This window comes from Amblyomma maculatum, chromosome 3 (assembly GCF_055883805.1).
Source record: "Amblyomma maculatum isolate TAMU_Amacu chromosome 3, ASM5588380v1, whole genome shotgun sequence".
Lineage (NCBI taxonomy): Eukaryota > Metazoa > Arthropoda > Arachnida > Ixodida > Ixodidae > Amblyomma > Amblyomma maculatum.
Window position 1 is genome coordinate 214007882 of NC_139346.1, and position 117033 is coordinate 214124914.

The following is a 117033-nucleotide window of genomic DNA, read 5'->3' on the forward strand; positions in this document are numbered from 1 at the left end:
GTCCCGCCGAGGGAGGAAGGCCGGGTGCAAGGGCGTCTCTAGCACGTGAGGGTCGCGCGAGCCGCGCTTCTCTGGGGACGGTGGAAGCGCCCCCATCCGCAGACGGCGATCACAATGAGCGGCGCTGCGGGCGAAAACCCCCGGGTCGATGGCGGAGGCTGCGCGCGCGCAGCGTGTTCACCGGCGGCGGCGCAGACCGGGTGCAAGGCGGCGCCAGCGGAGGAGCAGGGAGAAGCGAGCTCGGCCGATGCCGGTGAGGGCCGCCATGGGGCCCCGCGATGGGCGCAGCCGGGCGCTGGGCGGCGGCACCGCGCCGTGCGCCGCCGCCTGCTAACCGCCGCCATGTCGACCGGGCCGTCCGCCGCCTTCCCCGGCCAGCCATGACGGCCGCCTGCACCATCCTGCTCTTGGCCCTGCGGCTTGCGCCAGGTGAGGCCAGGCTTAGCCGCTAGGCCTAAGGACCGCGCCATTGGCGCGCCGCGGGGCCGACGACCCACTGCCGCAGCGGATCGCACACGTGGGTCCTGGCCGCGGGCCCCGCAGGGGGCTCGGGGGCTGCCATGGGGACGCCCGGGTGGCTGCCGCCGGCTCCCCGCCGCCGCACAGTCGGAGGGGGGACGTGCGCGCGAGAGCCCTTGCCGCCTGCCTCCACGGGGTCGGCGGGCGCCGAGCTTCCGCTCACACTTGGCTACCCGGATCAGTCGCCTTAGCGAAGGGCTTATTCGGTAGATGAAGCCGCTTCCCGCGAACAGCGACCAACAACCTGAGAAACAATAACCAGCTCACACATCGCGGGATACCCACAGTCCGTACGAAGAGGGCGCCCGCCGAGTCCTAGTGCCCGGCAGGGCAGAGAGGGTGTCCCCACCATGGCCACCGCGACTGAGACGGGTGCAAGTAGTACGTGGCTGTTGTGGTGCACCGGTCGATCACAAAGGCGGGAAAAGCGGCTACTTTCGGATACGACGAGCAGCGCGAAGCCTCGCCAGCTTCATGTGCTTGCGCCGAGTTATCGTCGTCAAACGCGTTTCATACCGTCGCGCGGCCATCGACATGCACACGAAACACGGAATGTACCACCACGTGCTCGTTCACATGCGAATCAAGCGTTTGACGCCCACGTGTCCTCAGAACCACCCGTGTTACGAGACACTGTGCCACGTGAGAGTGGCTGAAGGAAGCACGTCTCAAGTGGCAGCCCACACACGCTCCCGCTGTCTTTAAGGATTACATTGCCCACAACCTTAAATCTCCGATATTTCGGATTTCAGAGTCCCAATAATTATTGGAGTTGAGGTAATGAATTCAAATATTAGATACTTTTTGTTTTTGCAAGAAGTAGATTTGGTGTTTGAAGTTGATTATGTCTACTATGGATGTTGCGCGAGCATCAGATTCTAAGACTGGGGCTCAGTAAGTTTGCCGATATCGCATGAAAATGAACCTTATAGAAAATCTGCAGCGTTTCACTTGCATGTAACTGCAATTAGATTCTGCTGTTAGCAAAGTTATCACTGATGTGCATTTATGTGCTCTTAATGATTGCGTAGTACTAACGTGATCGCTATTCTACCGCCAATGTAACAGCCTCCTTTTTGCTTTCAGGCTGGCGGTAGACCAAGAAAAGAATTTAGAGCAGATATTACATCTAGAGCACAAAGGTTCCATGAAATGATTGACAGAGTACATCATCTCCAACCCTGCAGTGACAGAATTAGTGCCGAGTCAATGAGCCAGCTTTTCGCGAGGCGAGCTAGTCTTTCCGGGCGCGGCCGTCTCTCCCGCGCCTCTCCCTTCAGCGTCCGCAGGGCCGCGTGTGTCTGATCGATGCTCTCCTTTCACGTTCGAGAGCGGGCACCCTAAGCACGTCTGAGAGTTTCGGTTCGCGAACGGAGCCCGCGTTTTCGCCTCTGCAGCGGTCGATGTCGAGCTCTTGGTGCCTGCCTCTCCCCTGGTGCCATTTACCGGCATCTGAAATGAACTGAGGAGGACAGCGAGATGACCTGTAAAATGTAAGAGAAAGGCAGTGAGGTCAATCACAGAAGCAAAAATTGTAGGCAATATGACAATAAATAGCGCATAATTACTGCGCTGAAGGTTCAAACTTCCGCTGTGAAAGCTAATTTTCGAGCTGATCTCATTTATTGATCATTTTGTATTATGACAAGAAGCATACATATCTAGAATAGTTTGGAACTGCTGGAAATGTTTGTGTGTTGCAGATTCGTAGGATTTCTTCGTGTTCGCAGTTTTATGTGATACGTTGGTTAAGGCATTTATGTATATGAGCGTCTGAGGTGAGAAGTGAACCAAGTAAGGGGTTATGCCCATAACCATACATCTAAAGGCCGCTCGCACAGAGCTGCATCGGTGGCAGTATGAAAACAACCCTTTACTGTACATATTTAATGGGAATAATATGGCGATTTGGAGCCGTCATTTCCTATTAAGAGGCTGGTTTCCACGTGAAATTTATTATTCGCTTTGTGTGTTGAGCCCTAGGTTTTCCTGGTTTCAGGGAACTGTGGGAGCGTGTAGAGCTTAGCGAAGATAACACAAGGTGAAAGTGTGTAGAAAAGTCTGGGTGAAAGAAATATCAAACAATCGCTTGGCCAAGAAAGCTGCCGTGTAATAAATAATAGGAAAGAGCTGTCTCGCAGTAGACGCTGAAAAAGTTTGGGGGGTTGGTTGAACGATAAGAGAGTGCGTTATGAGCAAAAACCGGATATATGTACAGCGAAATATCGAAGGCATACACAAAGATGTGCCGATTAAAGGTATTGTTCGATTTATCAAACCGTTCTGACGTAATTTTAGTTCGTGTTTGAGCGGATCATATAGACTGTCTAGTCACTATAGCTCACAGGCATGAAACCTAGGCGCTAGACAAGCTGGTTGAATAGAGTAGCGTTATTATCATATTTGCAAAATCGCTAGATATACAAAAATCTAAAACCGCGATCTCTGTGCACGCAGTTCACGGGGCTTTTTTCGAGCCTTTATGAGCCGGAACCGACTCATTTTACAGTTACACGCTGAGCTTAAGTGAGAGCAGCATTGCACGAACGTTGTATGTATCCTGCTCTCAAAGATAGGAGGGAAACGCACAAAACGTTCGAACATGTTCGAGCCCGATATCCTGTCAAAAAGATGAGATGACGCCTATGGCACCTTTTGCTAACTGTACATGCAGTTGTAATAACCAACGCGACGATAACTGATGCGAACAGCCTGACAGCCTGGACAAAGAAAGTGCGGACAGACTTATAAGTCTTCTTTTGTGGTCAAAGGCTAGAGCCTCGGTCTCTGTCTGCTGTACGACTTTTGGAGCATCCTTACCCACGGAGCTCCCAGGCGCCTTTTAAAAAAGTCGAAAATATTGCAGTGACGGATATTGTGCACTGCAGCTCCTTCTGTGGATCGCAGCCATATCACAATGTACTAAAGTTTCGTGTATTCGCCCTCTCCTGTTCTGCACTTGTTTAGAGAGCTTATTTAGAGTGCTGTGGGGATGGTTCACAAAAGTAAAAAAAAAATAATAATAAGGCATTGACACATAACTAGATAGGAGACTCGGACCAACTATAGTGCTTTTGCTGAAAAATGGATAGGACAGAAACGAGGTGGGGAAACGAGAAAAGAAAGAAACAAAGTAGTCAGGATTCTTTCAGAGAGGCATTAAATAGTATAAATAATTAAAATACATTAAGGCTGTGTTAAACCATATTTAACTATTTTGGCTTCAGAGAGCAGATCCCGTTAACCCTTCCCATTGCTGTGGTTTAGGTTAAAGAGGGTTCGACCACGCATACATTGTAATTGTTTGCCCCTTTCCGGGCAGGATTACACATTCTTTCCGCTGCTATATATTGCGCTCTTGCAAGAAGCGTATAGTAAAACTAAGGACCATCTGCTGCTCGGTGTAAGCCCCGGGTTTCTTAAATAATCCGCTTTAACAGAAAAGCTTAAGAACTCAGCTCGTAAACATTTGCCCCTCTGGTGTGGGAGCAAACTTCTTTCAAAAGTCACTATCATCGACGAGCAACGAAGCAGGTATCCGGCTTGCTAAACCTCGTGCGGGCGCAGTAACAAAGTGGCTGGACTGAGTTGCCCGGTTTGAGGGCATTGAGCAAACACGCAGGGAAGTAATATTCGTGAGCTGTCCTCGTGAGTGAGCCCACGTGTTCAGTGAAGAAAAAAAAAGAAGTCGTAAGCACGGACACATATCAAACTTTGATCGTCCTCCACCCGTTCACTGTTCAAGGAAAGAAGGATTTAGGTGTAACACAGCACAAATCACTTGCAACCAGCTCATATTTAAGGTTTTTTTTTTCTTTTTTTGGTATAGCGGAAAATGCTAAGTCATGCAGGAAACAAGCAGCCAGATGTTACACAGTCACTTCCCACTTTAATCAGGTGAAGCTTAGGTGAGAGGGGAGCGAGGAGCATGCTCGGTGGTCAGACAGGACGTTTTCATGGCCATTGTGTTCCGGGGGACTTCGCCATCAAGCGGTACCGACAGTCTTGCCTACGCTTACGCCATGCCGACAATATCGAGCGACCAACGGTCTACGAAGTGAACTAGCTCCATTGTTTTTGAATTGAATGAACTTGCTTCATCATTTCTGACGTATTTAATATTACTTGGCACTGAGTGCGCAACCAGCGCTGCTCCAGAACATGGCTGTGGAAGTGGAACATACTGAATGCAGATGGACCGGTAGAACAAATTAAGCGCTTGCCGGTATATGCCCCTAAGGCAATAAAAGCAGATCGAAAGCCTTCTGCGCGCAACGTCGTAAGAAAAAGTGCAGTGCTTTCTGTCTCCATGATCATCGAAGACATAGATTTTCTTCTATTTACTTTTACGTACCCCCCTCCCTTCTGCATTTAAAATCGCTGCAGCTCACCTGTACTGTCCGGGGTTTTAGAAAGTATGTCTTTGGCGTTAAAGGACTATTGCATATGGTCGAGGTACTTGGCCCAAAAGGTAGCTACGTTGTGGCCACACACATGATGAGTTTCTGCGACATAAGAATATTTGTTCACTGACCATGTAACTCGGTTAGGCAAGAAGCCGAGACGCTGGGTGGACGCGCTCTACAAGGTACCCACTCCACATAATCCAATGCCACGGCTTAGACTCACCCAGAAGCTGTATGAACATGCTTCTAAAATCACAACACTAGTTGTGACTTCTAGATCGCTTAGTATCTTGCCTGAGTGCATGAAGTTAGCGATGTCAGTCACTAAGATGTGCCTAATATTTAAGGCTGGAAGGAGGGCGCTAAAATGAGGCAGCAAATTAAGCCTTTACATCCTAACTCGCATTCAGTGCGTTAATATTATTCAGAAATGAAGGGCCTTTTCCTATGGTCTGCAGAGGCGGACACATGAGAGTCGTTATGCTGAAGGCGCTGCTATATTTTGTCTGCTGACTTCGTTGCTCAATGTCCTTGGAGTTGCCAGTTAGACTGCTTCCAAGGCTGTCGCAATGTCTGAGCTGAGTGTACGAAGATGACACGTATGGAGAAGGAAAGATAGGCGGCCATAGGCCTTTTCTTTTTTTTTTCTTTTTTTTTTTTTTTTTTTTTTTTTGCACAAGGGCCGGAGGCCAATCATCCAGCCTCAACAGATACGGCGAAGGATCTTGACTAAAGGTCCAGGGGCATGTGTTTGGCGGCCACTTACAAGAATAGCCAATAGTGCAAGCCATATGTAGTTTACTTTTCAACACCTTCTTTCTTTCAGACACTGTTTAGAAAACAGTCTGTTTTGCCACTAGCTGGAAGTGTCGCGCTGATACAGAGCACAGCGTAGACCACTGACGTTGGAAGAATAAGCGGGTGCCGTTGATCACCCAGAAAAGTAGTGGTTGAACACATTCTTCGTTGAACAAGCTGTGGCAGCACGTAGGTTACGCTACCTCGAAAATAGTAATTAGTTTTTCTCTTGGCGCACAGAGCTAATTTTTATAATAAGGCAGTTAAAGCTCAGCTATTTTGGTCATCTGATGAGAAGAGAGGAGTCGCTGGAGAAAGATTTGATGTTGGGAAAGGTTGAGGGTCACCGGAGAAGAGGTAGGCAGCGAACGCGATGGTTAGATGGCATCCTCGAGGCACTGCAGATGAAGTTATGTGATGTTAGGAAGATAGTGAGAGACCGGAAAGCGTGGCGTGACATGGTCCATAGGGTCACGAAGAGTCGGACACGACTGAACGCCTGAACTGAACTGAACTGGTCATTAGCATCTACACAAGCGCAGCCATACGGCAACAAGCAAGAGTTACACAGATTTCACAGTAACTTAGCAGTTGAAGAAAAGTTCATTCTGAACTCGAGACCGCCATCCAGCAGGGGCAGTCGCTCTACCAACTGCGCTAACCAAGGGGGCTAGTTGATGTATGGCGAGATTGAATAGATCAACAACTCGAAGTCGGAATGGTATTGGCCCAATGTTTAAAGGAATGCCCCAAGGTGGAGCAAATTTGCAACAAGGATTAATGCACTCACATCCAACCATATGGCTAAAACCGCTTTCACAAAAAAAAAAAAAAATATGTCCTGGTCCTTGATTTGAGTCCCAGGCTAGCTAGCTCTCGCCCTATCATTTGTAAATATCCTAGCTCAGTTTGTTGAATAGGTGATAGTCCTCGATTTCGTTCGCCTGACCGAAACGGCTTTTACTTCTATATACAACTAAGTTTCTGTGAAAATTGCACAGCTTTTTGTTGTTTCTGGATGGCTGCTCATGGGTAGGCGCTAATGAATGATATCTCCCTTACTGCAAATCTGCTATAATTTGGGGGATGCACCTAAAAATTGGACCCAGAGGTCATTTTTATTGGTTACGGTAGGATGTCAACCTGTTCACTGCGGTACATGGAGTGTCTTAGTGGTTTAAAATACGCACCAAAATTTTCTAAGTTTTTACACGCACACTCTGTACATGCGACCTCGCACTTATTTCAGGCTGTCCTTGAAGCTATTGATTTGTGCTCTCCCCTCTTTCTTTCCTAAGCTGTTCTATATGAGTAGCCTCATTCCCTCGGCAATTGTGAAACTTCAGCCCGTAAAAGCGTTGCAATTTGAGCTTTGAGCCTTGTTTGGTCGTGACGGCTAGGTCTAGAAAAAGAGCGCAAAGCAGGACAATAAGGGCATTATCAGCATGGTCTCCTCAGTTAGCTTTTGACGCGCGTCTCTCTGCTGCCTCTTTTTTTCAACTAAAAGGAAGAAAAGAAGGTTAGCCGATTTGATGAAGTTTAGTACCATTTTTCCTGCATTACTCTCAATAGAGCTTTTTCAGTTAGCATAATTGATGCAGTTTTGCCCTCAGCAATACTTGGGGAGGGGAGATCTTTAGGCGGAAACACATAGGCTGCACATTAACAGGATGTGAGGACAAACTTCATTTTCGGTTGGTGTGTAAGGCAGGGAATCCGAGGTGTCTTCAGCCACGTTAGGTGGACGCTTTGGCATATGGCGACTCGTTTGATAGCTCAAACTTAGTCGTCTGGTTCCGAGCTGAAGATAGCGCATGTAGTGCAATGTTCCGATAGGGAACTTTGATTGATTTGTTTATTAATCATCTGAGGTGCCTATCGAAACATTATATTACAATGCGCTCTTTCCTGAAAGAAGCGCACAACCAAAGTGATATGCACAATTTCAGGCAAGGTGCTGGGTACAAGAAAACTAAATAAACTGAAACTGAAATGTAATCCTTACAACAGAATACAATACAGTGCAATACAAACAACCGTGAAATTATCAGACTCGGAGACAGAAATGGAATTCTCGGTAATATGTCGCAAACGCAGCAAGCACATTTAAATGCAAAAAAAAAACAGAATCAAGAAACATAAAATTAACCAAAGTGATCATAATCACAAAAACCAGTCAGTGTATTTTGGGCTAATGCATAAAGTGAACATATTCCGCAGACTCAAAAGTGAGACATGGAAGGAGGAGTAGGGGGAGCGGTATCTGCATTACACGGCATGCAGTTTAGACATGCTCTATTTACTATCACATGAAAATCATGCAGCGTTCTTTTCCTCCAGCTTCAGCTTACTTGGCACAATCTACATCTAATACTTCTGCTGGATTCAATTAATATTCTTCAGCAGCCCTTTATTTTCGCAGGCGTGTGTGTGTGTGTGTGTGTGTGTGTGTGTGTGTGTGTGTGTGTGTGTGTGTGTGTGTGTGTGTGTGTGTGTGTGTGTGTGTGTGTGTGTGTGTGTGTGTGTGTGTGTGTGTGTGTGTGAGCGTGTGCGTGTGCGTGCGTGCGTGCGTGCGTGCGTGTGTGTGGTACTGTTAACACGTCCTGTGCGCATTCACTTTGAGCACCAGCATCACTTTAAGTGTCGTCAGTTGAAGCTGTATCTTCTGTGGAGCCTCGAACTTGTTCATAAAAAAAAAAAGCAAATAAACTTGCACTTGTTCCTGGCATGCACCTAATGCTCAATAATAGACCTTCGCAAAGCACATCATTCGTCTCAAAGTCCTGAAGCACATATCCACCCACTGTTCTTCGACCGGCTTCTTCTAGCTCTCCCATTCTTGTTCTGTTTCGGTCGTGACATAACGTAAAATGTTAGAAGCTTCGTCAGATAAAGCACTCGATGGATGCGATTGAACTCTGAAGGTTTTAGTTGCACATCTCAAAAGGGCTGACTTGAGACAGGCTCACAAGGCATTGCTGACTTCATCAAATTGGTTGCACCAAGGCTCGAGGAGGAACGCAGAGGCCTGGTAGAACTTTCTCGCAACTTATGCTACTCATCTTCTCAACGCGCACTTGATGGCAAAAGTGCCCGATGAAGCCTGTCTTGGATGGAAAGGAACAGCGCTACTAAGACAGGACAGGATAGCAGACAAAACACATGCGCCGTATTTTGTCTGCTCTCCTGTCCCGTCTTAGTAGCGCTGTTTCTTTCCATTCGTGATCATGTACCAACCAGCCCGTATTCGCCCTCTCCTGTATTGGAGTTTGGACTATAGCTGGTTCATGGCTTTGTGAAAATCTATGGCAGTCCTCGAGTCTCCTTCAATCTGCAATACAGTCGCTGGAAGCATGGCAGCTTGGCCCTGTAGAAAGTAGCCAAAAATCTCTAAATAAAATTTTAGAACAACTTAATCAAATAGAGGCATTTTTTTCCAAGAAGAAGAATGACTTTAAAGCCAGAAGATAAAAGGTTTCCCAAGTTGTGAGCTGCAGTCCATTGACTGAAAGCTTTGGTTGTGGGCGATCGTATGATCTACAAACACACCTCTGGAAGCAGCTAGTTTTAACTCCTTGTCACCAGCACATTTTCCCCTGAAATCTGTTCAGGTATTAGAAGACGCAGTAGCTGACATATACCGCTTGTGCTCTTAGGTGCCCATGTGTTTTAAAATGTTAGTACGTCCCCTGTGGGCGAAGGAAAAATCTGCTTCAGATTTGTGCAGCGGACACCGCATGCCGAATTCGTTTTCTTAGGAACGGGAACTGCTTAGATAGTTCTCCATTGAATCTGCACTTCCATTTAGGTATTGTTCTTGGCGTGATGAAGCATTAAAATCAACAAACGAAAGCGTGCGGCGTGAACAGGGTGGGCAAATGTATACGGGAAAACGAGTTTTGGGCCTGGCCTTAATTTAGCCTCACTAGCTCGCCAACACAAGTTTCTCTGGTTATCTGATCTAGCTAGACTGAGAAAAAATTACACACGATAGGCGGAGCGAATGTGGCGAGTGTAGCTAAGATGGGACAAAATGGCGTCCCACGAGCATGGTGGCGGGACAACGGGGCCACACCGACAAAACGGTGACATGCCCCGCCTAAATTGGGACGGATGGTCACTGGGTAGGGGTAGTGGTACATTGAATGTACCACTACTAAAGCCGGAGTAGTGCATGAAGACGTTTTGCCAGGCTAGTTGGTGAAGCGTCTTGTGAACAACTGCGCATACATGGAGAAGCACACGTATGTAGGCCATCGTAAGAATAGCTTGCTAATTCTTATTTTCTACCGAGTGGACAATGGTCTCTCAACAGCTTTCTTGTGCGACATATCAGTGCATAGTGAAGCACAGATTAGAAAAGTTTGAAGTAAATTATGAAATTGAAACTACGATCTCATTTATGACAATAACGAAGCACGGTGAATAATTCAACTGCTGTTTACAAGCTTAGTATGCTAAATGCTTCCTTTATAAAACCGCAAAGAGATACAGTAAGTCACGCAGGCCTTTGATTAATATCGATCATTCCCAAATATGATACCAAAGAAAAACTATATTTTTTAAACGGTTCCTTCATGCTAGATCCTCCGACGAGTCAAGGAAGCTCTAATTATATCAAAATATAGTCACTTCTTTTCTTCAACAAAAATTAAAAAAAAAGGATTTCAGAAATAAACCGTCCAACAGCAAAACATCAAGCACAGATGACCCAATCTGGATAGAAATAAATCGATTTTTATACCGTACAATACAGGAACCGTAAGCTGGACATTTTATACATTGATAAACGTTCAAGAAAAAACATAGCAGAAGTTTTCAACAATTCTTTGGTGTTTTTAGCTGAGAATGTTCAAGCCCAATTTCTTGAACTAGTCAAATTACGGAGTCATTCAAGAACATTTGTGTCGGCATCATCGTCATCAGCCGAATTATACTCACTGCAGGGCGAAGGCCTTTCCTACATTACTCCCACAAACCCGGTCCTGTGCAAACTGCATCCACGTCTAACTTTCTGGCGCATGTCTGCAATAAACTCTATAAAAAATGAAAGTTGTTTACTCGCCTCTCAAAAAAGTACTACGCGCGATGTAAAATATTTTAAAATCATGCCAACTGAGTATTTTATTCAAACCATTTGAGTAGTTTTAGAATATATTTAACTGCTGCTTTCCGCAGGAAGTATATGTAAAAGACGTGTACTTTGCCACGGTTGCAGTTACTTGCACTGGACATGACCGAAAGAGTTCATAAATTATTGCCCCATGTCAATTCTTTTCAGTTTTGCCAAACATCTTTGAAAATTTAGAAAAAGAATTAGTAATTTTTTTGCAAGAAATTTAATTACTTACCCTCCATCAGCATGGCTTTATAAAAACTTGTCTTCAGACCTTTAGGTATAGTGCTGTAATTAGCAGCAGAAGCACCGGAATCACGCGACTGATACGAAATTCTTAACGGGTTCTAACGCGAACTCGACGCCTTTGCTTTTTTTTTTTGTTTTTTTTTTTTTTTTTGCATTTGAAACAGCAGTGCTCTAGATAATTATTTCTACCACGCCACCACCTACCGAAATAAAGCGAATTACACAAAACACTAAACCGAAAATTAACCTTAAATGTGGTTACGTGTTTCATCGCGCGGAAGTTCAAATTAATTTCGGCAGTGCGTGCCAAGCCATCGATCATATGTGATCGAGGGCCCAGTCTGCGGTTCCAATATAGTTAAGACAAGCTGGCTTGTTTTGTAAGGTTAGACAGATTCTTGCTCGCGCACTGAATTCTCGTCTCTGTTACACTTAAGTTGTAGACGTTTTTTTAACCAGTTATTTCGCACTATCAGCTTTATTGCACGAGCAGCCACTGCCAATTTTTCGTGTATTATTCGGTAACTTTGCGTCTTTGCGAGTCGGCCGGTTCGGTCGGCAATCTATAAGGCTGTCGCTGCACAGCACAAAACAGGATTGCATGGCGCCAACAAAGCATAGTTGCCGCAACAAGCGGCTAGGTATGTAGGTAGAATCGGGCACATTGTAGGTAGAATCGGGCACATCACCTCTTGCACATTGTAAGATGCGGGGGCCGCAAACGCGCAAATTACTCGGTGATGGCTGCGCGCACGAAATTGGCGGCCGGCTCGTTTATGTGCGCACCATGTTCCGCAACGCAACCTGAACCGTGGTCTGCTACGGACCTTCAGTCTCACGCGCTGCAGGAAAGTCATGGTGCTGAGCTTCTCGTTGCAGCCTGAGGGCACCAACAGCGCACTTTGCCCAATGAAGGGAGGCCTGACCATATGCGGCATACTTGAAGACATGTGGATATGATATAGGCTCCTTTACTTTCTCGGCGGATAATACTCCACTAGTGGAGTAATCAACTGCGCTGATGATAAAAGTAATTTCGTCCTTTGAACATGACAGTTCTCGCCTGCGACATTAAATGCCTTTAAAAGCGCGGTAATTTGGCCTAGTTGGTGAAACAAATTGAAGAACCGCGCTAAAACTTTTACGAGGGAGAAGCAGAACGAATGCATAACACACAGTGTGTTTGTTCTGTGTCTCTGCTTTGTTTGTCCCTCGTAAAAAGCTTAACGCCATTCTCCAAGACGATGCCGTTGTTTCGCGCGTTCACTCATTGTAATTTTAAAGCAAGCGAGAATACACATTTTACCTCGACAATCGTTCTGCTCGAAAATGGTAACGGTAAAATGAGCAATGTTTGGGTAAATTGGTTTCAGAGCCTACCGCTGGTCATCAGTGGGATCATCAGTGTAAAGGCTAAAATTGCAATAAATACTCGTCAGAAAGAAGAGCTCAAGTCTTTATTCTATCAGAAACACATTTCATATCTCGTGCACGAGCCACTTCGTGTAACATCGGCTGCAGAGTGGACGGGCTATTCCACGCATCTCTGCCGCATTGCATGCTGCAGTACTAGCGATAGGGCGTGGTAAAAACGCCATTAACAGCAAAAGTGGCATCATGTATTTTGTCCTGGTTCTCGTCTTAAAGTTGGTTTTAATGCCGGCAGCGCGAAGTCATACTACAGAGTGTATGAACGAGGCGGTTCTTTGGAACCTATAGGTACCACAGGAAGATCTTTTGCAGCAGACTACGTGCTCCACTGTACGTAGCTGCATAGTGTTTTATGACAGCACGGATACGAGCGCACGTGCATTGGGCCGACATGAGCACTCCCTATAGATTGTGAGTGGACTTTTTTTTTCTAACGGTAGGATATGTTAATGGATCTTAACGGAGCGAAGCTATTGGCGCGAGAAGGGCACTCTACTAAATGGAAAGATAGAAAGAAGGACGTGGGAAGTTATACAATGTAGTTTCCCCGGTTTGCTTTCACTTATTTATCTTTTCCCTCAAGGCGTGGTTTGGAGGACCACGCGGTGCGAGACATCACGTCTTCCCCGGTTTTTTCATTTCCACGTCCTCCTCCTTCATTTCCTCACGTGAATGCTGGTTGCGAAAAATGACTTCAATGTGTGTATTGTCCCTTCTTCTGTTCTGTTTGTGTTCTATTTGGAGGCTGAATGAAATCGAAGAGTATCGGCCTGCGTGCGTGAGCGGCGTGGTGGCAGGGCTACAATTTGTATCGGTGTGTGCAGAAAAAAAGGCGGACCACGTGAACTTTGCTTAAGTGTACTTACGCGTCTCTTTCAGTTTTGGCATCTGAAGACGAGGAGCGGCTGGTGCGAGATCTTTTTCGGGACTACAACAAGCTGATCCGGCCCGTGGAAATAATGAACATGACGGTGGAAGTGCAGTTTGGCTTGTCCTTCATCCAGCTCATCAACGTGGTACGTGTAACGTTCCTCAATGTAATCAGCTCCTTCAGGCGCAGAACACCAACTCATAGGAAGCTTCCGAGCTGTGGTGTGGCGTGATAATGTCACAGACAGGTCATCGAACACTTCTCCCGTCCTGTGCGGGGCTGATGTATCTTCCTCGAACTAGTTGTGTAACAATAGATGAAGTGCTCTGAGCAATGCCGAAGAATGCGAACTAAAGTTTTCCCCATCCAATATGAACTCTTTAAATAAGGATTATCTGTATTGTGAGAAAATGATATCTAGATGTTATGCTACCAAATCGCAAAGTAACGCATGCTGTATATCAATCGCTGATTAATTTTCTTCCTGAAAAGATGTAATTAGAGAATACTCTTCTAAGGTATTTTTCTCTCGGTAATAAAGGGGCTACAGCCAAAGGAAAACTCTTATCTACTCTTAGTAGTGAGCGTACTGTACTGTTTAAATGAAAGAAAACAGCTACGCAAGCATCTTAACTACCCAAGAGTAAAAAACAAAAACAAAAACAAAAACGACAACGTGGGCGTATACTTGAACGCCGTGTTAACGACGGAAATCCTGAACAGCCCCCAGGAGTGTACTGAAGTTGAAAAGCGGGAAGCAGATTTTCTTTCTTTTTTATTCTCTCGGTCCAGTGCCCCAGTGCGGTCGTACATATAAGGAAACTCGCGATCCAAAGACCGTCCGTGATGTGGCCCATGCTCCCTGCAACGAAAGTAAATATTAAGTGCCATACGGTGCATAAAGGGACGGAAAGTTCTGTAGTGCAGCGCACAAGCTTTTGCGGCGACAACAGAATAGCTGGAGTGGGCAGCAGACGATTTTAGTGTTCCCCAGCAGCTGGGCCGAACAGCGGGGCTGTGAAAGATTGCCGCTCTGAGAACGAGCCATTGCAGCCTTCTCGATGGCACTTAGCAATAAAGAGACCTGCCATCGTCTGTCCGTGGCCGCACAGCCACATGCGTTTTAGGGGGAGGATCAACTAATTTTATTCAGAAGAATGACACTTGAACAGAACCTGCATACGGGAAAGGGTCGTGGTAAAAGGGTTAGGGAAGGGCATGCCACATCCCGCCGAGAAGACCAGCTTGCAAGCGAAAAGAGTAAACGGCATAACTCGACCTCCATGACATCTAGGCCTGGTGTGCACAGGCCAAATCGACAGCTATCGCAGACACTGCTTTAGATTACTTGCACGTTTTACGATTAGTCCATAGTTATGTGATTTAGTCAGTATAAGAGATTTCCCACCACGCCGGGGTGGTGCAGTGGCTAGGGCGCTCAACTGCTGTGCCCAAGGATGCGGGATCGAATCCTGTTTTCTTCGGCCGCTTTTCAATGGAAGTGAAAAGCTAGGTGCCCGGGTGCAGTATAAAGTGAGTACACGTTAAAGAACCCCAGGTAGTCGAAATTTCCGGAGCCCTCCACCACGGTGTCCCTTATAGCCTCTGTCGCTTTGGGACATTAAACCCCATAAATCAAACTAAACCAAACCAAACCAATGATTTTCTGTCCGCGACGCCCGCCTTTCTATGCTTCATTGGCTTTTTGATACCTACGAGAAGTTACAACGCGTATGCAGGAACGATGCCACTGATAATGTCACGCGAATGAGTCGAGAGGACTAGCGTTTAAAGCCTTATAGCCACTTAGAGTTCTTAATTTTTTCCTCTCAGTTTGAAACAAGCCGCTTGTTGTGTTCAGGTCATCTATAGATATTGATGGTGCTTCCATTAATGAGAAGGTCGCTTTTTTTTCTATTACCTCCGTTTACAGTTGTGCATTTCTGGTTAGTTATTACTGAAATTAGAAGTCCCGGCTAAAGTAATTTTGTCGAAGTCTTGCCCCATTTTGGTCCTCTGTGATTTTAGTTGCTTTAATTTTTCGCAGAAGCGCATGTGCGAAGGGAGCAGCGATCGGCCTTAATGCATAAATGATCGTAGGTCGCTAAGAATGCTCGCCTTATGACTCGCCAGTGCACACTGCACTGTAGCTAATTTCAGATGTTCTCACACGACCCCTGAATAGTTTAGGTTGCGGCATTCCAGCATAAAAAAAGAAAACGTGCCACGTAAATGGGAGGTTTTATTTTTGATGCGCTTCTCATGAACAAATGTTCATTCTGAAGGTGTTAACACTTGTCTTCACCGCCTGGCGCTTTTTCTTATTTGCAGAACGAGAAGAATCAAATCATGACGTCCAACGTGTGGCTGCAGCTGGTAAGTGCGTCGGACTTTCTTTGGCTGGTCCGCGTTTGCTCAAGCTAGCCACCTCCCCGGCACAGGTCTGGACCGACTACCAGCTCAAGTGGGACGAGGCGGATTACGGCGGCATTTCGGTGCTGCGGCTGCCTCCGGACAAGGTCTGGAAGCCGGACATCGTGCTCTTCAACAAGTGAGCGAGCCCTGTTTCCCCTTCGGGCTCTTCCCGATGTAATGCTGAAAAATATTAATGTCAAAAAGAATATCCTTCTGCAAAGATACCGAAGGAGATAAATTTCCGGAAGATCAACAAATCCGATGGAGCTAAATGCACCAATTCTGTACGAGTGAACATGAATAGGGTGAAAGTCAGTTACCGAATGAAGTCCTCTTGACGAAATGCTAGTCAGCCGACTGCTGAGGGTTACCTCCCGCGCGTTGTTCAATTTTGGTCTGTCGAGAACACGTTCTCCGCTCTCTGTCCGCAACTAAATCATCAGGTGTGATCTACGAAGAACGCAAGTTTACCTGGATTTGACATTTAGCGAAGCCACCTATCCAAGGGAATGTGCTGGACATACCTTGCTCTCCGAGGAACTTGGATATACCGGGTATCATCGTTCACCTGCGCTCTGCGGCATGGCGCAAAACATCAAATTGCATAAAACCTTAGTACGAGATGTGAAAGGTTAGTCGATCTATTAGCATTTACTGAGTGCCTACTGCACGCTGTCGAAACGGAGAAAGAATGGGGCTGAACTAAGCCCACATAGAAAAAAAATTATGAAGTTTGCGCAAACCCCCAGTCTTAAAACTGTCGCCTAGATCGTTGCACCGATTCTCACTAAAGCATCCTCACTGCGAAAAATATTCGCCGTAGAGTACAGTACTCGAAGACAGGGGGGATACCACGCAGCCCGCACGTTCTTGTATTTGGGCGTCGTATATGAACGGGAACAAAAGAAAAAAAAAAGCGCGCACCGCGCCTCTCGCGTTTTAGGTGAAGTTGCAGTCCTTCATTTGTTACATGGATCACCTCGTAATTTACTGCGTCGACCGGGTGCTCTGGTTGCAGCTTATGGCGTCACTTCGCTGCAGCTCGCCTAGCGTGCAGAGATGTCGCGCGTTTAGTGCAGTGGCTTTGCCGAATACGAGCTTGACGCACCTATCGCTATCGCTACAGAATTCGTCTTTGCTGCCGTACCACCAGCGACACATTCAAGCCAAACAGAAGACCTTTTGCTGTACAGAACGTTTTCGTAAGTGAAAACTACAATTATACCGGGTGTCTTCATTACCTGCTGTTAACACTTATAACGGCGATTCATACCGCCCCAAAGTTTGGTATGGCACTGGAGCTGTATTACCATTTTTGCTCAAAAATTAGTTTTCACACACAAAAAAAGATAAGTTTTTATATCAGAAAAAATATATAGAGGAGCTTCGAATCTCATGCAACTAAAAAGAGGCTCTTAGCGAGTGAATTAGGCTAATGACGAAAAGCTATAAGCAGGAAAAGAAGAACTGGTAAAAAATATCATTAAACAAAAGGCTCAACACGGAAAATGATATGAACAGATGATATCGTGGAAGCGAAATTTGTAATACTTATGACCGGTCATCATAACTGGTTTTGGTTTATGTTTCTTCAGTGACCACGCAATGCGATAGAAAGCGAGTCTCTGCTGTCTCGTTATCGGCGGAAATGCAACATAAATATTTCGTCTTTCGGCGCGAAAAAACAACGAAACGGGATTTTTGCAGGATATCAATCAGCATAATAATCATGCACATTGAACTTTCATTCTTTCAGGCACTTTGTTACGTCTAGTTCGCTTTGGTATGTGACACGATAAATGAATTGGCATAGGATACCATAATTGACTTGGATAATTTTCTGGATAGCTGTTGGTGAAAGCGCAGAATAATCTTAGGCCTTTTGAACAGGCAAGTAATTTTGCGTTTTGATTGTGGCTGAAGGCGATCTTGCCTTGTATTCTTTGCCTGCAATGCCCAGCCTATTTTGTGCCTGCTTTGTTTAAAACTATATTTAAACATGTAGTTGAGTATGCGGACTTCAACTCCTTCTGTTGACAACTTCTAATCGTTGTTGCTTGCGCGCCGCCGCCATAAAAATGCACTGGGAGCCAGCGCTCCAAGCTGGCTCATGTTTGACGAAACTTGGACGGGAACATAGAAGAAGGTACAGGGGGCCCTTTGCGGCGCCGCTATGCATAGCAGTAGCAACCCTTTCAGGCGATGTGTCCACATATGTGGACGTGACGTGCCTCCATGTTCACAGTGTTCGTGATGAAAAAAATTACATTATTGAGAGCGCAATAAATTGTAATGAAATATGAAAATTTATTGTAAAAACATTTCAAACCAGTCATGCGAAATGAACGAAAAAAAAAAAAGAAACTATTTTAAAAAACGAGTGCCTCCACATTTTATCGTATTTCTGGTTTGGCTACCTGACAACCGTCGAAGCGCGATCTTGTGTTCTGCGCATGCGTGACGATGCAGTGCATCTACTTTCGGTAAACTTGCCCTCTGGCTCGTCTGTAAGCATTTTAGCAGAACGTCACCTAAAAATATAACGGACATTCCGATGGGCATGATAAGTTACATTAGTGCTGTGTAAATTGCTGTTTTATGGTGTCGAATATATATATAAAAAAAAAAAACGAGTGCCAAATTGTTTTAGAATTTCTGGCTTAAGCGGCAGTTGTAGCTCGAAAGTGTTACTGAATGCAACGTAAAAGGGAACACATCCCCAGAGGTAAAGGAGATTTAGCGGCCTTTTATCATGGTTAAATAAGGAAAAGTAGGACTAAAAATCGGATTCTAACCGCTCTCTGGCGCGTGAAAAAGCGTAGTCAAACTAATTGCACCACAGCAACTACAAACACCGGGACGTTAATAATGCTTCTCTCCGTTTCCGCAGATATTCTCATATTTTCACTCATGCGCACGACAAAATATCGCGTGCCGCCGGACGTCTAGTGTTTAGCTCCAGTGAGTCTCTTTTTGCAAATCTGAACACTTAAGAATGCATAAAATTGCTGGTTTGTTTACATAACCACTATTTCGAAATAATGAGTCAAACGAAAACTAAGACTTTAATAGCTGTGTCGAAACGCGATGTGAAGATATTATAATCCGACATAAATGGTGTAGAGATTAATGGAAGAAGATGGGAAGTTTTTATCTGCAATTTCAGCCCGATCCTTCCGAAACTGAAATTCTGAAAGTATAACTCCCGTTGTGTAATAATTGTCTAGCATTAGTTACTGACTCAGGGGATAACTGGATACAAAGGAAGAGTTGCGTAACTGTAAGCACGACTCATAATGAGGGGCTGTAACAATAAGGAAAGATGACGTCACAGGCAGGCGCCTATTTTTTTTTCTAGGAGGTAACGACATATTTTACAGCATATGCCATCGTTGCGACGCAGAAGTTAATAGGCACCTTCCTTTGTATCTCCTAACTAAAAGCTCACTGTTATTATTCTCTCACAACAAAACGTCCCGGTTTGGCTTGAAGGTTCCTATCTCAAGTCCGGATAGCGCTCTCCATCACGCGAGCAATTAGAAAGAAACGTTGGAAGCGTTATTAGAGACTTCTAGTTTACCGCTACTGCTTACTGCGGCTATAGGGCTCTAAAATATTGGTCAATGTGACGACCGGCGCCGGAGAGCTGGCCGCTTTTGCGATGACAGGAACCGACTTCGGGAGAGGGCGCGACGTTCAACTGGGGTGCCACGTTCGCCGCTCGGCGCGTAGCGGCCTACTTTCACACGCTACGCCATTGGTGCGATATTTAATAAAGAGGCTACTTATTCCAAGTGCTTAAACTGATCCCTTTCATTTCTTTACGTTAATCTGGAGAAGCCGTGCACACTTGGGTAGTCCTACGGAGCCGCGCGCGATGTTTGAATCGCTATTTGAAACTCTTTCAACATTTCTTCTTTTTGCGGACAGCCATAAATCGTCCAGATGAGCAATTTGTACTTAATGTTTCCAACGAAGTGTGGTGTTTTGCATTCGTTCTTAACACCGCCTTACATTTCACAGCTTGTGATTATTAATAAATATAAATCGCCAGTAATCTGTAATGTATCTCTTTAATCGTTGTCCTTTATGTGCTCTAATCACCACTTACAGAAATGACAAATACAGTGTGCGAGCAAAACACATTTAGTTATTACCGTACTAATTTAAAGCACTACGGTATTTACCGGCAAAAAAAAAAAAAGAAAAAGAAAACGTATACGCGACTCAAGCATTTATTCTTTGTTCGTGATTAACAAATACATAAATACACCCAACATGGGTTAAAACCACACGATTTGGGCTGCGTGATCTATTACAAACCAGGCATTTGCAGCAACATCCATTCTCGGAAACCACTTAGGCACTTCGTCTTGTGTCTTGAGAACTTCAATAACACTGGCAACGGCTTCGCGGAAATACTGCCGGAAATATTTTCCTCGCATCAACGTCTGCATGCCTAAAAGCCATTCTGGATCGCCAGATACTGTGCAGGCCAATCATGATCACGTCCAGCGGTAGCCCACCACCATCTTTAATTGGTAAAAATCGAATTCCGAATGCATCCACGGGTAGGCCTTTTTTAATTGTTCGTTGTGGAATGTCCCAGAAGAAAAAAGGCTTCCCAACAGTTCAAGAAAACATGTTTGATAGTTTCCGGTTTGCGGTAGTCGGGCTACTTGCCGACTACTCTTTGCAGAACTAATCAGGTTATAATTGTTAACAAGGTTGATATTACACTTGGAATACTTCCAAGGGAATTTAATTATTTTCCCTTTGGGAAATCTTGTTGTGGTTCGCTTACTTCGCACTTCGCAAAGAGCGAAGCCGCAAAAATACATAACATTTCATTACTTCAAGTGTGAGCTTTCTGGTGCTTCAAGAAGGTAAAATATTTGAACCTCCACATTTTACAGGAAGGTTGCAAAATCTGAAGTGCAAAGGCGTCCAAAAGGACCGTACACCCGAGATAAATTTTCGGGTAAAATACGAGCTAGCTTCGAACCTATGGCGCAGTTTTTGTTCGTGGCGAGAAACCGTGCCGGCCTCACAACCTCTCTTTCGCAGAAGGATGATTTAGCGGAAGCGAATTAGGCGTACACTATAGCCTCTGCGTCCTCTATTTTCCGTCGTTCTTTCTTTTTCAAAGCTTTTTTTTTTTTTTTTTTTCATTTTGCATGTGCACCAAAACAGGACTAGAGCGTTCTTCTGGGGGCAATGACTTGCATATTGCCGGTTGCTTGAAGAAAAACTACCTAGAATGAAAACATGTTTTGGAACAATTAAGTCATTGTTAACTATAATGCATTGAAATTAAATGTCTTAAGTATAGCACGCAACTTGGGTATTTAAAGCTACCCGTTACAACAATGTTCAGCTTATGGAAAGAAAAGAAAATGGTCTGTTCTTAGATTAGTGTACAGTTTTACAAAGTTGATGACTCTTAAATTTTGACGTTTATATCTTTATGCGCGTTCGATTGCAGCCTGTTCGTGCACTGCTTTCCTCTTCCCAGGCCTTCATTTGGTTCTTAAGCTCGGTTGTTTCTTTTTTTTTTATTATTACCTTTCATATATCTTCATTTTTCTTCGTCTTTAGCTGTCTGCTTTCTTCTCCGCCGTGCGTTTGCCGTGCCGCACGAAAATTCCAAACTTTTGTTCACATTCGCGGTCGCTCTTTTCCCGGTGCTGCGTGCTTTCCACCTGCCCCTTTCTCCCTCCCTGGTAGGCGACACGTTTTTTTTTCTCCTGTGCAACCTTTAATTCCCACTTCTTCCACCTTTCCTGACCCACTGCGTTCCGTTATTCAGTAGCCGTTTACCTGGTGTGGTGTCGTCCGTTTTTCATGTTTTTACTATATCTCTACCTCCATGCGGGTAGTCCACATTTAATTCATTCGAACTGAATGCCGACTTTTCTCGTGGCTTCAGGTGACGTACTGCATGAAACAACGGAATATACCATTTTGGACTGTTTTGCTAATGGGGTTACTGTGGCCAGCTTTAGTCAGCGCTTGAACGCACGTGTTGCATGTTTGACTTCTTCATACGGCCTATCTCCACAATGCCCTCTTTTCAAAACGAGTACATTTCTGGGCGTTAATTAGGTGCTTAAGGAATGCTAAAGCAAGCTGTGTGGCGAGTGAAGCGTGTTGTGCGAGTCTGAATTTGTACGCCCTCTCCAAGCTGTTTTCTTCGGAGCCCAACTCCTGTTATGTTGCTTACCCGAGGTGTTGCCGACGGACAAAATGGAAAATAAATTGGGTGATTGCTAACAGTACTGAGCCCCGTTAACCTACATATTTGTAAAATCTTGTCGCGAATAGCTCGAGACGACGCACAAGCAAACAAGAACGTACAGTGCGCGCGGTATCCATCCCACCGCACAGCGCGCATACGCGGGTGCTCGGAGGGCTGGCACACCAGTTGCTGGTGGCGCTCTCTGCGCTGCGGCGCCTCTTTCATCGCAAAGGCGGCCCACGTCGCTCTCATCCATTTCGCGACGCGGTCGACACACTGCCCAATCTTCTAGAACACTATATACCGCGGCCGTATACCGCTACCGCGCGCCGTCAGCCCAGCACGCGCTGATTGGTCCCTGCGTGCGGAGTCCGCTGGAATTTGACAGGTTGACAGAAACGTGGCACCATCTGTCGCCCTCGGGGTGATCTGCGCATGCGTACTTACGCTCGAGCTGTAGCGGTAGGCGGTAGCGGTAAGCGGTAGCGCTAAACTAAGTCTCTATTGGCTTCTCGTCTCGGTAACGTAATGCGCACTGCTTCAGACGGTGGTAACAGATTTTACGAACTTTATCTGCAAAGTAAAGTGCGACTATAAAATCATGATTTCGTGCGACGTGCAGGTCAAGCACGACCGCAGTGCCCCCCCCCCCCCCCCCCCCCGTCTCCTTTTCATTTTTCACTCCATCGGTAAGCGGGCATTACATGAGGGATTGAAACGATCTTTACATAACCGCCACATTTTCAGAACTGCTTATGCGTTTGTTTCTCTAAAGAGAAATTTCTTCATTTCGTACGGTTCTGTAGTGAACTTCTGTATAGGTACACATAAGCAGCGGTTCGACATTGGTGAAAGCTTGCACCAATGTTGGCCCTACACTGGCGTCCGGCCAAAACCCTCCTTTTTCGAATTTTTAGCTTAAACGCAAAATATTGTACGCTTGGTCCAATGTGGCTGCCAATATGCGGAAAATATTGAGCCAATGTAAAATGCCAACCGGTATATCCTGGTGATTACAGCAGGGCAGGCACAACATTGTGCCTGCTAAGTTAGAGTAGGCGGGGCGCATAAAGTGCAGGTACCACATCCAAATTACGGTAGAAGGCGAGCGAGAGCATATTAGTGAGAATGAAGCAGCCATGCAGGGGAGACCAGTGAAATGCGTACACCCAGCAATTATTTTTAGACGTATGATCATCCTTTACCGTAAGGTAGTGGCTCCTGCTAATTCTATCGGAATTTATGTTTGGGTATGTGTATGGGTAGAGGAAACATAATTTACTCGTGTTCATAAAATCGTTGATCCTGATGGCTCGAGTTTACCTCGTGTGAGGTGTGAAAACATTCATTGTTTTGCATAGTTTCCAAATTTATTTTTGGCAACTTTACATCTATCTCTGCTGTCGCTCTAGATTTAGTTTGAAGCTGACAGCTCAATTGATAAGTTACTTAATGTGAAGAATTGTAATAGCCAAATTTACCTGGAACCTGCAAAACTCGAAGTTACAGTATTTCTAAGCTGTTGACTTGTTCAGAATTGCTGCGTATGTGGACCAGATGCAGAGTTTGTCCTTAAAAGAAACATCGAGCAAAATTACATACCATTGAGGTCCTCGCTGAGAACTGATTAAACTGGCTTTATTCGGATATACTGACACTTCAGGGACAGCAAAAGACGCATTTACAGCTGTAAAATTTGAATTCGAAATTTTCGTGCAATTTGCTCTACTTTGGGAGTGAATTTAACAATGCAGCCTAGCCTCGTGGATTTACGGTAAAAAAGAACCTCTTGCCCTATGCACATTTTACTATACACGACTGGATATTTCCCGCCTAGAGCTTTTCTCGCTAGCTTTTTCTTTTAAATCTAAGTGACCGCAGGAGAGTGAGAGGTAGTTTGCGTGCTGCGCAGCGCGGACGGCAACTACGAGGTGCGCTACAAGTCGAACGTGCTCATCTACCCGAGCGGCCAGGTGATGTGGGTACCTCCGGCCATCTACCAAAGCTCGTGCACCATCGACGTGACGTACTTCCCGTTCGACCAGCAGAAGTGCGTGATGAAGTTCGGCTCGTGGACGTTCAACGGCGACCAAGTGTCCTTAAAGCTGTATAACGACAACTACTGGGTGGACCTGTCCGACTACTGGAAGAGCGGCACCTGGGACATCGTGGAGGTTCCGGCGTTCCTCAACCGGCACAACAACAGCAAGCAGCAGCGGCCCACGGAGACGGACATCTCCTTCTACATTACCATCCGCCGCAAGACGCTCTTCTACACGGTCAACCTGATCCTGCCCACGGTGCTCATCTCGTTCCTCTGCATCCTGGTCTTCTACCTGCCGGCCGAAGCCGGCGAGAAGGTGACGCTGGGCATCTCCATCTTGCTCTCGCTGGTCGTCTTCCTGCTGCTTGTCTCCAAGATCCTGCCGCCCACGTCGCTGGTGCTGCCGCTGATCGCCAAGTACCTGCTCTTCACCTTCCTCATGAACACCATGTCGATCCTGGTGACCGTGATCATCATCAACTGGAACTTCCGCGGCCCTCGCACGCACCGCATGCCCAACTGGATCCGCGTCCTCTTCCTCAAGTACCTGCCGGCCATGCTGCTCATGAAGCGGCCGCACAAGACGCGCCTGCGCTGGATGATGGAGATGCCGGGCGTCGGAATGCACCACTACCACCCGCGGCCGCCGCCGCAGCCACCCACGGCCGCGGTGCCCCCTCCACCACCACCGCCGCATCCGTCGGCCAAACACGGCGAGTGCCTCGAGCTGGCAGATGTGCACCACCCCAACTGCACGCGCAAGGCGGCGCCCCCGGCGGCCGCGCTGCAGGCGCCCGGCGGTGGCCGACGGGACTCGGCCGATGGCCGCGACTCCGCCGCGGGCGACGTGCTCTACCTCAGCCCGGAGGCGTACCGCGCCACCGAGGCTATCGAGTTCATCGCCGAGCATCTACGCTGCGAGGATGAGTACATTCAGGTACGTGCTGCTTTTCATTGCTCTGTCAGTATGCCACTGATGTACGGGCGCGAACAAAAGTAAACGGAGCACACTATTAAATTGGGCCCTGCGGTTTGGGCAGCCTGTTGGTGGATGCAGTGGATAAGTAATGTTTCTTTATTTGCGATATGGAATGTATAATTGCAATTATAACAGAATAGCGTGGCTTTGTTTAATTATGTCCGCCCCAGTATACGTTTCCTCTAACGAAGGCCGAATGAATCACGGAACCGCACTGGAAAACGCATATGCAGATTGTTTTTGACAGCTAGCTTGGACATCTGGCCTGACGTGTGGCGTACGCCGTGGTCAGTTAGAGCTCTCTTAGGATATCCGCAAGGCTGCAGAGCAGGACTATCCAGCTTTCTCAGAAGCTTTGCGAGGGAAGAAAATTTCGCCCTGACTTGGGGGTCGACCACTAACCGTTCAGAGCAGTCACTCTACCAACCAAATAGGCTATCAGATGTTAGATCGAGAACCTACTCCCCCCAAATAACGAAGGAAAGAAGCCAACAGTCGGCGAGGCCAAGGAAAGGGGTGGGGGTGGTACTTTATGTCTTTTTTTAATGTTTACTTGGATAATCACAGAAATTAGTAATGTAATCTCTTTAGGGGAAAAATAATTAAACACAAAGTAGAAGAAAAAACAACGTGCCGATAGTGGGAACCGAACCCACGACCTCCGAATATCGCGTCCGGTGCTCTTCCAACTGAGCTACATCGGCCGCTGTCCTCCCTGCTACTTGCTCGGGTATTTGTGTTGTCTGTATACGAACCTTGAGAGTGTTCACCAGAGCCACCCTCAGCCATAGCGGCGGACGTAGAATGTCCTTTGTTACCGCCAGCGTCACGTAGAACGTGATCAAGAGCGAGGGTGAAAGCTGTGCTAGAACCCTCTTACGCTACCTATGGCTTCAAGACTGCCAGAACCGAGACCCCCGTAAGCTACAAGCAGATCAATTAGGGGAAATGAGGGTGCTCGTTATAATACACGAAGGAAAGAAGCCAACAGTCGGCGAGGCCAAGGAAAGCGTTGGGGATGGTACTTTATGTCTTTCTTTTTTAATGTTTACTTGGATAATCACCGAAATTAGTAATGTAATCTCTTTAGGGGAAAGATAATTAAACACAAAGTAGAAGAAAAAACAACGTGCCGATGATGGGAACCGAACCCACGACCTCCGAATATCGTGGGTTCGGTTCCCACCATCGGCACGTTGTTTTATTGCGTTTATTGCACGTTGTTTTATATTTGCGTAAGAGCAAATATGCAGAACAATGGATCGGAAGACGAACAGTTGCAATACGGTATTTATAGTTTCCAAATACCTTCTCGTTGCAAATATTTGCATACTTCAACAGAACAAATGCAAGGTCTTGCCCGTATACCAGTGCAGTGAATGCAATCGTGACGTGCATATACGTCCGTTTCGTTGGGGAATAGTCACTTTTCGGCCTTGAAACACGGTGCAAATCTTTGAGCGACTCCCGGGACTGGGCGCACTGCCTGCACGTCTCATTTCAAGACCGCTGCCCAGATCGATAAGTCGATCGATCGCTTACTGTTCGTGCTGACAGCCGCTCTACCCCAGTCACTTTCACGCCGGGAGCGGTGTCGCCCTTGCCGTGATGCGCTGTGAGACAGCTCGCGTGCATTCCTTTATGTGATGTTTGTCCAATAATCGGTGATCGGCGCCATGGGCGTAATGGAGAAACGTGAGCACTGTGAATGTTGATAATTCCGAGAAATATATTTTGACCTATCACATGAGTTGGATCACTAAAAAATTTGGGGGTTAAGATGGATTAGTAAGCGGATTGTTCAACTCCCTTAGCCTTCTGCGCTTCCGTGGTTCTTCGAACACCTTCAAAAAATCTGTCCTGCCTATTGCCATGAAAAAAAAAAAAATTAAACAGTTTGCCCGAAAGCATTGTTACAGAATCTAATTTTTCCAAATTTAGGCAGCTATTAACTGGCCTTTTCAACCTCAATAGCCACTTTTCCTTGCGCTTCTCTCCCAGCAATCTGATTTGCTTGAAGTGCAGCTGTTGTTCCGTAATTTTCAATTTTTCCCCACTTAAGCTCAGTGTTGTCCTTTTTTACATATATCGTTTTTTTATGCTTATTGCACTTTAATGTCCCTATATTTTTGTTTGTATTGTTCTAATCACCTAATATTTTCTGCTTAATTAGTTATTCTTATTGAATTGCTGTGCTTTTAGTCTACTTGCTTATACAGGTCTATATATTCATATCGTTGTCTCCCCTTTCCCCCTCCCCCTTATGTATTGTTCCTGTTGGGACATTTAAGGAATCAATAAATGATAATGATAACGGCGATTATGAACCAATCATATTGTTACGGGGGTATCCGCTCTCTGCAACCTCAAGCTGAACAACCCAGCACCTCCACCAAGATGTTACGGGGGTAGTTCAGCTTGAGGTTGCAGAGAGCGGAGACGGGAGACAAGGCTTTCACACAATAGGCCTTTCCTGCAGGCACCAGCCGACACTGCTCGAACGTCGTCGTCGTCTTCGCCAAAACTCCCGAGATTCTTCTTTTTCCTTCTTATGCGCATATCAGTGCATGCACCGCCTAACGTAACAATATGATGGTGCCAAATATAAATATTTGCCAAGGCTCTCCCGAATATTGTCGGTTAGACTACCATAAAAAAAAAGTGGCCCACCGCGAAAATTTCAGTTACCAAATGAGTTGGACGACATGAAAGTTTGGGGACTAAGACAGATTAGTGGGCGGATTGAAGGAGTCTGATTAGTGTAATCCTCCAAGTTATTTAAAATATTGAGATTAATGTGGATATGTGAGTGGATTAGTATAATCGGTGAAGTCCGTCCAAAGTGGGGTTTTATAACATAAGAGGAAGAGATGACTCATTTATACTCTTTATTTTAAAATATAAAAATTAGATAAATTAATGTGAGAAAAAGCCCTCACCGGACCAGTATTGCTCCCCCAAATGTTGCTTCTCTTTTGACGAGTTTTCCCGTGAACCTCTTGAGAACTATAATTAATTATTGCTTAGGTGAACCCGGTAGTTCTCGCGAGAGTACAGCGGGCAGTTCGACCACGTTGCAGCCTTTTGACTAAGGTTCCTTTAGACAATCACTTTCAAAAGCATATGTCCTTAAATCAGTGGCGGCGATAGTTATTCATCGAGTTTTATGCACCATAAGTGTTTAGCCCGCTGAACTTTAACATAATGCGTGGCACGCATGCAAATTACTACAATCGTCTTAGTTATCCTGGTGTTGAGGATAGGAGAGTGTTCTCTCGCACATGTGACAAAATCCAGGACGGGAAAGCAACTCAACAAGGACGTGTAAACCGCAATAACGGAAATGCTTCGCGTCTGCGGGGCGTCACCACAGTACAAAATCCTAAGCGAAGGGTGGCCTGGAAACTTTTTTACTGTTTAGGAGGCTTAAGAGCTCGAAGCGATATTCTCGGATGCCTTATTCTGGTTCAGCATATGGTCTTCCGGGATTTCGTTTCAAATCGGTCAACATGTTTTAGCTTTTAGTGTCTTAGCAACCAAGTCCTCCATCATGCATTTAGCCGTTGTTTGTTTGTCCTCTTAATGAGCATGCCTCTGGCAGGCAGTAGTTGGCCAGTGACTAGGCCGGACGCTGATTGGTGAGCGGTTTGCACGACGCCATGTAATCACGTGCTCTGGCCGAACACGCAAAAAGTTATCAATATGGGCAGCACTTTCAGATGGGAATTAGACGCACAAATACCCTCGGGTCCTGAGTTACGCTATTCCCAGGCCATGCAGGCACTTTCGTATACGGCTTGGTGAAAGCAGGGCTTCATATCGATGTCGGGTTGTTTTTGACAATACAGTAGATTACAAATGTATGCTAATGATTATGCGCGGCCTGAAATTAACATCGAAATGCTGGTACACTTAATCCGAATATGACTTAACCAGGCTAAGTCGGCCGTAATTTTTAATGTCACCTGGGAACTCAGAAATAGATGAAATAGTGGAAACAGCGGTACGCATCATTTTTTTTTCCTCTCATGTGTAGGCAAGGAACTGAAAACGAACAAGGTAGAATGACTGCGGAACACCTTCTTGGAGGTTTATTGCATGTAACAGCAGACTTTACAGGCCGCAATTACGTTTGGTAACTTAGTTCCGCACAATTCACAGCCTGCAGCCGATACAATGACATCGCAGAAATGGATGGCCATGCTCCAGCCTTGTCCCTTTTGATTGTGCCAGATACCTCACTAATTACGCTTCGTGACTCAAAGCCACTGACAATGATTTGTTGACGCTGCGCAGCACCGACTCTGCTTCATCCCGCGTTTAAAGCAATTGTGGCGACTGTATCACGTGGAACGTTGTGAACAGAAAAGCTGAAAAATATATTCAGGACGAATGAATGAATTCTATTTTATCAGCAAACATTTCATTCATTTACTATCAGGGCCGTTCGGCGTTACAAAGAGGAGTGGGTAGTACAAAACAAAACAGCAAAAACAAAGAATACAGGTTCACTGGGCTGGTTAATGCAGGTGATCAAACACAGCAGACTCGAAGCAGTCTGGTGCGTTGATGGACGGAGGCGGGAAGGTGGTTCCAGTCCGTGCCAGTCATAGGAACAAATAAAGATTAGTCGTGCAGCTTAGCACGCCAACTTTGAATCTGTGGTCCATGCGGGATGAGAAATAAGTAGGAGTACTAAAAAGATATTGCTTTAGCTTTTCATTGGTGAAATAAATTTTGTGGAAAGGACATAACCGAGAAATGCGACGGCGTAAAAAAAGCTCAGGTAGATTTAATGTTTTCTTCATAAATGTGACACTGGCCAAATGAGAATAGTTAGACAGAATGAAACGAACAGAGCGATTTTGAATGGATTCGAGGGCTTGTATGAGTTATTTAGTGTGGGGATCCCAAACAGATGAGGCATAACTCAAGTTTCGGGCGCACAAGATACTTATAGAGAAGTACTTTCAGGGTCACAGGAGCAAGGGAAAAATTGCAGCGAAGGAAACCAAGCATTCGGCTAGCGTTATTAGCAATATGTTCAACATTGTTTCTGAGTGCACTGACGTTTTCGCGCGACAGCTGTTGTCGCAGTAGCCGCATAAAAAAAAAAAAAAAAGCCACTTGATTTAAAACCATGACGTCAAGACCGAAAATATTTCCTCACGCACCATTTTGTAGCAAGCGACGTTGCACCCCACACTCTGAAATTTGCGTGTAAAAATTGCATTGACTCATTGGAGCTTCACAGTTTTCTTGCAAGCTGATGACAACAGCTGTATTTCCGCTAAAATGGCGAGAATTGGGCCTAGTTGGTTATTCATATTGGTATTTCATTAGCTGTATTTCATTTTTGGACCATTTCTGGTTTGGAAAAAATGCATTTTCTATGCAAGCAGAGTACTTTTCTTTACGATGCGGTAATCAATCGTCGCAGGCAAACTTTAATTTGTTATCAGCGTATCATTTAAGGTGCATTATATATAGCTCACTTCTGGTATAGAAAACGCGGTAGACAATTCACTAGCGAATAAGCGCTGGCTGCATTGATTGGGAGCTGTACCGGCGCTTTTATTGGCATTGTTACCACGACGGAGCGTAATTTAGCTTCATAACTTAACATTTATTACTTGATCACACTAAATGAGGTCAATGAGCAGGGATATATAGAGCATAAAAAGCAATCAAGCTAATGGAGGAGTAATCGCATTATTTCAGTAGCATATTAGGCTATGGACTACCAAGAATTTCAGTAAATTGACTTGTAATTTCAGCTATATCAGTAAATTATCCTTTAAACAGAAAGCTTCAATGAAATAATTACAGGACGTAAATGTCCTGTCAAATGTCCTGCACTATAGCTGAAAAAAAAAAGAGACATATCTTTTCCTCCCACATATCGTTTAGATAACTTTCTTGCAGTGACAAGTCGTTTCAAGAAACCTCAGTTGATAGTCAGCGCTTGTTTGTGTTTTACTCTTCGTCTTTCGTCCTGTCTTGGGGCGCTGTGAGTGAAATGCAATGGACATAAATGTCGATTGTGACGAAAGCAGCTCTTACGAAGCCGGCTAAGAGTGGCGCTGGCGTAAGGAGCGTTAGCGTTTTAAAACAGGCAAACAAAACCAAGCATTTGGCAGAACAATGTCCTTTTTGAATCGGCTGTTTAGAGATGAGCTGACTGCGCCATGACACGAAGCGTTACCTTGACGAGTCATAATGTCGGATGACACACGACCGATGCATTTGATGCAACAGGTGTGCAGGGCTCCTGTCTGTAAGTCGAAAGCAGCCGTTTACTTCTGCCACGGCTGACTTTAGTGCGGATAGTGAACTCAGGCGGGATGCCCTGCTGCGCAGCGTCGGCGCCGTGCCTCTGTCGGCTGTGCTGCGCTTAACTATGACGTGGGCCGCGTCGTATTCATGTTGACTCTACTAAGGTGTTACAGAGGCTATAGACAAGAATTGTACGCTCACTTCGTCCGCCTGTACAATGCGGAACGGCGATTAACAATATTTCGCGAACATTATGTGGGTGCATTTTTAATTGCCGCCTACACTAAGGTCACGCAGTCGCAGTAGCCAGCAGTAACAAGACTATACACCTCGGATATAAACGAACAGATTATGTCCACTGATTTCGGATACTGATTGTTTTGAAAAGCCAGTATATTTTTCATGAATAATGCATTTCTGTTGCATTCACAGCAAAACGAACAGGCAAGAAGGTTACACTGACGGGGCGAGTGGTGCATTCACGAAATGCTTCTCTCTCGGTTCAAGTTTTTCGCTGCGCTCTCTGAATTTTGAGCTCCCACCTGCGGTTCGTTATTTTCATGCTCATCGTTTAGTACATTGCAGAAATTTTGTTTGTCCACCTTAATTATATGCTTGCTGACATATCATGTGCTCTGCAATGGCTTCCTTATCAGGATCATTACCGCAATCTTTATCATCCCACTCGTGAGCTTACTGGAAGAAAAGGGCCCTTCGCGAAATAAATTTCAATTTATATTGTTACGGACGAAGGAGGAAGGAGAGGGCAGTGGCGCGGGCAGGAACGCGCGCGCTAGGCCCGCTCAGATATTCGTTAAACGGAACTTGCTAGTGCATCCTGGCGCTTGCGCAATGTAAGGTGGAGTGATAATGACGGAGAAAGGTGATGTAGACGATGGGAAAATATTGAGGAACCGAGTAAAATGGGTGACCTAACAGCCCCAATCCGCTATCTGTTTTCGAAACACAGATCGGTGGGCTGAGCTTTATTTCCCTCGCCCCTAAAGTGTGCGCTGTCACAAATCGAGCCTGATCGCAGCAAACGTGTTTCACTGCAGATCCGCGAGGACTGGAAGTACGTGGCCATGGTGATCGACCGGCTGCAGCTGTACATCTTCTTCGCGGTCACCACGGCGGGCACCGTGGGTATCCTACTGGACGCGCCGCACATCTTCCAGTACGTGGACCAGGACAAGGTCATCGAGATCCACCGCGGCAAGCCCACGTGAGCGGGCCCCCAAGCATCTATACGTACAGTCTCTTCTATATACTCGGACCATAGGTCTAGGCGGACAAAAGAACAACACACGTGGCGTCATGCTGCTGCGCGACTTTCGGGCCACACCTCAAAGTACTATCTGGAAGTTGCCACTGATTGCTCAAGACTGTGTGCTGCGCCCCGGGGCGACGAGGAGAGACCGCCGACTGCTGCTGCTGTGCGCCGCCCCCCGATGCAGTCGGCGGCCGCGCGCGCGCGCTCAACGCGACACGACTATGTTTGCATTCGACGAGTAAAAATGTTTGTTCTCTCACGCGCCTTCTCTCTGGCCGCCGACGGCCCAACTCGCGCCCTGCTCAGGTAAGCGCCGCCTGGTTCCTGTGCTTCTTGCCTTCAGGGTGGCGCCTTCGAAGTGAGTGTGTCTTCTGAACATCGGATCAGACTGAGCTTCGTCACTGCCCGGTTCGTATTGCAGGGTCTTCGCGGGACGCGGACCCGCCATGTTTCTGAGGCGACGCTGTCGGCAGGATTAGACGGGCTAAATCGTGGCTTCGTGCCCTATTTCAAACCTGTTAGTCTTCGTTCTTGTTTGGCTGAAGGCGCTTAAGTGCCAAGATCGACATTTGCAAACAAGGCACAAAAACACACGGGCGCTTTTCTGCGACTCGCTCCGACTTTGTGCCCCTTAGCCGGTTGAACTGAGGGTTGGCCAGCACGACCGGTAAGTTGGGAAAGAATATGGACGTTTCGGCCTATGCCAATTGTTGACGAAAATGTAGGCATTCGCGTTGGGCTGAAAACACAGTTGGCGAAGCGTTGCAATATATATATATATATATATATATATATATATATATATATATATATATATATATAAAGGCTGTGTTGTCGCACAAACCTAATCAAAACAAGCGAACACACGTCTATGTGCAACGAACTCAAGACTCGTATTTTAAGAATTAACCGCTTTTTTTAAAAAGCGAAAGGTAGCAGGCACGTGCGCTGACCTGCTACTACTGACTCCGGGTCCATCTGCACGAGGAGCAAAAGGGCTTGCGTTGTTTGGTTTTAGTGTGCGGACGACTGTGTGTAGTGGGTGCGTGTGTGCGATTGTGAATTTGTTCCTTATCACGTGCTTATGCAAATTCCACCTCTGTTTTATATAAGGGTCGCTATAATCGAGCTGATTTTTTTTTTGTGTGTGTGTGACAACCAGTTGCAAACTTTCGTTGGAGTGAATTCAATGGCTGTCAGTAAACACCACTGTTTCGAAAACCGATAATTGTTTAGATTATGGCTAATGTACTTACTTAGCTGGACTCTGGAAGCTTGTTATTTTATATTGAAGAGCGTTCCTTGTTCAGCAGAACAAGCGTAGGTCCGTGAAGTTCTGTTATTCACTTCTCTCATTTCTTCTCATGTTACATGCTGGCGCTGGCGCAAATAATTTTTCAGCAGTATCGAGAATACTAAAGTAGAATCTTTTTCCAAGGCCTTGAAAAATGATTATGTGTTTTCTGCCGGGATTGTTTGCGTTGATTGTGGCTGTTTTTGAAAAAAAAAATGATAATATAAGAAAAAAAAAAAAGCTGACGGGCAGTACTTGTCTGCTTATTTCTTGCCGAGTTTGTGCGTCAGTTATTTCCACCCGAAACAGAGATAGTTTCGATTGGGCTGCGTTTTGTAATGAATATTTTGCTTGCTGCTTGCTCTACTGGTGATTCCAGTCATGTCAAAACATCGTTGGGCAGATTTATGTTTAGGCACCAGGTACAGCTACGCTGACTGGCCAGGGCTGCTACTTTCGCACTGGCATATCCAGAGTACGTCGGTTCATTGAACAGAGTGTTATTGAGTTTCAACGTCGTTTTGTGCTTTGAAATACTGATAAGTGATGGCTTGGATGTGGTGCGCGATTCGTATAACCGCGGAGAGTGTTTCCTCGGACGGGTGTGCTTCATCCAAATAAGCACAAGTACATTCGATCCTGGCATGATTGGACTACTAAAGAAACATGAAAGGAGCATGAGTAGAGAGGATGGCATAGCTAATGTTGCGCTGCTGGAAAAGTTTCAAGACAGGGTGTACTGTTATGTAGACTATCCTCGATTGAATAGGGAAGGACAAACTGAAAATAGTCAAATAAAGCAGGATTTTGTATGACTGGTTAGAAAATGAAAGCTCCTTCACATACGTGTCCTCACTGAGCTTTCTCACATGCTGTGGCCAAAATCGTTTTTTTTTTTTGTCCAGTAGGCAAACAGATAATCATCATACCATTAGCCCGTCTTTCCCGGAAAGAATGCGCTATATCTTGCTCATTTGTCTTATCTATTTTACCTATACTTCAACATGATTGCGTGTGGAGCGCATTCCCGCCTAGCGCAATGTGCCTTAAGAATGCTTGTGGAATAGCGCCATTCGATAATCGATGAGAGACCAACAAGACAAGTTGGAAACCTTATTATTAGTGCTATAGAAACAATGACAATGATAGTAAAAAAGAAAGCCGCGTATTAATGCATGAGATGCTGATACTGGTACCACTGAGCAGCTTTCTCACTTAACCTGCTCTGTGGGTAACGTAGACAGACGAAATAGAACATGCTCATCTCTATTCTAGCCAGCCTCGCAGACGAAATCCCAAATTCCAAAGTCGTCAAAACCTAACAAAAGCGAATGGAAGACAATGAATTACCCAGCATTGGTCAGCGAAACCCGGACTTCATCCATTCGTCTTCATAAAATCTACCTCCATCTGCAGTGTGGATGCTCTTAAGCTCCGCATCAAACCTTGCGGCAATAGAAGTGGGAGCTACAGCTCATGCTATAGAGACCTTGGACTGGAACTCTCAAATCGTCTCATACTCTTCGATACTCTGGCAATCGGGACGAGCCTAGCGCGATCGATAGTGTAGCCTTAACCCCCGACGTGCGAGCAGCTTCGAGAATTAGGCTCTTCGTTTTATAACGCCTGTTATTATTCCAGCTTCAGTGTCAGCAAGTTGATAGTATGGTGTAGAAAAGGCTTGCAAAACGTGTGAAATCCTTTGACTTCGCATGCCCCCCCCCCCCCCCCCCCCCCATCCCCCTCCCTTTGCGGCCACAAATCGACGAAAACAGTAGTTGTTTAGCATTTATAGCTGAGACAAAAAAAAAAAAAAAGGAAAGAACAATCTCATCAGGGAGGCGTTAATGTAAAGGAGCGTTACACATAGAACATGAAGGAAGGAGTGAGAAGGAAACAAGTGGCTACTACTGAAATCCATAGAAGAAGGGGATGACCAAGCTCGCAAGCTCTGTAAGAAGGATTTGGCATATTTCTCACCCGTGGTAAAACATACTGAAGGCAGTAAGTTGCGCATGAGGGACACCGCAATGGAGAAGGTTTGGTCAGTTTCGACCACCCGGAACTTGGTCAATAGCGGCTGTATGGTAAACTATACTGCAATTTTTCTGAAAATCGCACATTTAGCGATGAAGAGAGAAATAAGTACCAAGGGGTATGTTTTATTTTAGTCATGAAAAACTAACTTTTCGGTTTGTAATTTCTCTTTCTAAGCCTTGCAAATGTTTTAAGCATTTCTTTTACTCAGAAATAGATTAATTGTTCACGTATGTCACTCAGCTATATGACAAACGTGCAGTCTAACGAAAAGTATTCGATTAAATTAAAGACAACGCAATGAGCTAGAAGATCCAAAATGATAAGCGAATTGTCGAGGGTCACAAAGAGAAACAAACGTGAGTTAGGCATTGTAATCGAAATCAAGAACTGGGCATGACTGGGGCATGCAATGCAACAGCGAAATAACCAATGATGTGTTTGCGTACACATCAACATAACCATAAGCCCACAAAGAAAACGTGCACTGACTCATCGGCAGCTCCGCGTCGGGTTAGAGTAGTCCTGTCTCGAGGACCAGGACCAAGACTCACGTTGACGAGAATGAGTAATTACTCCGCATTGGGGGTTTCTCCTTATACATTGGAGAAACGGGCGAACTTTTCTGTGAAAGAATTCTTTTTTTCAGTTAAGAGAGGAAGTTTAGACCTTGTAACAGTGGAACAAGAAAATATGACGAGGCTTTGCAGTTATGCGAAGCAAACACAAGTGGAAATATAAATCTGCAGCTGCTTTACGAATTTAGAAATTATAATAGTTTACCCATAAGATGCCTGAACTGTATGAAGTTGCCATTTAAGTGAATGTTTTCGATGCTGAAACGCAAACGTTTACCGTCGCTAAAACTGAATATTTCAAGAAAGAAATATCGCATTCAGTGGATTTAAGTCCTGGTAATGGTGGACATCAATGAACAGGCGAAACTTGTTGACCAGTAATTCAGTTAACTGAAATTTTATACCAATTTCCACAGTTAGCAGCTTGCTGTGGAGTTTAGTAGTTGAGCGTTAGTAATATCCATGTCATTTCTTTAGAGTTTGGAAGCTCAATTTAGTACTAAGGCGCGAAAACAAGGCCCCTGACGAATGAAACTGAAACACGTGGCTGGTCGGAGAGCGCGCGCCGCAGTGCCCATGCACGAAAAGACGTCGCTTGGTAGTGTGCACGAAACACGGCCTACTCAGCCCTACCCAAAATAGTTGCACTTTTATTTTTGAAATTGATATGCCTACTGTTACAAGCTTGCACACGAATATTTACAATTAACTGCAACACCACAAAAATTAATTACGAAAATTAGTTACTAGATAGCAGCGAACTAGATGATGCTATTACTCTATTTCTCTGCTTCGGCCATAGATTGACAGCAATGTAATCACGAAAAATCATTGTTTTTATCTTCGAAGAACTTTATTTTCGATTAAAGTGAATGTCGTTTGCCAGTGAACCCGGTGCAGAGCAATAGAAGGAGCTACATTAAAGATTTACTTCAAAATATTATCAGACCACAACTCTCTGTTTCAAAGGCAGGAAGTTTCATCGAGATAAGTGTGGCGAAGACCTGACAACAGTATTTCTTCATCGTTGAAGTATTTTAATATCGCAGTCGCAGTGGATACGAGATAGAGCTATACCCTTAAGAGACTACGGCTTGCTTTCTTGAGAGCAAAGGACCAGCGCGAGTACCATACACGGACTTCGCCACGGATAGATTATCTCTATGACGCATACGGAAACGGACACGCGTGTTTCGCGTTGTGGGTGCTATTGACGAAAAATGTGGGTGTACTGCTGTAAGATTTTGCATCTGCAGAGGCGCAGACACTGACAGACTTGTCTGCGGAGTTATGTCCATTGAGGATGAAGGTCCTCAGCTATTCAGTTGCCTCTCCGATAATGGTATCGAGTATGACTGGGTTCGCGGCGTATACAACAAATCGGTGGGACATCTTCCGGGCTGCCGAAAACTGTGGGGTCTACTCACGTAGGTGAATTCTTATGGGTTCATAGTCACATCACTGAGGTCATTACTCGGAACATAAATCTTGCAAACATTATGTAAGCCGCCGCCTAAGGGGCAGCCTGGTTACCTGCTTCAAAATTGTTTACACCACTTGGTTGCAAAAAACGCCGGGAAAGTAGGTAACCAATAAGTGCAGCTGTAGAGAAGAGCTGCGCCCTATAGTAAGCACGCACGTTCATTTGCAGAATGTGCGAAGACGATGACAACCAGTGCTGGCTCCTAAGGTGTTGTCTGCAGTTCCCGTTTTCCCTCCGACCAAAGGTTTATGAACGCCTGCCTCCTCGTATGAGCTGAAAAAAAAAAAATGTTCGGGGCTTAGGATTGTTAAATTAGCAAACACAAAATTGACCAGCAGTCAGTATAGATGAACAGTTTGTTTTCTTGGTTCCTGAGATTTATCTTGCATATAATTTATAGTGTGAATGAATATAAACAGTTCCCAGAAAGAATACAGCACGCCAGTAGCGAAGCACCAAAACATGTCGGGATGTCCTATACACCAGTAAAGTTAATGCGGTTTCTTCGTTCCCTTTAAGTGGCGTGATAAGCTTTTGTGTTTTTCTCAGTAAGTATACAACGGCCATGAAGGTGCTAACCAGAGCTACGAGCGAATCTGGCGACAAATACCCTTTGAATCGCTAGTGCAACATACAACGTGGTCGCACTGAGGAGCCATTTCGTCCTTCATGAGGCATAAAAACTGCAAAAATGGCGGTCAAAGCTATTAAAGTGGTCATGTCATGGTCATCCACTATATTACAGTTTTGTAGTCTGGCAGATAATACTGGACCTTATTATTTTATTTTCAAAACGTGAGCACCCTAGACGCATTCTTTATTTCAAAATAAGTGACTGAAGTTGAGACCGCGAAGCTCCTCCCACCGAGAGCGATCGCCATGTTGAAACGCTTGATGACGTCACAGACCGCCACCTCATCGTTTGCTGCTTTGCCGACGCCGCAATGCTGCCGATACACTGTATTGTGTTCGCGCTTGCATAACTCCCAATGGGTGTAATCAGCATGTTTCTGAAAATAGAAAACAGGTTGTAGAGAAGCGCGATTTTAGATGTTGCCCACACATCCACCTTCTGTGCGACCGTCGGCCGATGGCAGCGCGGCCAGCACCGTCGTAAACACCGCCGCACCGGCCGTGCCTTCCGCAAGCTGTCCGAACTAGCGATAGGTCGGATACCTTGGGACAGTGTGAGATATGCTGTCAGAAACGCTAGCTCCGCTGCTTAGACGTCACAAAAATACTCATTTTACTATGAAGCAGCGGGGTTGAGAGCACGGAAGTTTCAAGATGGAGTGGCCCATATACTACAACGCATCAATCATCAATTAAAAAGTTTGAGGACACTTTGGCGACTAAAGTGATGAAGGGCGGAAGACTGAGTTCTGCATTCTGCTACGCAACTGTTGCGTATGTAGCGATGAATGCTGCTACGAGTAAAGTGAGCGACTACTCTTTCACATTCTGCGAGTGCATTTATTCAATGAATTCAGCTTGGCAGCGACGAGATCGCACTCCTTGTACCTTCGCAGTTCTACGTTTACTGTTGTGTGGCTGATTTTACCGGGTGCGCGGTATTAATTAGTAAATAATAATTACACAACTGGCATTATTTAGTAAGTGTGAATTAGGTATAAATTAATTATTAATTAATTACGCGCACATCTGTCACCATTCAGCAACTATGAAATACTTAGTCATTGCTTAGTAATTAGTAATTATTTAGCAATGCTAATTAGTAACTTATTGATGAATCAGTCAATACTTAGTAATTGATCATTGATTGTTATATGTCCATATAAGGCCACGGGCTCTCTGATTGGTCGAGACCACCATGACGTCATCCCATCTCGACCAATCAGAGCCGCCGCAAAAGCGTGACACATTTGCTGACGACCACAATGAGGCAATAAAGCTTTTCGTCTAAAAGTGCCGTCCGCTATGGCTTCGATGCGAAGCAATCTATATAGGCTTCTAAGAGTGTACGATGGGGGCTAGTTGGCGATGCTTGAACTTATGACTGAAACCACGCAAAGGACGATGCACAGGGAAGAAGTTGTCGAAGCGCTCGTCCTGTCCACTTCTTACCTGTGTATCGTCCTTTGCGTGGTTTCAGTTCTTAGTTCTATATAGGCGTAGCGACGATTAGGGGAAGTAGACGACCAGAGCGCCGTCGTCCGCCGCGCTCGCTGGCGGCACTATTGCGGTAAGCTTGCGGCATCCGGCGCTGCTGTAAGCCTCATGAGCTTACCGTCTACTTTCATCATGTGGTTGGGGCAAGACTTGGGCCTGGCAACGTTAACCTCAGACGGGACGGTGTACTGAGTGCCTCGATATAGCGCGCTGTAGCCTGTTGCTGCGTTGCCGGGTGGTACTCAAATATTGTACTAAAGCACCGTCGGATGGCACTCTAATACCCTGCGCATATTGTGTTGCTTTTCAGACGTGTTTCAGTGTACAATGTGTACGTGGTTCGAGTGGGCCAGCTCGTGCGCCTTTCATACTCAGGCGCCGACGTGCACCTGAATCCCGTCCATAGACGTCGCTATTTAATTGGATTAAAAGCGCTAAAAGAGATCGACAAGCTCAGTTGGCGGTAACCACGGTTAGCGGTATAACTGCTACCACATTGGCTTGCCGCAGCTGCACGTAACCGCGGTTTAAGCACTGCTCGTGCATAGAACATGCAGCAGACGACGCGGAGTCGGTTCATGTCGTCACCGACTGCGCCGGTTGCCAGATCAGCAAGCTGTTAAGGAAGAAACGAAAATATTAGTTTTACAAATATCTGCAGCTGCCATGGAGCTCCAACTTGGAGGTTTACTTTCTTGGCACATCAGGAATAAAATGCAATAAACAGTTTATATTCCGATATTAGCGTCATGACTCCTTTAGGTAAAACTTAATTTCCGATGAATTAATTTTTTACCTATTCGCTTTCACTTCATCAGCATTTCATCGAGTCACGAGATTATGGAATAATCTATCGAACAACATCGCTTCTCTGTCCCATTAGGATTCATTTTATCACCATCGTCATTATCATCAGCCTGACTATACCCACTGCAGGGCGAAAGCCTCTCCCATATTTCTCAAATTAAACCGGTTCTGTGCTAGCTGCATCCACTTGAACCCTGCGAACTTCTTAACCTCATCTGCCCACCTAACTTTCTGCCGCCCCCTGCTACGCTTTCCTTCCCTTGGAATCCAGTTTGTTACCCTAAGCGACCATCGGTTATCCTCTGTTCACACTACATGTCCTGCCCATGTCCATTTCATCTTCTTAATTTCCGCTAGAATGTCGGTAACCTGAGTCATTTCTCTGACCCACTCTGCACGCTTCCTATCTCTTAATGTTACCCCTACCATTTTTCGTTCCATAGCCCTCAGGGTTGTCCTCAACTTAAGTAGAACCCTCTTGGTTAGCCTCCACGTTTCAGCCCTATAGGTGAGTACAGGTAAGATGCAACTGTTGTATACTTTCCTCTTGAGGGATACCGGTAAGCTGCTAGTCATAATCTGCGAGTGCTTGCCAAATGCGCTCCATCCCAATCTTATTCTTCTTGTTATTTCCTTTTCATGGTCCGGATCTGCGGTTACTACCTGTCCTAAGTAGACACTACACCTGTCCAGTAGACACTACTACTTCCAGTACTTCGCTACCTAATGTAAACTGCTGTTCCTTCCCGAGGCTGTTGAACATTACCTTAGTCTTCCGCATATTGATTTTCAAGTACCTTTCTACTTTTCCTGTCTAGGTCATCAACCATTATTTGCTCCCATTCTAAGTCTCTGAATACTTTCTCTAAGCAAGCTGTGAATAATACCGAGGAGATTGTGTCTCCTTGCCTAACTCCTTTCTTTATGGGAATTTTGTTTCTTTATGCAGAACTATGGTTGCTGTGCAGCCACTATATATATATCTTCCAGCACTTTCACGTGCGGCTCGTTTACTCCCTGATTTCGCAATGCTTACATCACCGCCGAGGTTTCAACTGAGTCAAATGCTACATAACCAAATAACCACGTATAACTGAAGTTAAATACGCTCTTTCGCGTCTCTGTGTAGTTTTTCTCATTTCTGCAACTCTTAATTCCATTTTGGTGCTATTAATAGAGCGACTAGTTTTACTTTTATCCTTTTCGTTTCTCGTTTTTTTTTTTTTTTTTTTTTTGTAATGTTTTATTTTTTTGCAATTTTGTAAAGTTTTGATTACAGAGCCTGAGGTGAGACCACGTTCTGAGGTGGGGAATGCACACAATTAGAGAAGAGCGCTTAGCCGTGAGAGATTAGGCTCTTGTGTCGCATGAGCGAAGCGCCCTGTGTTGTGCCACCTCTCTTCGTCTTCCATGTCTATGCGCTGTTCTCTCATCGTCTTCTCGGGTCACCGACCAGCTCATGCATGCACGTCTAGTATACAGCCTAGACCGACCAGATCTCGCTTTTTGCAGACATGCAGTGAGAACCGAGGTTTGTTTTGCGAGCCCAGGACAGCTACCCGAAGTTAAAAAAGAGGACCTTACACTAGAATCGACGACGCTTAACTCTTGTGTCGCATTTAGAAGTAAACAATTTACAGCGAACACGCTGATAGTTTTTCTGACTAACTTGTACACTCTTTCTCGCATTTTTGTCGTAACCATTGCCTTGTAAATGGAAGTATGATGTGTCAGGGCACCATAGCGTGGATGCTGACCTCAGCGATTTTGTGGCAGAATCTCCGAAGAGTCCCCACGTAAGCACGGCTCATGGGTTACTCGCGGTGAGAGTTCGAACGCTTACTTTAGAACACCAGCTGCGCAGGCGCCCGAGCTCTGCCATGGTGAGACCGCAGTCCATCGAAGTGCCCTCTTGCTTTAGGCCGGCAATCATGATATTTGATTAAACTGGCCGATTACTGGCCACTGCTTTCTACAGAGTCGCGAGAAGAGTTCTGTGGATAAGACTTCAGCATCTATTAATGTATTGCTGGAATGTGTCCAAGAAACCAGCGATATAATTCAAATTGCCAGTAAAAACCTATAAGCAGTGATGCAGCTCAATGATCTTGCCGCCATTAACTTTTGTTTTTACTTTAGCAACATTAACGATATGAGGCTACACTCAGCGTTGAGCAGGATACACATCACGAGCGCTGTCGTTTACATCTGTCGGTAAGTTCAGTGTTCAGGCGGCGGACGTGGCACGTCCGCCGCCTTGGCTGAGGGTGGCGCTGGTGAACACTCTCAAGGTTCGTATACAGACAACATAAATACCCAAGAAAGTAGCAGGGGGGACAGCGGCCGATGTAGCTCAGTTGGAAGAGCACCGGACGCGTTATTCGGAGGTCGTGGGTTCGGTTCCCACCATCGGCACGTTGTTTTTTCTTCTACTTTGTGTTTAGTTATCTTTCCCCTAAATAGATTACATTACTAATCCCTGTGATTATCCAAGTAAACATTAAAAAAACACACACACACATAAAGTACCATCCCCAACGCTTTCCTTGGCCTCGCCGACTGTTAGCTTCTTTCCTTCATGTATTATAACGAGCACCCTCATTTCCCCTATATATATATATATATATATATATATATATATATATATATATATAATATATATATATATATATATATATATATATATATATATATATATATATATATATATATATATATATATATATATATATATATATATATATATATATATATATATATATATATATATATATATATATATATATATATATATATACCGGGTGTCCCAGCTAACTTGAACCAAGGGGCACAAAGCAATTGCATACAACTGCCAGCCTCCTTGCGCACTACAGGCAATTTTTTGTTTTGCAATTACTTAATTAGCTAATTATGTTAATTTCTCTAATTTATTAAATATTGACTTTAGACCAAAAATGTGAATTGGAAAGTTGTAGAGCACCTTCAGAAACCCCCATTTCATTAATTGCGATAAAGAAAGTTTCACGTGTATCTTTTTTTCCGGGCTCAGAAGAAAGCCCGCGAAATACAAATACCACGTGACTAGTGCCTTTGTGCGCCGCGATTGTGGTGTTCTATATATATATATATATATATATATATATATATATATATATATATATATATATATATATATATATATATATATATATATATATATATATATATATTGCATTTCGGAGCATAAAAGTTTAGTACATGCTATATATCGTTCTGAAGCTCCCAACCTCAGCTTTTTAGTGGTTTTTATTGCGATAGCAATACTGCGCCAGGTTTCGAGCCATCGCGTAGCTCATGGCCGGTCGCCACGGTTGGCCTTCAAGTGACCTTGACAAATAAATTGTGGATGTCCACGATTCCGTGATGTCCACCCGAAGTATACTGCGCCTTCCTTTCCCTAAAATTTCGCCAAGAACTACGAATTACGTTTATTGTGATAGCAATACTGCGCCAGGTTTCGAGCCGTCGCGTAGCACGAAGAAGAAGAAGAACGCTTGGTCACCGGCGGCTGATGCTTTCGCTGCACATTCGGTTCAGCAGCATTGAACCCTTATCATTTATATGTGGGCTGGTAGCTTACGCTCTCGCGTCATACTCTTAAAGGATGAGCTTAAGTATCCCCAATAATGTAGCACCTTACACTGATAGGGCGTGATAGGGGAATGATATAGCAGGCAAAAGAAGCTTCCGCCGTTGCTATCGCAATTCAAGTAGGGTTAACCAGAGTTAAGCCACAACTAATTTTTGTTCATGAGATAGCTTTTACAATCTCCAGTGATTTGCCTCTTATTACTGGACTTACCTTAAAGCAAGTGTTTCTCACCTATAATTAAATACTGGACATCACAAACACTTTAGCTTCCGCATTGCTCTCCTTCAATTAAGGAGCGAACATGTGGAGTGCTTCATGTTAGATTTGCTTTATGAGCACTAAAACGAATTTACCACGATTAATAGTTTACTCGACGTTTCATTTTGACTTCTCCGTGGGCGCTTTGCTTATATTTCCTTTCGAATACCTATTACGCCTACCTAAAACACATGTTGGTATGTAGCTTTCCAAAAAAGAAATCTGTGCTTCGAACATCATTAATATCTCCTCAAAAATAGCGACCCTGTTAAAAAACTGAGTTTGAGGCCGCATCATCCAAACAAGTTTTCTTCAAAGCTGCCTGAAACATCTCTTACTTGCGAAGCGCCATTGTTCTTTCTGTCTTTGTTATCCAACATTTAGTGCTGCAGTGTGTGTGACGGTTTCAAGCAGACGTTTCCCCCGCTGCATGCAAAGAGACGGATGCGGTGATCTACTAAACATACTGCGGCGCACTTGCTGCCACATTTCTGCAGAAATAAAAAAAGAAGAGAGAAACTAAGTACGCTAAGACTTGTGTAGTCCTCGAAAGGTGCCTGATTAATTTGCCTGAGATATCTTTATGTCGAGGACGCGGGCGGGCGTTTCCGCATTCCTGCTCCTTCGAAACGCAAGCGGCGACCAATCGAAGGCGCCCGCTGCGCTGAGAGGTGTCGGGGAACACCGAGAGCGTTTCCTGCGATCGGCTCTCGAATCCGAGACGGTATCTGTGCCGGGTGCAGGATCGATGCCCTGCCGGCCATGGCTGCGCGAAGGGCCCCAGTAGCGGAGTGGGCCACGCCCCGCGCACTAGCGGAAAGCGGTATGCCACTGACGGTAGCTGAGTTTGGATGTTACTGTTCGAGGTGCCCCCTACCGTCTGTGTGCACCTTATCACTTTGCCCATCAAAGCACATGGTTCCTGGCTCTCAAAACGCCTTACATGGAACACGGGTACTTGCAAACCATAATCGTTAACGAGATATTTCAGTAGTGATAGCCAACGCGAGACCACTCGAGTATTCCCGAAACGGACGTATATAGCACCAATTTGGGGAATCAAAGGGGTGTGTTAAGTATGGGGAAGGAGTTCGTAGATGTCGCCTCTCTCGTTTGGTTGCTAAACGAATGCCACAATACTGGTCACGGCGCTGCTTAGCGGCATTTCACTTGTCTATAGAACGGGCTGCGCCGGCGCACTCAGCATCCGCGGTGCCGATCGATGCGGCGCGCGGCGCTGCTCGCGAGGCAAGGCGTTGACGCAGTGGAGAGCAGGAAGAGTCGCCGCGAACTCTGTCCGGGATGGTGGTGATCCTGCGACTGGTGCTTTTGGCGGCGGCTGCGTGTGCGTCGCGCGAAGCCAAGCGGCTCCATGACGACCTGCTGTCCGACTATAACCGGCTTATCCGCCCCGTGGGCAACCACTCGCACAAGGTGACCATCGTAGTTGGCCTCAAGCTGTCGCAACTCATCGACATCGTAAGTGCGATCCGAACGGCTGCTCTCTGCAGCGAACGCGTTCTCAAGCTCCTCTTCACTTCTGCGCAGAACCTCAAGCACCAAGTCATGACCACTAACATATGGCTGGAACAGGTGAGACACTCGGCTTCGGCACCTTGTTATGAAGTCGAGAACCTATTTCTGTGTGCGTTTGTCACCAGCACTTGTCCGTGAAGGAAAGGTTGCCACCATTGCTCCTGAATAAAAATTGCCATGCTGATACAGGTGCGTGCACATGCCAACTTGACAGGCGCACAATCATCGCAGAGAAGCAGTAGCCTCAGTACGGTATTTGGATCCCTAAATTTGCTCTGCAGGCATAGTGGGGATGGCCGGTGTAAGGCAGCGAGTGCACGAAGTTTCATCTAACCTCTACGAGGGGGCAGCACCGGCATCACTGTTTATATTGTTTCCGTGGTAGTACGGTGCTATCGAGTCCAGCATGCTATTACAGCTCACTTGGCCAGGTAACGATTCGAAGTGGAGAAACACCATGGTTTCTTAACGCGGCATCTTAACGAAGCGATCGAGTTACCTTGTACTGTCCCTTTACCCTTCCATCACTCGATGGTTTCTGTTAACTGGACTTATGGCAATGGGGACATGCGTGCCAAGAGCGCGCATAGGCGCCAATACCATTTTAAGTAGTGGACGTCTCAAGTGCAAATGTCTAGATGACAGCAATACACGCCAGGGACGCATCGCAGGTTAAAGAAATGATACGCATTTGTGCGGATCACTTTCCGTCGCTGACTTCGGACGTTTAGGATGGGGATATTCTTCGTTTCTTTTGAGTTAACGTCGTTATTAAATAACAAGAGGCAAAAGCTTTGGACGCATGTGAACATGAAAGAAACAGTAGCAAGAAACGGTGTGGTCCAAAAGCAACGGGAAATAAAAAATGGAAAGCCCTATGACGGTTTCTTTACAAACAGTGGAATTTCCTTTATATGTTTGAGGGATCAAGGATATGTGAACGGCAAAAGAGTACAGCACAAGTGCTGAGTGTCGATTTAAGGTTCTCGGAAGAAGCAATGAGTAGGTTTTCCTATAGTTATGCTATTGCTTTAATTTGTGCACAACATAACCATGTTCTTAAAAAGAAAACATGATACGTGCACATGGCGCACATGCCTAAAAGTATATTTATGCTACTATGTGTTTTTATACCACCAAGCTGACAAGAAACGCAATCAGGACTCGCCATTAACCGCTCTGATAACACCTACGCGCATCAATATGTTTCAGTAGGCATAATAGGATTTCAATACATGAAATATCTGCGAAAGCTTCGGAGCGACTCCCCAATAAATCAACGATACCTGGAAGACTGTAATCCTCCAACCATACTTCGCCGTTTCTGTTTTGAAGCGATAGCTTCACTACGCGAGGTAAAACAAAGGTCACCGTGTTCTTCCGATGACCTTCAAACAGCTTCGAGGTCAAGTTGGAACTTAAGCCAAAACCAGTTTGGGTAGCTATGTTTCCATCAAAGGTGAAGGCCAAGGTAAAAAATTACGCTCAAGGTCAAAGACCAACTGACGTGGGAAGTAGTTTAAAGCGTGAGCAGTTGCGTGGCGAGACATATCACCGCTGACATCAATCCCGAGTATATATAGAGGCGCGCCGCGCGCCTCAGCCGGAGCTACCACTTCACACTAGGTTTAACCGAAGCTAAACCACAGCCAATTTTCGATAGGACCGGGTTAACTAGAGAAAAACAGGAGAGGCCTTCGCCCTGTAGTAGGTATGGTCAGGCTAGTGATGATGATGACCTGCCAGAGCCATGCTAGTGACCTTTCACTTACAACACCGACAACAACCCTGACAACGCAGAATGTTCCGGAAATGACGGCCTATAAAGTCATCGCGTTAAAAGAGGTAAAGAAATGTAACAGCCGCTTGCCATACTAGCGATCAATCATATAGCTTACTCCAGAAGTGCTTGACATGTGACCACATGACGCACTATTGCCGCTGATCACACTCAAATAGCCGCATTATATACTCCTATGTTATGACTGGCGGATTCACGGTCCGGGCAAGAGTTTAGTTCCCAATTCTTTAGCGAAAGTTTACTGCTGTAAGAGGGCGGAGACTAGGATAGAGTACACAGGAAAAAAGAAAAACAGTCAATAGGGACAATGCAGGAAGGAGACGGGACAAGTGGCAGATCACGTGTCGCGTCGCGCGGCCTCTCGTGTCACGCCAGCCTCTTGTTACGTCTTTCCTCTCAATTTGTTGCCCTTAGTTAACTTCATTTTTTAACCAAGAACCAACTAGCCGATATTCAGATTGTTCTGCGGCTGGAGTGGCCGTGCTCCAGACGCAGCAACTTTGCCTGTACTTATTGGTAGGATAGTTCCGTACCTTTTTGTTCAGATCGCTGCAGGGTTTTCTACACTGCACGGTGCATTCTCGCTCTGGTGGAATAGTGCCCAAATATATTTACTGCAACGATGCCGACCACAAAGCGAAACTGGGGCGCCTATAGTCAATGAAATCCAGCGCTGCCTCTAAATCTGGGTCATTAAAACCCAAATCCAAGTGTTCGATTTTCTTATCTTCTTTCTCAATTTCGTGCCATCTGTAGATCAGACCTTATCATCGCACCAAAACAGCCGCATTTGCGCCTGGCGACCGAGGGCGTGCGCCGCACAGCCGAGTTAGCGAAGCTAATATGGAAAAGCGTTAGGGTCTCATTGGGCGTTTTTCCGGACCAGGAGGGCAGAAGTGCTGCGATGCATCAAAGCGAAAGCACGAAAACACGGTTTTATGACGGAAAAAACAGGGGCAGGAGAGGTTCCTGCATCTACTGTCAAAGTTCCAACCCGTTATTTCTTCAAAATCGCTTCAGCCGAGCGCTACATTGTTAAGATCAAATTCCTTCGCAGCTCAATGCATGTTTTGTGGCCAAAAAGACGATCTCTAACGCCTAGTATAGCCGTGCCAATACAAGCCGTATACCCCGAACCTAGTGGGGGCAGACCGGGAGGCGGTTCTGTATAGATCCGATCTCGCGGCCCAAACAGCTCTGGCTGAAAGAGATCGGGCAACGGCTTCCGACGAACAAGACCACACTAATCCGTTTTCCTTTATATTTCTGCTTTTACTAATATTACTAGTAAATTGTTATTATTACTAATACTATTGCACTGCTACTGTTACTGTCGTTAGCTTTACATTTGTCAGTAACGTGCATACACTGCCTTAGTATAGGTGACGTTTCAGTGCGTGAGCAGGCGAGATGTTTTGGTATTCAGTTCCATCAGTTGTTGTGCTTATTATTTGCTCATTTTGGTTTCGAGAGGCGACATCTCACCGCGGCGGTTTCGGATATAGGTAAGCAGTTCTGGCACTGTGGACAACGGGCTGCCAGACTCAGCAGATGTTTAGAAAATTCTTGCCCATAACACAGACATATGATCAGCCTCTACGCTGGAAGAGAACGACGAAAACTGAGCTGAACCAGCCAGCTCTATTCAGCACTCTTCCTGTACATTGCCTCGCGGCCTGATGTTCGCGCGCTCGCCTCGACCCCTGGAGGTCATATGTTCTTCCCTGTGACACAGCTGATCTACAGCGTCTGTTCAGCCGATCAACCCAAAGGAAGTCACAGTTTCCGAACCAGCGAACAGCCCTATAGGGGCGTCCCACGTGGGAACGATAGCTTCGAGCCGAAATTGCCTCGGCACGAGTAAAGCGTTCCTCAACTCTGGAGGACGGCCTCGGCATCGAAGTTTGCTGTAACGTTCTTAATGCATGAGGTCGATCGACCGACGTCTGTGTTTAAGACTTGATTGCTGACCGTCAGTGGTATCTGCAAATCAATGGCGGAAAAAGAAGAGAAACGCCAGTAGCATTCCCTGTTTCGCAGGTATGGGAAGACGACAAGCTGCGCTGGAACCCGGATGACTATGGCGGTGTGGACATGATCCACGTACCGGCAGAGAGCCTGTGGTTGCCAGACATTGTGCTCTTCAACAAGTGAGCCTTGCATAACCTGGAAGCTTCAGTATTTGACACGCATGGCTTTCAGTATTTTATATAATGTGCTTCTTGTATTCAGCGAGTAATATGCTGGTACGAAGGCAGTAAAAATTTGAGATTACTGTGGTAACACGCATTGGAGTAATGCAAAAACATCCTTATCACTAACTTTCTTACGAGTAATTTTGTTGTCACTAAATTCCTTGTCGCCAATTTTCTTGTCACTAACTTTTAATTTACCACTAATTACCTTACAGTTGATTTTTTTATAACTAAATTTTATTATTAAGTCAAGTCTAATAATTTATTTATTTACTTATCATTAATTTTCTTATCAGTAATTTTCTTGTCGCTAATGTCGTCACAACTGATTTTTTTTCACGAATTTTCACTAATTTCCGTATCATCAATTTCGATAACGCTAATTTCTTCTAAGCCACATTGATCGTTTAACGTTACGACATAATACTACACCACACTGTTTCTCGTTATGACATACTACTACGCCACACTAAAGATCTATGCCCAGTCGGCGCTTCACTTTTTACGTTCACATTATGTGCCCTCGGTTTGGCCTAAAACGCTTTCAAATTAAAATATGGCTTACTTGCTTCCATACGTGTTTACTGCGCTTAAAGTAAATTGGTCAAAACGTCTTGCAGGGTGGCAGTATCAATCTGCCCGTGACATGCGTTACTTTCCTAATGACATGGGCCCAAAAAGTACTAAAGAGCGCTCTTTTCTGAAACCTAAGTGAGCAGTGAGAATTTCGGTTGGGCAAAGAGAAAGCAAAGAGAAAGGAAACATACGGTGGGGTGAAGTATCTGCTGGTTCCCTCCGACTAATGAATGTCAGAAGGAACGAACACCATGCGCTGTTTCAAGAACACGAGGCACATGATGTCAGAACACTTGTAGGTACCTTCTCCGACCGCTTTTTCAGGGCGTGAACTTTCAGCCATCAAGATTGCCAGCACAGGCTCAAGCATAGCGTACATGTCCGCGAAGGCAGATTTTCTACTTGACGTCCAGACGTACACGAAAATTCGCTTTCTTGATCTATTCAGCGCACTTGATCAACACCAGTGTGTTGGTGTGGAAAAAATAATCCATTAAATGATTTGCGAGTGCTATTATCCTGGAAATGACAGGCAGCCTTCATAATACAGCCTTCGCATTCATGCTTTGCCCAATCTATTTTAGCTCGATTTTTTCACGCTGGCACAATACGGTGCTTTTCTCTTTCTTCACCGTGGCAGTGATGAGCAGAGCTGAGCAGGAATGTTCGTGGCAAGGAGAGAAATGTTTTCTTTACAGGCTTGCTCTCCTGCTGCATATTCGGAATTAAAGTATTCTTGAATGAATGTGAGCTCCATAACGGCGTCTTTCCCTCACCTTTATTTTCTCCTTTCCACTCGTTGCCGTTGGATGGACGGGACGGCAGCGCGGATGGCAACTACGAGGTGATCCTGATGAACAAGGCGACCGTCTACTCGACCGGCAAGGTGGTCTGGAAGCCGCCGGCTCTCTACAAGAGTACTTGCGAGATAGACGTGGAATACTTTCCTTTCGACGAGCAGAACTGCCTCATGAAATTCGGTTCGTGGACCTACGACGGGCTCGAGGTGCGTTCAGCATTATCACCGATTAATGTGACCGTCCACAAATTGCATATATCTCGTAGTTTTTGCATGTTCAGAGCTTTACGTGTTTAAAGGAGATGCCGGAAGTCAGAAACCCAACTGGTTCACCCTTAGCGCCGATTGCGAGTCGTAAATATGGTAGTGTTTATATCACCCTTCCGATGAGCTCCTGCTTAATTTCTGATGTCAAATCTCGTAATAAGGGAGTAAGTGCTCTTTCGCGTCCACCTGAGCGCAGCCATACGGCTAGAAAGGAAAGCAGCACAGCTTTCACATAAACTCTGCAGTTAAAGGAAACTTCATTCTGGTCCGGGATTCGAAACCGAACCACCTACGCCTCTCCGGGACAGTCGCTCTATACCAACTGAGCTAACCAGGACAGCTAGCATCGAGACGGTAGAGTGAGAACGAATTGATCAATAACTCAATGAGCCGGTAAAATACCGAATTGATCAATAACTCAAAGTGGGAACGGTGTTTGTCCAATGTTTTTATGGAAATCCCCCAAGGTGGAGTAGATTTGTAGTAAGAGCCTAACTACTCATAAGTAGTCATTACTCAGTGTTAATTAGTGAGTAATTATTTACTAATCACCCCTGAAACAGACGAACACCGGTCCCACTTAGAGTTATTGATCAGTGCACTCCCGCCCTACCATCTGAATGCTAGTCGTCCTTGTTTAGCTTAGTTAGTAGAGTGACTGCCCCCGACAAGTCCGGGTTCAAACCGCCGACCAGGACTACAGAAACTACGAAGTTTCTGTGAAAGCTGTGTAACTTTCCTTTCGAGCAGTATGGCTGTGCTCAGGTGTAGGCTAATGACTAAATTCTGAGGAGGGAGGAGGAGAAAATGAGGGCGGAAGGCAGGGATATTACAAATCTACTGCACCTAGGGAGATTTCCCTAAAACATTGGACAATCATCTTTAGTAATTGGGCAAGTAAAGACGAAGACCGAGTACAGCGTTTACTCCAAGCCCTGGCAGGATCATCACAGAGTTTGAGCCATGTGCCTGCGGCTACACCATGGTCAGTGCGCGGAGAGCGCAACGAGGCCTCGGTGTGTGAATGGTTCTCTTCTCTTGTACTCTGTGGAATCATTTTTGTTTAAAATGATTATACGACCAATTTCGGATTCTAATCAACACTTCCAGAAAAGAAGAGGTCTCGGCCTCTATGCTGTCTTTTGTTCCTCTGACTGTTGGCTTCTCTCATGCTAGGTTGCGGATAGTCCGAACCAGTGTAGACTGAAGCCCCCTGCCGCACTTCCTCTCAGGTGGACCTCCAGCACGTCAAGCAGCAGCCCGGAGTGGCGGTGGTGGAAACCGGCATCGACATGAGCGAATTCTACAAGTCCGTCGAGTGGGACATCTTGCGCGTGCCGGCCAAGTACAACAATGAGTTCTACGACTGCTGTGAGGAGCCCTTCCCTGACATCACCTTCAACATCACCATGCGTCGAAAGACGCTCTTCTACACCGTCAACCTGATCATCCCGTGCGTGGGCATCTCGTTCCTTACCGTGCTGGTCTTCTACCTGCCTTCAGACTCGGGCGAGAAGGTGACGCTCTGCATCTCCATCCTGGTGTCGCTCACCGTGTTCTTTTTGCTGCTAGCTGAAATCATCCCACCAACGTCCCTTGCCGTCCCGCTACTGGGGAAGTACCTGCTTTTCACCATGATCCTGGTGACGCTGTCCATCTCGGTGACCGTGGGCGTGCTGAACGTGCATTTCCGTTCGCCCTCGACGCACCGCATGGCGCCCTGGGTACGTCGTGTATTCGTGCACCTGATGCCGAGGTTGCTGCTGCTGCGGCGGCCCGACGCGGCTGACCGCCAACAACCGCCCGTGGACCCGCTGCAGCTGCTGCTGTTGCGTCGGCCGCCCGAGACAGCACCCCCCGAGCGCCAGCCGCCGCCGCAATCCGAGTCTCCCGAGGGCGGCGCGTGCGCGCCCGAGGTGCGCCGAGCTATAGACAGCGTGCTCTTCATCGCCGACCATATACGGAAGGAGGACGACGACGAGAGCGTACGTCTGTCTTCCACTTTTGGGTTGACCGGCAGCAGCGGAATTACGACAGGCGTTGTCGGGCTTTGGTGTCAGGCACGTGCAAGCTGGGGAGCCTACACGTGGCGGTGCCTGGGTGCAAGCAAAACTGCAGCGCTCCTAAAACTAACCAAAAGTGAGGCGGCCGGTGTTTGCGCGATGGCTACCGAGAATTTTGATTGGGTTGAGGTTAGGTTTGAGGCTGTTGCAGACTGTTTATTAGCGTTTGAGGCTGTTGCAGACTGTTTATTAGCTTGAGTAGCCTTGTCATGAAGGCCGACAGCTGCTCTACCGTAGCGACGCACATAGAGGAAGAAAAGCTTCACTGCTAGTGGCACAGTTCTAAGTTTATTCTCCACGTAAGCACCTATGAATAGTAAAGTTTCTAGCCGCCACTATTTCAAGACCACTCTCATATCAAGGAGATATCGGAGAAGCTGAGAAGACCCCCACGATGTACCTGGTTCCCCACGATGCCTTCTAATGAGTGGTGTAGCACCCCCTCCCCCCTTCTCTCTTACTTATTAGAGAAACGATCAGGGCGGCTTTCCGAGAGATATTGTGAGGAAAACATACTAAGGTAGCGTGGACTGCCATCAAGTCTCAGCAAAGAATGAAAAGATAACCCGTCCGAATCATCTTACGTATCGAGCCCTCGCGGGTGCGTATATGTAAGAACGGGAGACCGATCCTTAGTCCTTTGTTCACGCTACGATAATTTGGCGCGGAATAAAGCCAGTCCAAGTTTCATAATATAACGAAAAGTCACAAAAGTGAACAAAGAATATAAAGGAGCCAGTGAACGGCCAACAGGTACAGCTTTGAGATTTAATTACGTGCTTCCAAAAGAAGAGGCAAATTGCGAAATTAGGATTTTTGGCACAAGGAACTACGGTTTTGTTTTGACTGACACACTTGACTGTCACATATGCGGGTCCCTATGTGCTATAATGCAGTAACGTTTCACAGTTTGTGTTTAGTGTAGTTCATCGTAGTCATGCATTCACTTTCCAATAGCAGAAAATGCGCCTTGAGGTGCATTGTTAGGTTCTGCTTGGTAATCAAGTGGGAGTTTCTGAAGCACACCTGTCACCACAGTTTAATTCAGAATTTTGGGCTACATTGGCTCGAAACAGCTTTAACGAATACACAGAACAGCATGTCGTAGTAGAAGATCCCTGCATAGTACTAAATGGTTGTTATGTATAATGCCACACCGCTGACCATCTTCTGGCGCCACCAAGTGGCCGAATGGCTTGGCACGTGGCTAAGCTTCATCCTCGTCTCTCTCGAGTTTTTCGCTTGATTAAAAAGGGCCAGCTCGGTTGTTGTGCTGCTTGCTACGTGTGTTGGTGACATTTGGTGGAGGTGCTGGGTATGATCCCATGTACGTTGCCCCCGAAGACGTCACTGACGCTGCTCATCAACGCGTGGACGCGACTCCTGTCCATAAAGCCAGCCGTCGCCTGCGAGGCCTACAACCTGAGTTTGAACCGCTGTCCACCCCGCTACGAACCATGACATCCACGACGAGCAGCCAGACAAGCCAGCCTTCCAGCAACGCCCCACCGTTCGTCCTTCTCGCACCGCGATCACCGCCATCATTTCATGGAGACCGGTTAGAGGATGTGGAAGACTGGTTGGCCAGTTTTGACCGTGTGGCTGCATTTAACCAATGGGACGACGAGCGGAAGCTAATGAATGTGTACTTCGCGCTGCAAGACTCGGCCAAGACGTGGTTCGAGAACCACGAGGCATCCTTTGTCAACTGGGCAGCCTTTCGCCGTGAGTTACTTACAACATTCAGCTCGAGTGCACGCAAAGAAAATGCAGAGATTGCAATTCGTTCAAGGTCTCAACAGTCAAATGAGAGTGTGGCCATGTTTGTCGAGGACATGATGAGGCTTTTCAATCGGGCCGACCCTACCATGCCTGAGGCAACGAAGGTACGGCACCTCATGCGCGGGCCTCATTCGCGACCCCCCAAGAACTGTCGCAGATTTCGCGAGAGAAGCTACCAGCATGGAACGTTCCCTGCAGGAACGGAGTACCCAATACGGCCGCCAGGCAAGCGTAGCGGCCACACCCTGCTGTGCGTCCGTGCCAGCAGCCAGCGACGAGGCATTGCGGGAGCTTGTGAGGAGCATTGTCCGCGAAGAGTTAAAAAACCTCCACTTGAATGCTCCCTCTGCAAATAATTATCCTACCGTGGACGTCATCCGTGATGAAATTCGGCGAGCGGTGCAGCCACCACCACCACCAGCACCACAACCGGAGCCATGCATCATGACTTATAGTGATGTCTTACGTCGACCTGCTCCCGAGCCAAATCCATTCCGTCCCGTTGTCGGACCACCACCTCGCTACATGCGCCCCGTCGAGCAGCAACAAGATCTGCGCCCCGTCGAGCCACAGCAATACCAGCGTCCCGCTATCAGCAAGGCGCACTTGTGGCGCACGCCCAACAGACGACCACTCTGTTATCACTGCGGCGAACCTGGTCGCATTCTTCGCAATTGCCCATACCGGAGAATAGGCTTGAGAGGATTTCCACCAAACGCGCCTCGACCCCGCTATGGCGAAAGACCACAGGAGATTGAGGAGTACCTGGCTGCTAACGAGATGCAGCCAACGTCACCACAACGGCGGTCGCGATCGACATCTCCGAAGCGTTTTGCTTCGCCCAGTCGGTACTCTTCCTCTGGGCAATTCAGAGGCACGTCCCCTCACCGGGAAAACTAAACACGGCGACCTCCGGGGGTGGGGCCGCCGCTACGTTTCAGATTAAACAGCCTCCACCCGACGATTTGACGCGACGGCCCGAGCGGCGACGACCCGATCCGATGAACTTACCGACGTGCTGCGAACGCATTGTTTCCGGGGAAATTTTTGTAACCGCCGACAGTTGTGATGTGACCGCACTTGTGGATACCGGCGCCGATTTCTCCGTCATGAGCAGCCAGCTAGCCACGGCACTCCGTAAGGTTCTGACGCCTTGGTCTGGGCCAATGATGCGTACCGCCGGTGGTCATGTAATGACGCCGATTGGCATGTGCACTTGCCGCATAGAGATCTGCGGTTTTACTTTCACTGGCACATTTGCCGTATTACAAGAGTGCTGCAAAGATCTAATTCTCGGCATGGATTTTCTTCAAGAGTATGGTGCGGTTATAGACCTTCGGGAGCAGCTCATGGTATCGTTTTCAACGAAGCGAGCCGTTGATAGCAACACGGACTTCCGGAAAACGATGTTGCGTGTCTGTGACGACCACATAACGATCCCTCCGCGTGCGAGCAAGTTCGTCACAGTCGAATGTGATCATAGCGCCGGCACGAGTGGCATTGCTGAAGCTAACATGTCACTGCTTCTAACTCGACAAGTTTGTGTAGCTCGGGGCCTTGTCGAACTTGTCCGTGGCCAAGCAAACGTGCTAGTGACAAACTTCACATGTGAACCCCAACATTTGACGGCGAACACGGCGGTCGCTTATTTTGAAGAACTTGGAGAATGTACAGGCCAGTACGCTTTAACCAACACGTCAGACCCCGACAATGCGACGCCTACAGCCATTCAGACTGATGTGAACCCGCACCTCTCGCCCAGTGAGAAACGCTGCATAGATAATCTTGTCAATTCGTTCCGAGATTGTTTTGCATCAACCTCCAAGGTCCGACAGACGCCACTAACGAAGCACCGAATTATAGTTGCCGATGACCAACGTCCGCTATGTCAGCGTCCTTACCGGGTGTCTTCAAAAGAACGTGATGCCATCCGCCGCCAAGTAACAGAAATGCTCCAGGATGACGTTATCCAACCGTCGACGAGCCCCTGGTCTTCGCCTGTTGTCCTCGTGGCAAAGAAGGATGGAACCTTGAGGTTTTGCGTGGATTACAGACGCCTCAACAACGTCACGAAAAAGGATGTGTACCCCCTACCACGCATAGACGATTCCCTCGATCGCCTTCGCCATGCCACTTACTTTTCGTCCCTTGACCTCCGCAGTGGATATTGGCAAATAGAGGTTGACGAGCGAGACCGTGAGAAGACCGCTTTTATTACGCCAGATGGTTTGTATGAATTTAAAGTGCTCCCGTTTGGCCTGTGTTCGGCCCCTGCCACATTTCAGCGAATGATGGACAGTGTACTCTCTGGTCTGAAGTGGCAGTCATGCCTCGTATATCTCGACGACGTTGTGATTTTCTCGGACACGTTCGACGAGCACCTGAAACGTTTGCACGCTGTCTTCGAGGCCATCCGATCTGCCGGTCTCTCTCTAAAACCCGAAAAATGCCACTTTGCTTTTAACGAGCTGAAATTTCTCGGCCACATTGTCAGTGCTCGAGGTGTTAGCCCAGACCCAGAGAAGACGGCCACTGTCTCTTCATTCCCCAGACCAGCGGATAAACGAAGCTTGCGTCGATTTCTCGGCCTCTGCGCGTACTATCGTCGCTTTGTTAACAATTTCTCCAAGATCGCTGAGCCTCTGACCCGCCTGACAAAAGACGCCGAGCCGTTCTTTTGGGGCCCCGACCAGGAAAACGCTTTCACGGAACTCAAGTCCCGTCTCCAATGTACGCCAATACTTGGCCACTTCGACGAAGAGGCCGACACGGAACTGCACACGGATGCCAGTAACGTTGGCCTCGGTGCGGTCCTTGTTCAGTGGCAGGACGGTGCAGAACGTGTCATCGCTTACGCCAGTCGCACTTTGTCCCGTTCCGAAGTTAATTATTCAACTACCGAAAAGGAGTGCCTCGCTGTTGTGTGGGCAGTCATGAAATTTCGTCCGTATTTGTACGGTCGTCCGTTTCGTGTCGTGAGCGACCATCACTCTCTGTGTTGGCTGCCAAACCTGAAAGATCCATCGGGTCGGCTTGCTCGATGGAGCCTTCGGTTGCAAGAATTTGACGTTACAATCGTGCACAAGTCCGGCAAAAAACACAGTGATGCTGACTGTCTGTCCCGCGCCCCTACTCCCTGCCACGCGGACGGCTCTGACGACGATTCCGTTTTCCTTGGTGTTATCGCGACGTCCACCTTATCCCGAAAGCAGCGGGCTGACTCTGAACTTTTACCCCTCATTGAATACCTCGAAGGAACCGTGTCATCTCCTCCTCAGCTCTTCAGGCGCGGACTGTCGTCATTTTGCCTGCGTGATGGTGTGCTCTACAAGAAGAACTACGGTCCAACAGAAACTGCTTATCTGCTTGTAGTACCCACAACGCTACATGACGAAGTTCTTCGTGCGTGCCACGATGACCTTTCTTCCGGCCATCTCGGGTTTTCTCGCACATTGGCACGGATACGCCGAAAGTACTACTGGCCCAGGCTAGCTGCCATTGTGCACCGCTACGTCCGTACCTGCCGTGAGTGCCAGCGGCGGAAAACACCACCCATTAAACCAGCTGGGCTCTTACAGCCTATCGATCCCCCGAAATTCCCATTTCAACAGGTCGGCATGGACCTACTGGGCCCATTTCCGAAGTCCTCCATGGGTAACAGGTATATAGCGGTTGCCACTGACTACCTTAGCCGCTACTGTGAGACCAAGGCCATTCCACGTGGTACCGCAGATGAAGTTGCGCATTTCTTCATTCACAGCATTGTACTCCGTCATGGTGCGCCAACAGTCGTCTTAACTGACAGAGGAACCTCGTTTACGTCGGCACTCACGAGTGAGATACTTCGACTCAGTGGCACCACCCACCGCAAGACAACAGCCTATCATCCTCAAACTAATGGACTGACTGAGCGGCTTAACAAGACAATTGCCGATATGATTTCTATGTATGTAGACGATGATCATGGGAACTGGGACCGGATTCTGCCGTACATCACGTTCGCATACAACACTGCACTCCAGGAAACAACACGCTTCACTCCATTTCATTTGGTTCATGGACGCGAACCCTTGACTATGCTGGATGCCATGCTTCTTCCAGATTCTGCTCCCTCCACTGTCGTGGGGGCTGACCAATTTATTCGTGACGCAGAAGCTGCACGCCAGCTTGCCCGACAGCGAATTCGGCACCAACAAGTACACGACGCCCAGCGCTACAACCTGCGACACCGAGAGGTGACTTACACGCCCGGCGACCAAGTCTGGGTATGGAGCCCAATACGGTTGCGAGGGCGCTCTGAAAAGCTTCTGCGGCGATACTTTGGACCTTACGAGGTGCTCCGCCGCCTCAGCGCGGTGAACTACGAGGTGCTACCACAAGGCACTGTACGCTCCTCTCGGCAGCCGAAATCTGAAATAGTTCACGTTGCCAGAATGAAGCCCTATTACAATCGGTAAACCAATTCAGGATCCAAACCAGAGCCAGAGACTTTCCCGTATTACTTGCCCCGCTTTTCGACTATTCCCCTACGCTTGCGGCATCGGGTCGATGCCCCTTGGAAGGGGGGCAATGCCACACCGCTGACCATCTTCTGGCGCCACCAAGTGGCCGAATGGCTTGGCACGTGGCTAAGCTTCATCCTCGTCTCTCTCGAGTTTTTCGCTTGATTAAAAAGGGCCAGCTCGGTTGTTGTGCTGCTTGCTACGTGTGTTGGTGACAATATGTATATTGTTACGGCGCGCGCCGAGAGCGCTGCGCCAGAAAAACAGGCGCGGGACGAGCGCGAGGGTTAGAGAACAAAAGAAGAGCGCCGGGGCAAGTGGTGTTTGCCTGCTGTCTTCCGTTCTTCTGTGTCTATCTCTAGGCGGGCACAGCGTCCCACAACATTTTGGTGTCAGAAGTGGGATCATGCCGCTCACCCGCTCCCAAAGTCAAGGACTCGACGTGTCAGACGACAGGACTCTGCCACCAGGCGATGGCGCCGACGACGCAGCGGCTGGCGCAGCTAGACCTAGACGCTCGGAGGGGCTCGGTCCTTCGCAGCAGCTGGATGGCGGTATTGAGCGCCTCCTGGATGTAGTTACTCAGCGCATGGACGCATGAGAGGCCCGTCTGACTTCCCAGGCTGTGGAGATGGACTTCCGTCGCCTTGTGCCAGCCGAGCCGAACACAGGTCATAAGTCTTTAGGCGTCACCGCCACCGCTGCCTCCAGCCCTGCCGTCGCTGGGCCTGCTGTCGTAGTCGCCAATAACGTGCTCGGTGCGGATACATCATTGGACGTAGTGGAATTACCCACGTTTGACGGCACTATTTCGTGGAATGCTTACCGCATCCAGCTGGAAGGTATTGCGACGGCGAGAGGCTGGGACGAGCAAATGAAGGCATGGATGCTCGTCTCCAAACTGAGAGGCCGCGCAACTAAAAATGTTGTGGGACGCTGTGCCCGCCTAGAGATACACAGAAGAACGGAGGACACCAGGCAAACATCACTTGCCCCGGCGCTCTTTTGTTCTCTAACCCTCGCGCTGGCGCCGCGCGCTCGTCTCGCGCTCGTCCCGCGCCTCTTCTTTTTCTGGCGCAGCGCTCCTCGGCGCGTGCCGTAACAATATGTACAGAGAAAGGCCAGGACAGGTGTCATGAAACACACCTTTGGCAAGCAGATTTTATATCCGTTGCTCGAAACCGATGCTCAAAGAAGCCTACACGAAGTCAGAGACAAGTACAGCGGAATATAGGCTGTGCAAGACGCAGCGGTTCAGTGTAAGGAGACCTACAAACAGTGTTGCTTGTCGTGCAGGATTGCGAGGACTGGAAGTACGTGGCTATGGTTTTGGACCGGCTGTTCCTGTGGATCTTCACGCTGGCCAGCCTGGTGGGCACGTGCGGCATCATCCTCCAGGCACCCTCCCTCTACGACACCCGGCTGCCTATCGACGTGCAGATGTCGCACATCGGCCGGGAGCATGCCACGATGCACACCCCCTGATTAACCACAAAACGCCATTCTTCGCCATTTTCTCTTTCCTTGACGTTGTACATAAGCTTATTACATGGTTAAGCTCATAGATAACTGATTGTTAAAATTAGCAATGATGTTCCGTTCGCAAAATGCAGTGGCGAGCATCCTCGATGGCTATGGAGAGAGGCGCGTCATGTTCGTGGATTTTATTCTTACCTCGAGAGGGTGCGAACCTGATAGATCCGTGAGGTGTGCGTGTGAGTAAGTGAGTGAGTGAGTGAGTGAGTGAGTGAGTGAGTGAGTGAGTGAGTGAGTGAGTGAGTGAGTGTGTGTGTGTGTGTGTGTGTGTGTGTGTGCGTGTGCGTGTGCGTGTGCGTGCGTGCGTGTGTGTGTGTGTTCGTGCGCGTCCGTGTAAAAACGATCCTATAGAGCGCGTCTCGTATCACGGGGGCGCTTGTTTAGCACTTAAGCACTGATCATCATGTTTTATCTACATCGAAGAGCCTCTTGTGAACCCGTCGTCGCAATGATCAATTTGATCAGAACAACTGTACGTGTGTTCAGTGGGTGTTCATAAAATAAAAAAAATACATATAGCATGCTTCGTTAGGACGACACCTGAACCCTTCCTTTGTGAGTGTGTGTGTGCATGTGAAAGTTGTCCAACCGGAACAAAGTCAAACTAGTAGGAAAGGACAGCATGGACAATCAAATTTCCATGAAAGTTTTAGGCCGTTCAGTGATAGAATATGGGTGGTTCATATTCTGTCATGGAGTGCTCAGCCTGAGCGCATGCATGGGGATCACCGGCACGACGTGCTACTGCCTCGCTGCTAAGCGGCATAGAAGGGCTTGTTGCAGCAGTCGCTTCCGCATTTTGGTGCCAAAGATCGCACGTAGCGATGCTTCACAAAGTCCACCATCATCAACCGCATGAGCAACTCCGGTTCATTTGGATACTTCAGCCTTTCATTTTTATCGACCGTTTCAAATGACAGTTACTTGCCATACCGTGGCAAATGCAACCACCGAAGGCAGCCGCCACATACACCAAGGAAAGCACAGATGACTTTATGTTGTGATCAAGGCGAAATAACACACAATAATGGAGATAATCACAAAGTAGAAAGAAAGCAGCCACTTGTAGCCGTGGGATTCGAATCCACGACCCCCTGATTTCGCGTCCGGTACTCTACCGACTGTACTATGGCGATCGCTATTAGCGTCTGAAAAAAATGCATTTCGCACGCACTACCGAGCTCCAATTTCTGCACGCTGAAACACGTATCGCCATCTGGAAGCGTAGGATGAGGTCTTAACTTTCGGGTTTGGCCTAGTTTGGTTTTTTCAATCAGGGACCACACGAGATATTTTAAACTGGAGTGCCGGGGCGGTTGAGCGTGCTGAACAGAGCATGAAATTCGCGTCATGCAGATCGCTCAAAGAAATCGGCGTGTATCGTGCAATTCAGCTGTTTCGGCTCCGAATTTTTTTTATGGTTCCACTAGCGAAGAATCAGAAGACGACCTAGAAAGCTCTGACTTCAGCTCGGACAGTGATACAGGCACACAACAAAATGTGGCGTTAATGACTGGCCAAATGTGAGCACATTTTCAGTTCGCGCTCGCTCTGCGGGAGTTGCGTGACATGCGATCGCTTTACACGCGTAAATAAATTCTTTTTTACTCAGCAGGCTCCCGGGAAGTTGCCAAATGACGTAAGCGGCCCTCTGGTGTCGTTACCGTCATCGTTCCGAATGCACTGGTGTGTAACTCTGTGCTATGCTAGAAAAGCAGATAGGCCGGTCATGGTTGCAATCTCGTGGAGAAGGTCGTTTCGGTGACTCGGTGTTTGGAGGAAAAATGACTTAGTGAAAGTATCACGAAATGTAGCCGGGCCAGTTGGTACATGTTCCTTAGCAAATCCGCGCGCAAGGTAACGGGAGACAGTCAAGAGGACAGACATAGCGCTGTGTCTGTGTCTTCTTGCCTTTGTCCCGTTACCCTGCGCGCTGTTTGTTAGTATAAAGTAGTCCAACAAGCATGTTGGCCTGGAACTATCAACGGATGACCGACTCGGTGAGACGTGCGTGATGGAGGTGTCCACTTGCATGGTGCCTGTTTGAGTTGGGAGTAATAAAATGTCTAAAAAAGGCGCAGGCTAAAAATGTGGCGACGAAGGGAAAGGCTTGATAACTGGGACTGCAACTTGGGAACTGAGACTGATATCATATGAAACAGGCGGCTGTTTTGTGCTGCTCCTAATGTTTCAATGATATGTGCTTGCTACGGGTTCCAAATGGCGCATAAATACTCAAGTTTTCATCCAGATTATGGTTTGTAAGAAAGTACCTTTACAATTTTAGGAGTGTTACAAAGGCGATATTTAGAGAAGTTTACCTTTTTATTCGCAGATGAGGTCAAATTTCTTACATGTTCACAACGTGACAGACCGCTACTGATAATGATTTCTAGGTAAGCATATGATTGAACAACTTCAACAGAAAGATCAGAAATTGTGTATGTCAATAAATACGCGCTGCGACGCCATGAAAAGACGCGTTCGCATTTATAAGGACTAATTTCTGGTTAATGACCATCAACTGGACATTACACCACGATTGAATGCAGCTAAATTTCTCCCGGAGGAATTATTGTTCGGTGTTATTAATAATTGCAGTACAAGCAATACAATCGTCAGCGAACACATGTAAAAGACATGATACATTTCGTGGCAAGTCATGTTATAGGAACAGCAGGGGACAAAGGCGAGTTCCTTGTGAAACATCTGATGTGACTGGTGCACAAACAAGTAGTTAACGATAACGAACTGTGAGCGATATGTGAAAACTTAGTTTATCCATAAAGTAATGTCGGGATACAAGTTAAGTCAAAAAACCTTTATATATAAGTATACGCGTTTATGAGGTACTTTATATGCTAGCATCAAGACTAGAATAAAAATTGTGAAGAATATAACAAGCTGCGTTTTGCATGATTTACCCTTTCGATGCCCGTGTTGGGACAGAGAAAAATAATTGATGAAATTAAGATGCTGCATGACTTGAGAGTAAATTACATATTATCTAGTTAATACCCTTGTTACACGGGCGTTTTCAATGGCAGTTCAGTTGGCAGCCAGTTGGACTGAACGGCAGTTAGCGATGTTGCACGGCAGCGCCAATGCAGTTGAAATCTCAACTGCAGTTCAGTTCAACTGAGGTCGGCGGTCGTAGTTGAACCAGTCAACTGACAAGATGGCTGTCAGCGGACGCGCCGCATCGGCCGAGTCAGCGGTATTTCCAGCAGCTTTGTGTTCTCAAATTGCTCGGAAGATCATTCCCCTAGCTAGCGCAAGTTACTGCCTGCAACTTTTAACTACTCATACGGTGTCAAAATGCAAACGCGCGAAGCGGCATCAAAAAAAAAAAAAAAAAAAAAAAAGAAAACGAAAAAAAAAAAAAGACGACTAAGGTGCGAAGCTAGACGTTGTCTCAAATGGATTGATTTGGCTCTGTGTCAAGTTCAATTGTGGCGTACTCGAAAGAGAAAACGCGCGCAAAATGTGCAATTGAATAATATAAAGCGAGAAATTGTATTACTTATTTATAATGGAAAAGAAGGCTCAAGTTTTTAGTCGAAATTGTTTGCACGTGGGGGATCACGTGGTTCTGAGACACAATTGAGTTTTTCAAGATATTTCGTGTAACTGCAGTCAACTGCCGTTCAGTTCAACGTCAGTTGAAAAGCTGAACTGCCATTTAACGAAACGGCAGTTGAAACTGCCTATGTAACACGGGTATAAGAGATGCAAGTAAGCGAAATGAGACGTTGAGTGGCTAGTCCTAGTTACCTGGTCTGAATGCAGGAACGACGTTCCTCACATTCAATCGTCAGGAGTGACGCATGTGGCAAATGACTGAGAAAACAACAAGCGGAAAAATAAAAAAATATAGTCTTTAGTGTTGTTGAGGAACTTATAACTTCATCGATTCTGGTTGCTGATGATTTTTTAATTTGTCAGTTCTGCTCTAAATGCCATTTGAAAAAAAAAAAAAAGGGTAGTTAGTACCGCCAGCTCAGTAGCAGGAGCAGTGGAGGAAATGGTTCAACCGGTTCATTTGTGAAGGCGGATGAAAATGCTGTATTGAGCAAAACGGCGCACTCAGAACCACTGACAATGTCGCTGTTACCGTTAGTAAGGGCGACGTCGCACGACTGTTCAGGTGTGCTAGTTGCCTCAATTTTCTTGTATTATTGGTTATAATTTTGGCAAGTCATCATTGAGCGAGGAACGTTTTGCACTTTTGATCACTGACAGCCACCTGCACACACACACAGTCGCCCAGTGTTTGTCCCACGAAGCGCAGCGGAGCTCAAGTTTCGTTACACAACACAGCCGATGCTCTTTTATTTTTCGATATTTTGAGTGATTTGTTAAACCAAGGGCTTTGGCGATAATCCTTGATAGTGTGTGTAGACGATATTAGCGTCTTCGGTGGTTAACTTCATGCTTGAAGACTGACCAATTTCATGGACGTGTTTTTATGCATTCGAAACCAGAGAAAACGATGATGGACTTATCATCTATTGCTGCTTAGTCAGCTTTGCAGTAAAGCCTTTTTCCTGCCATTTTTATTATTTCGGCAGTAATGCTGAACGTGGTGTGAATTAGTTCGTGATCGTCGATTTCTCCGAGGTTACCAACCAATAGAAATAGAAAAAGGATTGCTAGTCAAAATCAGATGTAGAATGTTTTCTGCCGTCTCAGTGACACGTTGTGGCTCATTTGTAATCCCCTGAAATATAAACATTGAGGCAGACGTGGACAAAGTTCACGGACTCTTGAGCTGCGGTAACGTCAGCTCGGTGACGCCAGTTACTAGAGAGATAGATAAAAAAAGGGACATTATTGCGCTGGTATACTTAGCTGTCAGTTGTAACAAAAAGCTGTTAGGCTTGCAGGGAAAGTCAGGGTAGTTATGAGGCGGTTTGAGCAAGCGTCGTTTCGTGTTGTTATTGGTGCAGTACATTAAAATTCACGGTTAGATGTGACCTTAACAGGAGTGAATGGTAGTTCCTAATTGATGGAAGTTAAGGAGCTTTCCTCTGCAGAACCGACAAGCTCTGCGCGAAAAAGCGGAAATTCGGGAATTCCTGTACGGCTTTCTAAATGGTGATATTATTGTTGAGCCATGCCTCAGAACAAGTAAATTGCTATTCGATGAAGATACGAAGTTAGACACAAGCTGCCGTTTCGGAGAGAAACTTTGTATGTTGTGAAGATCACCGGAAGACTAAGTTTGTTCAGGAGCTGTTGCTGGCATGCGATGTTAAACGATGTGAGTGTGAAGGAACGGCTTCATTCAGTCCAACCGTGGCGAGACAAACGCGCGCAAAGAGCGGTGGACAACAATTCCTTCACCCGTCAGTCAACGAGACGGACCAATAGATGTCGTTTTCTACTCCGGCGTCAGCCTTACGGCTCGTAGAGAGCGGGGAAGCTGGTTTCTCGACGGGGAGGATGAGAGAGCTTCGATTTGTATTTTTGCTGCTTTGCGACGCGCGTATCGCTGTAGCATTTTGCCGGAAAGCGTGGCGTGATATGGTCCATAGGGTCACGAAGAGTCGGACACGACTGAACGACTGAACTGAACTGATCTCCGGTACCTGATCGAAGCACCGGGCTCCTTTGCTTAAAAGGTCATTCCCTGGACAGTGGGCCTTTAAGACGTTCTGAGTGGTCATTTGACAGGTTTATTAAGAACTGTATAAAGCTTGTCGGAGTCTGTGTTCGTTTCAGTGTCATCAGCGAGTACTATCAGACAGCGCAACATGCAGGCCTTCGGTGCTAACGGCTATCAAACCCCATAAGGGCCCCAGGTTAGACTATGAAGAAAATCACCGGTAGCTCACACGGTTGTGAATGTGCCGGCATCAGTAGCAATAACAGTCTCTCGGAAATCTGCAACCAGGAGCCGGATGAAAAGTCAGTTAGTAGAGCACATTAAACGTTTCCGTGTAATTTATTTGCAAATCTGACCAGAGAAGGAGGACGAGAAAAAGCATTTATTGCGTCGGAAGGCTTGGTTTGGTTTAGATGACGCTAGCCCCATCTGAACCCCCCTTCCCATCTCTAGCCCCCTTCCCCTCGAAAAAAAAAAGAAGCCTTTTTTGTCGACAAAATAGCATGTCCAATTGAGCACAGAGCGGCGTTGAACAAAAAAAAAAAATTTCGTGTAGAAGATGCATCTCAGTAAAAGAAAGTTTGGCCCTGACAGTCCAGTGAATAAGGTATGCCAGTGATTATACGTGTCTGTATTCCAAGAGGCCCATAGCAGGGAGAACAGAAAATGAGACGCTAGAAATTTATATTAATGCTTAGCAGGGGGAGAGGAGGGAGATACTTGCAGAGTCTGACGAGAGTAAATGAGTCGATACATTTTCATTGAATCATTTGTGGGCCCGAATACGACACCCATTTTACATATAAATGCCTGCAGAAAAGAGCGAAAACGTTTATAGCGTACAGCGACATCATTTAAAAGACACGATGCACTCAATAAATGTCACGTAGTGCGATTTGGGATCACAGAATGAAGCTGCACTGGTATTACCGAAGTTTGACCTTAGGGCATCATTTTGTGTATTGTTCAATATTAATTGCAAATAGTTATCTTGTTGCTTAAATTTAACACCAGAAAAATGTTTACTGTAATTTAGAAATACGTTTTCGTTCGTCTGTTTTCATAACATATGCGTGCGACTGGAACGCTCGTTTCTTATTTCAAACACATGCAAGAAACATTCCATTAATTTCTGATGCACACTGCGTCTTCAAGCCCTTCTAAGCAAATATCAGTCCAACGACTTTTTTTGTTTCTTTCGCACACACATTTTCTGCCGACACAAGGCTGGGACTACGCGCACGAAGCCTGGGCAGCTGCGTACGTTCACCAGAGCTGTCCATCGCTTCCATAAGAAGTGTTGTGTTCGAAGTTTTCGAGCCGTCGCTGCAAGGAATGTTACATAACGCCAGACATTTGGAAGCCAGTAGCATCCGTTACGCCGTTCTGGGAAAGCAGAACCAGCGAAGGTCGTCCGATGCAGCAAGTGTGTCATGCGACACCCTGGTTGCAGCCTTACTTCGATTAGGCATTGTACAATCGAGGCATACGGTTTCTCCCTCAAGGAGACACCAAACAAACAAAGACGGAGCCGCCTCGACGACAAGAGGCCAGAGTGGAAGTGTAAGCGACGTCTTCTTCAGACTTGGAGGAGCAAGCTCATTGTTACTTGTCTAGATGCTGACAACTGAAGCATCGTAAATGCTCAGAATTGAAATGGTCTAAAAATCAAATTTAGAGTATTAAAGTTGTTACAGCTGCTGCGCTCGTATGGAGCTGTTCTGTGCTTATGACGTTTAATTAGTAATTGTTAAAGCGAAAACCGTATTAGATGAGGAAAATACGCCCAGCTGGAGCCAATACGCGTTACGCTACGAACGCAGAACTTCTTGTGCGCAAGACGATCGAATGAGAGCTTTCAGGTATACTAATTCAAAAGTAACAGAATTTGGCACATTTTTCGGAGACTTTCCCCGTGGCCTTCACGCCGGCGTTACACAGCTGCACCAACTAGTGTCCACCAGCTCTCTAGACCACGCAAACTACCATTGGAAACCTGGAAACCACTAAAAAGCCGCCTGAATGAGCTACTGCACTCGCATCAACCCGGAGCGGAGCCATTTAACACCACGCGTAGAGCAAATACTTGCACGCGTTGGACAGAACATGTTTCAGGCTGCTAAAGTACTTTTTAAGTTGACCTAACCGTAGACGGCAAGTTCCAAAACCATGTGAGTGCAGTATATGGAACATAGATGCCTATATAAAAAAAAGACAACATAATAAGTATAAGTGTTTGAATGCTAACAAATCAGAACACAGACAAAATTCGTGAGACAGCAGAAGCGCGGCGCTACTGTCCACATTTAAGAAAAATTCATCCTTTAGAAATTAATAAAAAAGAAATAAAAGAAAAGTACACACACTCGTATTCCGAGAAATGAAGAAAGGAGTAAAATGGGCGTAAGATCACGCGAACCTTTCTTGAGCCCCAAAACGGTGTAAAACGCTTTACTGCGTAAGATCTGTAAACGGTCGCCTCCGGATAGCACTTACCGCCGCAGACCCAACAGGAGCTCTCGCATGGAAACGGCAGCGCCGTCTAACACACACGCATACACAGGAGACATTGTTGTGCGCACTGCTTGTTTTCACGGCGACAGGCCTGTGGGCGGTACATAAACGCGCGCACACAGTTTTGCGGCCCAATTTCGAGCCGAGCACCGCAGCGCCACCCCCCGGAGTGTCCATTTCGCACAGCAATGTTCCCGGCGGGCGAACGGTGCATGGCGTTCAGGGTGCGCCATTACCACACGGCGCACTTTTTGGCGGGGTTCATGGGCGATCCTGGCGGGCAGTTGAACTCCTGGGCGAACTCGGGCGTGTTGGACATGGGACCGATGACCCTGCGCAACGAAGAAGCATCGAATCAGGTTCAGTATATAGTTCAGTTATGGTGTAAAGCGACTCAGGCTGTGAGAGATGCCGTAGTGGAAGGCTCTGTTAATTTCGACCACCTGGGGATCTTTAACGTGCACTGATATCGCACAGCGCACAAGAACCTCGGTTTTTGCCTCCATCGGAAAACGGGGATTCAATCCCGCCCGCTTGGGTTCAGCAGTCGAGCACCTAAACCTCTGCGCCACCGCGGCGGGACATCAGCTTTGCCCAAAAGATATATCTCGCGACGGCGGTAAAGAGAGAAGAGGGCAGTCCATCCATTCTCGACCGGCTGAGACCCAGAGAGCGCGCACGTTTTGAGTCGCAACTGGTCAAACGTTAGGGAAATGCTTATCTGGGTACGAAAACACGACGAAAATATTTTTAGTGCGTTTCAAACTTTTTGGCGTGCGCCGCAAACTCTCTATTTGAAGAAAAGCAGAACATTTCAGAACAACGAAGGGAATTCAGTACCTTCTTCATTTTAGCGCCCGCTTACGTGTCTTGGCTGGACCTTTAGCGTCGATATAATGTTCAAAAGTGATGTTACGCCTGTGGAGTGCGAATTAGCTGAATTTTTCATTTGGGCTTTTTAGGTAAAACATGTTTGCCATGACTTCCACCTTTCTTTTGAAAACCTAGGGAGGAAGAAGACAGTACGACTTTGACTACACTCAGACTGCAGGGAAGGTTCTATAAGTATCTGCGGAAGAGGATATTGGGGTACTAAACCTGCTTCTATTCCTGCCGGGCCTCCGATTCAGTTGCCTAAAATATTTGGGAAATTTCTCATTGCTCCCTCTCCGGAAGTCGTAGCCAAGGGAGGTTATAGGCAATCGCGCCTTCAAAAGAAACACACGCAATATATTCATGCAATTCAAGCGCGTGCATAATTTTACTGAAAGTGGGGTAACTACGCATGCGGCGAAAATAGTTGCATCCTCACATGCTGCAGATTCAGCTGGGGTTTGAAGTGTGCTGCTGTAGAAGGCTGCCTTAATGGTATTTTATATGTACCAGTGTCACTCTGCACACGGGCGGCCTCAGCTGAACCGCAAATGTGGCGGCCGCTAAACCATGACATGGAGTTCAATAGCAAGCTGAAGTCTACAGCATGAAGTCCATAGAACTGGAAAAGGGTGCAGTTCTGTGAAAAATATCTCTTCCCGGCGTGCACACATCTCTTTCAATGCCTCGTCGCGTAGCATAACCTCCGCAGTCACTGAACGAGGCTCACCTGTAGGACGGTGGGCTGTGCGATCCGGACATAATGCGCAGCTTCATGGCCTCCGGTCTGTACTTGCCACACCATACCTGAAACGGAGACATTACAACTAGCACACCTTGCGCGTTGCCGCATCTACAGTGACCTCTGTGAAATGGGTTCGCACCGGAAGATAGTAGTATGCCTCACTTGCGGCTTTCCTCTACTCTAGCCGCGAAAAAGTATTGATTAGAGCAAGAACAGGGCAGTTCGTTCGGCTCACGATGCCAGAACATTTTTCACTTTGTTTAGGTGCTTATATGTAACACACGAGAGCGCAAGGAAGGCGATAGGGTTGAAAGTTAATGTTTGCAGATGAACCTTTTAACTGAACCTTTAAAATTACCTTCCTCAGGTCGGATTTCTTCATATCGTAACACAGACCAAGCACATCTCGTGTAAAGGTGGGCGGGACGGTACGTGATGTGCGCATTGTGTTTCTCTACGAAGTAACCCGTCTTGCAGCATGGTTCAAGAAGCCTCGAAACAAACGCTGCTAAGAAAGCACCGATGCGAACAAAAGTAAACGGAGCGTGCTATTTGCTACTAAAATTTATCACGCGTTGCATATTTGAATTTGGCAGTCGTGGTATGTGCTAACAGGTAGTATACGTCAGTGGCCTTTAACTTGAACAAATATTGTTTTTGTTATCAGAAGGCGTAATTTTATGTGCAGAAGGCATGATTTTAATTTGAACGAAAAAGTGTGCTCCATTTACTTAAGTCCGTACCTGTACGTTAGCTGGTTATCTTTGTTCCACATGACGTCACCCTGTAGTTATACGCGTAGATTACAGCAACGAAGGAAGTTTGTATGTTTGCCGCTCCAACTTTGGCAGCAATCAACCATGGGGCGCTGTTCTCGTAAGAGATGTGGTAGTCTGTTTCGGTTTCTGTGAAAAGGCGAACGTGTGTTACTGCGACTACTACGACACGACGCTTTCATGTGTGCTCTGAAACAGCTCATGACCTGTACGCCTCGCGGCGCTGTTCCGTTTCGGCTATGTAATCAGAGGCACTCGATGCGCTCGAACACTCGTCATTTGACGAACCTCGCCATACGTACCTCTCCGAGTTACTACGAAACCACTCCTGACTTCTAGGAGCACCTCATATATGAATGACTTTTTAAGGTACGTATCAATACCGAACTACATATCGAAAAATTCTATTCGGGCACCTCCCACGCCAGCTAGCTTTATCCAAGAAAAACCAGAAACAAGCCACCATATGAAAAGCACACAAAGAAACTTTAAGCTTTGTAAGGTAACCTCATTAAAGTGGTAATTGTGATAGAAGGAGCGCAGAAAGACCATTGAAACGGATGCGAAAAGAACAAAAAAGAAAAAAAAAGGCCTTCGATTATGATTTTCAGTGATGCAAAATTTGAGCGCAGCTTTTCAGGTATTTTAGTTTTGCGATATGCTGAAGTAACTTTCGAATATCTTCGAGCAAGCATTTTTGCAATACCGCGACCCCACAGACCAGAGCACCTTGCAAGGGAAGCACACACAGCCACTTTCTCGTGCATGTTGAACACCTTCGAGCCTATTCTGCGCTTCCATGTACGATGACACCGTATTAAGCAGTCAAATGCAAGCGTTATTCGCAAGCCAGTCGGGGCCAGCACACTCACATTGGCAGCACTTATCCAGAAGAGTTGCTGCGGCGTGTAGCGCAGCCCCGGAAGACCCGCCTCCGGACCGTTCTCCTTCACCCAGCGCTGGTAGGCCTGCGTGGTTCAAGAGCGGAACAGACTCGTCACTACAGAATGCTCTGCTAAGAATCTGTCCTCAATCACGTCGCCTACCAGGACACCAGAGCAAGCCAACTTTTGATTTATTTTTACTGAACGAAAAACTGTCGAATTGAAGTTGGGAGGCACATATATGACCGTAACTTCTTCGATACCGTCGCAGTCTGGGCGTGTTGGTTATTCATGATGGAAAAATACATCGCAGAGAAGGAGCGCAGAGAAGCGCATTTTGTCCTCGTCCTTCTCTGCGCTGTATTTTTCCATCATGAGTAACTTCTTCGCACAAGCCGGAAGCAAGAAGCTTTTATACCACCATCTATGATAGCTGCAGGCTACCTAGAATAGAGTGTTAAGAGAAATTCCCCAAGATGGAGCAGGTTTAAAATAACTTGCGTGAGTGTTAATTGATAAAAACGCCTCTATTGCACCCTTTCCTTTGGGTAATCTTTTGCGCCCCCTTTACGAAACTACAAAGCATTTTACTAGCGCTTCTGATGAAGCCCCTCCGAGGAGAGGAGGGAAATATAGAAACGTGATTAGGGCACCATACCGGGCGAATAAAGCAATTTTTTTATCCCCTTCGCCTATCTCTCTTTCTCTCTCTCTCTCTCTCTCTCTCTCTCTCCTCTCTCTCTCTCTCTCTCTCTCTCTCTCTCTCTCTCTCTCTCTCTCTCTCTCTCTCTCTCTCTCTCTCTCTCTCTCTCTTTCTCTCTCTCTCTCTCTCTCTCTCTCTCTCTCTCTCTCTCTATCCCCTCCTGCACTTCTAGCCTTCATGGTGATGTTGCGAGAAGAGATTCATTGAAAGGCCAGGTACAAATACAAATGCAGCTAATGGAACCGGGACGAGGAGCGCAAATATTAACTGCACGCATACTGGCATCATAGTTATCGTTACCATGTTATGTTTCCGTCCTAATTTGCTGAAAACTCCCATCAGCGCAACGAAAGGAAAATCACTTTCAAGAATCCGATTCGAGAGCCGCTCGCCTTTGGCAGCCTTATCCGCTCAGAATAACGGCCGGTGGGTGCGCACGCATTCCGAGCAAGCTGCGGCGACCAAAACGTGGCGCGCGGCAGCCACGATGACAGCCGCCAGCAAAGAACTGCGCGCCAGTCGTTCACAAAGAAAAAAAAAAAAAAAAAAGACAGCAATGAGGAGCAAAAAAAACTATCGTAAAAGATCACATTTGATTTCTTTTTTTTTGCCGAAGAAAATATGCGTCACGCGCATTACTCAGCGTTCTCATATGAGAACTACAGTTTTCTTTGAATTATATGTGTTGAGGAATTATGCTGTTGTCTCTTCGAAATGCATCAACCTGAATTTAAAGAGAGAAACACTGGAACGAGTTTGATTTTTGTTCCTGGGGATTTGGAACACCCGGCGATTATTAATTTTCTCCTCGGTGCTCGCTCCCCGCTGCCAGCAAATGGGGCGCATTTCCGATACCTCTCCGCTCACGACGCATCTGTAGCAAGCGCGCCAGCTGCGGGATTCTTTTCACAAAATGAATTCCGTTTTCTGGCCTTCGTCGACTTCGTTGTTTTCCTTTTTTTTCTTGCAATATTGCGTCCTCTTCGGTGATTTCGAGGAAACAGCGAATAAAAAGTTAGAATTCTTTTCGTCTCTATGGGCCGATATTGCCCGCCCTCACTGTACTGACGACGCCTAGCTGTGTGAGCCCGAGCATAAGGACTGCAATAAATGGCATAGTAGCACCTCCGAGTGAAAAAAAAAAAAAAAAAAAAAACTTGAAATACTTCAAACAATTAAAGACTCGAGCTCCTTCGGCGCTATCTGTGGCGAGAGTCGCTCCACCATTTGAGCGGAAAAACGCGGTGAAAGCTTAGAAAAAAGCTGCACTCCACCTAAGCTTCTTTCAATGCATTGTGTAATGCATGCGATAGAAAGAAACACTAGTATCAATTAGAATAGTAAGCGCGTTTACTGAAGCCTCTATATATTTAGTTCCCGAGCAACATAACCCTTCGTAACTTCCCAAGACGGAGGGGTTTCTACTTTTCCAAGTGACCTTGCAGAATTTCCCGCCACAACTGGATGCCGTGCTTTTTATTGCTGGAATAACCTTCCAATATTTCATTAGATATGTATTCTTGCCATAGGTGTTTCAGAATATTTTTTCACTCCCATGAGAGTATTATTAGCTGTGTCAGAGCAGTGTTCATTCAAATATATCGCACAAGAACAGCTGGTCTGAGATTTATAGTGCCTTACGATTGTAGTACGCCAAAAAAGAAAAAAAAAAGAACAGTAGAGAAAATGAACACGTAGAATTAGGGTTATGTCTGCTCCGGTTTACACAAGCTAAATGTGTTCAGTATGGATCTTGCTTGTCAGGTACCACGTTAACTTCGCAACTCCTTCCTTCGCCGGACTTCTTCCTTCTTTTTCTCAAAGCCTCTAGGTGGCAGCAGCACAGACAAATCAGCTGCCCAAAAGGAACTCTAGCAATCGCCATTATTCTGGTTTAAGACAGGCCATTCTTCGAAGGATGCCCACAGAAGGCGGCGTAAACCCCCGATATATTCGTCATACAAATGCACTCATGTAAATATACGCCTAACACATATTTCACTCTTCTATACATATACCTTATAAATAACTGCAGAGAGCGCTTTCTGTTAATGATGTGTCACAAACTGAAGCCCAAAAAGAAAACAACATCAAAGGGGTGCGCAAATGCTAAGCAATGCGCACGGCAGGCAGTTCAAGAGGGAAACGCAAACGGGAGCACGAGTTGGGGTTCTGTGTAATTGCAGCCCACCCTAGTAAACAAGGCGCGACGCACGTTCCTTCACTATAAGAGCCACAAAAGTACTTTGCATCGCAGCGATGGAACCCTGCGAACACAAGTAAATGAAGCAAGCTATTTGCTTCCAAATTTTTCACACGTTGCATAATTAAAACTGACAGTCGTGGTATGTGCGAACCGGTAGTAGATGTCATGGCCCTTTTAATTGGACAAATATTGTTTTTTTTTTTATGTCCAGTGCAGAAGGTTCGATTTTAATTTGAGCCATGAAGCATGATCCGTTTACATATGTCCGCACTTGTACGTGGGCAATGTGTTTACTTTTTTTTGGGGGGAAGGGTAGGCATCTGCTGTACGTAGCCGAAAAGACGATCGCGCGGATCTAAGCCTGGGACTAAGTCGAGCGATGTGGCTAAGACAAAAAATGAAGGCAGCTTCCAGACGGAAACACAAGCTTCACCGCTGTTGAATTAAGGTTATGCAAATCCGCCTTCATAGTAAGACACAGATGTATCCCTCGTCATCTGTGCAGCTTAGTTTACGTTTAATAAAAGTGCCGTAAAACAGCCCCTGCGCTCTCTATACGCACCTCTACCAACCAATAGCAAAGCCGACTAGCGCGGAAAGTCTCCGAACGGGAACTTGTGAACTCTAAAGTGAGTTTTTCTTGAAGGGCGAGTAAAGCGCATTACATCGAGGTTAACGTTTCAAAAGAACGACACTCGGCAGTGCGCTGACGTGGTTTGTGCATATTCTTCCTTTTACAACAATAGCGTATTGTGACGCGTCTGCACGGTCGCTTTACAAATGGAGTCAACGCGACAAGCGGGCCTAGTCGCATTGCGTCGCTCAGGACTCCGCCATGGCCGTTTCACTCCTCAGGCGAACAAGTGATGAATGATAGCAACCTGTCTAACGAACTGATAGGCAAAAGAAAAAAAGAAAGAAACGGAACCAATATTCAAACGCATCGGTATTTGCAGTCGATTGATCTCAAGGATTAGTGAGACATTTAAACAAATACTTTGAACTATTCGTTTCCTCTGCCAGATTCGTCAGTACGGGTGGTATTGTTCCACTTGTGTGCGTGTGTAACGGGTGCGATACATATTTGAGCCTCGTTACAAATATTTCAAAGGATCCCACGATTTATCCGTTATATAGCTGTAGCTTCATTACAGCCTTTGGTGATCTTGGTCGTAAATATCGCGTCCAACGAAATATCGCGTCCAACGAAGTTAAAATGGTTTGATTTGGTTGCGCCCGCTCTTACAAAGCACTAAACTTCTGACACGTTTTCCAGGACCTGATGCAGGCCGCGGCAGAAGCGGTCGATCGCTGGAGAGGCAACATACAGAGGTGCTTGACTAAAGTTTTGTCCCGCCTGAGGTGCTCCTCCATATTCGCGTGTTTAACGCTTCGTTGCAGAAATAAGGCTGCAGCTAATAGGAAGATGTGTTTCCTGAATTTTCCTCCTTTTTTAAGGCGCCCAGAGGAGTGCGAGGAGCGGTGACGAAAAAAATGTAAAAACAAGATTTAAAATGAATTGATGGATTCTGTGGAAGATTTTAAGGACAAAGCTCATTCCTTTTGTTAAATCCATTATTTTGTCGTATAAATGGCCACTGAGGCAAGGTATGACTATTTGCTGTGACAGCTGGAAGGAAGCCTCTTGTGTCTGAGATTATTTTGAAAAGAAACATGGAACTCATTGCGCCTAAAATGTTATAAGAATTATTTGCACATAAATTTCAACCTATATTTAGCTGCTTGTAAGCGTTAATTGTAAGATAACTGGATTGCTTTGAAGTCCTGCGACTAGCACTTGAAGGGTCACGTCTCGCGTGATAGTAACTGATTTCGCATTTTGCGCTGAGCAGCTGCAAACAAACATTCTCAATTTAGCTTTTGAACAAAAAGTTATCAGGGGATATCTGAAAAAAAAAAAAAAAAAAACTACTCACAGCGCATAGCCTAAATCAGTCTGAATGCAGACAGGCTCTCTCAGGTCCAAGCCGGAATCGACCGTCTTTAACTGATCTGATATGCATGCCTAGGTCAGCTTCAAACGAGCTGTAAGAAACTATCGAGCTGGGGGATAAAAAATATTTAAGCTGGTTATAAAAAAAAAATACTTCAGCAAACTGCGGTGATTTGCATCCGGATTGTAAGAGGCTTCGATGCACATCCGGCTTTTGAGTAAGCTCCGCTGCGCGCCCTGGCCCCGCACATCCGCTTGCACACACGCGTGGGCGTGTGCGTGCGTGTGTGTGCGTGTGTGTGTGTGTGCGCGCGCGCGTGTGTGTGTGCGTGCGTGTGTGTGTGTATGCATGCGTGCGTGCGTGTGTGAATTCGTGCGTTCATGCATGATTCGCATCCAGTGAGCGCATGCCATCAGCGCATGCCTCAATACAACACCTTAGGGACCAGAAGAGACATGTAATTTATTGGGTGCACACAAGAATCGTGTACTTATTTGCATACAGGCTCAAAAAACCGCCACGCAGGGAGCTTATGAACTTATCGCGGAAATCGCACAGACAGTCACCATCGTTTGTGGGCATTACAGCAAATGAAGATACTAGCAGAAATCAGCGCGAAGGTCAGTGAAGCTTGTATACCGGCGATCATCAGCTCGAACACGTGAGTATAGAGGAACCCGACCGAAGGCGGCATGCTCGATCCCTCAGCGATTCTTCTAATTATTCAACGTGAAACGCATCGGCGATATATTGGCGCTCATTATAAAACGTTCTGCAGGACGCAGTTCGTGTCCGGTTCGTCAGAACCAGCGGACCCTTACCTGGAGCATCCGACGTTACATTCCACGCTCGGAGAATACTGAAAAGCGGCACTGAAGGACTCACCTTGAAGGCTTCCTTGATGCCTCCGTTGTCCGCAATGTTCTCGCCCTGCGTATTGACGCCGTTCACCTGCAAGACAACGCAAAATGGCCGTCTTAAGAACTTCGGCGAGCTCGATTTTGCCTCGTGATGAAAAAGTGTCGTCTCACATGCACAACGTGCGTCACAGAGCCACATTGTCTACAGTGCCAAGGATTGCAGCCTGCATTCGAGGTCTGCTATGCTCCGACTCTTGCTCTTGCAAACTTAATAATACGCTCTGGGGGGCTAGTTGGTGCATGATTTCAAAAAAAAAAAAAAAAAAAAAACACAGTGCGCGAACCAGACGACATGGAGGGAAGAAAGACGAACAAAAGCGCTTGTGTTCGTCTTTCTTCCCTCCGTGTCGTCTGGTTTGCGCACTGCTTTTTTTTTTTAAAAGCTCTTGGAAACGATTAATGTTCCAACGCCGTCACCTGGCCGCACTGGATTTGCTTCGCTGATCTATAAATACAGGTGCTGTATTTCATGGTTAGGAGTTGGCACCGCCTTTTCCTATTTTGAGCACTCCCAAGTGTTTATTTTATTGACAAAAAACTAGCCCAACCAGAAGCTGAGTAGGGGTTAGACTTATCGGCTAAAAAAAAAAAAAAAAGCGACATAAATCTATGACGCTCGCGCTTCGAAACTCAACGGAAATGCGAGAGCAGGTGTCATTAAAGTTTGCTTCGGTTTTATTGGCTCCCACAGAGATATTTAAGATTTGCAGATCTTTCAGCTGTGGAATACGCATACCTGATTTTAGCTTAATATCTGTACTTTGATAGATTCAATTGTCGGTGATTTTGCTGGCAAATAAACACATTTTAAACACGTCGAAATGACAGGTGAATGAGAACGAGGAAAAAGTTTAAGGTGAGTTAAATAAGTTCGCACCTTCATAGTACCCTTGGCGACGGTGTAGTTTCCGTACTGGTCGATTATGCACTGCGCCCTCTCGCGGAACCGTTGGTCAGTCTCGTGCTCCCACCAGTTCACGTTGTTGCCGTCCTTGTCGAACTGTCGCCCTGCATCAGACAACGAGATTGGACCTCGCTAAATGATAGCCGCTCAACGCTTGCTTAGTCAAACACCACCTAATGCAGCGGACGCGAACGGCCATTCTGATTGTCTGCCCATGTCGAAATTCAGATTCTCAGCGTGAACGCGCAAATGCGGGACCGAATGAGTAGCCTCCCAATCCTCTACGAGGATCGCCAAGTCTACCAAATATCTTTCCTGTGTCGGACTTGCGCGTTCAATTTAAAACCTGAAGCGTTATAGGCATCCGTAAAATGAAACGAAATAATTGAGAAACATCCAGATGCCGCTATCCACTCGATGGTTCTTGATCAGAGTTCCTATTGTGTAAACTCCATGGCTCGTTCACATCTAAACCATGCTTCACATTTGACGTGCGTGAGTCTTTCACGTGGTATATAGCTTGGCACAAAGTAAAGTTGTCGTTGTAGGAGTTTTTAGATAAGCTACGAAGATGCTGCACCCCTTCGCTAGAGTAGGGAGAGCACACCTGAGAGTAAGAGGCACTACTCTGATACGGAATTAAGCTGTGCACCTGAAAGCGACATTTACATACATAGCTAGCGTAAGCTCGGCTGTTGGAGGTCATCGCAACAAAGGTGTGTTTCTTTGAGAGCCTTATCGAGAGTCGACGAGCTCATTTGCCTTCTCTTCTTGACCAGCCTGCGGAATCATGTGCGGAGCGTAAACAATCACTTCACACGGGTGATACATGGTTCGATATACATGTTTCTTTCCCTTAGCTGCAGCGGGAGCGCGGCTGCCTATGCAGTAAGATACGCTGATGGATACTCATATCCTTGCATACTCATGAGCTGGAAGGCACCAGGAATCACGTCTGACGTGCTGCAGAATGGCGCTCTGCATGAGTATCGTCGACAGAAATCATCCACCCGTGGCAGAAGTAGCTACTAGGCTCACCTCTGTCGTCGAAGCCATGTGTTATTTCATGTCCAATGACGAATCCGATGGCACCGTAGTTCATGTAGCTGCAAATATAAAAGGAGAAAAGAAAAAAATTAAAGGCATATCTACTCGTAAATTCTTTCATTTTTTGAGGCTAGGTAACGAGTGCCAAGGATGTTATTTGCGGAAGCTGCACGCACCGGCTGCACTTTTGAGGAGGCAAAGGTTCGAAAACCTCCTAGGAATAGCCGGACCACAAATAAAAACAGAAATAGGATAAAAATAAATAGAAATAGAATCTACCTTGGCTGACCACTCGAGAGAGATGTACGCATTGTTAAGAATGAAACCTTAGATAAATGTTTCCTAGTAAATGTTTAAACAGGACCTGGAACTATAGAACAAATAACCTTGTCCCCAAATATGTGCGTACCAGTACGCGGCGAACCGCTATGAATGCTGGTGATAAGCACCACCCACTGGAAATGCAAAAAATCGGTTACCATCGTTTCAGCCCTCTTTTCTTGTTAGCAAGTTTGCTGGCATGCTTGTTAAAGCCACTGCCCCAGTGAGGTCCTTTGCTTTCTTTCCGGTCTACCTCTTAGGCTGCCTCAACCTTGGGTTTGTCAGCATTTCGTAAAGTGTCATGTGCCTTCCGGCGCTTTTTTTCACACGCAACCCTTGCGCCGCTGCAACGAGAATAGTGCCCCAGGTGAGGCGCAGGCGAGCGGGCGTTATTAGAAGTGTCATGGCGTTTCGGCACGTGGATCCGTTTTCGTAGTGACAGGACCCCGTCGAAAACATTGGCCCGGGTGTGAAGACCTCCCGTTTGTTCTATTCTGGTTTTAATGGGCGTTTTTACCTTCTCGTCGTGTGTCAAAGCGTAGGTTTTTACAAGAGAAAAGTATTTCTTCAGAGTTAGCCTTCGGAGTTGCAAGAATAGAAACTTGCAGGGCAGAAAACATGTTGCTATTTAAAGTCTACAGTTCACAAAATATGGCGAAGGAATAAAGAAAGGCTGTTCGCAATGCGTGGTTACTATGGCGCAAGTGCTTGAAAGATTTGGTTTGGTTTGTGGGGTTCAACACCCCAAAGGAACTCAGGCTATGAGAGACGCCGTAGTGAAAGACTCCGGAAATTTCAAACACATGGGGTTCTTTAACGTGCACTGACATCGCGCAGCACACAGATGCCAATTCGTTTCGCCGCCATAGAAACGCAGACGCCGAGGCTGGCATTCGATCCCGCTTCCTTGGGCACAGTAGTCGAGCGCCGTAACCACTGCGCCACCCCGGCGGGCAAGTGCGTAAAAGGATATGTTTTGTATTTTACGTTGAGAATCCTACGATTGCAAATCAGCAAGTATTTACGTGAGTCCCTATTAAATACAAGATGTGCAATATGAAATAGCACTGAAGGCTTGAGGGGGAGCATCATCGTCTCGGATCCTCATCGTATTCGTCTGGGCCCCATTTTCGAAAAGTTGGTTTGACTTGCGAACTGAGGCTTCCACTCAATATTCAGTGCTCTTTCATATTGTGTAGCTATCGTCTTCCTCTCCTCCTGCCCAAGATGTGTAATCGAAATTCAACCTTATAAGACGCAGATTTGTCTACATGTGATTGCATTCTGTCTGCTCTATCCTCCTAGATTGCAACACAGTGTCAAATAAGTTGTTTTGAGTCTATTGCTTCCGAGATATCTCTAATAATTCAAATAGACGCGCAATATACTGATCAATGAGGCTCTGGACGTCAAAAGGTCAGAACTGGATTTTACGCGATGCCCGATTACTTTTTTACAGTAGACCGAGAGCGTGGCGGTCGCATTTCGAATGTGCTCATTTGCGTTTACGGAAATACATTCCTCACGCATTGCACAATAATTAGAGGCAACCACTTACTTCGGCCGGTCCTTGGAGAAGAAAGCGCCCTGCAGGATTCCGGCGGGAAACTCTGCGCAACAACAAAAGGGGGCGCCGGATGTCAGTGAAGTGCCAACGGTCGCAGCGCCGTTCGGCCTCAAGGAGGGCAAAGTCGCCCCATTGGACTAAAACGAGCGCCTTTTGCGAAAGGAAGCCTTTCCTTCCACACTCGACATTTACTAAAGAGTAGACGCAGGAGCAGGCTCTTATTGCTTCCGCGTCATACGTCAAGCGTACCTGCTTCATTTTACATCGCATTGAGAGGAAATATTAATCGTTATTTTAAACCTCTCAACTGCACGATGAGTGACACTTAAGGTCCAGATATTGCCTGAATTTATTTCATACCAGAGTGAGCGCTTAGAAATGCGCCTCACTGAACAGCAGGTTCAGGTCTGTCGAGGTGCGTCCGATGGGAAATTCATCCTGACCTTAATATCTCTTCATTCTTCTTACGCACTGACTGATGCCGTCTAAAGATTGTTTCTTCCAAACTAAAGCGCTGTAATTTTAATTCCGGGGTCATTCTAGACTTACTATAACCCTAAGGTGAGAAGGTAGGCCAGTTGGTAAGTGTTCAAGGCAAACGAGCGAGGAAAGAACAACACAGCAGAGGAGACAAAACGACACAAGCTCTTGTGTCATCTTGTGTTCTCTGCTGTATTCGTCTTTTCGCGCTCGATCCCCGTGATTACTATTTCCTGAATTTTTATAAAGATTGCAGCTAGTTCTGCGAATATATTTTATGTTTCTTTTCCCGCGCCCGAATATGAGTTTCTTGCTGAAAAATTTTCTGAAATAACTATCCCTTCTTCTGCTATTTTATGTCCATTGCTGCAACAGCCTCAGGTGAGGACGCAATCAAGCGAACATTCAGTTTTGCTCGTGATACAGGACGGTTTAAGTCGAGTTGCTATTCAAATGAGTAAGATTTTCATTTTCTCCGTTATGGTACACTGCAGGCTGCACGATCCAAAATAGATAGCGACTTTGCAGATTAATAACACGACCGCTTTCAGATTTGAAATGTTATACTGTCTCATGTACAGGGATGGCAGCTGTGACATTAAATGTTGTTTAAAAGTGTCAATGAGTAAATTTGGCGTCTTCGCTAATTTAATACTTCCCCTGTCAACAGTGCAAAAATATAGTGACGAAGTTGCCAAAAGCTGGCGCAGAACAGCGGAGCAGGCTGGGCAATCTCTGGCGAACTTCATCACGGAAGCAAAGTCTGCACACACTTGAGTAATGTAGGGCTTGAAATGGCTGAGTTTAGGCCGATGATTTATTGTATCATCAACGAAGCTGTTTACTCGCTCGCTAGTAGGCTGGCAGGTCGCGCACGAGAGCATGCAATGAAAGAATTCACACTGCTCCGTCAGAATCGGTGATGTCATCCCAGAGTACGTGTAATGGATTCCTTTCCGCGGAACCTCTACAACCTGTCCTATCTCCGCAGCCAATTCTTTGAGCAGACTGGACAAGTTCACGTTAAGTCGCATGACACCTCTTCTTTCTTGAAAACGCGGACAACACGAAAGCAAGCAGATCCGAACAGCAGTGTCGAATCGAACTATCTTGCATGGTAACAAACAAACACCGACGGCTAATAATGTTTGCCAAAAAAAAAAAAAGAAAGCCTGAAGCTGAGGTTCTCGATGAGGCAACGTGCAGGGCCACGCGAGCAATAAAGATAATATTAAATGCTCTGTGAATTAATCCCAGGAAATGTGTTTGCAGCCCCAATGTGTCATTAGCCATGAACTTGCCCAGCTAGCCTTGAGGACAAAACCATACACTCCAAAGAAAAAATCGGGTGCATTAACCTGCCATGAGGCTTCGCTAGGTCCCACAATATTCTAAAACAGAACACGAAATTTTTTGCTTGACACCCCTAAGTGCTGCTGTAACTTCACTTAGTCTAAGGCTGAACTTACGGCGAGATGCAGGGTCATAGGTTGGTTAAAACCAATACGAGAAATGATTTACCTGAGCAGCTTTTATATTACAACTAAAATAAATGTTTATTCAAATCAGCCATCTTGAAAACACTGAAAAAGATTTGTTATGACGTCAGCTGTTTATTCGGTTACTGATACGTTAAAGTGGCAGCATGAGATTCAGATTCACACATCGGTGGGAGAAACAAGCGCTGCCGGAAGTGCCGCTGTTCGTTGAGTATCCATGCAACGTACTGCTCGCGAATGAGACCTGAAAATGATTTTTATACGTTCACCGGAGCCAGTGCTCAGTGACGGAGTGCGAGGGAGGTTCCGGATACTGTCTCTAGGGTTCAACTCTCGCTATTCATCTTGCATATTTCCCTTGAGTTTTCACGGTGTATGCTCTCTGCTATAGTAATGTACCCGCAAACCAAATTAAGACAAATTTCTGCGCAGTGCTTGCAAAGTGGCGGAATTTTCTTCTCTCGTTCGAATGCGGTTTCTTTTCGAATGAGGTTGCAAGATCTCCCCATGCTCAGACTGGGACTTCGGTCCAGGCGCATGAAAACACTCACCAATACAATTCTCCAGGCTGTTGTAGTAGGCATTGACGACAGCCACCTGGGCATGCTTCTTCCACCTGCAAAGACAATGCATTCGTGCTCAAGAAGATGAGCGTTCCGCAACGGCGCAGTCGTTGGCAGTCGTCCTGTGCTGTTCTCGACAAGCAGGAGTGTTTGTGCAAAAAAGAGGTTTTAAGCTCGAGTCTCACCTCCATACACACGTATTTGTTACTCCGTGAACGCAGGGTATAAATTTGGAAGAACCTTGTTCTACGTACCCTGATCCTTGCGAGACAGCGGAAACTCGCAACCAGACCATTTAAGCGGCACGACGTCAAAACGTTTTTGAACTAAGGAGAGTCATATCTGAATGCACCCAAAATAAAATATAGAAATCCAGAAACCTCCCCCGACATATCGGATACACCAGACTTTTATGTGTCTTGTTAGATAATCTGCTCCAGATTCACGGCCACAAATCGACGCTCCAACAGAAGTTTTTGAAACACGAAAACCCGGAGAATTCTCAGCTTTCTGACCGAAACAATGAATCATGAATGTCAAGTTCTAAGCAGCGAAAATGCAGAGCTTTTGTGTCACTCTTCGTGTTCCATAAAATAGGTGGAACGGGCACACTCACTCTCCCTTGATGTGCGGCTTGCGCAGCTGGCCAAACGCGTAGTCGGTGGACCACTTTCGCAGGCGCATGATGTTCTCAAAGTAGTCGTCCGGTTTCAGCTTCACCTTGATATAGTGTTCCTCCACGAGAGCGTCGTTGAGCAGCTCGTCCGGGTAGCCGATGTAGGGCCGGATGGCCTGCGCCTTGGCCCGGGCCCGCTGTCGCGTCTGTTCATCCATCCAGTCTATGCCATCCAGGATGGTGAGGAACTCTCGCACGATGAACTGCACCATGTCCAGGGCGGCGCCCTTGGCGTCCTCCTGGAAGAAGTTTCGCACGTACAGCGACGACAGCGCGATGCCCAGTGAGCCCGTGAGCGAGCCCATGCACTGCTCCCAGCGCGCCGTCTCGCGGGTCTTGCCCGTGAGCACGCCGTTGAACTCCTGGAGCCGTTCGCGCCACGGCTTGCTCAGGCTGGCGTACGACTGGAGCACCACGCGCCACACCATATAGTTGGCCAGCGTGCGTGCCGGTGTTGTCTCCATGAGTGCCTCAAAGCGCTGCACAAACTCGGGCACCACCACGTTGATGGGCTCGTCGGGAGCCACCTTGTCCACCAGAAGCGAGTTGAAGTACTTGTTCCAGTCGATCTGCGCAAAGAAACGTTATAGGGTCTGTCTCCTGGGCCCGTATTCCTGGTTTGTTTTCATAAGTGCCGTATTTGCTCCGATTTCAAGTCGCCTGATTGGTGCAAACACAGGAACCGGAAGTCAGTTCGGTGATCAGTGGCGTACTGCTACATCCGCTTCCGGCGTCTCCCCCGATCAGATGAGAGTGGAAACGGTGAAACCGACACTTCTGAAAACAGGACGAATTCGGAATACGTACTCTGGTCTAAACTCCGAACTCTTTTATGAAAAAAAAAAAGATGATCAGGGTTTCGACAAAATTTCGGCTGGTCAGGTATTCAATGGAAGCAAGACAATTCAGCATAGTAACAAAGCCTAATTAGCTTAAAAGCGTCCCTTCTATTTTATTTGAGTTAGTGACTATATCTGCTTCCTTTCAAGGAGATTACTTTCTAAGCAGTCAGAAAGACGCTGACAAAAGAAGACAGTGTTTGGACCAGCTTTTTTTCGTTTCAGGAATCTTTCTTTTCAACCACGAGATATCCGAGAGTAAATATCTTTCTCGACTGCGTGCACGTGCCTGTTCAAACGGAAAGTAATTTTTCACACAGGCCCCATTCTTCTGCCTACACAAATGAACGGGTCAGGCCCTGCAAGTACACCGCAGTTGTGGTGGAGTAAGCTGTACCTTATACCACTTGGCATACTAGTCATAGTGATTGGCATCGAAGCCCGTAATATTTCTTGCGGAACTGGCGAAAGTTAAGAAAGGAGCCTGAAGGTGCTGGAAGGCTCGATGACCCTCACCCTTCCATATGAACAGAGAAGTCCAAGTTGAAGGCTCCCGACAAATGGGTCATGCCACGTGGTTACGGGACGTCATACAACCCTGTTAAAGTTCTGTCCCTTTGCGCCGGACGGATAATCTTCTACGTGGCAGACTGTTCAGACTGACCTTGGGCGCCAACTTCTTGAGGTCGCTGAGCGGCATTTTGTTGTACAGTTTGCTGATGTTGCGTCGTTCCTCCCGCGGTGTTGAGTACTGAAAACCAAAACATTGGTAGTGAGCGTTAACTATAGAAGGTTGCATCGTTGATTAACGCATGCTTTCAGATTTAGCGTTGGAAATACGCACCATTTTATGTTTCTCAACATTGTGAAGAACATTCTGTGCTGATCGGCAAAGTGAATGAGGCAAGAAGCCCCTGGCGCATTTGACTGTGAAACACTTGATGCAAGCTGGCGTTAAATGTTAAGAAGTCAGTCTTAAGTTTTTACGGAATGGTCGCTAGCTCAGCTCTGCCTTATACTCTCTCAATAGCCGGAGATGTGCAGCCCAATTTAAGTTGCAGAGCTCACTCTGAAAGTGCTTGCTTCAAAAAAAAAAAAAAAAGAAGCGTCCTATTCTCATTAAGTTGTTCGTTTTCTAAAGACTAGTGCAGGATAAACAAATTTATTACTATTGACAACCAAAAGGCATGTCCATTCAGCCGACTGATCTGAGTAAAAGACTAATCTTAGTGACTATCTGGTAATATAGGCGCCCAACCAGTATCCAACAACAAACGTAGCTGGATAACGGCAGTTGAGATACGCTTTGATTTTTTGCGCACAAAAGCGACAGCAGAAAATGTGTGCAGATAGTACCTGCCCGCATCCCCGAAATTAGCACTGGTACCCCCAAATTTTATGCTGGCCAATTTTAGTGTCCAACATAATCCGAGTATCACCAACTGAATGGTGACCCCCAAATATGGATAGACCACCCTAAAATCTTTTCCCTCTAGACCCACAAAGTTTGACAAAAATTAGTCTAACTTGAGTATGGCCAACTCAGCGGTGACTTTCAAATTTAGAAGGGCCGCCCCCAGAGTTTATACCCTCGACGACCAAAATTTGACCTCGTCCGAATTTGACCAAATAGGTATCCAACATAATATTACTATGGCCAATTCAGCTGAGACTTAGGTGGACAACCCCAAATATTTGGAATGCTTACGTATTCTCCGTGCGTGGGAGGTCATGTGCACACTTGAATTTTTTTTTTTTTTTGGTTCCCAGCTCCATCGAAAATTAGATTTAGCGTATCTACACAAAACAGTCTAGCCCTCTATGTCTATCGTCGCCACAGGCAACTGACATGCCGTACCTATACATTACAGGCATTCAGAATGAAGTTAGCGAAATACACGTTGTACATAGCTGCCAACCTTCCACTGCGAACGACTACGGCCGAGTGGCGATGCCGATATTGAGCAACCTATGTTGCACACTCACGTTCGCCAGCGTGATCTCAAATTGCAGCGCATCGCGGAGCTCTCTCTCGGCGGCTGCCCTGTCGGAAGCGCCCAGCAGTTGTGCGGCGTCAACCATGAGGCGCAGGTATGCAGCCACAGCGCTGTCGTTAAGACCGCGTAGCAGGTACGTGCGATCGGGCAGCCCCAGCGACGTCTGGTCTAAGTCGATGATGTAGCGCGTGTTGTTGCGGAAGTCCGGGATGACCGACAGGTCTAGCAGAATGTCGTGGCTGTAGCCGAAGAAGCGGTACTGCACCAGCGCCTCAAGCCAGTTAAAGCCCGAGGCGTTCCAGGAGGCACCCTCGACCACGGGCCAGCCTCCAATCGCCGTGAGGACGCGCTTGAGCGGCGCCTCGGCCGTAGCATCGATGAGGGTCGTGTTGAGGCACGACTGGTACATGTGCTTCATCTTTTGCACGAAGCCCGGCTCGGTCGGCCGCACGGGCTCCTCGACCAGCGTGCGCAGCTTAGCGTCCAACTGGTCTTGGATGAGCGAGAACTGAGACAGGGAGGACTTGTCCTCAGGGATCAGGTGTCGCTGCACCCAGCCACCGCAAGCGAACTCGTAGAAGTTCTCGCACGGATCCACGCTCTGATTCATGTTTTGCAGTAGCGCTGAGGCGGCCTGCACGCAGCCCGGCGACAGGCACAGCTTGGCGTCCTCGCCCATCAGCCGATCGGCCTGCGATGGCAGAGCCACGCCAGCACGACCTGCGACGACACCGTCGGCGACACACACGTTTGAAACAACACCAGCAACGTACTTACACGTATCGACATAGCTTAATTTTCGTGGCAGCAAGCTCACGTACAGCCTTTGTCAAATGTTTAGAGTCCATGAAGGTTGCTTCTGAGCTATAGATCGTGTGCTCGTAATGCATTGCCAGCATTCTAAGTTAACGTGTTTTGTCCTAATTTTTCCAAACGAATGGACTTCCTTGCTAAATGAGTGCCACTTCACTTCACAGCTTAGAGGTAGACCCCCTGCACACTAAACTTTTGAAAAAGACTGTTTGTCAAAATTACCAACACACATTTGATCAGTAGCGTGGTTTTTTGGGCTTGTTGGTACATGATTCCAATACACTATAGCGCAGCAAAAGACGAGGACACAAGAGCGAGAGACGACCACCTGTAAGCCTTTCTTTGATAAAAGTGTGGTAATAGGAAAAAGCAGAGAAAGAGTAACGCGCGAAATCATTGAAGCCGAAAAGATAAATAGTTCAGGATGCGCGTGTGTAAGCACACCTTCCATTCTCCTCTCAGATAAAGAGCTTGTCTTTCTAAGGAATTGATACTGTTTGCACATGTGATTCATGTTTTTCTGGCGTTTATATATGATGCTTCAGGAGAATACAATTTGTTGGAAGTTAGCGCTCGTGGTGTTCGTCTCTCGCTCGTGTGTCCTCGTCTTTTGCTGCGCTATAGTGTATTGGACACATTTGATACAGTGAATGTCCGTTCCAAAAATATGACGCGGAAGTAGGGGCTAAGTGTACTGGTGATTATGTGCCGTACATCGCCCTTGCAACTGACAAGGTGCTGAAGGTCTGGGAAAGCATGTGATCTTTACAGGTTTATTTATTTTTTCCAGCGGAGTACACTGAAAAGTAAAGCAATACGACAGACCAAAGAGTATGATCCATGCTGTTACTTGAGAACTACGCGGAGTATTTAGAAAGTAATGCTCTTCAATTTTTTTCCTCGACTACTGTGAATTAAAAAAAAAATTGAAACTCACAAATATTACGCGCATATATATCTACCGGAAATAGATTACTTTTCATTATGATCTTGGTCTATTTGCACGGTTTTGCGCCACCGCTGAAAAATGGCATGCATGCATTCTTTGCACCGTTTTTTAACGGGATAAATGTTAGATCCCGTTCGGCAGAAAAATCAGCATCGGCTGGTGGGGAGAATGCTGATTGGTCGAAATGGGTTGTGACATACCTCTGACAATAAACACTCACTTAAATTAAAGAAAATAATGATGATCAAGTAGCAAATAAGAACCTCGGAGCCTTATTCTTTCATATGCCAACACGCTATCCCTTCGACACAGCACGTTGGTTGCAATAGGGTAAAAAAAAAAGAAGAAAAAAAAAAAGAACATTATGAGATGGCAACAAGTATGGTTATGTCTACAGCAGGGTGCACCAGATGACATCCATGCAGCCGTAGGGATCAGTCAGCCCTATAATGTTATGACTATCAAAGCGAAAATAAATGTTCCCCATCTTTTCCCCTTCATGGTTTATCCATGTTCTGAATGCGCGACTAACGTTCTTGTCCTTCTCAAACATGCATTCGCAAAGTGCAAATATAAAAATCAGACGGTGCCAAATCAAGACTGAAGTTGGTTTAGAGAATTAAACGAAATAAAAGCAACGTTGCCTCACCCGCATCGCCTAAAGCTCAACGGACGTAAACCAAGATAAAATAAAATATCGACAAAAATATTTGCGTTATAGAAACAGGAAAAAAAATGGCACTAAAGAAAAAAAGGAGGTCTACATCACAGCTCATCACAGCAGAGGAGGGGTCCCTGCTCAGCGACATCCTGCCGTAGACATCGCCATCTCCATGGTTGCCATCTCATATTGTTTTCAACCTATTCCAACCGACGTGCCGTGGCAAAGGAACAGCGTGCCTGGCTTATGAAAAGGTTCAGAGGTCCGAATCTGCTACCTGACATAACTTATTTCCTTTCATTTAAGTGACGTCATTACGTTTAATGTCATAGCTAACAATTCCGTAGCTCTTTAGGTATCAAAGTGTTACCTTAGCTTACAAGTAAAAATTGACAATGTTTTCTTGGCTCACAATATTTGGTCTCTAGTTCTTGACGATGTTCTTTTGACTCGCAATACTTTTATTGAATTTTTGGTGTGCGTATATTCTTGAATATGATTAGTTTTTCGTTGCTTTGTACTCTGGGCGGTTATCTTGCTCAGATTGTAGGGACTGATTGTAAGAAGGATAAGACAGGGCAGCACAGTACAGTCACATGTTGCAATCGCTTCCATTTTATTCCGGACGATGTGAGCGCGGGAGTTCTATGGCACCCGTGCAAGCGTCGATAAATAATATTAATAAAAAAAAAAAGCTGGCACACCCAGTAGGCACGCATTTCCTTCTCCACCGGGTGGCATTGCCACATATGCTGACCGAGAATACGTTAAATAGTAGCATAGGCTAAGCAGGTTGTGGACGTAATATTCGTGAATTTTTTAAATATTTATTTAAATTATGTTGACAAAAATGAAAGAAATTATTTCTTCGGCACCCTAATATTTAGTTGTCGCATAGTTCATACTGCTCAGCTGATTACATTGCATCGCAGGTACCTTTTGCGAAAGCTGATGCCCCTTTTCTAGCAGTACGTACCACTGTCAGGAAATAAACAAGTTTTGTTTTTTTAGAATTCGACCGCTTTTTTGAGCTTCTAGCTGGAGAATAGACTGATTTGTTAACTTATGATATTACTAGCACCCTTTTACCCTCATGATTAGCCGTCTATTGATACCTTACTATTCTGAAAAAAGAAAGTGAACTGCGTATCTAAAGTAACATGGCATACAAGAGTAGAGTATCTAAGAAATATTTTATCTATCAGAAACATTTTACATTGATCATTTGAATACAAGGCATCCGTATGACCATCATGCTAGCCCTCTTCCGCAGTTAGACGCAAACCCTCGTACCGTTATTTCGTCGGATGCCGCCTTGCCCTCTGTAAAAAATTAATATTAGTTGCGAATACAGCCAAATTCGATAACGTTATGGCAACCTTGAGTTAGATTTAGGTTCTATAAATGTCGCTTTGAGAAAGTTACCGTAATAAAAAAAAGGCATAATCAAATTCTTTCACTGGCTCTTGGTTATTTTTGAACTTAATTATTGCAAAACTAGATACCCTTTGGGAGCGTTGTAAACTCTGCTCTTATAACACACTTAAATGGTACTTATGTTTGTGTGTTTGCAGTATGTTTGTGATTGCTACAAGTAGCACTAAAGATGCCACTAACATAAGCTTTAATTTACTAATTACCGGAAACACATACGGTCAACGACTAATTCAGTATCACGGTACAAAGATATAGAATACCTTAACAATATTACCAATAAAACTGAAACTGCCAATAACAATGTGTTCTCCATAAAAAGATTATATCCTTCAATGAACAGTTCGGTATGTTGCACTGCCTCCATGTTGCTATTATTTTATCGTCATATTATGTTATTCCTGGATTGATGTTTATTTTGTGTCATTTGTTCACCTGTCTTAATATTTGATGCACATACGCATATATGTATACCATATGGGCCTACACTAGCTTCGGCTATAGGCCCCACAGCTGTTTGCTCATGTTGTTGTGAACATTCATGATGATGAAAAAATAACGCCGAATGTTTACTTTCAGGTAATTCGAAAGAAATTCACCGCCGTGATTCAAGTCTCTAAGTGCTGCTAGTGCAATGCACATTTTTGCTATATAAGACACTCATCCCTTAAAACTGCTATCCGTTCGGAAGAAACTCTAGACAAACAACAAGCAAATAGTTCCTAAATCCTTCCGAGACTTTCCTTCCGCACTTTCTGCAGTCAATTCGTTCTTTTCTCAAGCTTTTCGAAGCTCTGCTGTATCCTTATGAAGCTCCTGGTTTACTATTATCCACACATAAAACATCTTTTCTTCCTTTCATTACGGTCCGAGATTTTCAGTTTTCCCTTGAAAAAAAGTTGCAGGAATCGACCGCATTAAGATCGGGTACACCAATTGTATATTTGTCTGGGATTGCAAGTAGCAGTACTTTTTCATGTATTAAACTGTGTTGTTGCCAACAGCTCTATTCAAAATAAGCTGTAAGCTGCTATAATTTAGCAAATAGATAAAAGCAGTTCATTGAAAAAGAAATTAGGGGGACACCTAAGCTCCTCTAAAGTATACAACGCGACAGCGTTAATGGGTCTCTTCAGCTACATACGGTTCTATCAAACCATGTGATTCACCAGTGCGTCAAATGACCACATGCCGTCACTCTAAAAAACTGACGTCACCTCTCCGACTTCTCAGTACTTCAGGTTTTCTTGATCGCAAGCGTACGAGGTGCCCTCGCCGACTTTCGGGTGCAGCCCGGCAGCCTTTGCAGGTTTGGGCCTACCTGGTCATAATCGTGACCTACCACCTCATTTATGTACAAGGCCCTCTGATAGCGCGCATAATAATGCTCTAGTTTCAATTCCTGGATAATGAGGTTCAGCATCCCAAACCGACTCGGCCGATGAGGATATCTATATTCAGAGAACAAATTTTCAGGTTCCGGTAAAATTATATTAGTCGAATGTTAAGTCTTATTAGCGCGCCGCATTTGATACGCTGCCTCTCGACACAGAGTTTTGGTGTCCTTTCGCAAAAATTATCCTCTACGTGGCGCATATTTTTCTGACGTCCTTGAATCGTTAAAGCAACATGAGAGCAATCGGTCAGAAGCTCCAATGTTACGCTTGCTACAGGTGAACCTATAAATGCCATCCAGTCTGCGCTACCTGCAGTATACAATGATGAAAACTTGTTTTCTGAGCCCCTCAAGTAGGGAGCGAAATTCTCGAAAAAAGCAGCAACTGCACCAAGGTATGTTAGTTAATCACACCAGAAGAAAAAGTTCAGAGCGCACTGTGGAATCTGCACTGCAGAAATGCGAAGTAGGATGAACAGTTGGGCGAGTTGGTACAATTACATAGTGGGTGGAACAGCGTGAAGACACGAAACACACAAGAAGAGAAGCCAACAGACGAGCGCTGTTCTATCGTCTGTTGCGAAGTGGTGACCCACTCCTTGCACGGTCCGTCTCGCTGACGTTCGCTGCCACACCTTCCACATGCCACCCATAAGCACTCCTTGAAGTTACGAGCTTATCGCCAAAGCTCAGAGCGCAGGATGCAGCACATCCTCTTGGAATGCCCCGCAGATGGCTGTAGCGGCCCACAGAAGAGCTGAAGCGCTCGTCTGTTGTGCCTCTCTTGTGTGTTTCGTGTCCGCGCTGTTCCACCCAAGAAATGCGAAAGCCTGAGGTTGCTGGTGCACACGGAGCATCGCGTTTGTCCTCATTAACATTATCAACCTAAATGTACCGTCATTATCATTGCTAATGCCACCAGTGCCATTATCACTAATTGCAGCGTCATTGTCACCGCTACTATCATCCTCACGGTAGACAAGAATTATGGCGTGCGTTTCACGATTCCGGGCATGGCGCAGTTGGTTAAAGCGCTCGCCTAGGGTATCCAAGGGATGAAGGTTCGATTCCGTGTAGAGACAAAATTTTTATTTATTGATGATGTGATCATGATGTCATTTGATTGACAGCTATAGTGTGACCGAACGAACGAACGCCTACAGAATGAGCAGCTTTCGCCTAAATAATCGAAAGGAAGGCTCAAGACCTAGTTTGTAGTTGCTCCTGGGCCGAAGGGCAGCTCCTTTTGGGGATTTCACGGTGGATAGAGACTGTCCTCTGGCCACGCCAGTTAAATGCACATACTATGAGCCAACGTCAAGGCTTATTGTCCGTCTCCTTGCTGCGACGACGCTGCGCACTCTCTACTTCACAGCTTCCTCGGTGCCATCGACCGGCGACGGCCGAGTGTTTTTCCGGATGGAGACTATATAGTAGCGGCACACTGGCTTGTTTCCCCGTTTTATTCTTCTCCTGCGCCGGTGAATGCGTTTGTTTTCGCATACAACGCGTCTGAGATGCAAGCGGTGCCAGAAAGCGCAGATGAGGCGTTCCTCGAGGCCTTTCCGGTCACACGCCACGCGGTCACGCGCTCTGAGGATCGGAAAGCCTGCCGTGTCGCGCGGCGCATCGCCGCATGGCGCAATGGGTATTACTTGGGTCACTTCGTGAAGTTGCGTCAAGTATGAGCCCCTCCAATGAGCAGGAGGCTTGAATGCGCTTCAGGCAAGCAGCATTCTCGGCACATAAAACACACAGGGCCTGTACATACAAAATGACGGTTTCCCTATACACTTGCGCTGAGTACGACGAAGAGTACGGCACAAATTTCACGCAGTTATGAAGCAGAACAAACATCAAATTTTCCTGTTAACTCTGCAGCGAAGCCCTCCAGGACTCTTTTTTTCCCGGCTGAAATATTCGCGTACTTGGCCAATATGCTTGCTCGGTTGGTGCATATTCGCTTGACAAGAACATAACGGGATGTTGACAGCGCCAAGTTTTGACTATTTGCTTGTCTCGTTTATGTGCTCTTGTTACTCTTACACGGTTTAAAGAAGCACATGTGCTGTGTGTAGCAGTGCACTCACTAAGCTCTGTAATATCCCATTTTATGCACAATCGCCCGACAGTACAGCTTGGTTAGACTCACTCGATGAGTGCATTAAACGCTGCCAAGTTATATTTAGCATCCTGTCCGGACCAACAGTCCTGGCTCCGTCATATGCGTCACAGCCTAAACTAAAGACTTGGTCAGTTGAACCCCAGAAGCTGGTGGACTGACAGCTGAAGGTTGGATGATGCGATGAAAAAAAAAAAAAACTGAGATGGTCTGGAGAAAAATGTCCTGAGAAAGAATACGCACATATAAAATTGATCAGAGAACCGCTCAATGATAAAGAAAACCGAATGATGAGACTAAACTTTATTACGAAGGAACCACAAGCACAGTTCAGCGGCTTGTCAAGGGAATCGCAGTTGAGGTTAAGTAGTGAGGTATTGGATGTAGTACTGTGGGTGCCTTAGTAACGGGTTCCGGTAGTTTCGACCACCTGGCGTTCTTTAACGTGCACTGGCATCGCTCAGTACATGGGCTTTTTGCTTTTACCTCCATCAAACACGGCCGACGCGTTTGGATGAAGAAATAAAATGTTCAATTGAACATGGGCTGGGTTCGTAATGCGATGGACAGATGAACACTATACTACCCGAGAGTAATGAAGCCAACACCGATATATGGTAAATGTAGCAGGGTAGGGCGAGGTCAGGTTTATAGACGACATCCGTAAGTTCAATACATAGGGTGGCAACAGCTAATGTTAGAAAGGATAATGTGGAGATTAGTGGGAAATGGCTTCGGTGCCTTGCAGACAATATAAATGGGGCGATGATGATTATGATGATGGTATTGGTGGTGGTGGTGGTAGTTGTAGTCTACGAACAAGATAAGGAACTTTTCCGTTCTTTTTTTTCTTTTTCATATTACAGCGCACTAATATTTGCTTTAGAAATTGCGTAAATTTAAGTTGTCTGCGTTCTGAATCCAGGGTACTTGTGTTATGGGCATCATGTGGCGGTCGCCAGATGTCTTCCAACTCCGACAGAGAGGTGAAGTGGAGGACAGTACTAAGAACTACTATGGCTCTAATCTGATTGGCTAAGCGATACTGCCTTCCAGCTCCTAAGAACGCTGGAGCGCCAGCGCACCGTGAACGCGACGCGGAGTGGGCGGCCTTCGAGCGTCGGTGCCGCAGACGAGGGCGACGCGCTCTAAATGCTTTAGCGCGACGGATATGGCACGTCTCCGGCCGAGCCCAGTGCGCTCTGCGCTCCCAATCAACGGGACCCGGCCGTAGCGCAGCAGCGCTGGATTTTAGGCCAACGTATTTGTGGGAATTCGCCCAGTTGAAGTAGATTTCAGATAAGGGATTGATCACTTATAAGAACCCACCGTGAGTCCAACTGGCAGGCTACGTAGTAAAGCCCCACAATCTTCTCATAACCACCGCCATTTCAAGGATGTTTACTTTGGTCTAAGGCAGGAAGAGGTTTTACTACATCTACGAAGATTATCCTACTCTAGTTATTATGCGTGAGTAGTATATAAAGTTTTTAATTTTTTTTTTTTTTTTTGCATTACTAGCTATGCCCCTCTTCTGTGCGGACACCTGTGCCCGGCAATAAAGTAAACGCAAGGTGCGAAGGGGCATCACATCAGCTTTACTGTGCACCCTTTGGAAACAGGGTGCTGATTTCGCCTTCCGTTGGGGGTTGTGCGTGGTGGAAACACGAGTGCCGCTTTGAACGTTTCATCGTGTTCGTGTGACTATATGAGTGACAGCGTAAGGCTCGCGTAAGGAGATAATGCTCTTTGCTGATGAATTTAAGAGACTCCATGAGGCACTAGAGGGAAACGAGTAATGCCTACTCACACGCGAAACAAAGTTTGTCGGAAAAGATGAGTGTACAAGTGGTACACCCACTGCTGTCTGTAAACGACCGTATGCTGTACATACCCCAATCCTTCGTCCCATGTGCTTTGTTATCGCTATTTACGCTCTCATGACTGGCCATATGCACCGTCAGAGCACCAACAAAATTTTTGGCAGAACCAAAACCAACCAGCAGACATTTGTAAATAGCGCAAATAACATGTTCAGCCGGTTGCCAAAAGAGTTTTGTAACTAGCGATGCCGCTGAACATCTGTGCGTCTTCAAGACCACTGACAAAGCGGCCAATCAGCCCAACTTGAAATATGCCATTTTCGTATTCGGTGCACTAATCTGCTGTTCTTTCCCCTCTCTTTTGAAAACGACGAAGGCGGTGCTAGGAAAGGTTACGATTTCTAGTGCGTTCCAGAACACGTATACCAGTGCAACAGCGACGACCAATTCATCTCAGCGAGTCACAAAAATGAACTGCGGATAGAATTCTCAGACTGAAATTGGCGGTAATAGCTGGACAATGTCTCATATGAGTCGAAGCACATTTACGTCTCCTGTAGGGCTTGCGTCACGTCTTAGTGGACTACTTTAGCCCGGTTCTGAAAGCGAGCTTCGCGGCAGTGGTCTGCAGCACCGTCCGGAGCACGTTACCTGGTAGGCCTGGTCGCAAGCCCAACCGCAGTCCGCTGCCGTCCTCTGCGGCAGAAAGGAGGCGCGAAGACAGATCAATCTCTGGCGCCAAGTTCACACTTGCATTCGCAGCGTTACTAGACGCGGTCTTCGGGGCGCAAAGAAAAGATGCGCGTGTGATTTTTACCTCGGTCTTAAAGGACGCCAAGGTATTGCAAACGAATCAGTTTGGCGGTCGTTCCTGCTCGCAGACGTAATAACTCTTGCTACACAATGTTTCTGCGAATTACACGGGAAGAGAAGCAGCGCCACCTTCTAAGCAAACAATTCTAGAAGCACAGTAATGTCGAGACGTGCGAACGTTGGTCGGAAACGTAGATTTGGCTGTGCCGTTACAGCTGCAGCGCAATTACTGATGTTTTATATTCCAAACAATATTCATATAAGACAAAAAGAATATATGCGTGTGCACAAAGTCTATAAAATTTGTGTTTTCTACGGTAGTCGAATGCCAGTGTTCGTCTCCCTTCTCCACATTCAGTTCGATGAATTACAAGGGTGGAAACTTTACCTCTATTCAACACTGTGAAAGCTATATATAAACCATAGGTTTCGTAAAGTTGCGTGTCGCTGCACTCCCGTTCAGAAATATATATATATATATATATATATATATATATATATATATATATCGCTCAGCGCCTTCATAACACGCATTAAATGTGACGCTCCTTGGTGATCGCGTTTGCGCGATAAATACTGCGCAGAGAACCAACACGTGGGCACAACATTTACTCGTTAGGAAGCTTGCTTGTTTGCGGGTTGTTGCGCCAGCTTCGTAAGAAGTACGCTTGCTTAATGATTGGATGTGATAAAAGCTCTTCCGGCCGATTGTAATGCATATGAAAGTCACAAGACCTCGACTACGCATGACTATTTCATCATGGGCGACAAAAACAAGCTACGCGCCGCCTGTTTGCAGGTGGGTGCGCGTTGCGCCTTAATCGCGTAACTTTCCACCTGCGCGCAACATTCACGGCGATAAAAACATGCCTAAGCCGACACTCTTCGTCACGTGGGACTAGGTATATTACCGGGCTCTACTGTAGGGCGTCTGTAAGTTTCTACAGATATCTGTGTTTCAAGGCCCAAGAAGTCAAAGGCGTCTGTACTCTCACAAGTTATCCGGAGGAACGTGATGCCAAAACCTCCGCGAGGGCAAAAACATCTATTTCTGAAATCAGGTGGTTCGGTGGAGTATGCAGTGGTCTGCATACTTTTAAGAGGCTTACGAAACTAAAGTGTTCCAGGCCCGTAGCAATGAAAGCACGCGTTAAAGAGGGCGCATATCTCTTCCAGGTGCATCGATATCGATACAACATTCAATGTTGTGCATGAAGATCGTGAAAGAAATTCTTCAAAACCTTATCGGAGCAAACAAGCATTGTAACGTAGTAAGGTTGAAAGTTGGGCGAGTTGAATATGGTTCATTTTGAAGGTAGCGCAAAAAACAAGGACTAAGAGAGAAGGACACACCACGAAGCGCTCGGGGAGTGTCCTACTCTTGGTCCTTGTTTTTTGCGCTACCTTCGAAATGAAGCATTATAGCTCTACAGGGCAAAGAAGGCAGCTTTAGTATTCAAAATTTCCTCTCCCCCTCTCCCTCTTCTTCAATGCGAATACACGTCCCTTTCCATGTTCGTTGACCGCTACAGAGAAGCACTTGCGCGAATAATAAGTGCCTTAGTAGAAACAACGTAAAAAGACAACGTGGAAGCAGGGAGACGGGACGAATGCTGCCTAACGAAGCTTGTGTTCTCACATGATCTCATGAAGAAATGGTGTCCGCCTAAGGCGATTCTGCCCTTGCCACTGCGCATGTGCAGGAGCCGTCCGGCAAAAAGGTATACGTCTCCACTATGCTAAATGCCCATATTATTGTCCAGCTCCGTATCAACCACAGGAACCGTCGCGGAATTTTTCGGAATTTTTGAATCATGTGCAAAATATTCCCCCCCCCCCCCCCCCCCCCCTCGTAGTACTTAAACAAAACTACAGAATAATGGCCTGGGGGGCGAGTTGGTGCATGATGGAATTGAACGGCGCATGTGGTGTCCCCTTCTTGTCTGTGTCCGTTTCCGTGTTGCGCCGCCGTTCAATTCCATTAAACAAAACTGTTCACAATTTAACGGTCGCATATTACAGCGTCAGAAAGCATCATCCGTGAGTTCGCGAGTACTTGCATGCGCACTAGCTGATCCCTCTTGTGTAATAAATCGATCCCGGTTTGATACTTTCTCTTCAGCCTGCCATCCTTCAGCGCGACGAAATTCAAGATGGAATGAGACAGGAAAGTCACGTCGACCGCAGCCATTGCATAGTTGGATGACGCAGTGTACATACTGCAATACCGTTCGGTTGCAATGCGCACGGAACTCACTGAACGTCCTCCCCACATTAACCTGCATGTGTTATTCCGATACACTTAAATAAAGATCAGGAACAGCAGGTTCGATCTCAGCCTAATTTAGCGCACCAACAGTGATCTGGAATTGTCATACCTCGAATCACATTGACTCCATTGCTTGCATGCCACGTGCTTTACTAATAGAAAACCGCACGTGTCGGAGAACTGTTGTCGAAGAACGCTTTACGCAGATAAACTTACTACCCAGAAATGTGATTCAACAAACAACATTGTTAATGAGCGCCTGCGTTTGTACCCGTGTTTCTTGTCTGTGGTTTCTGTCTGTGTTGCTACTGCGCTGTTTCCTCTACATGAACTAACGAGCCAACCACAACATATTATCCTAAGCGTAAGAATATGTTTTTCTTCTTGAGAAGTCTAAATATTATATAAACTGCAGTACGACACCCTGAAAAAGTTCGTGATCTCTGCTGCTGTGGGAAACTGAAGGACATGACAAGCTGACACGCTCGGACAAGAGAACAGAAGCTGGGCATGTTTTAGTTGTCACGCAGGACCAGCAAGCACAATATACTCCTTTCTTTGTCTATGCTTTTGCAGGGAAAATAAGTTCATCGTACGAGACGAAAACGAGGATGGACAGCAAGCAGAAATTCATGTAACAGCACCAACAAGAAGCAATGCCAGGGCCAACTTGGATGCATGCTGCCTATAAGGCACCGAGGTCTCGACAGACTCCACCGCAGGCACTCGACGAGCACCTCGAATTAGTTATCTCGCGGCGATCGAGCAAGGACCGGCGTCCACGCAGGGCCGTTTCAGTTACTGTACGCGTACGAGGCGTGCTGCTACGCATGCCTAGCAGGATGTATGTTTGCACCAATCGAGTCGAAGGTGATTGGACGTGGGGCGGGTAAACCTACCGTGTTATCTCAGCAACACCGCAGCGCTGCACTCGCTGGAATGTAGGGAGTTCACGCATTCTTCTCGCTGCAGTCTGAATTGTCCAAGCAGGTGTGCGCTGTGCGCGAGACTACACAAAGCTTATTGTCAATTGTCTCCATTTCCATGGCTGCAGACGTTTAAAGCGCGAGGGGGGTGGGGGGAGGCTTTCAGAGCTGAAGAAAAATGCACATGAATACTTCAACGTGTCATGCTCATACACAGAGCCGAGCAGATGGCTACTGGATGCCCTGATACATGTGTGCGTTCCCACTACGGGCTATGGCGACATTTCCACGGAGGAGCGCTGACGTAAAAGAACAAGAGCGCGTCAATCATGCGAGTCGTTTCTTAGACATCTGAATAATTATCTGCATGCACCGTCAAGCTTTAAAAAGCATGCACCGTCAAGTATAAAAAAAAAAAAAAGCTTCGGCAAGTTTTTTTTTAATACATTTTCTTGTTCGAAAGAACAACGGCTACAAACAGTAAGTGGTCGCCGGCATTCTCAGAATAACTCAATCATCATCAACTGCGGCACCTTCGCCGCAGCATGCAAGATCAAGTTCGAAGCACTTTCTCAGATTGTGCTTTGCTTTTTCTTTACGAGATGACAAATTCAACAGCGCAGCCCTATCATCTCGCTCCGAGGCAAGCAGCGCACACGAAGGCGTGTCTCACCGAGTCCCCGCTGGTAGTGGTATCCGAGCACAGCAAGCGCGGCCGCCATGGCGAAGAACATGAGCAGCGCCGTCGAGGCGACGCCGCACAGGGCCCGCTCGAGCCGCGTCCGCCGGTGCCACCATGGCGGGTTCCTGCAGTAAAAAGAACACCGTGAATTAGATGCCGTAAAGGGCTTACGTCGTCTCGCACTCAGGCACCGTAAGATATGGACCACGTCGAACAATTTCTGAACCAGAGCGATGTCCGCCTTCCATCTTCCGTGGGAAAGTGAGGACGGCCGGTGAGCTCCCTCCATGTCACTCAACTAGCGTCCAAGGAGGCCTTCAAGGGAACGCACTCCCTGTTTCCGGCACTGCGGGGAGGCGCGAAACGCGGGATTTCTCCGAGATGTATAAATGCAGTCGCTGTGTAGCTGAGCCCACGCGCGCCCTCGTACGGTTTCTGTCATAATCTGAGTCACGACAAAGCAGTCACATTAACGCGGCTGGCTGCAGTGCGTCGCAGACAGTGGGGGGCCGGCCCGCACTTGCGCGCACCTTTGACAAATTGAGGCGCGATAGTGCAACAGTCATTGCTCACGAAAGGAGCAACGCCATGCGGCAAATATATAGTACGAGTCGTGTAGCCGATCGACAGAAGCGGCTACTGTGCGCGCGACTGGGGCTCTGATGCGTGTGACTCCTCACGGGCTTGAGTCGGTGCTCTGCTGGTCGGGTGCTCGCCCTCCCAGCAGCCTCGACTCGTCCTCGCGGGTCTCCGGCGCTGCACCGGAGTCCATGGCGGCTCGGCTGCTGTTGCTGCCGCGCTTCTTCCCTCTCTTCCTCGTGTCCCGCGCACAGACTTTGGCTGGTGCTGGTCGCGTGCTATCGCCTCTGGTACTTATCGAGCCTTCACCGGAATTACGCTTTTGCTGTGATTGCTATTTTTTTTCTGAATAATTGAAGTTATTATTCATTTAATTCAGAAATACTATTTATTTTTAGCAAAATGTTTACAGAAATGACACACTGAGAACATAACAATTACACATCACTACCAAGAAATCCACAGCGGTAATTTGTGAGTGAAAACGACAATTTCCCTACAAAATAAACATGAAAACAATTTCTTTGTAAGAATTTATCGGTGGCCTAGCTCTCTCGGCAAAAACCTGGCTACCGAGGAAAAGAAAAGGGCTGAAACTACCTGCACCCTGGCCAATTCCCCGCCGTGGGTATGTGTACCATTACGACTGAGGACATCACCATCATCATCAATTGTCCGTGGGCAGCTCCAACGGGCAGTGAGTAGAAGGAATGGAGGTGGAATTGAAGAGAGCAAGAGAAACAGTAGGTGGAACCAAGAACTGCATGCGAAGGGCATCGGTGAATTTCGGGCGTCAAAGCGCATGCTGCGCGACGGCAATGCTCGTTAAAGATATTCAGGTAGTCGACATTATTCCAAAATCTTCCATGCTGGTACCTATTTCTCCTCTCATTTTTTTTTTTGTTTGTTTTCTTCGTCATACCTTCTCTCAAGGCCCAGTAGACCCGCATATTAAGGGGTCAGATAGTTACTGCGTCATTTATCCTCCTCTCCTTCTCCAACACAAATCGACTTTTTTTTTTTTTTTCGTTTCGACTTGCCTTTTTGTTTAATGTGCACTGGGATTGAAATCAACTCAACTTTATTCATCTTTTTTTTTTTTTTATCCAGATCAACAGAAAAAGATAAGAAACGCTAGGGTAGGAACAAAAAGATACAAACGCAGTAGCTTGACGAGGCTCCTACCTCTGTTTGGCATGGGCGAGAGACTTATATCATTGCATATATTTGCATGTAGAAACAAACAAAAATATGTTAATGTACACTTTAGACAGGTGCTATATCTGAAATAATATTGATGTAGAAAATGCACGCATATATATATATATATATATATATATATATATATATATATATAGACTTAAAGTAGTTGACACACGGTAGAAAAAACAACACTTTATTCCGACGTTTCGGCCGGGGTCCGGCCTTTGTCAAGGAATGTAGAAAGAAGCTGTCGGTTCCCATTTCTTATATACATTTCTTATATACATATATTTCTTATATACAGCTTCTTTCTACATTCCTTGACAAAGGCCGGACCCCGGCCGAAACGTCGGAATAAAGTGTTGTTTTTTCTACCGTGTGTCAACTACTTTAAGTCTATGCCCTACCGGACCCATTCGAGCTTCAACCCCCTCCCTATATATATATATATTTATATATATATATATATATATATATATATATATATATATATATATATATATATATATATACTCGTTAGAGACTATTATTATTATATGCATATGACGAATACATTCAAGCCACAAAAAACAACGAAAACATATTTGACAGGAAAATTAAACCTCGCCGGCAGCTCCAAAGATTTAGGTAAAATCGAGTGTACACAAGTTCACGTAATAGAAACTGGAAAGTAGACGATTACAAAATATTGCAATACATCAGCAGTACAAAAGCAATTGGTGCCGGAGAAATGAACATGATTAAACCCATGTATCTCTTAGAATAAGATATTTTTGCCAGCAGTTTTTGGTAATCTCGTTTACATCTATATTTATCATTTGTAGAAAATTAAAATAAGCAGGCATTTGGTACTGCAGCATGTATAGGCCCTGATTAATGCGGGACGAGGGTGCAGACCGTTATGCCCTGTTCCTGAATATGCAGGGTACTTCTAAGGGTCTTGGTAAATTACATAAGTTGAGGAAAGCATCGTTGTTACTCTTGAGACTGTTTTCGTACTTCATAACAAGATTAAGTTTGTGCAAGTCGTGTACGGGGAGTACATTAAACAAAGCAAAACATTCTCTTGTATGACTGTCATATGAGGCATTAGCTACATGACGAAGTGTTTTCTTTTTACAATAGCAGCAATTTGGTAAGGTTCGATTCAGCTGTCCGTCCATGTATTGATATGGGGACCAAAAGTTGCATAAGGAAGTAAATTAATTTTAGTCGGAAGAATCATTCTAAACTTACAAAGCACGCCATAAGCTTTTTGCAGGTTTCCCACCACGCGTTCCACGTGGGAATTCCAATTTACAAGTTGACTGAAGATCACACCCAATGTTTTTGTTTCCTTATCGACTTTTATTTGTTCGGAACCGAGTTTTATATCAACATCCCGATTAATAATATTTTGTACAGAAGTAAATAATATGGCTGTTTTTTAGCTACGTTAATTTGTAAACCTTTTTTCTTTCCTTTTTAGCCTGCTGAAGGACTTTTGAAGACGTAATATTTACGAAATCAGTGAGCTCGTCGACACTAGTTGACTGGAGAAATAGGCTCGTGTCGTCTGCATAAGTAATGTAGGATGAAAGTGTGCTGGTGCCTACTATATCATTTATGTAAATGTTAAATAAAACCGGTCCGAGTATGCTTCCCTGCGTCACACCTGAAATGACATTTAATACGAAAGAGTGACATTAGTTAATGACGACGCATTGCATATGATGGTTTAAAGGTTGCCAGAAGCTGCACGAAACCCATAATGTTCCAATTTTGTAGACAAAATTTCGTGGTCAATTTTGTCGAATGCTTTCGAGAAATCAAGTACATATTGAGAAATTAGAAAACTGTATCAGCATTCCCTTCTATAAAAAGCAAGTGAATGTGTTCGCACTCCTTGCAGAAAACCTTGCTTTCTGTATAGCTGCTTCACTGATGACTGAAACTGCAAGCACACAAAAAGAAAAAAAGCTAAGACAATGTACAATACAGGACGCACGAACGTCAGCCGATACCTATAGCTTCGTCATTATCCGATCGCCTGAGACCACACTCGCGGAGGCTGCAGTGCGGCTTGCGTGTCCTAACCTGTGACAGTAAAAGCGTGTGATTTCTGGAAGATGTGGTTCCTATGCGCCCGGACAGCTTTTGCCGTCCCGGAAAGTTTCCTTTTTTTTTCTATTGTATTAGATTGCCTTCATCGCTAAAGAGAAGCGCGCAAGTAAATTCAGATTCGTAGACTAGGAATAAAAAACAATAGATTTGATATGTAGCGTTTTAAGAGCATAAGCTGAAAGATTGACTGATCTCTGTAGCTCTGTGTATACAAAAGCTGCACATAACCTTTCTGTACTTTGACTTCTTTCTGTTCAATAGCGGTGATTCAGTGGTTAGGGATATCGAATGCAGATCTCAAGGACGCGGGCTCAATATTAGCCCCAGCGGTTGCCTTTTGATGGATGCGAAATGTAAGGCGCCCGTGTACTGTGCGATGTCAGTGCATGTTAAAAAACACCAGGTGGTCAAAATTACCGGAGCCCTTCACCACAACGTCCCTCATACAGTCTGAGCCATATGGGATGTTAAGCCATATAAATAAAACCAAACAAAACTTGTTCTAAACTTTCGGGGCGAAACCCGTGGACCAAATGAAAGTGTCATTGTATACCGGGTGTAACCACATCTGCCGGTTTTCCTCTATGATGACGAGTGACAATTTGTCAATACTATTACGGCGTATGCTTCTCTAAACTAACTAAATAACAGTCTAGGTAGAACGAAATGAAGAAGATGGTTTGCATGGTATGAAAAAGAACTGTACAAGGGTAAATGGGGTACGCCTCAGTTCGCAGATGAGCCAACGTTTCGACAAGTAGACTTGTCGAAACGTTGGCTCATCTGCGAACTGAGGCGTACCCCATTTACCCTTGCTCAGTTCTTTTTATATAACAGTCTAGTTACTTCAAGAGATAAAAGACAGTAACAGTCTAGTTACTTCAAGAGATATAAAAGACAGCGGCTGGCTGACGTGCGAGATCAAACAAATCAACAATACATTTAAAACATACGGAGAAACTGGCTTAACATATGCGTATAGGAAACTGTAATATATTAGATAACCATGGCATGATCCCGACAATAAAAATTGCGTTATTCTTTAACCTCGAGCTTGGCGCATAATAGCCTTCGTTGCTTATGTGCCATTAAATCCAACCTAACACAATACAACACAACACAATTGCGTTATTCAAATAAAGAAAAATAAGTGTCTTGTCTCTTTTAAAACGGTTCACCATGCCGGGTGTTTCCTAGATCCCGCCGTACTAAATCATGTTATCCCGACATTAACAGAAAGGTGCAAAATCTGCAGGCAGTACGCTGACCTATATCAGATGGTGTGGGCCTGTCACCATAGCAAAAATATAGAAATTTTAAATCTGCCAGCTAGGAAGGGCTCGGAGGCGCTTGTCTTGCTCGGACGTGGTGGTCCATTGCGCCCGAGTCCAGCGAGCTCAGGAAGCGTCAACGACCAATGGTGTGTCGGGATAGGGACTGGCAGCCACAGCCATCCCCACCTCCCTTTAGCAAATCGTTTCCATCACTGTCTAAACGTTTTCTCCTCCTTCTCCTCCTCGAAAACAACGTCAAGGAAACTGGCGACGCCACTTTTAGATTACTAATCAAGTTTCGCTCAGCTCGCACGACGTCTTATGTGACCGCATCAGATTCACGAATGTGCCTGTGTGTTCGTGACCCAGATCTGCACGGGAAGATGAAAGGCTAGCTCTCGACGTCGTGCAATTGGTGAGCACAGCAGCTGCCGCTGCACCTGATGTCGGAGCAACCAAACTAGCAGTTAGAGCTCGACCCTGTTCCGCCCGGGGTTATGATGGCTGTGCTCTCTGTCATGAAGCGTTGGTAATAAAGAAACGGCATCTGCTTCAGCTCTATTTTCCGCGTTTTAGAAGGTAGTCAACTTAAAAGCCATTGCTGCGCGAAAGTGACCGGCGTCCCCCAAAAGCGAATCTAGTCCGCCAAGAGTTGCAATAGAAACGCAGACACGAAAATATGACGAGAGTCGAATTCCTAAGATACGAGAAAAACTGCGTTATCTTGAGACTTCCTTTTGGAGGTCCTAGTGGCCGCGAGCGCGGCAGGTAAACACCGCGGTCACAACGGTGCTGGCAAGGAGCGTAAATGAAGCGAGGCGAATGACAGACGACGTAAAAGCTGAGAGCCTCTTAAAGCCAAGCTACACCACAAGCACGCCCGTTTTTTACAGCCACTCGGCACGCATTATGGGCGGCCGAACTCGGTTCCGCAGCCATGTCAGCGTACGAGCGACTGGAATCGTCCGGCGCAGCACGTGAGCGAAGTGACAGTCTTCCTCTTCTTGGCGCCCGGACGAGTTCAGGCAGCGTAGAAGCCTTCCCGCGATACATTATTATGACAGCACAGTACAGCGTGTAATACTACCACTTCTTTAATTAGACCGCCTTGAGACGTCCGCCGAAGACTACAGGCGACTCTTGAATCCGTAACATCGCGCTAAAGCGCATTCGGTAGAATGATATTGCTCGATTTCATCTAGCTCCCTTGTATATCTATATTTCCGAAATGAAGAAGCGGTTCTCTTTGTCAAGGCGCTCACGCGAGGTCTAGAAGAGTGCAGTACCATTATTCTGGTGGCGTAGAGGTAGAACATTCGCCTCGCGTGCGAAAGGACCGTTATTCGAATCCCGGTGCAGCGCAATTCTACACCAGATTAAAAAAACAATGTCAGCGTGTCGATTGAACTGCTTAACCAGGCTTGGGGTGCGACCACCTCTGGAAACTCACTCCCTCACCAGAAAAGGATTTAGCCACCTTGGTGTAGTAATTGGCCGCAACCTCCTGTGAACTACTCCGATAAACTCCCGGCCCGCATGCAGTCACAGGTGGCTGCGAAGCAACTGATCAGGGCGACGGTAAGATTTGAGCAGCGGAGGGTGCTAAGAATGTCAAGTCCTGACGGGCTACCATCGGAAACTGATCCTGGCAAAGTTTAACGCTAGAACCTTAACTAGAGTGGCTAGTTTACCAGTCCTCTTCGAGGAACTATAGCGAGCATGAAATGGGATATCATTAGGCTTAGTGGGGTTAGTCGGCCATGTGAGGCATATAGTGTGATGAAGGGTGGCAATGTAATTTAACAGTACGCTGTATTGGGTCAGTTGGAAGTTGTTAATTTTGTGTAATAGCGCGAACGAGATGTAGAAACGGCAATGGGGAAAATAAAAACACAAACGCAGCATAGTGTACTGATGGGCGACTTCAATGCTGAGGTAGGCAAAAAGGAGGCTGGAGATCAGGCAGTGGGTGACTGTGGCATTGACTTCAGGAATAGCTGGGGGCAGTTATGGAGTTGAAATTTGAGTTCGCAAAGCACAGCAACTTAAGAATCATGAATACTTCTTCAAAAAATGTAATAATCTGAAGTGGACATGATAAATCCCGAATGGGGAGACTAAAAATGGAATTGAATTCATATGTGTTCCATCCTTGGCATTTTGCAGGATGTAGAGGTAATCGTAAAGGTGCGATGCAGTGACCACAGGATGGTAAAGACTCCAATTAGTCTAGATTCGAAGAGGGAAATAAACAGATCAGTATGGAAGAAGTGCAACAACGAATGACCGGTGACAGGGCAGGTAGAATATTTCAGGATCTCGCTACAAAACAGATATCTTTAACCGAGGAATACGACCTTAGTGTAGAAGCGATGAACGATACCTTCAGAGATATCATTACTTAGTGCGCGGTAGAAGTAGGGGATAGGATAGTTATAGAGGATACCGGTGAATTGTCTAAGCAGACGAAATATATGATTAAGAGACGCCAAAGTATGAAAGCCTCCAACCCAACAGAAAGGATAGAACTGTCAGAACTAAAAAAGAAAATCAATAGGTGTACTGCTCAACATAAGGAAGTACTATAACATGAAAAAAATCGAGCATGCTTCGAAGAATTATGGTAGCCTTAAAGGGGTGAAGAGCAAATGAGGCATAGGCAAAAATCAGATGTATGCGCTAGAGGCCAGGCGGGCAATGTCATCAGTAACAGGGACAAGATAGTGAAAGTAGCCGAGGAGTTCTATGCTGACTTATACAGTAGCCGAAGTAGTCAGAACAATAATTCAATTGCCAGTAGTGAAGAGCAGTCAGGCGTTCCGCCAGTGACGAAGGGTGAGGTTAAGAAAGCTTTAGAAGCTATGGAAAGGGGGAAAGAAGTTGATGAAGTTCTACAGATTTGTTGAAAGACAAAGGGAGGAAGGGCAATGGGAGGGGAGAGGGGGGGTAAGAAAACTGGCAACTCTGTCTGTATACGAACCTGGTGACATCGACGGTACCGGACTCAAGAAAGAATGCTACCATCATCTTAATTTATCATAAAGGGAACGCTAAGGACTTGGAAAATTACAGCCCAATTAGCTTACTATCTGTTACTTACAAAGCATTTACTAAGGTAATCGCATAGAATCAGGAAAATGTTACTTCATCCAACCGAAGGATTAGTCAGGTTCTTGGAAAGGGTACTCTGCCATTGACAATATCCATACTATCAACCAGATAATAAGAAAATGTTCGGAATATAACCGGCCCTGATGCTCGTACATACATACATCATTCATTGGTTACGCAAAGCATTTGATTTAGTAGAAACCTCGGTAGTCATACAGGCATTGCGGAATCAGGTTGTCTACAAGCCCTATGTCAAAGTACTGGAAGATATCTATAGTTGCTGCACAGCAACTACAGAGGATAACCAATGGTCGGAAAAGATATCAAATTGCATACCAAGGGAAGGAAAGCGTAAGCGTAGCAGGGACTGGTACAAAGTCAAGTGGGCGGATGAGGGTAAGGAGTTCGCAGGATTCAAGTGGACACAGCTAGCACGAGACAGGGTTAATTGGAGGAATGTGGGGAGGCCTTCGTCCCGCAGTGAGTATAGTCTGACTGATGATGATGATAATTCTCTTCATTGCAAGAGGTGCGACTCACTATTCTTCTTTTTCATTTCTCAGTTCCTCTTTGAAATTTTATTCCATTTTCAAATGGGATCTACCGTCAAAGCATTTTATCTTAAGCTTCTTCATGCCTCTATCTGCCATCTCTCTTTGGACCGTTCTTTCGGTCTCCCCTCTCTAATTTCGATTTCTATACCCCTTTAATGTATTCATCGTCTCGCGTGATTACTTGACGAAAGCATCGCAGCGAAACCTTTCTAAATTTATTTTCTCTATCGGTAACTCCGACCGACCCATTATGTGGTCGTTGCGGACTTCATCCTGTAGATCACGTCAACCCATCCATCCATCTTAACATCCTCATTTCAGCAACTTTCATCTTTTGCACGCTGGTCTTCTTTCGGAGCGGCTCGCCGGCTCCTGGTTCTCTACATCATCGCGCTGCAGCCTCCCCACTGTTGTAGATTTTGACCGTCAGCTTAAAAGGGATATCTTATTTGTCTTGTATATCTGTTTCTGTACACTACGCGCTAGAGATAGTCATCGTTCTTTCGAGGTATGCAGTACGAAACTCCGCCAAGGCCGCTCAACTGAGAACATGATTTTATATCTTTCATCAGCGCTGCGCTGCTGCATCACGAAACTTGACACTGGATTGTATCGAGATCAGTAAAGATTTTGGCACAACAGAAATGTGGGGCGCTGAAGAATGCGACGCTTATCTCAGTACATAGTGCACCAACATATCCAACATATGATGCTTGGCTTGAATGTTTATTGGAAGAGAAAAGCAAACGAAAGCTCGCACTGAGATGCGCGTGCGCAAAACCAAAAGCAGTGGAAGGGAAGAAAACAATCGAAAGTCACTGTAGCACTACTGAGTGATCTGAAAAAGCAAATTCTTTTCATTCTAAGAAAGTGAGCGATTTTTCGTGCAGAACAAATGTGTTGAAAAGCCTCATTTTTTCCTAAAACTATCTGTACTTGGAACGACCTACCTGCAAATGTGGTTGAGTGTTCGACGTTGTCTTCTTTTCTGAGAGCATTCCATGATAGATAGCGGTGTTTCACATTGTCATATCATGGTGTTTACACTTCACTTTTTTCGTGCTTTTTGCTCTGTACAAGTGATATGCCTTTTTTTTTCGTTGTCGTCATTCGCAAGACTGAATGTACTATGTATTCTCGTGAATTGTATTCTTCTGTACCCTCCACTCCTGCCTAAAGCCTGACATTCAGGCTGGCAGTATGCAATAAATAAATAAAAATAAATAAATTCTATACTATGCGTCTTTCTTTCAATAAAGTTTCTGTTTTAGTCCAGCCTCGCCTTGTGCTCCTTTCGTCTCTCTGTTGTGTCTTTCGGCTGGTTTTAAGATGAATTAGTGCTGGCTTGCCTAGTCGTCAACCTTGATAATGCGTCTGTTTTCACCCCTTTTTCGAGACCCTCCGCTATACTTCAGGTAAATTGACAACGTTTACATTGCATGTTCCACTGCCTACGTTCTCTCGGCTACTCGTGCTTTATTCCGCTTGGCTGCTTTCTATAGAATTTAATCATCGTTTATTCTGATTTTCTACTATTCACTCCTATATTATGACATATTATACAGGCCGCAAGGCCTGTAAAGTGTCAGAAATAAACAGAACAAAAAATATATATCCAATCTGCAGCTCGCATGGGGACGCGAATATAGCCCTCTCTACTCAGTGCATATATGAAACTATATATTACAAAACAAGACTGATTATCGTATTAAAAAATTATCTCGTATCGGTTCCTTGATGCCATAGATAAAAGAGTGTGAATAAGGCACTGCGCTAGTTCGTGGTTCGTTAATTTAACTACTTGGTTAATTGCGGTTTATTAAGGAAACCTTTATGGTTTATTTTCAATAGAAATAGAACTACACTGCCCGCCATTGGGTATAACAAATGCTGGCCCCGCTTGAAACATTTCCGCTCAAGTCAGCGATGAAGGCTCACAGTACTGTTGCTTGCAACCTCGTACATTAATTATTACAAATTCAGAGATACAGCCATGTCAGCCACTGTTAAGAGAGTACCACTTCTCTCACCTTAGTCCGGTCTCAAGTCGCGGCTTCTTTTCTTCTTCAAAATGTCGGACCAACTGACCCGGGACTTCAACTTTGTGAATTTAGTACGTAAAACATGTGACATCTCGTCGCCTGCACTGAATATTATACTGCAAGCAGCCAACGACAAGCATCGGGTCCGAAAAGTTCTGTCACGCTCTCCTTCATTGACGCCCCGGAAAATGACGCATGAGCGACGTTGGCCGGCGGCTCGGTGATGACGCGATTCTCTCTCATGGAAGCAGCGCCGCTGAGGGGCCGGGAAGAGGTCGCGCGAGACAATGGATGACTCGCGTCGACGCGGTCCACAAGTCGAAGCTCTCGTATGCAAACTGGAGGTCATCCGTTCACAAGGCCGTCGCATACATCGCCGTGGCAAGCTTTCGTTTCATTCGAGGGACTTAGTCGCGGTCTTCTGACATGGTCCTATGACATGAGTACTAGACGTCATGAAAGCATACCAGTGCAACACAGAACTATTGGAGGGGAACATTTAACTCGCTCTCTATGCTGATAATCAATTACAACCACGCCGCTTCCTACATACCGGAGAATTGATTATAAAGTACCGCTCTCGACGGGCATCCGACAACCTCCGCTGGAGAGTCGGGCGCGTATACGCGCGTATGAAGGCGAGGAGCAGCAGCAGCTCACCGTTGGGCGTGCCTCATGTCTTGGAGAGTGTCGGCTGTGCGCGGAATCCGGAAGGACCAACTGCCGCCGCACTGCTGGGGTTCCGGCGATGGCGGCCCGTTGGACGGGTCCCTGGCGGGGGCCAGTCGGACGGGTCCCATCGCCGCCGACCCCACGATAAAGACCGTTGCGCCCACCTGACGCGAGCCCCCGGGGGTCATTGCCATGCCGTAAGAGGACAGCTGAGCGCGCCGTATCGGTTTGGCCGCGCCGGTGCGACACGCGAGAGTTTATGAAGCCTCCTCGACGACGAGTTGACCGCCGACTCCGGTTTCACAAGGCGCGCTTCCTGATTCCGAAAGATCGAAACCAAGATAAGCTCTGGCAGCTCCTGGTGTGGTGTATCCCCTTCTCTCTTTCCCTTCACGCAGATGCTGTCGTCAGACAGGAGTCGAGGAGGCGCAGAATAAACAATCCCCCCCTCTCTCTCTCTCTCAGTCTCTGGTCATGTTCGGCACCCGTTAATGGAAACGAAGAATTTCAGTCACTGATTTGCTAAAAGACAATGAGATTGACATTTCAGAGCAAAGACGAGTTTTGACTTGGCCATAGACTGCAATGCTTCGTTTCCGCTCCATCACCTGAGCGAACTTTTTGTCAAACTCTAAACTGATGCCCCCTTAATGAAGAGAGCTTTGATGTAGCGGAGATGAGTAGCGAATTACCGCAAGTCTGCCGCGCCCGCACACTAGTAGGCACAGTAATCCAATATACTACTCCGCTAGTTAGTCTGCGATATGTCTTCGTCTCTGATGCTGATAGTTAAAATAAGAACAGACACATCGTGGCTTTCGATAGAACGAACAGTTTATGAAAACCTTTCTTTCCTAAATGCGCATGAACTCCATATCTCTGTTTGCTTACCTTATCTTAGATAAACTGCCTTTGTTTCTTGTCTTTTCATGAATTCATATCTGACCATGACCTCTTCCTGAATTCATATCTGTCTGATCTTGTGACAACGTGACAAGGTTGGTGACAAGAAGGGCAAATATTTATTAGACTCAGCATTTTTTTGTTGAGGATGATTTGAAGACAACTCTGCTTGCTCTTAACGATGGACATGTGATAAGTAGATAAAAGTGCATGAAATAGCTCAAATAAGCCGGTAGAGATGCTTAGGATTCGACAAGCGCGAAAAGTCAGACGCACACATAGACGTAGGACAAGTGGTATATTATTCGTGGTTTTGGTTTTGGATATATCAGCTATTTTTCCAGCGTTTATTAGCACTGGCTTGTTGTAAAACTTACTATCCCGAGTTAGAGCTTTCAGAAGGACATGCTACAGAACCATATGTTTTTACTTAGAAGCCTGTTGTCAAGCCTTTTTCTAGCCTCTATACTGCAACGCTCTCCTTAATGCTGCTTTGTTCCCGGCTTCCAATTATGCATCAATGTTTTGTTAGGAGTCACCAACCAGCCCACCGAAGCCACTCGGTTTCTGCGGAGATGGCCTAATAAGCAGGAGCAACCGCACACATTTGTTTCTTTAAATCCATTGTAGATTTCGTGGCACTTATCCAGAGGAAACTATCTTTGCCACACAGAGTTGATAGCGGCACGCATAAGGCCAGATGACATTAACTGTTGCATTGCTCCTCACCCCAAGATCACCCAGCTGCAATCCATGTTGAGGTCTTATTCACCAGCTGCATTGTCTTCCGACGTCCATTTTTTTCGGGAGAGCGCAGCCCTGTTCATTTGTGACGACTTGCCGTCCTTTTCTTTACACAGCCGTTCATCTTCCTGTTGCGTATACCCTGGAGCAAATCTTTGTAGTCCTTATTGCTAGTTCATTTGCATACTGGACTGTTTCGAGGCCCTCAGTGCCGAGACATTCGGACTGACACATGAGGCTGTCGACAGAATCGCGCGCCTCATGCCCGAATGGCTACCCCGGCATCAAGTATATGTGGCGCCTAGCCGCGCAGTAGCACGCACAATTCCATACGTTCAAAACTCCTTGGAGAGCTCACCAACTGCACCTGCGCCATCTAGTACCAGATGGCGCACATCGCACACTGGCTGAGTCTTGTCTACAAAATCAATAATTCAGATATAGGTAGAGGGATGAGCATGATAGCTACTGCTGCCACCCCGTTTCAAAGGGGACGCTCCTATATTCCATCCATCCATCCATTCATCCATCCTGAGCAATCGTAACGCTCCGAACTGCGTCTTAAATCGACAACAGCCTAATTATTAATGCGATAACTTTGTCGGAATTTCTGAGCGTTGTGAGCGAAAACCCCAGTGATGTCTCTGGCAGATGGCAGTGAGCAGGGGACATATCCGTGTACTCGCAGCTAGGAAGTCGATTAGCGTGACGTCACGAGACCACATGACATGGCCGAGGTGGCAAGTGCTGCAGAGTCACATTTGAGACGGGGGTGTGAAATCAAAATAAGCCATTCAGGATCCATAGTTAGATACGCTGCCCTTAGGTCACGCGACACGTTCGTACGGATCGGTTAAATGCGGGGCTTTAATCTGAGTATCGTGGTGTTTCAAATAACGTGGCAGCTTATGACTGCCTTTTGGAAAGTTTGTGGGATAACCCACGAGCAAATTAAAGATTGTCAATTAAGCAGAAATGACAGCAAAGTTTGTA

The 117033-nt window shown here is 46.2% G+C and overlaps 3 protein-coding genes across 7 annotated transcripts; 2 read left to right on the forward strand and 1 right to left on the reverse strand.

Moving 5' to 3' along the window:
* The first annotated feature begins 205 nt into the window (after nucleotides 1-205).
* On the forward strand, nucleotides 206-33375 carry nAChRbeta1 (nicotinic acetylcholine receptor beta1). The gene is made up of 6 exons (XM_084599569.1): nucleotides 206-429; nucleotides 13399-13535; nucleotides 15722-15766; nucleotides 15832-15941; nucleotides 23956-25024; nucleotides 32401-33375. The coding sequence occupies exons 1-6, from the start codon at nucleotides 279-281 to the stop codon at nucleotides 32569-32571; spliced, it is 1683 nt and encodes a 560-aa protein (XP_084455695.1). The 5' UTR covers nucleotides 206-278; the 3' UTR covers nucleotides 32572-33375.
* A 12738-nt stretch (nucleotides 33376-46113) lies between these two features.
* LOC146197663 (acetylcholine receptor subunit alpha-like) lies at nucleotides 46114-61965 on the forward strand. The gene is made up of 6 exons (XM_084599576.1): nucleotides 46114-46312; nucleotides 46382-46426; nucleotides 50211-50320; nucleotides 51767-51947; nucleotides 53240-53992; nucleotides 61651-61965. Exons 1-6 carry the CDS (start codon nucleotides 46136-46138, stop codon nucleotides 61837-61839), a joined length of 1455 nt encoding a protein of 484 aa, XP_084455702.1. The 5' UTR covers nucleotides 46114-46135; the 3' UTR covers nucleotides 61840-61965.
* Nucleotides 61966-67809: 5844 nt separating this feature from the next.
* LOC146197664 (neprilysin-2-like) lies at nucleotides 67810-103310 on the reverse strand. Of its 5 annotated transcripts, none has more exons than XM_084599571.1 (14): nucleotides 103071-103310; nucleotides 102847-102980; nucleotides 98817-98861; nucleotides 88957-89687; nucleotides 87635-87721; nucleotides 86072-86700; nucleotides 85444-85508; nucleotides 82905-82956; nucleotides 81017-81084; nucleotides 79952-80082; nucleotides 79040-79105; nucleotides 73279-73374; nucleotides 71616-71692; nucleotides 67810-70344 (listed from the first exon to the last, which is right to left on the reverse strand). In XM_084599571.1, exons 1-14 carry the CDS (start codon nucleotides 103142-103144, stop codon nucleotides 70245-70247), a joined length of 2355 nt encoding a protein of 784 aa, XP_084455697.1. In that variant the 5' UTR covers nucleotides 103145-103310; the 3' UTR covers nucleotides 67810-70244. The 5 variants fall into 5 exon arrangements, with proteins under 5 accessions (XP_084455697.1, XP_084455696.1, XP_084455698.1 ...); XM_084599570.1 differs by having other exon boundaries at nucleotides 103047-103310; XM_084599572.1 differs by having other exon boundaries at nucleotides 103039-103310.
* Nucleotides 103311-117033: the final 13723 nt, after the last annotated feature.

Bases quoted from the DNA above. Each gene is read 5' to 3' on its own strand.
- LOC146197664 (XM_084599570.1), bottom strand. From the start codon at position 103,144: ATGGAGGGAGCTCACCGGCCGTCCTCACTTTCCCACGGAAGATGGAAG. The intron at 81,085-82,904 runs GTAAGTGGTTGC...TTATATTTGCAG, and splicing joins TTCTCCAAGGACCGGCCGAA to CTACATGAACTACGGTGCCA. The intron at 79,106-79,951 runs GTGCGAACTTAT...GTTGTCTTGCAG, and splicing joins TCGCCAAGGGTACTATGAAG to GTGAACGGCGTCAATACGCA.
- LOC146197663 (XM_084599576.1), top strand. From the start codon at position 46,136: ATGGTGGTGATCCTGCGACTGGTGCTTTTGGCGGCGGCTGCGTGTGCG. The intron at 46,427-50,210 runs GTGAGACACTCG...CCTGTTTCGCAG, and splicing joins CTAACATATGGCTGGAACAG to GTATGGGAAGACGACAAGCT. The intron at 53,993-61,650 runs GTACGTCTGTCT...CTTGTCGTGCAG, and splicing joins AGGAGGACGACGACGAGAGC to GATTGCGAGGACTGGAAGTA.
- nAChRbeta1 (XM_084599569.1), top strand. From the start codon at position 279: ATGGGCGCAGCCGGGCGCTGGGCGGCGGCACCGCGCCGTGCGCCGCCG. The intron at 15,767-15,831 runs GTAAGTGCGTCG...TCCCCGGCACAG, and splicing joins CCAACGTGTGGCTGCAGCTG to GTCTGGACCGACTACCAGCT. The intron at 25,025-32,400 runs GTACGTGCTGCT...GTTTCACTGCAG, and splicing joins GCGAGGATGAGTACATTCAG to ATCCGCGAGGACTGGAAGTA.